General features: G+C 39.0%; 1 protein-coding gene and 1 long non-coding RNA gene across 9 annotated transcripts; one reads left to right on the forward strand and one right to left on the reverse strand.

Annotated features, from left to right (window-relative positions):
- The first annotated feature begins 9,971 nt into the window (after window positions 1–9,971).
- On the forward strand, window positions 9,972–88,255 carry PCGF5 (polycomb group ring finger 5). Of its 6 annotated transcripts, none has more exons than XM_026094103.2 (11): window positions 9,972–10,200; window positions 22,612–22,729; window positions 47,214–47,523; window positions 59,938–60,034; window positions 66,934–66,989; window positions 67,112–67,171; window positions 70,610–70,758; window positions 72,120–72,218; window positions 73,826–73,915; window positions 75,868–75,927; window positions 78,245–88,255. In XM_026094103.2, the coding sequence occupies exons 3-11, from the start codon at window positions 47,412–47,414 to the stop codon at window positions 78,290–78,292; spliced, it is 771 nt and encodes a 256-aa protein (XP_025949888.1). In that variant the 5' UTR covers window positions 9,972–10,200; window positions 22,612–22,729; window positions 47,214–47,411; the 3' UTR covers window positions 78,293–88,255. The 6 variants fall into 6 exon arrangements, with proteins under 6 accessions (XP_025949888.1, XP_064370101.1, XP_025949889.1 ...); XM_064514031.1 differs by having other exon boundaries at window positions 22,612–22,636; XM_026094104.2 differs by lacking the exon at window positions 22,612–22,729.
- Window positions 88,256–97,546: 9,291 nt separating this feature from the next.
- LOC135328723 (uncharacterized) lies at window positions 97,547–120,546 on the reverse strand. Of its 3 annotated transcripts, XR_010389730.1 has the most exons (6): window positions 120,267–120,546; window positions 118,064–118,219; window positions 112,730–112,887; window positions 106,131–106,281; window positions 99,206–99,435; window positions 97,547–98,613 (listed from the first exon to the last, which is right to left on the reverse strand). It is a non-coding gene; the product is annotated as an uncharacterized LOC135328723 (long non-coding RNA). The 3 variants fall into 3 exon arrangements; XR_010389731.1 differs by lacking the exon at window positions 118,064–118,219; XR_010389729.1 differs by lacking the exons at window positions 112,730–112,887; window positions 118,064–118,219.
- Window positions 120,547–121,896: the final 1,350 nt, after the last annotated feature.

Here is a 121,896-nt window from a genome sequence, read left to right on the forward strand (position 1 = left end):
AATTCTGCACAATTGTCTGTAATTAGTCTGTTTAAAATTAGAGACCTCTATCAGTAAATAAGGATAGGCTGCGTTGGACTGAACGTAGCAGAGAAGGTACAAACTAAACATGGAAGAAGGGAGAAGGAAATTGCAGTAATTACACCCTCATCCTGCCTGGAGAGCCATTTAGCATCATTGGCAGATTTCATTCACATGGTCTTGTGGGCAACCAGATGGAAAAAGCGGCATTGATTTTCTTGACTTCCCCCTACAGAGTTTGTGAATGAAATCTAGTAAGAGCGTTAAAAAGCCTGCCAGCGCCACTCTACCTGCAGCCAGCTCGGCAGTGCACGGGGCACTTGCCAGTGTAGCTGAGAACTTAAATTATCCAGACATCTGACATTCAGCCTCCTCTTTTTCTCTGCTGCTCTTCTTTTTCCAGTAATTGTTTCCTCACACTCTGCTACTCTTTCTCATTTCCTCTCTTCTCCAACTATGAATCTGTCTGCATTGAACATGCTATACCACAGTAAAAAATAACACCTTCAATTCAAAATTCAGATTACTCCACAGCAGCAATACACTGCACATATGGATCTTGAATTTGGCAGGAATTTAGATGGGATCTTGAATTTTCCTTTACATAAAATTTGGGGGTGTAAAATTTTGCAGAAGTCATCTTGTAGCTTCTTGCTATTTACAGCTCTGTGTGAAAATAGACTCAAGGTTAAGTTTGGATGTCCACCTCCTTCTGTTCATTTGCCACTAGGGATGTCTGAAAATTTGATTCCTTACTGCTCTTTTTCAAAACTTCAGATTTCAATACAAAAATACAATGTTTATCGTAAGGCTACTGAAAATGTAGTTTGAGCATTTAACAAGCATTTCAGCAAAGGTTTTGTTTAGTATTAAGAGAACTTCTGAAGGCTAGATCTAACTGGACTTGAGCTGGGTTTTTGAAGGAAATAAGGCCTATGCTCACACACAGTCTGTCCATGTGCCAGCTTCCCTTCCCTAACAATGTTTGAATTTATTGACCACTTCCACCTAAATTTGACAGAGATGGAGACTTTGAGAACATGAAGCTCCCAGGAGTTCTGTGAAAACCAGCAGCCAGTCAGAGGAGAATGACTCAGGTCAAGGCCGTCCCCTCCAAATTAAAAGCAGTTAGTCCCATAGTCCCTGGCATCTGCTTAGCTCCCAGGTGGTTGGTTGCAGGAGCGCGGGAGGGCACTGGGAGACACTTTGCACGTGGTCGGGAGGGGAAGAGGCAGCTGGGAGCCCTGGGGAAAGGGAGAGCGTTGGTCTGTAGGACAGAAATGCATAGGGATCCGGCTGCCGTTGTTCTGCTGCTCACAAAACGATTTCTTGGCTTACAGAGAAAGTCATAATCCATATTTAAATCCGGCAGGAAGGGGGTATGTGTTGAGTGGGAAGAGGAGTACTTTTGTGTGGCCTCCTTCCGCTGCTCTTTGCACATTGTAATTACCCAGAGGTGAGGGATGGTTGTCTCAGGCGTGGTCCCCTGGCAAGAAATTTCTTTTGATTAATCTGATGGGCAGAGTGTTTCTGTGGTCTCTCTCTGACTAGCTGGCAGGCAATCGCATGTAGTTTATTGAGGAATGTGAGGATTCCCCAGCAGCCATGCTTATTCCAGCTTTTCACATGCAAAGTGGAAAATTCATTGAAAGGACAGGTTTTTCTGTGAAATACTCAGAATTGCAATCTAAGGTGTTGACATGGCTGTCTAGAACAAATGAAAGCCACCTGTGATTGCTCTTATTGCCTGCTATAAAGTTCTGGCCTAGCTGCCAAGACAGAAACCCTGAGCAGACTTAAGTTGAGGAGAAATAACAATTGGGCATGTGATTAATACATTTTCAGTTTGCTATAAACTCATCTGTAAATAGCAAAACTTGGTATTAAAGAGACCAGGCATCTCATTAAACCTAAAATAAATAATGCTGAATATACCTTTAGGGAACTCTACAGTACCTGGGTTTGAATATGACAAATCAAATTATGAGAGCACTGTATTTTATCTGCATTGATTTGCAGCTATAGACTCTTCATGTTTTAACGAGTGAAAATTTTCAGAGTGGGAGAATTTGTGTACACTTCATAAAACAAAACGTCCCAGTAACCATTTTGATTACAAATACAAAGAGCAGTCTGTTAAATTCTACTTCCTTATCTCTTGGATGAAAATCTCTGTTTGGCAAGAGCATATACTAGTACACTATCTACTGAGAAGCAAATCTTTCACTAACTAACTAATTTAAAAAATGTATATTGCTTAGTAATAATCTAAGCTCTCAATAGTAACTGTTTGCACTACTCAGAAATGTTTTCTTAATGGTCTTAAAAATCATCCAGGATTAACAACTGTTGGATCCCTGCTGTCTGAGACGAAGTTTATAAGGATTTTTACTGTGCTCCAAATTATGGTGCCATCAGGTACATCCATAGAGGGCATATTTGCATAAAATGTTTGTGCTATTGGACAGCAAAAATGCAGCTGTATATTGTGCATTTTAGGTTATGTGCTATGAAACAGCTTTTATTCTACAACATCGGGTGTGCTGTGTGATCCTAAGTATTCGCTAGGGAACATGTTGAACCTTAATGATTAGAAAAGCCCATTTTCTTAAAGGAACTTTGAATATAGCTGTACCCTGTCCTGGGGAAAGCTTTCTTAGCAGCTGCTTCTTGTAAAAGATATTCAAGGAGGATCTATTTGTTGGTTGGATTTGCCACCCAAATCTTTTTTTTCCCCTTTTTCCTTTCCCACTCATGCTGTTTTATCCCATTGTAAAGGAAATCTGCGGTACCTACAGCTCTACGTATCCACATGGACACCTCAGCTGCTCCACCCCAAATACCTAAACCCCTTACAACTCAGTCATTTTCAACAAGGTCCACAGGGTAGATTGAAAATAAATATTGCCTGAGCAGGGTTGTATTGCCTTTCCTTAGATAATCAGAAGTAGAACTGATGACTATATTCTGTACACAGCTTTTGGACCTGTTTAGTGTGTGCCCTTGCCCCATCATGGTTTTGGAGACACCCTGGATGGAGCCCATAGGATCCAGGAGAGAGAGACCATACTGGGAGGTGGCTGAGCATCTTTTGTAAAGCCAAGCGACTGCCTGTGCAATGAATGATCCTTCGAGAGACATGAACTGGCAGCTCACACAAGCAGTTACAGAATTATATCCTGTCCTGTGAGAAGTTCAGATGTAAACAACATCTCTCTCATGCCACCACCTCCGCTGACTTCGATTACAGACCTGAGCAAAACAGGCATTTGTTACAGAATAGTCCCATTCGGTTAATAAGAAATTTTTCCTGGGGAAACATTTGCACCTGAGTTGCCATTTTTCTCCTGGCTGAGCTAAGATCACTAGAAACTTGACCGCTGTGCTTCAATTTGTCATGCATAGTTTAAATGTTGTTCAAGGTAACTGAGCGCACTGAGGCTCTGAGCTCCTGGACTCGCACTGGTTGCAGCATCTCCCAGTGTCCTTTCCAAGACTGCACCCCTGTACGGACAGAAGGGAAAATAAGACACAACAAAAAACACACATTCTTTGGAACTACAGAGCTGAAGGAAATGAAACATTTAATCCAGTTGGAATAAAGAAATGCTGTGGTAGCTTATTTTGCTTTACGTGAGATGTAGATGTTAAACTTCAATGTGAATGGTGAGCATAAAGGGTTAAATGTGACTTGTCTTAGTTACCTGCAAGGGATGGGACTTGTGCAGGACAAAGCAACAGGATGTAAATCGCCCCGTCCCAGCTGTAGAACGTATACAAACAGTTGCAACAACTTTTTGAGCTTGCTTTCAAATCCTGCCAAACTGTGACCTGTGTTGCAAGGGAACACACCATTCCTGTAAAATCCCTAATAAGTTTTCTTTTTTCTCTTTACCTTTTAAAAATCTTTATTTCTACATTCTTGTTGGCATACAAATAGAACTTGAAAATATATTGCCCTTTTTAGTAGTAACGTGTTCAGATGCCGCAGCAAGGATCATGACAAAACTTACAAGATTATACACTTGTGACCTTAAGGGTTTTGATTTTTTATTTGGAAATAGGTGTAATACATGAGCTGACTGGATTTAGTTATTTATCTAACTGTTCATATTGCCAGAAAAGCCTACAGCAGGTGTTTTAGTAGAAATTCTAGAAATTTAGAAAACAGATTTCTACAGACCTTTGCAGAAAAAGTCTAGCCCTACATTCTTTCACTTCAATGTTGGCTCAAATTAACATTGTAAAAAGAAAACAAAGTCCCAAATGCATGAAATATTGTTCTTCAGGATAATCCAAAAATGTCTATACAATGGGGTATTCACATCATCCAAACATAGGTGTCTAATCTAGATGCTTTGAACCACCTGATTCTCCAGAGCTGCTACTTCTCTCAGTTGACTTGTGAGCTGTTTCGCACACCACAGGCTGCATGAAGGAGATGCAGCGGATCAGTTACGTCCCCATCCGTAAATGAAGAGAAGTGTGCTGGGAGACTGCTCTGCCTTCCTCCATGCCTTCCTTCATGCCGTCCAGCAGCGTAAGAGTGACCGTCTGCCTCACGCGGCCTCTAAGCTGCTGAAGGACGGACTCCACTTGAATTATGCGCTGACTCTCTTGACATGAGTAGCACCGCTGACAGGAAGGAGATGTGCTCAGAAACAGCTACTGTGATTATTAAGCACCAGCATCAAGAGTCTTGGCCTGTGTATTTCTGTGCCAAAGTCCTGCCGATCCACTCAAAGGTAATTTTGAGTTTAGCCTATTAAAACCTACCATAGCAATTTTCTATGAGCAGAGCTCCCCAGTGCTACATGATACAGCTCATTATTAGAGACAAGCTGTCTATACTCAGCTCCGTTTTGGAGGGAGATTGCCCACAGTCATTCACAGGCATTTTATCCTTTCTACAAAATGACATGTTGTAATAGTGTCTTATATAAGGTAATTATACCTCAGCTCATATTGCATAAAATGATGAAATTCAAATTACTGCTGGGAAACACCTTTTTCTGACACTGAAACGAAAATGCTTTGTGATAATACTAAGCTATTGAGGGTGATGCAGTAAAAAAAGTGAAATGGAAGGAAGCAGAGAACGTTTCTGGAACTGTGCTTGTACTGGAGGCGAGGCAGGAAATCACTCAAAGTGCTGGAGCAGGCTAACGGAGACAGCGTGTGTCCTCCTTTGCAGGTGGGCAGAATACCCCCTTGAGGTCCTGGCCCAGGTGTTGCTGTAGCAGTGCTTAAGGTCTGCTCCAACACTGAAAGGTGTTTGTCTTTAGTACCTGATGCTGGCTGGCACCTAAATGATGTTTGTCACTTACTTACATATTTACAACACCGTAATAATTAATAATAAACCTGACAGTTATTGCATTTTTCTCAACCGCTTTGTCCTAAGGAGAAAGTAAACCCTCTGTGATATGCCCTGTACCAGCTTTGTGCTTAGGTGGCTATTCCAGCTGACAGAAAATAAAGAGATTATCTGGCAACTCCTCTTCTTGCTGGAGCTGAAGCCAGGGCTGAGCAGGTGAACAGGCTTTTACACTTCTTACTTCCCTTCTGCAACTGAGTGAAAACTCTCTCAGTCTAGTCCAAAGGCAAGAGAGCACTTGTTTTCTGCAGTGTAATTCATATGTTTCAGCGTTTATAAAATAAAAATAAAACAGTGTTCAAGTTAAAAATATACACCAAAATTCAGAATTCATAATTTAGTCTCAGAGCTGGTGTGAGATCCTGCAGAAAAAGAGTACATGTAAGCTGAGCTTGGAAAAACTAAACCCCAAAAGTGCTTTTAGCTTAAAGTGAAACAATTCATAAACTTGCTTGGAGATCCTAGCGCACATGATAGAAATAACATATACAGCAACTTGAACAATCAAGACCCTGAAACGCTAAAAAGCAAAATCATAGTGTAAAATACCGTTTAAAATAGCATAATGGCTCTAAATGGGGAGTCAGGAGTGGTGATCTTTTTTTGAATAGAGCTAGTCACAGAGTGTCCTCGTACTCTGCTAAACAAGATAGCTTAGTAGTCAAATTCTGGATGAAAGGGAGAGAGAGGCTCATCATTCACTCTGGCAAGAAGACCTAGCTCATAAGAAAGCTGTATAATTAATGCTAGATATTTTCAAGCCATGAATAGCGATTTCTGTGTAAGCTTTGGAAATGGAAAAATGTACCCTGGCAATATTCCTGAGGTGGTAGGGAGGGCATCTAGTGATATTTATGTACATGAAGTCTGGAATTGACAGCCAGAGATCGGAAAGGTTAATGTACACCAAAAGGTTATGGCTTGTTTTTCAGTGGAAATTACGTGGGTTTATCTGAGAGGCAGAATCCGCTAATGAGCGGTAAAGTAACATACGAGCCCAAATGTAGCGACTGCCGAGAACCAAGTTAAACACTTTGATTTAATTTCTGTTTATTTTTTAAAAAAATTTTCCCAACCACAAATTTTACAGTTGAAAACCACATTCACGCCAGTTCTCCAAAGATAAATTATCAAAAGAGGGGGTACAGATGTGACTTGCTCTAATCACAATTAGCTGACAACCTATAAAAGCCGTCATGTTGAGGAAACACCTACACGTTAAAAAGCCTGGGATCAAGAAAAGAGCCCCAGGGAGTAGCTTAAAGGCTCCTCACTCTACTAGAAATAAAATCAGCAGAGGAAGTGAAAGAAATATAATTAGAAAACTGAGTCTTGAACCAAATTCTTTTCTGCTGTATGCAAAGTTTACTATGAAACTGTGAAAGCTGATTACACTAAAAATTCAGTATCTTCTAAAATATAAAATAAAATTGGAATCTGTAGTTGAGGTTTTCAAAGCAGCTTAATGGATTTAGACCCTTATGTCTTGCATTGCAATAGAAGAAGTGGTGCCAGCTCTTGCAATCTGATTATTAGTGTTTTGCTGTTTGGTGTATCCTAGTTGCCAAGCAAACATGTGAGAAGATTGGCTTTTATCTAAATGTATAATTATATATTATATTTAGATATTTACTTTTAAATCTGTGGCCCTCTTGACTGTGAAGAAAACCTTGGAAGGGGAAACCCACATCCACCATTTAGACAGGCAGAGAGCCTTTGAAGAGACAACAGTCTCAATACTGAAATATATTTTGCACTGAGTTTAGTTTATGCCTACCCTGCTGTCTTATTAGCTTAGGCTAGTCTGCGATGAGCTCCATCCTGCCATGTCTAGATTATCTCTGGCAGTTACATTTTTCTACTTTAAGAGTAGCTGCAGTATCTTTAACCTGTGATACTGTTTCTTCCATGACTCCACTGTAGGCATGGGTTGTTCCTCATTGACAGATGGCCCTTTCTAGGTGTTATGGTTTTTACTACCATGTAACAGTTTTTACTACCATTACTACCATGCTCCCCGGAAGCAGAACTCTTAATCAAGCATTAGTTTTCCAGTAAAAGCACGAGTCTTCAAGTATCTTGCAATACAGTAAAGGACTAAGAATGAATTTGGTCTCTTTCTGCCTTTTTTCGGATAAAGACTCCAGTGAGATTCTGGAACTGATTTTTGTTCCAGATTCTTTCTCCTCTGCAAATGAAAGCTGATAGTCAGAAGTCTTATTTACAAAACAAATAAACAAACAAAACCCTTTGAGGATAGGAAGCGAGTAAAACAACTCAGAGATATCTAAGTTTTCAGTGAGCCTGATGCAAAGCTTGAAGTATGAACAGCCCAGCATATTTTCAGCGAAGTTTCTTTAAATCCCTAAAAATACTCTGCGTTGTGCTACCCCCCCCCCCCCCAGTATAAACTTGAAAGAGCTGAATGCATTGCTCTGATATCACAAATCTGGCTGATTATCACAAACCCAATTATACAGTTGACCTTACAGTGAAGAACACTAATCTGACCATCAAATCCTCAAAATACTCACTGACAGTACACATTGATGTCTAGAATGAATGTGATGCTGTAAACTGGTCAGACCACACTAACACAGCTTAAACTCAGATATCCTGGAAAGTTTTGTCAGGAAAGCTAGCAGTGGCAAAAACAGAAAAAAGTGTTTATTAGTGGGCACGAGAGCTCTTCCCTAGATGTTTATTTTAATGCAATGCTAATTGGAGACTATGTATCATAGATAAAGTGAACCCTGCAAATCTGATCCCCTGCTATTCTTTCTTTAAAGAGTTAAAGTCAAACTTTCACTCACTTGCAAAAGATGTCCTAGAAGGTTGAATAACTTGCAGGTAAATGCTTTGCTATTCGTTGCTACCTCAATGTCAGCAGTCACGACTGCTGGTCAGCTGCTCCCTTGCTTTACAGGGAAATGGTTCTAGCAAGGGGACTTTTCCCAGACCTCATGCACAGAGCAATATAAAGCAGGTTACAGTGAATATTGATTCTGGTACCATCATGAGGAAGTTGAGTGTTTTACTATTAAATCTTAGAAAAAGTTGATTGAGAAGCTTACTCATTTAAAAATGAGTCAGGGAAATTCCTGTGGTGCGTACTGAGAGTGCTGATCGGGGATTCCTGTTGCGAAGAGCTCTCATGGCACATATTTTGATATTACATTTATTGCCATTGTTGACTGTGGGATGGGAGTAAAAGGAACAGTGAGGGGTTGCTTAATTAGAGTTAATGAATACATGAGTAATGCTATACAATTGTGTTATGATCTCATTAATTCCTCAGTTAAAAATATTTCTTCCATTGGAAATTACCAAGGATAAGATATGAGTCACAATCAATACAGCAGAAATAACAAACTACGAAGAAAGTATGTACCACTGCAATGTGCTTTTGCCTACCCAAGCAGGAATAACATGGTGTTTTTGTACAAGAGCTGTTCGCAAACAAAACAATAAACCTTTCTGCTTTATGGCACACCCTCACCTGAGGTGCTCCACCTGCAAAACTGCCCAAGCCATGCAAACCTTGATGTTCTCCTCATCTGATGTGCTAATAATATGGGAAGGGTTAAAAATCTTCCCCCCCCGCCCCCTTGGTAGTTTGTAATATTGCACTCTTGTTCTAAAAGGAAAGGGTCTACCAACCAGATGGGGGGGTCCCCACCGCAGCAGGGTGCCGGGGGCAGCGGAAGGGCAGGGGAGGACAGAGCAGCCTCTGCCTGGGGCACTCTCCAGCTAAAAGTAGGTGTTGGGGGAAGAGTAAATCCATTTCTCTGTTTGGTACACAAACACATCCCCAAAATGAACCAGGAAGGAAGTATTTCAGAGGCAAAGCACTTTCTCCCCAGGTGTTGACTGTGACGGAAGTAGCAGCACCAACAAGAGTATGCACGTTTTTCCTCATTAAATATACGTGTAAAATGCCAGGACACCACGTAAGTCACCCAAAACTTCCATGTTTACTGACGTTTTACCAAGCTAAAGCAAACACAGGGCCCGGGAGAGGAACCCCCGGTTTACATAACACTTTGCGCGGAAAAGCAGGCAACGGGCGCGGCGACCGCCACGGGGACAACGCCGCGCCCGCGGGCCCTGGCCGCGCCACGTCCTCCCCCCGGCGGGGAGATGGATACGCGCTCTAACGGCCCCCGAGCCAGGCCGCCCCCCTGCCCCCAGCGCGTCCTCGGGCGAGGAGGGCGGCGGGCACCGCTCCCCCGCCGCAACGAGCATGCGCAGCCGCGCCCGCGCATGCGCCGCCCCCCCCCCCCGCCAGTGCGTGGCGCATGCGCAGAGGGGGGCAGGGCGGCTCGCGAAGCAGGGCGGTTGGCGGCGGGCGCGGCGGGCGCTGCCGGAGCCCGCGGGGCGGCGGGAAGCGGCGCGCGCCCGGCGCGGCCCGGCCCCCGCCGCGGCAGGGCCTCGGCTCCGGCGGATCTGGCGGCGGCGGGGCAGCGCCGCGGGGCCGCGCCGGCCGCGCGAGGCTGTGCCCCAGTTTGTGTCCAATCAGAGAGTGAATTGTGTGCACCGAGCAGGGCAGCAATGCGTAAACAAGCCCCGGGAAACTCCTCCGCCCCCCGCTCGCGCCGCTCCCGCGCGCTGCTCGCGCGCCCCTCGCCGCCGCCCCCGCCGCCCGCCGGCAGCTCCTGCGAGGCGCGCGCTCCCACCGCCCAACCGCCGCCGCCCTCCCCGCCCCCGCCCGCCCCACCGCCCGGCCGGCGCCGCCCGCGCCGCCACACGCGCCCCGCTGCCTCGCGCGCGCCCGCGGGTGCCCGTGGCCTCCCGAGGGGAAGGTAAGGGGCCCGCCGAGGCGGGGGCGGTGCGTGTGCGCGGAGGGGGGGTCATGTGTCGTAACAAGTTGTTGGACGTGACATCGCCCCCGAGCTGCGCCGGGGCAGCGAGCCGCCGAGTAACTTTCTGTTTAATTCCCCGCTAATTGGGGAGCCCGCGCGGGCGGGGCGGCGGCGCTGGCCGCGGGGAGGGACCGCGGAATGGGTTTGGGAGAGGGCGATGCCGCCCGTGATGCCCGCGGCTGCCTGAGGGGCAGCGAGCTGCGCGTCTGGCCGCGGCGCGGGCCGCTTCCACGCAGGATTTTTCCAGCGAGGCGGCCGGGGGGCGCGGAGCGGGTTGTGGTCCAACGCGCCTGTTCCCGCGGGCGGTTATCCGCGGGCAACGCTCCGCGGCGGCTTGGCTGGCTTCCGTGGTGATTAGCTTGGCTTATTATATAAGATGTCACCGGAGGAGGAGAGGCAGAAGCGCTGCGTGCTGCGGCGGGGCCGGGGCGCCCTGCGCTCTCCGCGCCAGGTGCCGGGGGGCAGCGGCCGGGGCAGGTCGCGGAGCCCCCGGGCTCTGCCCGCACGTGGGTTCCCAGGCGTCGCCTCAAGCACCGCCGTCACCTGTTCGGTTTCCCCTCCGCGCGTTTGGCTTCTTCCCTCCATTCTGGTTTAAAAAATAAACATCTGAGCATTAAAAAAAAAGTTTAAGAACTTAATTTTTGCTTCCTTTAGGTGCGCGTTTAGTATGTTAACGTGATCTGGAGATGATTGAATGAATCATCCCTTCCATGGAATGAAAGCTAGTGAATCATCATCGTGCATGCACGTGTGTACACACACACACGCACACCATGGAGAGGGAGACAGGGAGTACGCTGGTTACTGTTGATGCTGAAAGATTAGTGTCCGATTCTGAAACACGGTGGGATTTAAGAAGTGTAAACTGTGCTCAGAAACCCACCAGGTTTCCTGGGGCTAGTTCGTGAGCTGTGAAAGTTTTGTAACACTCAGCTATTGTTTTTGTGGCACAATGGTTGAATGGTAACCTTTTTCATTGTGGACTTGCTGTCCTTTATTTTAGCCAAATTCTCGGGAGGAGGAGGATGTTAATGATGAGATCTAAGTAAGATGGGATCTGTTATTTAAGGTGTATTAATTCAAAATCAAATTTAAACAGAAAGCTGAAATGGTATCTCCCCATGTCCCCCCAAGCCAGAGACAGATCCCAGGTCCTTTTAATCTGGGATTTGTTTTGCTTTGTTTTGTTAAGCAAAAATATTTACCCTTCTTAAGAATGGAGTAAAAAAACATAAATACATATTTGGAAAACATATAGTTTGTTTGATAAAAACATTACAGTTGTACCTAGATAGAGGTCTGTTCCTGATCTCCTTCCCAGTTACTGTTTTAAATGGGATTAGAGTTGGGTCCTATATATAGTTTTTCTTTCAACTCCCACTTGATTCCAAAGTGGAATTTCCATCTTCCACTTTTTGTTGACGTGTCTGTCTCTCCCTGCACAGAGGCAGTGCTATGAATTTTACGTGATTAATTCCTCTTTTTTTTTTCATGGCATACCTGCAACTATCCAGGAATTAAGTCACTGTTTACAACAGGGAGGCAGTGCTTTAAAGATACAAGCATTTGGTTTTACAACATAAAAGTATGTGAAGATCTCTATGCGTCTTACTGGTAAACCATTCTGTCCCTGTTGGCATTAGGTATCCTTTACCTAGGAGTCTGTGCGTGGTATCTGCAGCCATTCCTCAAACAGGAATGGAGGAAGGAATCAGTCATGTACGAGATTTCTGCTGATGTTTGCTACTGTTGGGCAGAGAGGGCATGTTATTGTTTTTGTCTGTTTAAAACTGAGTGCACTGGCACTTCAAAACAATTTTATAGTATTAATTACAGAACTGGAGCAGTTAAGTGCAAGAGAACAATATTACTCCAGTGTTCGTTTTGAGGTTTTTAACACCTCAGAATCACCTTTTAACACCTCAGATTCTGAAGCTGACCAAGTTCAGACTGTATGCAACTGTGAATACACTGTACGTAATAGAGTTTCTCTTAAATTAGGTATGTTGGGTGGTCAAGTTAACAAGGAGGAAATAGACCTCAACTGAAAGCAGTAGAGCAAGCAACAGTTTAAGTGGACTCATCACTCTGCTCCAGCCTTTCTCCCTCTGCTCTGCATGCACCGTGGTCTTCAAAGTAGAACTGAAAAATTCTAGGTTTCACTTTTAAGCCTGCAGAATGTGCAAAATAAAGTGAGATAAAATGGATTGGCTTAAGGTTGCTTCTGCGCAGCACCATTTTTAGGACCGATAAACAGATTGCTCTAGGAGACACAGCAGAACTTTGGGAGGAGCAATGCAGGTAAAAGTAGGATGCCTGAACTTTGAATCTTGTCTTTTTGTTATGGTGGGATACATCAGCCTTGTTTTCACCATGATACATTAATGAATATATATATTTTATATTATGAATATATATATTTTATATTATATATATATAAATATCTAACATAATATATTTAAATTTATGTGTGTAGATGTATGAACTTTTTATTACAAAGAAAAATGTGATGACATTATTGTTGTTTATATTAAATTAATAGTACTTTGCCCACAAAATAGTAGTTATTACCTGCTTTGCGGATTCTGTGCTATGAAAGACTGATGCCAACAGTACCTTCATATGCCCTTCTTCCAGCTATCTCAATTGGAAATGAATGGTTAGACTTCCAGCAGAAAAAAAGATTAGATGCATTCCTTTTCACACTTTCTTCTTTGAAGACCTTTTCTAGACAGATGCAGCAGTCCCAAGCAGAGTTCTGAACTATCGCTATAGAGAGAGATAATCACTTATGCTGAAAAAAGAGAATCCTTTCCTCAACTTCTGTATTGAAAACTTTTCACCAGATACATGTTAGCCTGGGGTTGTTTGTTCCCCAAATTCTCAGTTAAAAACATTTGTTGCAGTTGTCTGGGAAGAAGTTTAATTTCTGTTACTAATCGCGCAATATAACAAGATATATCACATTGTATCCTGTGGGTCTCTTTGTACCCTTGTTCCAATTAGAGTTGTATCTAATCAGTTCTTGAATATAGATGGATACTGCCTTTATATATTTCCTACACTGAGGCTTATTTCCCTGAGGACTGTGTTTTTCTCTTTACGTTTTTCCAGTACATGTAATGTCATGAAAGTACCAGCTTGACAGACTTTCAGGCTGGAGCCTTTAGTCGAGAGCAGGTATAGCACACGCAGCAAACTTTACCATGCTATGACAAAACTGTGTATAGCTGTATGTGTGCATGTGGGATACATCAGTGTTACTGTCTCTTTCTTAATTATTGTTTATAAAATAAAAATTGTCTGTTCTGCCAAAGGTGGGGCACTTCTGGAAAAAAAGATATATAGTATTACTTGACCACTATGATCTCAACAGCTGTCACTATCAGTTCTTTCATGTGAAACATAAATAAATTTGACTGCTTACCTAAAGCTGAAACCATTTATCTCAGTATTAATAGCTGAATCCATCCACGTTTCAACACTTCTCCTAATGTCTGGCCAAACCATTGATTGGCTACTATGTATTGGTCATTTGTTTCCTGTTATGGAATAATTTTCTTCCTTTGTCATCATTTTGTATGTGTTTTTAGGTTTGGCTGAAATCAGCAAGGTAGCCGGCTAGTTTCCCATAAGTTTAATAATAATCCTGTTTTCATAGTGGGCCTAGTTAGGAAAATGAGACAAGACTTTCCTTCTCCAAGGAAGTTAAGATGAGAGTAAAAGTTATTGGAAGGATTTTCACTCCCCAGAGGTACTTGTATATTATTGACTGATGCAGCACGAAGAGGGAGACACCAAGCTTCAATTTGTTGCAGTCCGTTATGGTTCAGGAGGTGCTTGGCCACACTGAGTCTTGTCCAGCCTTGTTAAGGCTGCAGTATTTGCTGCTCTTAGGAGGGTACCGCGTGGGCATTTAGCACTGCCTGCTGAAGAACCCTGTGTCCACACTGCAAACGGGGTGCCCTCACTGGCACCTTGTGCACGGCTTTGATACTGTTTTTTCCACAAGGAGAGAAATCACTTTGAACTCACACCACTTCAGCTCAATGCAAATTCTTGCTGAAAAAAACCTTCCTATACACTAAATCACTGGTGTAGATGCACCAAGAAGTAGTACCAAGACCAAAAAGGTGGAGCTTTTTTTTCTGATTCAAGGGTATGATTTACACCATGTAGATAATTGATGGCAGCTTTGTTTTCTGACAAAAATATATTATTTCTGGCAACTTTGTGGCAATTTTCTGCTTCCTAAGGAAAATCTATGGCTCTGTGCTTATGGATAGCAGACAGCTGAATTGGTGAGCAGAATCTGATACCAGCAGGGAGTGTCATGGTTTGTAATTGGTGCAGAATTGCTTGCTTCCAGTTTATTACTCCCATCTTCCCAGCCCTATACTGCACGTTTGTTTAGTTCACCTGTCACAGCTTAGTTTTTATATTATGAACTCTCAGGGAACACTTTGTCATTCATTGTATGTTTGTAAAACTTGTAGCACTTCAATACCTTGGCTGATTTTGCTTAAAGTCTCAATTAAAATAAGAAATAATAGCTTCCAGTTTAAATGTTGTTGCCTTTACTGTGTTTCTATCCTAGTGCAAAGAAAAAAACAAAACATTTTTTTTGCGGTTATAATAGAATATTCGTCCAAAGACCAGCACTATAAGTAAAATATAGCTTTAAATAGACAACAACAAGAATGAAAGGGAAGAACAAATCTAAACTCTCATTTTTGGTGACTCATGAAGCTCTGGTGAGGGAGAGCATGAATGTCATCAAGAACAAAATTAAGCCGTAAGAAAAATAAGACTTCAGTTTTGTTTCAACATAGTTCATCAGGAAAAAATCTCACAGGAATTCTCAAATGTGACAGGAATGGAAACAATTGTAGTGATGAACTTCTGTAAGGGACAGATTGGTTGTAATGTGTTTACACAACATTTTCATATTTTCTTCTAGTGCTCCTTAGAAAAAGGAGTGCTTCTTAAAAAAAAGAAGATGATTTGTGATTTTCCTGTGTGGACAAAATACTCTGTGGTACCCTGAATAGAAACTTATTCAGTTGTGGACTTGGCATTATACAATTCTTTTTGTACCTGGGCTGGCCTGTTTCCCTTTATAAAGATGTGGTGTTGGAGACTGCCAACACTGATTATAGACAAAGGCAATTGCTCCAATTGACTTCTTCCACGAGGAACCAAGTACAGTGGTTATAACTTGATGACAAGGAGGCAATTTATCTTCATTTTGTAATTACAAGGGTGATTTCACATTGGCACTGTGTCAGAGTATAGGAAATATATGGATTTACAATGTAGCGTTACTTGGTGCATTTTTATTTCTTTCTCTCTACAGTGGACTTTACAAATACTAATGTTCATGGATTTTTAGGACTAGTATAGTTGTTCTGTAGCAGTTTCAGTCAGTACTAATGAATTCTATGGTACCAAAGAAAACAAAAAAACTACCCAATTTAGTTTGCAACAACTGTGAGCTAGTGGTCGTATGGTCGTAGAGGTGACTTTATGAGTTTTTATGAGATAGTCACATATACTTCCCAGTGGTTGCAGCTGACAGACTATTTTGTGAAAACAGAATATCAGATATTTCTCTTTAAAACTTTGAAATGAAACACTTTAGTATGTGTTAACATTTACATCTTTTAAGAGTTTCTACCATCAAGTAAGAGGCCAAAGTACTTTAATATATACTTATAGTATGGATGTATGATAGCATATTTAGATTAATTTTATGGCTTTGCCTATGGAAATTTCATTTTTTGTTTCGTCATTTTTTAAATCAGGATAATTCATGTAAATAAGAATTTTTTTAAAAAATCCTATTATGAGATAAGAAGATAGGCTGTAATGTATAATCTGCTCCAACTTTTTTTGTAGCTTTCACTGAGCAACCTATCCCATGGAAAAGATCCTGTTATGGAACAGTCTCAGTTTACACTCTTGGCTTTCTCCTAATCACTTCATTTTTCACAATTTGAGATTTTGCCTAAGGAAGTACCCGAAGATTAAAATTATTTGATGCAATGATACAATGTAATATATATGTTACATACAGTGTGATACTGATGACATGACGTATAGCAAGATACTAATTTCTTGAATCTGAAGCTCTAATATAGAAGAAAGATGACAGTGGAGTTCCTTTCACTAGCAGAAGGCTTCCCATTTTGTTTCCTAGTTCTGGTGCTTCTTTTAATCTACACTGGTAAATATTATCCCCTTATTACTTTAATTTGGATTTGAAAGTCGGTTTATTAGATGATTACAATATGTGTTCAAACCCCTCAAAGAGCAATTATTACTTTTCTCTGGGGTGTAAAATACTCCAGGATTATCTGTTTATGCAAGTTTCAAATCTTAGATCTAATTTTTCAGATTACTTTTTGCAGTTACATCTCTTAAAATGTTTGTGTACTAACAAACCGTATTAAGGAGTAATAGAATACAAAATCAAGTTTTCTGAAGATAGATTTCAGTGCAAGTTAGCTACTGATCAGATGTGACAGATAAATTCTCTCTGCCACCATAAAGTAGCTGATCTTGAGATAAGTCTTGAGTCACTGTTACAGAAGAATCACCACTAATTAAAGCAAGTGCAATTATATTTATCTCCTGCCTCAATAAGAAGAATGGAGTATGTAAAAAAAAATCAGGCTCTTGATTTCATAATAAAAACAGTTATTTTTTCAGCCTCTTAAATAGCCAATGTGTGGATTGAATGAAGTTAAAGATGTTTCTTTCTTTCATGGCTTTATGAAATTGTTATTTACTATTTTGAAGAAGCATCAGTGGTAGCTGCAGAGACAAAAGAGCCTTTATATGATATAAATGATATTTTGACTAAATACTCTTGGTTGATTCTGGCTGTAGAATTTCCCTGCTTACAAAGTGATTTTGAAGAGCTGCTCAATCAAACCAATATTTTTCATCTTTACATCTTAACTCTTTTAATATGTAATAGATAGATTTTCAAGCCTTCATCCCACATACATACATAACAAAATTTGCAACTGTTTTGTGCTCACAGTGATCACAGAATGCAAACAGATTTGTTTGAAATAATGTACTTGGGGACAGTTGGTGCCTCACGTGGGCAAGTGTTTAAAATCTCCTATTGAAGTGTAAACTTTCATATGTCCGCTGCTGAAAATTTGGGCCATAATGTTTAGTTGGGATTAGCCTATGATTCAAAATTTCCATTAATTGCAGGGGAACTTTTCCAGTGTGAAACTTTTCCAGTTTTCATCCAGAGTGAAGCTGGATGAAATCAGTGGCAAATTCGTAGTGGTGGAGCTTTTCTGTAACATCTGGCTTCTCAAAAGAAGGTGTAATAGCTCTTATTAGACCAACTAACACAATGGGGAAAATGCACAAACTATTTGATGTGCTAGTCTTATTCAGAGACAACAGCAGCAAACCATGAACTAAGGTGCACTTTCATAACACATCTACAGTAACTGCTACTGAAAGAGAGAAATGCTGCTCCTACCTCTTTTTTGAACCCTGGCACTTGTTGTATTCCATCATAAATTAATTTTAACTTACCAGCCCAGCAAGAAACTAATAAAGCAAGTTTTCTGCTTGACTAGTGTGTTAAATCAGCTTGCAGGAGGATCAGCAAGCTCCAGCCTGGGACTTTCCTTACTTGGAATAATTGGGCTGTTAGATCAGTTCAGCTGTTCAGGAAACTGCAGATTTAGGACAGGTTGGGAACAGTTGCTTTGAGTTTATTGTACTTATGGCAGTCAGATAGACAATTTGAGGGAAAAGCATGGCTATCACCTGTACAACAAAGGGGATATTAGCAGAGGGAGAAATCATGAGGTAGTTCTCTGTCATGGGCAGACAAAGAAGAGAAATATTTACCACCAGAACAGTGAAGGCTTTAGCTGGGGGTGAGGTACAGGGAAAGTGTCAACATGCTGTAGAAGCTGTATCTCCACTGAATCTATGATTTTTGGTATTTAGTAAATTTATGATACTGAGTTCCTAAGTTTGATTTGGTGATCAGGACTAAGAAGTGAGAGGTGGAATTTTCTGATAAAAAATGTTCTCTCACTAAATTCCTTCTGGCAGCTAGAGGTTTTGCTAACGTGTATAATTGCATTGACATGGACAAAAGAACTGCATAAATAATGTACTTTAAGAAAACCTTTCTGTGATACTATGTTAAGGTACCCTCTGAGTTTCCTTCCTTGGGAAGGAAACTAGACTACTGCACTAGAAGCGGGTTTGGGTCGCATGGACGTGAGTTGCTGGGGCAAGTTAGGTGCTCTGTGGCCACTAGGTGCAGACCGTGCATCTCGCCTCTCTCATGGCGGTGGAGATCTGCTCCCCTCCCATTTAGCTGTCCTGTACCAGGCTTCTCAAGCAGCTCTGTTATGTGAAGAGTGGTTGCAGAGAGCAGCCAGATATTGGACTTCAGGATTTACAGTTTCCATCTTTGGATGGTAATATGTAAAAGTATTGAACGAGTAATGTGCTGACTGTAAAGGAATTTCCTATATTTTCTCCAGTGATCGTAGCTGGTAACCGTGTTATTTTTATTGTGTGTTTTAAAAGCAAGTATCTTTGGCCCTATGAATCCAAGGTAGAATCCATATAAATACAAATCATTTAGAGCTTTAGCCTTAGCTGATAAAAATTCATGTAGCTTAATTTTAAGTGGATCCATGTGACTTTATGCCAGTTTTGAATATGCCCATAGATAGAGGAAATCCTAACTAGTAGTATTAACTGTACTTACCATAATTATGGCTTTCTGGCATTTCCCAATACCTTGCCTTCAGTTGCTTATAAATTTGCCAATTTTTAAATGTTTTCATGAGCAAGATTAGGGAAAAGTTATTGTTTTGCCCAGTTAAACAAATTTTATTAACCTTTTTGTTCAGCCAGGAGTTCAAATTTGGCTTAACCTCTGCCCTTGTATTATGGATGTATTTTTTCCTATCCTTATGAAAATAGAACCATGTTTGACCAAAGTATAAGCCTCTGAAAAAATCTCTATTTATGTATGTTCTCAGAAGAGGCTGGTGAGAGTTTCACAGTGACATTTTCCAAAGACAGCGTCTGCAGCCAAGTAGTTGAGTAGACCTTGCTCTGTGATTGTTCCTCCTTGAATCCCAAGGTGCACTTTGATACAGATACTAAAGAGGAGGAGATTACCTCTGCTTTGACTGTTGAGGCACAGACATGACTGAGAAAGAAGAGGTAGCTGTTCTGCGGTAGAGTGAAAAATGCGAGTGGCAAAGTGCAAGTATCAGGGAGTAGAAGGAGTTAGAAAATGAGTAGGAGGTTCTAGGCACTGGGAAATGTGGAGATGGATGTGGAGTGATCTGAGTGGGTCCTCTGCTCATGGAAGGGCAGGAGTAGAGATCCAAAACTAGTAGAGAGCATACTTAAGACTCTATCAGCAAACAGCAGAGAGAACAAGTGGCAAAGAGTATCTCTTCCCTTTCAGTGCTTGCTGTTTTGCTAACGATTCTGTCTGTTCGTACATATTTGGGGTACTGTTTGGTGGGTGCAGAAGTCAAGCTTCTGACAACTCACATCGCATGGAGTCACACTGACTCTACAGTAGAATTTCTGTATTTTGGGAATGGGAGGATGTTAAGTATGAAAATTAGAAAGCTTTAAAATAGCTGTTTTAAGGCTAAAGTGCTAAAATGTTAGGACGTTTCACATTTTTGCTATTGATGTGACCATAACTTATCCATTACAATACTCTTAAATTTTATGTTCTTAAAAGGCATACTCCGCATTGTTATTCACTGCGCAGCTGGAAAGTGTGGAGAATGAAGCAGGGATTCATCTGTAGGATTGGTCTGTAGTGCACCTCCCTCAGTTGTTGTAGCATGTGCTCAGTGACAGGCAGAGGATTGCAGGAAGATAAAGAATTGTTTCATGTTTAAGGAAGTCAAATGCCACCTTGGAGGACTAATTTCTGCCCCTCTTGGATGCTAAATGACTATTTGATGTGGGACAGATCAGGTAAGCCAGGCTATTCATTTGTTAACGTTTCTGAGGCAACCGTGGCCAAGTTTGCTGATGTTCTGATCTCACAAATGCAGATAAAATCGTCTGAAACTGAGCTTTACTGTTACAGTCCTGAGTGTCCTGAAAAACTGAACCTTAAGACTTGCATCAGGTGTCACTTTTGGCCGTTTCAGTCTATAAATTTCTCTATCTTTTGTTTTCATATCTGCAAATTATGGCTAGCAGTGTTGCCTTATTGAACAGGATGTGAAGAAGATTCTTTTTGGGGGTATCTGAGGAGCATTGAAATACTACAGGAATGGAGGGGGGGGGTGTGATGCTACACGCTGAGGAATAAAGATTTTAGAAAAGAATAACTGCGTTGCTTCTGCATCAGATGGTTTCATGGAAAATACGTTTATAGCATTAAAACCAGTGTTATAATTCATGTATGCAAAGGACCAGATTTTTTCTACCCAATTCTTTTGTGGTCTGTAATTTTTGCTGAAGTATACCAGTCTCAAAAGGCCTCATTAGATATGGAGTTGTGTTGAGTTTTGTTTTGTAGAGGTTTTTTGTTTTGTTTTGTTTTTCCTAAACGTTGCATATGTAGACAAGGGGCTATAATAGACAAACTGGGTTCAGGAGAGATACCAGTGATACAGCTGCATTTTTCCATGGAGTAGTTGGCTGTGCTGTTAGGACGTAAAAAGGTGCTATTTCACTCCTTAAACAAAATATATGTTAGGGCGTGTCTGCCTGATTTTAAGTCGCTGTAAACTCCCTCTGCCTGTGCTCCAAGAAACCCAGAAGACATTTACCTATAGTTAGCACAACTTCAAGATAGAGCATATTAGCTGTGGCTCAGTGCCATGGTAACACCAGAGTTTGGTTTCTAGCCAGCTCACAACACAGACGTATCTCACTGCAGGTAGACCAAGCTCTGAACCTTTCTTGTCATTAAAACAAACAAAATTAATTAAAACAAACTTTCTTAAAGCAAACAAACTATTATTTAGGAAGCTATGACAGTGATCTTATGGATGAGCTTTGAGCATGGTATCTGCGGGAAGAGCCAGGGAGACAGTGTGTGGGAAAGACTAGTGTAACTGTGGAATAATAGAGAGAAGCCCACAATACTGAAAACTAGACAATGCAGAACCGTTTATTCTTTTATACCTCAATAAGGAGGATGTTATTGATCCCTCTTATTGGAGCGGGTGGGACTTACCTTGTCCACAAGGATAAACCCATCATTTCTTAAAAGGTGGGGACTGGCTGCTAAATGTTGATTGCTGTGCTTTCCTACAAGTAAGAAAAGTGTAGGCATTGCTGAGAATCCTGTACTGGTAGATGCTTCAGGAGCCTGTGGTGCAGGAGATCTTTGTAGCTCAGAGTAGATCAGATAACTCTAAGAGTGATAAACAGTTGGCATTAGTGGTTGTGACTATTTAGTCAAATATTTTACAGGAGTGTTACATGGAATGTTATATTGTTTCCAGTATGTTAATTTAGCTGCTAAACTATAGTAACTTTTCTTTCAAATTCAACATTTCTGTGTATCTTGGGGTCTGTGCAGGTTTTAAGTAGTGGTTAAAAAACCTGATGCTCTGTCATTGCGCGTTTTATCACTTTTTACAGCAGTGCTCACCTGGAATTCACCAGCTCTGCATGTGCCAGCCGCTGGACCTGTACCAGCTGCAGGAACGCACTGATTCCATATGACCTATATAGCTGAACAGTGCGTGGGAATCCAGCTACTGACTGCATGGCTATTCTTTTGCCACCATTTACCAAAATTAATTGGTCTAGCATACCTAGAAATAGAAGACAGAGCAGGAATTTCAAAATTTAGAGGTTCTGGGTGCTACCAACATAGGTAGAAAACTCTACTATAGAACAGTTGCTTTAGCGCTTGTACTTCTTTGTTGGACCATATGCATATGGAAGAGGAGATGTTTAGGCTGTTTTCCTTCTCTGGAGGAAAGGCAGTAGATGAGACCTTTCCGGATATATTAGTACCTTCACAGTTAGGAGGTCCCAGCAGTAGTGAACTACGTTGCAATGAGTACTATTTAATTACCTGCACAGGAGACTGCTGGGCTTAATGATTGAGATAGCCTTTTTCCAAGTTGCTGTCCTGTGAGCAAGTATATATCATGCTAAATATTTTCAGTTTGGGGGCTGGAATTGCTGTCTATGTAAACATATTTGAACTAATTTGCCTTTAAGTCTTATCCTTGCACTTTTCTCTGGAACACTTCTGTGTCTGAGTTATCAAAGTTTCATATCAAGGATTTTATGTTTTCATTGTGTCTTTTTTTTTTCTTTGCATGTTCCTGCTTATCTCACAAGGACGAGGAACTGATCAAAACTCCAGGTAGAAGATAAACTTAAAAATCAGAAGAAAGTCACATACACTACAAAGAAATCGGGAAAGGATTGCAGAGTAGAATCTAGAGTACAAGTTCTGGTATGAAATCCTAAATACTTTTCTTGAAATTCAGGTCACTGTCTGTGCCTTGAAAGACAAACCTTCCTTAGTATAGAGTACAGCATGGGAAAGAGTTCCACTGAGTCTATGCTGGCTAGGCAAAGAATACGTCTTACCAGAAAAACTATTTTAAAGGGGTTCGGGTGTAGTTCCCATTATGTTATATGTGCTATACACCAAGCTTTTTTTTCATGCTTTTACCTAAAAGTTACAGTGTCTCATGTGTGGTGAAAATTGGCCACAGAGACAGGACAACTTTCTAGTACTAGATTTTCTTGCCTCTGATTTTGCCTCTAAAATATTTTGAGTGCCTTTCCCCCCCTCTCCCCCAAGATATAAAAAGAAAAACTGTATGTAAATACTCTTGAGATGCATTCTTTCAGAAATTGTAATACATTAAAATATATTATGATCTGTTCAATTTTAGTTTTCAAATAATATTTTACAAGAAATGGATGTTCTGTCTCCACAATTTGAAGTCAAAAGACAGTTCATTTACTTAAGACTGAAGATGCTGAAATTTTCCACTCGTTTTGATAATTCTATGTCAGTATTCACCTAAGGAATACCTTGGTCCATGTCTGAATCTGTATTTCCACTGAAGGCACTGGCAAGTATTCCTGCTAATTTAAGAGTCCACAATTTGAATCCTTTATACTTGCTATGGAAATTGTGAATTGACACCTGTGAGTCTGCAGGAAGCAAGAGACAAGACCGTTCCCTTGAAATCAGATTATGCTTAAAACACAAGAAAGCTTATTTAAATTTAGAAAACTCAAGTTGCTCTTTTTTTCACATCTGTAGCATTAAATTTGCATTTTTCTGACTAGTAATTGTTTCCAGAATTTGACTATGTGAAAGCTCATCGGGCTAAAACCAGGTATACTTGCATTACAAGTTGATTGGCTAGAATCGGTTACCTAATCCTAGGGAAACAGCTTATTATTTTTAGTCTTATTGAGATGGACTTACTGTTTTGGTTTCAAAAGCTTTCCCTTTGTAAGTGCAACACAGAAGACTGGAAGATCGCCATGTATGTTTTGTAGGCCTGTATACTAGTGCTGTTCTATAAAAACACCCATTTAGTGCCCACCAAACTGAAATTCAAGTTATGATCTCACTGTTGCTAAGTACCGACTTCAGCTGGTATAAAATGCTGCAGCTAGAAATCTGTTAATTCTATATGCAGGGCAACCAGAACAAAAAACAGGGAGCAGAGAGGGGATAGACTCATTACAAAAGTGGTTTAACAAGACGATACAAAGCCTTGAGTAGGGACCAGGACCATCAGCAGAAATAAAATGGAGATATAATCTGGCAATATTCTTAAGGTAATATGATGGTGATTTCTCTACAATAGACCTTTGATTCAAATGTTAGACTAGAGTACAGCTGAACTGTGAGTAAAAAAAGCATCATAAAGGACATGGAAGCAAAAGAATGCATATAAGGGGTAGGCGTTCATATCCTACCGACTCTTCCCTTGCATGAAACTGTAGAGGTACATATGCGGTGTTTAGGTGTTTATGAGGGACACAGCAGAGAGAACATGGGGATAATTTTAAAATCTATCATTGTATTCCCACTTAAATATAATTAAGCACCCTGGTGTTAGGTGAGTTCAAATGAAAGTCTCATACACTTCCATAGGCATGTTCCAGACATCTTGAACATCTAAGATAATGAAATAGAGGAATGGAATAGCAAAGGGGAAATCACTATGTAGAAACTATTTGTAGGTTCTATTTACAGAGTGCTTCATTCTTTCTGCACAAAGCAGGGACTTCTAAAAGAGTTTTGAGGGCGATAGTATAATCAGCTGCCTGTGTCAAAGAGAGATGAAAGGATGAAGGTAGTCTTGGATGAATGGGCAAGGGGAATATCAAGCAGTTGCCAAGTTATATTGCTTCGGTGGTTGTTAATGATGTGATCACTACTCAAATACTGAACTTTGTTCTGGCAACTGTGCTTCAAGGAGGATGCTGAAAAATTGAAAAGGGTTTATAGAAGAGCTAAAAAAATGATATAGGACTTGGGAGACATGCTTTATTGTGAAATACTGGAGGCACACCGTCTATTCAGCATAGTAAAAGTAAAGCTAAGGTGGCACTTCCAGCCAGTAAGCAAGGCATCCCTTAATATTTTCTTTGGTAAACTAAATGGAAACATTTGAGATAAAGTAACTGATACTCAAAAACAGAGCACTGTTCAGTTTTGCAGACAAAAAGAAAATCAAATAGCTGTAGCTTAGCAAATGAGGTAATAAAACCAGACTCATTCAGACTACAGTTAAGGATTTTTTCTTTTTTGCTAATTGGAACTACTAATGATTGTGGTGGATTCTTCAGCACTGATAATTTTGAGAATCAAATAAGATGATTTAGTCCAAGTAGGTCTGTCGAACTTCAGGTGGGAATTAATACAGGGAAGTACTATGGCCTGTTTTATGCAGGTCAGACTAAATGATCACAGTGGTCTTTTTTGACTTAATGTGTGTTATAGTAGAGGTTGTGCAGTCAGTCTTTACTGTGGCATTTGCATGTTTAATTATACAGAGCCCTGGAACAGAATGTTCTGCATACGATTACCTGAAATCCTCCAGAATTCAGATTGCTAATCCAGTAAAAGCAGAACACAGGGACATGCATATAGAGAAGGCTGTAGGATGCTATTAGACAGCTGAGACATTTTCAAGAATAGTGTGTCTAGTGAGGTTTGTCAGCAATTTATAAAGGCATAAAAGGGTTCATTTTTAAAATACCTGGTTATTTAAATTTTAAATGACCTTTTAACTTGCTTTGTGGTGGTAGTATCCAAAAAGTGTATAGATATAAAGCAAAAGATAGCCCTTATCCAAGGCAGAACCATATACTATATTTGCATAACATGTTGGTCTCAATGTAATTAGATATACACTTGACTATTTGGTTTTCTGTAAAAATATTCTTCCTAGTTTGTTTTGTATTAAACTCTTCTTCATTTATATTTTTATTTTCTTTAAAAATAAACATATAAAGGACTGTTGTTTTAACAACAGATACAAAGATATATTATTTGTCAAGAGCAAACTAGCTAACATATAGAATGGTCCAAAAACAGCTTTCCAGAAGAATCCTTTCTGAAAGAAGAAAGCCAGGCCTCAGTAAACTTCTCATATTTATTTTGTAAATAATAACATTAGCAAAAATAAGAATCATGTGGTAGTGTATACCCTAGCTTTCCTAAGGTAATGCAAAGGTATATTCCATGCAAGTAGAACTTGGAGGTGCATGTGAATCCTGAGAAGCGAGGATTCCTATCTTTGAAGCTGCTGCTTTTATTTTTTTGGCAGATTTTTTTATACCACTGCTAGAAAATAAATGCTTTATCATAATTGACAGACCTCCTTGTTAATAACCACATTCTTTAAGTCACCTTTGTACTATATTCCAGTGATGTGCAAGAAACAGCATTGCCTCAAATGTAGTCTTGAAGCTCCTGTAAGTGATACTCAGTTTGCTATAAGAAGTAGATAACACCCATTCTGCAGTACACTCCAGTTCTCTCTCTACATACCTTTGCTCTACCCATAAACTGGAAAATCAGAGCAGAGCTAAGTCATTGCGCTCCTGTTACCTCCAGTAATGAAGGTAGCTACCTGTCTGCCTGTCTGTCTTCATGTACAGGTACTGTTAAGGGAACATTGGCTTTGGTGAGACATTCAGGTGTGCTTCAGAGGTTTGTACAGTTCAGGCGCTAACTTAGTATTCTAAATTCAGCCTTCCAGAGAGGCTTTTGCCTCCTTATTTTTTGTTTTTTAACCAAAAAGACAGCATTTTGCATATGTGACACAGTGATGCAGTGTTGATTATAAGAGTTAAAAGTCACAGGTTCAAATCCCCCCAAAAGTCAACAACAGGGAAAATTGCTTGCAACAATTTCTAACTTATAACCACTTTGATTTCTATTTTATACATAAAATTTCTATATAATTACCTATTGTTGAGGGGGTTTTGCCTTTGATGTAGCATGGCATTTTGGCACTAGCTGAAAGGACATTAAGAATATTCAGCAAATATAAATGGTAACAAGTATCGGTGATGATGGCATACCAAAATATTATCATTTGCATTTAGTATATTCCCATTCTAAAAAAAAAGTCAATATCCTATTTTACTGTAAGTATCTGTCTTTTATGAGATCATGTCATTATTCTGTATAAGTTCTTACACTGTGCTTATTGTCATATAAATGAACACCTTCCAACAGTGTATTAAACAATGTGACTAACATGCTTTTAATACATCCTCGCCCCCAAAGGGAGAAGCATGTGCTATAGACAGCCATCTTCCGGTAGACTTTTTGGGTTTGGGGTCTTGTTTGTGTTATTTTTGAGAACTATGTTAAAACTGTATGTGTTGTCAACTCATCAGTGAATCAATGCATAGTGTGACACAAAATTATTCTCCTATAACTGGACTGACCTACAGACAATCTACAGACTGTGAGCTGGATGCAGTCTGTGTAAGTACCTCATCTGGCACTCAGCCCACTCCCACATTCTGTCCATCTTTTAGATGAGTGTTGGTCATGTTGTACAACACACATCTGAATCTGGCCATAGAGAAATGGGAGAGTGTACATCCAGTTGTAAGGTAAATGCAGGCTCAGTGAGGTCACTCGTTTATGTATAAACTCTCAATACATCCTTGCAAGTCACTCGACTTAATGCAGCAAAAAGGTTGGACACTACTAATTCTGTCAATTACATTATTTAGCAGGGTGATCTAGGAAGTGTTTGAGAGAGTTTTCATCAAATTAAAAAATATAAAAACTATAGAAAGCATCTGAATAGCAAAATATTTGTCATGAAGGAAGACGAGAGCCTTTTATAGCTATCCTTAATTTTTGTGAAGACATTTTGTAGTTCTCATGATGGAGGAGGTCATGACTATATCTAACTTAGATGGAGAGGGAATTTCCACATCAAAGGTATGAGGTACATCTTGATTTAGTATTAGATATGTAGGCATATTGACAAATGGAAGCGTATCTCATGGTTAAAGGGATTTGATATTAAACTTGATGATGGATTTTCTTTCTAATATCCATTTACAGGAAAATGCTAAGGAAAACAATAATTTTCTTAATCTCAAATTTTCTATTGAGATTATTCATTCTTCTTTTCTTTTGAAAAGGGCACATGTTCTCCAAAAGCTTTGAGGTTTGCAGTATGGCCATAAAGAATAATGTAGTTTTGCTTCAGGTAGTGTAATTATATGTGCTGCCTTGGGTTTTGTTTTGTTTTAAATATTGTTTGTAAATGGTATGTTCGCCCTTCTGAAGCTCACCACAATACTAATTATACCATGTATGCCATATGCTAGATCTTGCATTTTGTGTTGCAATATAATTTCAAATATGACACTGATTAATGAACAAGTTCTAGTAAAACACTAAACAATAAGAAAGTTTAACTCTTTTTCTGTAAACCAGAACTGGAGCTAAATTATAGCAGTCATTAGGTAAGAAGTCTATAAACAGCTGTTTTATACTCTGGTTTTCAAAAAATGCCCACTATGATCATCTGATACAGGAATTTAAACACTGGATCTTCCATTAATATTTAAAATGAAAGAGATAGTGATGAAATAATATTAAACATTTTAAAGTTTATTGTGAATCTGTGGTCAGGTTTTTTTGGCTGTATTTATGCAGTGTGTTCCACTGAAGTTATTGAAGGCTTGAATGAATTAAAAAGTAAGAATTTAGGTTTGTCTTGGACATAAATTCCTACTTAGAGCAGTAAGTCTTCTGTCTCATTCCTTTTACTGCAGAAAAGAGACTTCTTATACAGTTGTTGCATTGCATAATACCTGGAAAGTATTTTATGCTCAACTTTTTCAAAATGGATTTTTTATTTTCTTGTGCAGAAGCCTTTTGGATGTTTTGCCTAAATGTCTTGTGTTCCACCTATTCCTGTCTAGAATAATGTGTGCCTTTTATAGAGAAATTAGATCTGAAAGATGATACTTGGCATTTGTCTGTAGTGAAACTGAAATTATTTTTTGCTGGAATCTCCTAAGAGTTTTGCAGGTTTACTGACGGTGCTGTTTTGGGAACAGAGCAAAAAGGTGGTTGTTATTTTTATTGACATGGAGTCTGTGGGGATGTAAGCTGTCTAGCATTTCTCATGTGAGCAGTTTTCTTTCCATAACAATGTTTGAATCTTGCATGAAAACCTTATTCTTTCCTCATTTCTGCTCACATGTTGTTAGTGAAATGAGTCAGACTCCACTGTGAAGTAAAGCATTCATTTGGATGGTCAGAAAGTTTTGAACTGTTTTAGAAGACAGAGTAGGAGGTACTTACAGTATCTAGCCATCCCCTTCTTGGAAGGTCTGAGGAAGGAACTATAAACAAGAATAGAAATTTGGCATTTTGTGTGAGTACTTTCTGCATGTGCAGTGATCATCACAACCTAACCATACACTCAAAGATAAAAGAACATCTGTGGGATTGTAATGTAGTCTTCCTGGCTCCCAGATTCAGAGGTATAACAGAGCAGTAGACCAGAGGTCACTTCAGTTCTTGAGAGTACAGCTGAAAAAGGCCCCCTTTCAGGGTAGTGTCTGCATGTCTCGAGCCCTTTTTTCTTTTTCTTTTTTTTTTTTTTTTTTTTTTTTTTTTGATAACGTAGTGCTGGAGTTTCCTCACAAGGGAATTCTTACAGGAGTTAGGACTGACACTTTGTCCCCTCAGAGCTGGCAACCTACTGTGGGCAGTGCTGGTATCCTTTATTTCACATCTTCCCTTCTAACTGTTGGCGGTTTGCGGTACATGTGCAGACATGGACTATGCTTAGGCAATTCCAGTTTATAGGTGCACTTCTAACCATGCTCCATAGAGTGTAATGAAGGAGATGTTCTCTTTAAACCTAGCCGCAGAGTATAATATGTGCCTGTACTTGAATCTGTGATAATATTCTTTTGTTTGGCACCAAAAATATTTTCAGTTAGTTACAAATATTAAGTGAAACAATATTTCTGTTTCAGCTATTGTTTATTTTAATTGCTTCTTGGAAATGAGTGGAACTACGAGTTCTTATTTCCTTTTTAATAATGAATGTGTAGCTGTAAAACAGTCTATCAGTACTAGATGTATAGTACCCAACAACTTCTTCATCACAGCAGTGGTAAAAGTAGATTTAATTACATCAGAGAGACATAAAAATAACTTGTTTCAGGAAGTCATGGAGGCAGTGTGTGGGATTAGGTTGTGTAAATAGCCTTATTCATGTTCATGAGATGTTAATAAGAAAAAGACAGATGAGCTCATGGGTCTGATTCTTTGTCGTCTTAAGTGGTCATTTACTCTTGCTTAAGCAGTGCAAAAATGCAATCAAAACACAGTTTTGTTTCACACACATTTTGCATGTGTATAAGATTACGCACACACATACAATATAAGGTATGCAAACCTGAATAATCCATCTTTTTGTCTTCAATTATTTTAGCTTGTAAAGTGTTATCCTTGCCTCAACATGATGAAAATTTGAGATTTGCCTTTTTAATTTCTTACCACTCCTGTTCTAAAAGTAACTGCAAAAATCTGGACTATTTTCAGGATCTAATAGCAAAATGAGACAGTATGTATATACAGTGTTCAATATGACTATTTTATGCAAAATAAAATCTCTCACCTCAGAGATGGAGTGTCCGATTTAAATGCATGTCAAAGGAACTTTCAGATGAAGAGCAGTATTGCGATTAACACATTATATTGGAATTTGAGAGTTGGAGATTTAATTCCGAGGCACTCATGTCTCTCTCTGTTGCTCATAATAGAAATTTCTTAGGTTACCCACTAGAAACATTTTATTTTCTGCAAAACGGACTCAATAATGCATGCTTTTCTTCACACAGTTTAGACTGGAGGCTCTTTAGAACAGATGGACTCTCAAACGGTGTGTCTACTGCAGCTGAAGGTGTATTTGCAGAATGGATATATGTGCACTAAGTGTAATCTAGCCAGTTTTGTTAAATAGCAAGAAAAATAGTGTCAGGTATTTCCGTAAATGGGTGTCAGCTTGCCCTGGACCCTCGTGTGACTAGGTTGTGCTGATGTATGTTCTGCATGTCCACTTCTGTTGTTACTCGATCTAGTTAGATTGAAGAGTAGAATTGCTTTTCCCTTTCCAAACTTGTTTTATTTTGCTCAGCTTTTGTTTTTTTCCTTTACCAAATTCTACAGTCAACCTTCAGATTTTCTTCTGATTTTTTGTGCTGTAGAAGCAAGCTTTTCCAGCCTCTATCTTCCCTTGGCCTTCCCTGACGCAGATTCTTCCATTACCTACAAAAGTCCACTCGTACAGAAGGCATACCTCTGTGGCTTTCCTGCTTAACAAAGCTGTTTTCTGGGCAATACCAGCTGACAGTCACTCCAGGATTCCCAAGAAGTATGATTTTCTTGGTGCTTTGAAAGCAGCAAAATATAAACATAATTAAAGTTTTGAGCAATACAGATTTGCACAGATTTCCCTACAGAGCCCAGACCCCAAATGTAGTTTCCTTCTTTCTTATTCTGACCCCCTCTACTTAGATCCCATTTCCTGCATCAATTTCCCACTTCTGAAATTACTAACTCCTTTAAGAAATTCTGGCTGTAAGTGTTGAAAAGCCAGGTAGTGCACTGACTATATAACTTAACTGATAAAGCAGAATTCCATATTCTGCAGCTTGAGGTTGTTGAGTTTTCCTCTTCAAGAAGTATTTAGTCTCCTGTTTCATACGACAAACATGGAATAACACTCCACCCCAAAGCCGTAATATTTTAAATAGAAAATTAATTTTCTGGAAGCTTACAGGCAAATTTGTTAATGAGATTCTGTGTTAAAACTGGGTGCCTCTAAGAAATGTAGCACCCTGTAGGAGCAGGGGAAGACAGGAGGAACAAGAGGAAGAGAAAAGCTTGAATGATGGGAAAGAAGAGGGAAGTCAGGACATGCAAAGCAGCTATGAACCCAGTTTAACAGGACTATGTACTTTTTCTGTTTTACACTATTCCAGGAAGGTTATGGTAATGGTAAATCTGTCCTTAAATTATTTAGCATACATGGTAGCTTCTTCATAATATAAAGTTGTCAGACAAATCACAGAACAAATGTGAGTGGACTCAGAGGTGCTCTGTAATATAATGATACTGATCTGTCGTGATTTTAGGAAAACCCAGTGGCTATTGGCTAGTTTACATTGTGGTGTTCACCACAGTGGATCCCAGGGGTCAAGTTCCCCAACAATGCAGACAAGGGAGTGACAGAGCCAGTGCATGCTTGGGTGTCCCCCTTGTGTGAAGCATGGATTCAGCTGGGGCACCCACTCAGCTGGAGCTTGATACTGGCCCAGCTCTCCCCGTTCAGAAGATAAACTTGGTGAAGTAAAAGTACAGAGCAGTGAGACTAGGCTGTTAGCCTTCCTTGCATAACTTATTCTTGGGCAACTCTACATGTACCAAAATCCCTGTATTAAGAATGGCTAAATATGGCTAAACTACACATTTGTTAAATTTTTTATGATGTTTCTCTGCCTTCACTTTAGATGAACAATACCATACTTTTTCTAGGGCTTTTGTATTTTTTCCCCAGGTCAATGTTTGTATGTTTTTGTCATATCTCAGCTCCATCTCAGCACATCCCTTTCTTTTTTTCCATGGTGCAGTCCCAACAGGGTCTCATCTCCATGGTCAGGAGACGACCCCAGCATTCACCATGACATGCACCTTTGATACAATTTAGACTTAACTGGAATTACTAGCACTTACTGCATGCAGGTAGCCTAGAACTGCGTATAGTGAGCATATACCAAACTTATTGAGTAATTTTGATTAGTATTTCACAGAATCACAGAAATGTTGAGGTTGAAAGGGCTGGAGATCGTCTAGTCTCCAACCCCTTGCTCGAAGCAAGGGTCACCTAGAGAATGTTGCTCAGGGCCATGCCCAGTAGGGTTTTGAATATCTCCAAGGGTAGAGGCTCCACAACCTCTCTGGGCAACCAGTTCTGGTGTTCAACCACCCTCACAGGGAAAAGTGGGGTTTTTTTGTTTTTTTTTTTTTTGATGTCTAAGTTGAATTTCCTGTATTTCAAATTGTGCCTGTTGCCTCTTGTCTTTTCACTAGGCACCACCAAGAAGAATCTGTCTCTGTCTTCTTTGCTTCCCCTCCCCTATCAGATATTTATGCACATTTGTAAGATTTCCCCTGAATCTTCTCTTGTCCAGGCGAAACAGTCCCAGCTCTCTCAGTCTCTCCTCATATGACAACTGCTCTATTCCCCTAATCATCTTAGTGGCCCTTTGCTGAACTTGCCCTAGTATATCCACAGCTCTCTTGTACTGGGGAGCCCAGAACTGGATGCAGTACTCCAGCTGTGTTCTTACCAGTGCTGAACAGAGGGGAAGGATCACCTCCCTGAACCTGCTGGCAATGATCTTCCTAACGCAACCCAGGATTCTGTTGGTCTTCTTTGTCACCAGGGTGCATTGGTGGCTCATGTTCAACTTGTCCACCAGGACTTCCAGGTCCTTTTCTGCAAAGCTGCTTTTCAGTCAGTGAGTTCTCAGCCTGCACTGGTGCATGGGGCTATTATTTTGCCAGGTGCAGGACTTTGCTTTTTCCTTTGCTGAACATTGTGAGGCACCTGTTGGCCCATTTCTCCAGCCCGTCAAGGTCCCTTTGCATGGTCAGGCATTATTACCCATTCATAAATCCATACTGACTACTCCCAATCACCTTCTTGTTCTCAATACATTTGGAAATGGTTTCTAGGATTATTTGCTCCAACACCTTCCCTGTGATTGAGGTGAGGCTGACCATTCTGTATTCCCAGATCTTTTCTCTTGCCCTTCTTGATGATAGGGTGACATTTGCTTTCTTCCAATCCTCAGGAACCTCCCCTGATCACTGGGACCTTTCAAGGATAATCAAGAGTGGCCTTGCAATGACATCAGCCAGCTCCCTCAGTAGTTGTCGGTGCATCCTATCAGGTCCCACGGACTTGCGTATTCCAGTCTGTTTAGATGCTTTCTAACTGGATCGTTCTACACCAGGTGGGAGTCTTCCTTGCTCCAGACTTTTCCACTGGTCTCACTTTTCCACCACTTTGGGTGGTGAAGAGTGGTCTTACAAGACCAAGGCAAAGAAAGCATTGAGTACCTTGGCCTTTTCCATGTCCTTTGTACTAGGGCCCCTGCCCCATTCAGCAGCAGACTTCTGTTTTCTCTAGTCATCCTTTGCTGGTGATGTACCTGTAGAAGCCTTTCTTACTGCCTTTCACATCCCTCACCATACTCAGCTCCAGATAGGCTTTGGCTTTCCTAAGCCCGTCCCTGCATGCTCATACAGTTCCTCTAATATTCCTCCCATGTCACCTGACCTGCTTCCACTTCTTATATGCCTCCTTTTTATGTCTGAGCTTTATCAGGAGCTCCTTCTTCATCGATGCAGACTTCCTGAGGCCTTTGGTCAATTTTCTGTTTGTCGGAATGGACCATTCTTGAGCTTGGAGGACATGATCCTTGAAAATCACCTCTCCCCTTTTCTCTCCTCTCTTCTCTGCAGGGCCATGTCCTATGGGATTCTTCCAAGCAGATCCCTGAACAAACCAAAGTCTGTTTTCATGAAGCCCAAGGTTGTGATCCTGCTTAATGCCTCCCTCCCACCTCTGAGGATCCTGAACACCATCATCTCATGGTCACTGCAGCTAAGGCTGCCCCCAGCTTTCACATCCCTGACCAGTTCTTTGTGAGAAACAGATCCAGCAGACTGTCTCCCCTTGTTGGTTCCTTGATCACCTGTGTCAGGAAGTTACCATCAATACATTCCAGAAACCTCCTGGATTGCTTGTGCCCTGCCATGTTGCCCCTCCAGTAGATATCAGGGTGCTTGAAGTCCCCCATGAGGACCAGGGCCTGCAAACATGAGCTTTCTTACAGTGGTCTGAAAAAGACATCATCTACCTCTTCTTCCTGAGCAGGTGGTGTAGCAGACACCCACCACACACCAGCATTTGGGGACTGCAAAATGGAAAAAAAGTCTTTTTTCCGCCTTGCAATAGAAGGCAGGCACTCAAAGAGGTTGGGGGTTCTGAATTGCAGTTGGCCCGCTAACTGCAATGGTGATGTTCCTAGTTGGTTGTTTTCTGATGTTACTTCACAGGGAACAGCCAATACCCCCAAAATGCTTTGAAGCATCTGTGGTTCTGGATTACATTAAGTAGCCCATAGTGATCCCACAAGGCTATTGCTTGACTGATACTATAGGTAAGCTTGTTTACAAATATGATGGTAGAGTATTGTTGCCTTTAACACATGTACAGATTTTTTTAAGTTCAGAGTGCAGGGTAAACTCTATTGTGTTTAGAATGTTTGATTTGAGATGATTACAGCATCCATTATATAGTATTTTACCATAAATTACTAATTTGGTACTCTTAGCCTCAACTGTGTTTTAACAAAATTTTTATCAGCAAATTGATTGAAGTGTTTGTCAAGATGAACAGGACACAGACTCCAAGACAACCACATTTTACAGGTTGAATACTAATACCCTACTTTGCCCTTCATGGTTATTTTCAAGGTATAGGGTGTTCTGAAATAAAATTATCTTGTGCAATCTGCAAATGTGCAGTTTATTATTGAGCATTTGCAAAATGAATTGCTTAATAAAATGATGTCTTGACAGCTCAATATAAGACTCAGAGACACATGTCTAGACTTAGATGTTGTGTTAATTAATTGTGGAAGTCAAGAATGCCTTCAGTTTTTGTTTTTGGTGGATTAGGAGTATATCATATTCAGATATTCAGAAATTTGTCTTCAGAAAGTATTAGAAAATTTTCCTAAAAAAAATGTATAATTTTCAGAAGTGCACAGAGGTAGAATAAGCTTCAGGATCTATGGTATTTTTGAGCCTGTACATGGAAGCACATACTTAAGTTATTTTGAAATCTTGAGGCCAGAATACTTCACAGAATCACAGGATAGTTGGGGTTGGAAAGGACCACTGGAGATCATCTAGTCCAACTTGCCTGCTCAAAGCTGGGTAAGCTACAGCATGTTACTCTGGACTTTGTCCAGTCAGGTTTTGAATATTTCCAAGGATGGAGACTCCACAACCTCTCTAGGCAACCTGTTCCAGTGTTCAACCACCCTCACAGTGAAAGAAGCTTTTTCTGATGTCTAAGCTGAACTTCCTGTGTTTCAGTTTATGCCCGGTGCCTCTTCTCCTTTCCCTGTATTCCACTGAGAAGACTCTCATGCCATCTTCTTTACTCCCCCACATCAGGTATTTATATACATTGATAAGATCCCCCCGAGCCTTCTCTTGTCCAGGCTAAACAATCTCAGTTCCCTCAGCCTCTTCCCATACCACAGATGGTCCAATCCCTTAATCATCTTCATGGCCCTTTAGGCATTTGTGGGATAAAAACCATAAAGAAAGGGAGAAAATGATGTGGTAGAATAGCAGTTACCTTTTACTGGTTTTGGTCAATATTTGCATCTTGTCTGACTAAGATTACCATATTTTGCGGCTTTGAATAACAGCCCGTTATCAAAGCAGTTGGGACCTTCATCATCTTTTGTCTATGCTAAATAAATTACAATATTCTTTAAAGCAGTTATAAGTTTATTATTCTTTGGGAACTGAATACCATTTAAACTGTCTCCTGTTTCCATCAGTGGCAGTGGTTTGGGCAATAACTTCATTGAGAGATCATGTTCACAGTGAGGATGTCAGTTTTACAATTAATAATACTGCAATTGTTACTAAGTAAAAATAATGTTTCTGAACATTTGGACAGGTGATTTTAGACTGCAAACTACAGGGCTGCTGGTTTGCTTCATCAAAATAAGTTGATGTTTGTAGTTTATCTACAGCGAAAAAACATGCTGTCCATTTCTTTTCTTCATAACAGTCTTTGTTATGTGAGTTTGTTAGCGTCACATTAACTGTAGCACCAGTTGTAGTTCTCAGGAAACTCATTGACCCTCTTTGTACTAAATTTTGTTAGTTCATCTTCATTGAATAAAGGACATCAGTGTAAAATCTGTTTATTAGAAAGCAGTTTGAAGAACCTCACCTTGAGGTTTTTCAACTGTTCTTGCCATTTTTTACACTATCCACATATTAAAAAGGGAGGGGGGGACAGGAATTGCTTCCCCAGTGCAACAGATGCTGTGGAGAAATTCATAGAATAGATTTAAAGCATACTGGATAAAAGTGTAAATTGGCAGTCTCTATTTAAAGGTACTTGTTTTTGACCTATTTTGTAACAATGGCTTTTCTCATGATTTTGGTAAGTTGCTACTTAGCAGAAGACAACCCAAAATACATATTTTAGTTCCCTACCGATGAAGGCTTATGACAGCACCAGCATTTCTGACAAGTTTAAAAGACACAAGGATAAAACACTAGACAGCATTCCAGATTTCTCAGCAGGAAAATGTAAATCTCCTTAATTTTATTCCTACTGAGCTATGGCAACTAAGGTCTTGTATTGAGATGTGAATTATTAAATAGACAGCATGATGATGATATGAGCAGGCTACATGTTTGTTACATGTATCAACAAGTTTGCATAAGCCCAATACCTTGTCAGAAATTTCTATTCCAGTGCATGTATTTGTGATAAAGGCAAACCATTTCAAGAGTATTATGCCTTTTATTCTTAAAAGCCTACTAAGGAAGAATATTAGATTGGGGAATGGAGGGAGATTTGCTGTATAAATTGATAGGTGAAGCTTTCTAGCTTTAGAACCTGTAGAACGTAAGCGTATCACAGTATTGAAGAAAACAGTCATGTCTAAAAAACTGAGCAAAGTGTAAACGGGATGTAGGAATGGAGAAAGATCAGATATTGTATGACTACCATTAGCACAGCTTATCAGCTTCTTTAGAAAAATGTTTTTGAAATGTATTTAACTGGCAGCTCAACTCTATCAATTGTGAAAGATCTTCATATTGAGGGTTTTTTTTTTTTTAATAAGTGGATACTGTAAAAAAAAAAAAAAAAGCAGTTGGGAACCTCAAGATGAGGTATTATATCTGAGATAAATCTCTTCTCATCTCTTAGAATCCAAAGTGTTTGATAGTAACTAGAGGATTTGGAACTGAAGTAGGACAGACTAGAAGTAACAGTGAAGCTCAGAACAACAGTAAAGAATGATGCATGCTTTCTGTTCATTTTATACTCTTTTGAAATATAAAGCATGACTTACATATGTACACTGCTGCATGGACTGACATACTAAGCTTGATGCGTGGGAGTCGTCACCCAATGAAATGAGTTGAACTGGAGACTGTCATGAGCTATGGGCATGCACAGTGAAGCATGAATGGTAGTGTTTCTACAAGCAGGACCTAAATATGAAATGTAAACATAGTTCACTTGCCATCTAAGTATAGATACCTCTGCAATGGTATCTCCAGCAAGGCTCTGCCTGCACTAGTATGCTGAAGCACTGATTTCTTAGACTCAGAAGAATGTAAGCTCCTGCAGTATTGCTACATTTCTTACCATAATTTTCTTCCTACAGAATTTCCTAGCAAAGTAGTTCATGATCCTGCCTACTTGATGAGACTGGACAAGTTAGTAATTTGAGAACAAACTCTTGCAGAAATTACAGCTTTTTAAAAGCAGGATTATGTATACTAACTGTATTCTGGGGAGGCTCAGTCTTGCCCTGTCCAGAGCCCACACAGCCATATAGCCTAGGCAGCTAAAAGCCACGTGGTCTCATGAGCACAGTGCTGAGCCCAAACTTCTGGGCGTTACAGAGAGGAAGCTCAAGATGCAGGGGGTGGTAAACATGGTCTCACAGCTTTTGGTTGACTTAGTGCTCAGACTGATTAAATGCATGTCAACTCAGAATATCCTGTTTAGACACAGAGTCTGAACACCATGATTTTGTAATCATATTAAAATTTCAAACATTTTTTTCATACTTGAGAATTAAATTTTATAAATCAAGGTTTTAGAAAACTCACAAATGCTGATAATGTCAGATGTAGGCACTGCTTATGCAAACTTTTATGACATACTGCAGTCATGGGGATGAAGTTGGAAAACCAGCACTGTCAACTTGCTAGGCCAGTTTGACTTCAGAGCTGGCATATGGTACCAAGTTATGGGCTGAGGAGTGATTGTGCACTCGAGAATAGCTTCTGGCTAGAATCCTGAACTTCTCTTCCCCTACAACTGGCATATCATTCAAATGAGGAATCAATTAAAATTATCAGTTTTGTTTAATCTTTTTCCATTAGTATATTGGATAAAAAGTATTAATATTTCAAGATAATGCTTTCAGTAAAATGTTATCTGGAGCAACTCTCATTTGGTAACTGCTACAAGCATCCAAATGTATAAAGAGCTTCTATTTTTGCTTAATCTTAGGGAAATATGAAGATAATGTTTTTTTATCTATCTCAGTAGGCAAAATTCAGCTGTGACTACAGTCATATGATCTGTTGGACTAGATCACATGGACCATGGGGCAGCACAGTTTGACTCAGTATATATGCCAAATTGTTGTTAAAAAAGATCATATGTGTATGTGAAGCTAAGGCTGGAATATCTTGGCCTGCCCCCTGTTTTCTCTTAATTTAACCAGAGAAAACATTCTGCATTTATTTTAGGAAGTTAAAAATGAAATTCACAAGTCTGTATATTAGGCTTCTTCAAAAGAAGTCTACTGTTTTAATTGGCGGACAAAGTGATGGTTCCCATGAATGAGACTCTTCCCACACAGTTCAAAGGAAATGGAGTCCATCCAACATTGTTTTATTAAGTTAAAGGTTTTATTCTTGAGAGAGCTGGAAACACAACTTCTGATGAAAATCAATTCAAGTACATTTTGAATATCATTAATTTGTGTTGTAAAAGATGATGCAGTTTGGTTGCTACTTTTCTATTTCATTCTGAGCTTCTTTGTTTGCTAGTTGTGCCATCATAACTGGCATGGGTAGATTTCCTGAGGATTGTTTTTGCTGAACGTATTGGAATTGTAAATTTATTTTTACTTAAGCTCTAGTAGCAAGTCTTGTTTTTAATTTGTAGTGCAAGTTGATTGCATAAATATAATTGTGAAGCTGTTTGATGTGTGAAATACAATTTGGTTTGTGTTCTTGCCAGTTTTCAACTGTAAGAAACAAATTCTGTTAGTAACAGTTTTAGAGCGAGTCAGTGAAAGGTTCTTTTTTATAGTTTGTTTTTCATCTCCTGGAGATTGAAAGATGACACTGTCTTGCAAAACTATTTGAATAATTCACATTATTGTATAGCTGAGCTGTATGATATGTTGATGTAAATAGCTTGGATATTTTCAGGAAAAAAAAGAGTGAGAAAAATCTGCAGTACAGAATGGAAGAAAGAGAATATAGGGCTGACAGAAGCTTAAGGATTTTTTTAAAAAAGTAATTGAATTATAGCAGATAGCCATTAGGATGTCTTACAGAAAAGTATAAATTTTGTCGAGAACTGATTAGAAAATGTGGAACATATGATTATACTGATAGAGAGCTACTTTTTCTCTGGAAAGGTAGATACACTGAGTTGACGAAGAGTTTGCCCAATGACCCACAGATACTGGAGATTTGTGGCGGAGAATCAGTCTTGTCTGTGCAGGCAGCAGCTATATTCTGGCTGGCCTGTTCAGGTTACTCTGCTTGAATTTTTCTGATATTGTGGCTCTGACTGTCACTGATGATTTTTCCCATTGTGCAGTAGCAAGGAGACTTGAGATAACATTAACTCCTGAGTAGATTTTCTCTGAAAAAGGCACAGAATAAGCAGGTGACAATGTTGTAGAGAGCAGAGTAAGAGAAAGGTGAACTGGCAGAAATACATAATCAAACAGCAATACAGACAAGTAGTTAAGAAGTATTAGAGATTATACAATAATAGCAATGGCAACACAGGTGTGACTTCCATGAGTTCAGAGAAAGTCTAACAAGTGATGCAATGGCAGTGAAATTACTGGATAACCAAAAGTAATTCTGAGGAAGCAAGATCTTTGTGGTGCATGGAGAGTAGCTGATTTAGAACCAAGGTGGCTTGTTTAAAATTATGGGTCTTCTTTAAGCTGTTACCAAAATGTAAGCATGATGTTTACTCGCTGTAAGGAATTCCAGAGAATTGCTATAAAGTTATATAAAACACAGGACTGTAAAGGACTACTTTGGTCATTGACTATGGTTCCCCACAATCACAGGCAACTGTGAAAAAATGCCTACTCCTTTCCAGCCTACAGAACATACCACAAGCCACAAAACATTTCTTCGACACCCTGTAAAAATCTAAAGTAGAACTAATGTAGTACAGAAGACCAAAGCCCAGAGAAACTACTGTGTGCCATAAGACAAAACCAGGAGAGATTAAGGGTACTACCAGTATTTTAGGTTCCTGCAGTTCCTAACCCCACCTTAGATCATTGTTTTAATACTGAGCACATAGGCAAACAGATGCTCAAAAACCTCTTGATTACACAGCTTTGTACCCTGCCTGCTGTTGCATCAGTACCTGTGAGCAATCTCTGATGGTTCAGATGTAAACCTCCCTCCCTCTCCACCTTGTCACCAAAAATCAATTATGTATGAAAAGGAGAAAAAACATTTTTGTGGCACAATGCTAGGCTCTATACTATAATGAAGGACTGTCTGTGAAGCCAAAATGACATCAGTTAGGTCATTCTCACATGAAGAATCAGCTTGGCTGCATGGCAGTTTATTCTGTTAAAATTTACTGTGCTTAAAAAAACAGAAAGCAAGCAGCAGCTGATCATAGTTCGCACAGTTGGACATTAGGGTTACTGAATTGGTCAACAATATTTTAACAGTTTGTACCACTTTCCCTGGGAAGTTTCTGGTAATGTTTGTATGTGATGCATACAATCATGCCCTTTAAAACTATTCTTCGAAAGAAAATTACAAAATAGTGACAAAATGATCAAGGCAACACAAGGGAAATATTCTTTTAAACTATATTCATCACACCCATTTCTTAAATCTACAGCTGCTTTTAGCTGAACAGTTTGAATTTTGAATTCTGCTGTGATAGATTGGTATTTTAAAATTTGCAATACCCATGAGGACTGTAACCACAGCTCTTAAAACTCTGTAAACCGCAGGGAGGTATGTCAAGCTGGTCTGGAGATCTTCCCTCCTAGTATGTTTAATGGTCAGCTAATAATATGTTCAAAAATAGGGTTTTTTTTTCTCTTCAGCCTCTGCCTACAAGTGGCTAAAGTTAAAATTTCTCCTTCATGCTAGTGGCCATTTCTATTCTATTTCATTTCACAATTATAGTTTGTTTTCTTGCTGTGACAGTCTCCTCCTTCTTGCACTGCTATAACCTTGTTCCTTACTTGTTTTCTGTGATTCTCTGACCAGGAAAAGACAATGTGTGCTAATCTGTATTTTAGTATGTCAGGAAAATGTATAACAATATGTATCTGCCCATCTTGCCCTTAGTAGAATCGCTAATTTGATTCCCTTTCCTGTACCAGCAGCCAATTATTAAAAAACCTGTAGGAGCTTACTTTAAGATTTCTCTTACTTTTTCAAAATTGGTTGAAATTAGTTCAACAATTTAGAAAGTTGCAAAACTTTGTGACACAATTTTGCCCTACTCTAAAAATGTATCTTGAATGCATTTTTCTTGTTTACATGTTTAATTGTCAATGGCCTAATAATACAGAAGTGGCATTTTGGAACCTGCTTTGCTACTTAATTTTAGAATACAGAAAGAGAGTGAGCGTAACAAAAGAAATGCTACCTGTATCACAGAAGTGCTATTATGTGCTAATATACAGCATCTAATGCAGAGTTTAGTAGGAATGGAAGAAAGCCCTCATGGTAGAAATGCAAAACCCCACTGCTGATCCTTTTCAAGAATAAGAGTTAGGGGTAAGAATGGTCTAATTCCTACCATTTCCTAGCAAATCTTCACACTGAGCATAGTAATTTCATTTAGATGGTATATACTGTTACTACTCTGCCTAAAAAATAAAAAATATGATGCATGATCCCAAGATAATGGTAAAGACAGTCATAATGACAGCAAAAGTTAAATGAACTTTACTTTTTACTAGTAAATTATTCATACATGTGGGGAAAGCAGAAGATGCAGCAAGGGTAATTCCAGTTGGATGTAAGGAAAAAAATTCACAGTGAGGATTGCTAAACGCTGCAACAGGTTGCCCAGAGAGGTTGTAGAAGAGCCATCCTTAGAGATATTCCAGACTTGCTTGGACAAGGCCCTAAGCAACCTGATTTAACTTTGAAGCTAGCCCTGCTTTGAGCAGGGCCTGGGCTGGGTGGTGTCCAAGGGCTCCATCCAGTTTAAGTTAGTGTGTGATTCTGCTCTAGTTACTGTTCCACTGGGTAGGGAGAGTAACACTGCAAACAGAAGATCCAAAAGAGGTTATATTTGGTATGTTTTCTTACCTGAGTAAATATGCCATAATTTCAAGGAAGTTCTCAAGATTTAGAAGTCACAATTGTCAGAATAAAATGGCATTTCCAACAGAATGTCTAAAGATTCAGTGTTCAGCAAAGATGAATGCTGTGGCTTTCCTCCAAATTACCATTCAGATTGCTCCATACTACTTATTAAAAAACGTAGGGATTTTTTTTCATTAATTTTTTTTTATTATTTCCCCAGTCCAGATGGGTCCCAGTAATTCTTTCTACAAAATGCAAGTAGCTCTTAGGATAACTGGAGGATAGTTGGAGACTTGCCTAGAAACAGAATCCAGTGTGTCTCCACAGGGATGTAAGGTTGTGCTCGTGTGGATCTACTTGCAGAATTAGAATTACTCGCTTGTTGAAAATGTTCCTGACAGCTTGGCTGTACTGACCAATGCATTTTCTCTCTGGAATTTACTTGAGAACTGACATAAAGTATTGATGTTATTTTAGAATGTTGCAGTTGCATTAGTGAGTAAAATTAATGAAGTGCTTGGAGTTCACAAATTCTTATGTGTCCTGACTGTTCCTTTAAAAAGATACATTTTGTTCTTACCAAATGTGAAGATTTACTCTGTCTTACATTGGCATGATTCAGTAGTTTTTCAGGGATTTCAGTAAACCACTCCTCTACTCTGATAATTCTTAGCAAGGAATCTTTATTTTCTGTATGTTAGACTATCTCATATATGTAAGGATGGACTTAAATTTAAAAAAGTACTGTTAGAGGACACTCCATTTCTGTGACTGCTGAGTACAACTCAGTCAAGCCAGATGTTTAAGAAACATGGAAAAATTAGAGCAGTTGCATTTTTGTCATTGAGCTGAGGGCTATAATCATCCTCTTTTTACACCACCTTCGCTGTTGGTAATACAGGACATATATTTAGCCATAGCTTAATTTACTTAATTCTGTTCTTCTAATAAAAATGACTGCTTTGTTTGATTCAAACACTACATCTTTGCTAAAAAGCAGGATCTGCTTTTTAATTGCAGTAAGTAGATCCACATGCTTACGTAAGTTATTTGGCCCTGTATTTTTAAACATACCTGTTGTATCCAATGCTGAGAGTTAACTACCTTTGACATGACCACAAATTCATAAGCATTTGCTAATATAATTTGCTTCTTCATGATACAAAGTAGAAATAATGGTTTAAAGATCTTTGTTATACTACTTTCCTCAAACAAGAATAAAATGAAAGGTTTCCTTGGACTGCTTATTTGTTCTTTCTGCTGTGGTCTTAAAAGGTGCTCAACCTCAACCTTCACCATGTTCAGTGAGAATTAAAAGAGCATTCAGCATCTCAGAGAGAGCTTGGCATCAGTTGGACCAAGCTTCTAAATTGTAGAGAGATGAGGCAAGAATTTTCTCATATACACTGTCACTTACCTGGCATATGGCTGGTATTCCTTAGAAGGAAGGTTTTAGTATGGCTTGTGGGAATCTATATGAGCTGTGTGTATGTGTAATTATCACAACTGCTGTTCGATTATTACTGTATGAGCTAAACAGTAAAATAATGCTGTAACTGTATCTATGATGTGCTTGCACAGAACATTGTATATCCATTATTGTGTAAGCACAAACCTAGCTGATAAATTCATTTAGAAAATAAGTTTTTTTCAATAGGGAGATTTGATAAACTAAGTTCTGAAATCCTCACATTGGAATCCAAATCTTACAAGTCTCAGTCATTTCGAAACAGCTGGGAAAGCATCAGCAGTTGCTTGTTTTAAATGTATGAACATAATTTAATAATGCAGTAGTCCATATTCAAGCAGGGCCGCTCTCACACTCATTCTGAAAAATGTCAACTGCTGCTAAATTGACAAAATGTGACTACTAATTAAAATACTCAGTTTGATAAGGAAAATTTTAAGTTACATGAACAAGAATTTATCTTCACTATCCCAGGAATACATTTCGTAAGCTGTGCTTTCGAAGGAGTAACATTCATTTAAAAAAATGCTACTTTTCAGTAGTGCAGTGCTTTCTGCAGTTTCCACTTTGAAGTATGTGCATACTCAGTGTCTTAATTTCATTTCAGAATTATTTAAAGAAAAAAATAACATCATAGTCTGTGAGGATGACAGATTTTCAAAATTAAAAAAATTCCCAAATGGGAATTGTTGGCTACCCACAATGTAAGAGAAACAGCTTTAGAAAACTGGGTCTTAGGCTTCTTTTTTCACATCCCTAAGGAATGATTGAAAGTATTAATATATTTTACATAGTATTCTTTATATTTTACTCAATATTTAAATAGATTTTCCTGTACTGTATTCTTTTCATCATATATTTTATGTTGTGTCTCTCAGAATTCAGTATTTGCTACTGTAAACTAGGCAGAGTATGCCTGATGGTATAATAATGGCAAACAGCGGTTAACAGTGGAAGGCCACAACCATCAAAATACAACTCTGTTAAACTATAGCACATGCTGCTGCTTCACCAGGCGCTTAGTTTCATAAACTCTTGCTCATACTGTGGGATTGCACCTCAAGATGAAAATTTTATTAGGAAAAATTATACACATTGTGTTGAATTATTGTATTTCAGATTTATCATGCACTCACCATTGAGCTGTAACTTTAATTATAAAAGTTTCTAAAAGTAACTCAGCCGTGCAACTGAACCGATGTCCATGGAGAGGTACCGGAGGGTACCTGCTCCGGAGGCAGGAGCCGGCCGCGCTCATTACCGCCTGCTGCCGCTGCAGCATGTGCCGGGTGCGAGGACGGCGGAACGGGAGGCCAGCACAAAATGGGCAGTTTGAATACGGGACAGACAAGCAAGGACCGAGCGCAGTAACTGTTAACGTGCTGGCGTTGCAGTGAATATAGGAACTGCCTCACCCTAGTTGCCGTTGTTGAAGTAAGTTTATGAGAAATTTTATAGAAGCAGGGCAGCTTAAAAATACCATAAAGGCAGCTTTAGCTTTATGAATAATTTCCTGATGATACTGTGCCTTTTTATGAACAGGGCAGCAAGAGCCGGAGCTCCCCGTGGCTCGCCCCGGTACGGGGAGGCACATGTAGAGCTGTTTATGGCGCTTGGGCCTAACTTGCCCCTGGAAGCTCGGCGGTCAGGGCAGGAGCGGGAAGGGGGCTGAATCTGAGCCTGCCAAGGGCAGAAGCTGAAGTTATTTTGCAGAACCGCGGGAGCGTGGCGCCCAGGGCCGCGCTACCTGTCGCCGCCCGGCCGCTGCCCTCCACCACCTCCCGCCGCCGCCGCCTCCCGGCTCGGCCCGCCCCGCCGCCCGAGCCGCCCGCCCGGCCGCGGCGCAGCGCAGCGCGGCGCAGCGCCCCGGCGCGGCGCCGCGGGCTGTGGCGCAGCAGGGCTCGGCCGGGGAGCAGCGCCTGCGCGCCCGTCCCGCCCGCCCTGGGACCGGCCGCGGCAGCCGGCGGGGGAAGGCGGGAGGCAGGGCGGGCTGGAGGGGGCGGGCGGCGCGCGCCGTTTCCCTTTCTCTTTCGCCGGGCGCCCGCCCGCCCGAGGCCGCGGGGCGCCGCCAGGTAGGCGGGGGCGCCGCGGAGGGCGCCGCAGGTGCGCAGTGCTGCGCGGCGCGGGGAGGGGGTCCGCGGCCGCGCTGCGCCGCCCGGGCCGGCAGCCTGCCGCGGAGGAGGGGCGGGGGCGGCTCCCTCCCGCGGGGCCCCGAGGCCTGCGGGCCCGCCGCCCCTCTGCGGGGCGGCGGCGGGGCCGTGCCGGGCGGGCGGGCGGGCGGGCGCCCAGCGGCCCCGGCACCTGTCACCCGCCGCCCGCGGCAGCTCCTCCGCCGGCAGCCGGCGGCCCCGCGGGGGCGGGGATGGTGCCTCGGAGCGCGCTCCCGGCGCGCAGTTGCTGTTACATAAATAATAACCGGGAGCCGGCGCTAAGTTCATGGCGACACTTGTCCGCCGGGGCAGAGTCGTCAGTGCCGCTCCGCCAGGTTTACGCAGCTCTCTCTTTCCGCGTGTGTTACAGGTACGAAGATGACTCACCTGACACAGGAGCGGGAGTTAGGAGCCATGTCCCTGTGAGACAACCAGGATTTCGGTCAAATGCCTGGAGAAGTCCTGCTGCACAGAGCAGCAGAGCAGCTCTCGTGACCCACAGGCGTCTGCACCTCCCGCGTGTCCTACTCTGGCCCAGAGCACTCTGTCAGCGTTTCCCGCCCCACGAATGGCTACTCAGAGGAAGCACTTGGTGAAAGATTTCAATCCTCATATCACCTGCTATATCTGTAAAGGTTATCTCATCAAGCCAACTACAGTAACCGAGTGCCTCCATACATGTAAGTAGTACTTTGCAAAACATCTATCCTTTTTCAGTAATACTTCCTTGAAGTGTTACATTTTTAATTTGATCTCTGTACTGGTTTTTGTTTACTTCTTAAGTGTTGCATGAAACGCTGTGAAGTCTCTGGTGGGGTGTCCTAGTAACTAGTCTGCCATTCGGGTCATCTTGAGAGCACGTCTACTCTGTTTAGCAGCACGCAGAGTGAGGATACCCCTTTCCTTTCCCCCAAGCTAGTGGAGATTGTGCTGGCTTCAGAACCAAGCATATATCCCTGTACCCTGGCTGATCAGAGGTAAGATCCTTAGGTTGGGTGTGGTATATTGATAACATCACCAGGCTGCTATTGAAACTTAAGCATATGTCTTGGCAGCGTGCATTATGGATGCACCGGTTTGGTCAGTACTAGCATACAAGTCTCTGTATTGCATTGCATGCCATGCCACAGTGCGTGGACGTGCTTGGAGGCTGGCAGAATATTTGGGTAAGGAGTAGGTCTCTCTGAATGAGACCAGCTCTGGAAAGACTGTTCAGGTTGCCTTATGCTTATATTTGCGTTACAAGAATTATTCTGTTACTTCCAAAACATTAATGTGAATGATACTAAACATGTGAACGGTCCTGTCAAATTCAGTGGGCCTGCTTGCACGAGGTGAATTACTTATATGTTTGAATTTTTCAGATTTGTTCCTGAATAGAAAATGTTTTGTTCAGAATGTCTTGAGAATTTGGCATCTTTCCAAATAAAATTTGAATTCTCCTAAAAGAAGGGTAGCAAAACCATACGTTTTCTAGTCGTTTTCCAATATGTAAACCTTTAGTAAATTTTAGTAAGAGCCTTGTGTTAGCATTTCCTGACATTTTTGTGCAGTGTTGTTCTTGTAGTTGTTATTGCCTTTACTGCTAATTTTCAAATTATGGTGTTATGTCTCTGGTGTATCAGGAGCATAGAGAATTAAAACATATCATTCCTGTATGTTGTTCCTAGTATGAAGATATTATTGTTTAGCATTATAATAATATTTTTAACTTAGTTTTTTTAAAATTTTCTGAACTGAATTTTTTGAAATCTCATCTCAGCCAAGGGTTATAAAGTGTTTTGGGTTATTATTCTTCTGCTTTTTGGGTTGTTTGTTAAAGGAATTTTTAAGTTTAGGTGGAGAGAAGTTAAGCAAAATGTTCTTACAACAACTTTAAATAAAATGGGAGAGAAATACATTGGCTATTATTAAATTGTTTTTATTTGGAAAATGGAAATGGAAAAGTTTCAGCATTAAAGTTAACTTTTTTATGATTGAAGTGGAATAAACCATAGTAACTTTTTTAAAGGTTGGGGAGAGGCAAAAAGGTTGTCATCAAAAATCAGCTCAGACTTTGACTTCATATTGTATCCTTCTGTCTAGATAATTCATTTGTTTATTCACTTTTGCTCCCATTACACAACAATAATGGCAAAAGAAGCATTTTTTTCTCAACCGCATCTGTTTCTCTTATTCACTTGTAATTGTGGGCTTTTCACTGAGGAGCCAGACAGCTCTATTACTGCCTGGTTCCCAGCTCTGCAGCCAGCTTAGTGCAAGTGACTGAGCTTCTGTATAGTTGCAGAGGTCTCCCCACACAAAAACTGTCACATATTTGGCCATTGACTAGAAATGCAGGAAATTAGGTGACCTTTCTCTGAAGGCAAGTTTAGTTGCCAAAATATGACGTTTATAATGCTAGAAAGGAAAATGAGAAATTTCAGATGTTGTACTAGTAATTGCCATAATTCAAAAAAGTGTTGCACAAATGATCAAAATCTGCAGATGTTAACAGTTTAAGAAGCAGAATATATTCATTAGGTAATGGGAGCACAATTTATTGCTCTGGAAGAGATGAAAAGCATGTATTGATGTACATGATCTGTGGTGATCATAGAAGAGCTATTGCGATCACTAGTAAGCAAATCAATAAGTGATTAATTTCATATCTTCTGTGTTAACTGAAAAAGTTAACTACTTAAGTTCTGCACTGAGAAATGTGTACCTTTTTAATATGAGATGTTTCTGATGCAGGCTTTGGAAATGTTGGACTGACAACTGAAGCCCAACATTTGCTGGGAAGAATAAGAGCAACTTAGGCTTCAGCAGTGCAGACTGTTTGTACTATCTCTGTTTGGAGGGAAATGCTTGTAATACTGCAAGAATAATTAATTCTTCTGCACACTCAGTACTTCAGTTTGGTTTTGCTCCTTTCAACAGAATGATTTTGTCTTATGGACTGAGACCTCTTTTTCTAGTCTGTTACACAATTGTCAAAGATGTTTAAGAACTACTGGCTCAAGTGGGCTAGATGTGAGCTTGGGGGCATGTCCCATTGTCTGTCTCCTGAGTCGCTCTGTTGTTTAGCACAGTGTGAACTTATAAAACTTGAAAAATAAACTTTCTTCAGAAACGTTCTTTAGTGTCCTAAAATATATCAGACTGTTTATATGATCATAGAAATGTTGGCCAGAAGGGAGCTCTGCAGGTTTTCTAGGCCAACCTCTTGCGTGAGGCAGATCTGTTGCCAACAGTAGACCAGGTCAGCCATGGCTCTGTATAGTTGAGTCTTAAAAAATTCCAAGAATGGAGATTCCACAACCTCTCTGAATAACCATTTCCAGTACTTCCCTATCTAGCTAGTGAGGAAGTTTTTCTGGATGTCCTGCCAAACCAGAACTTGTGACTACTGCTGCTTGTTATACCATTTGCGACTACCAAGAGTCTGGTTCTATCACTTCTGTAACTGCCCTTCAAATGGTGTGGGCTGTTATTAGATCACCTATTAGTCTCAATCGTGATTTGCTCTTGGTAAATCTCTGTTGATTATTCCTGATTACCTTGTTGTCCTTCACATATATGGAAATCGATTCCAAGGGGACATGATCTGCCATCTTGCCAGGGAGTTAGGGGAGGGTGTTTGGCTATAGTTCCCTGGGTCCTTCTTGTCTTTCTTAAATGCGGGCATAACACTACCCTTTTCCAGCCATCAGAGACCTCCCATAACCACCATCATTTTTATCAGTGACAGAAGGCAGCCTCACATCTGCATCAGCCAGCTCCTTCAGCTTAGTGGATCCTGTCTGTCTTACAGATTTGAATATATCCAGCTTCTTTAAGTAGACCCTAACGTGCTGTTTCCTGAATGTTGGTTGTCCCTCTCCTTCCCAAATCATGCTGGTATGCATGGAGATTTGAGATCAGGCTCTGCCTGTGAAGACCAAGGCAAAAAAGACATTGAGGACTTCAGACCTTTCCATATAATCCATGGCTGAGTTGTCTCCTTCATTCATCAACAGACCCACATTTTCCCTGAACTACTTTAGTACTTCTTTAGCTACTAGCCTGCTTGTAGGATCTCTTTATACGCCTCATTAGTTTTAGCTCTGGTCGAGTTTTGGCCTTCCAGGTTTTGTCCCTAAGTATCCTTCTGTTGCCCATCCTTGTTTCCACTTGAATATGCTCTGGTTTTGCATTTTCATTATGAATCTTTTGCACCAAGAAGTTCTGCCAGAATTCCCCATACAATGGGCTGGTTTGCTCTTGAGGTCTAAATAAGTTTTCTTTAAAAATCAGCCAGCTCTCCTCTTCTTACTGGCAGCCTTCCTGGGAATTCTGACTAGCAGTTCCCTAAACAAGCTGAAGCTCCGTCTCCTGAAGTTTGGAGTCCTAACTGCTGTTTAGCTTTTTAGCCTTCCTCCACATCCAGAACTCAGTCATCTTGCAGCCAGTACAAGGCAAGCTGCTGTCTGTGGCTGCATTCAGCACCATTTTTTTCCTGTTATATGAATCAGATCAGGTCAGATGGAGCATTACCCTTAGTTGACCTCTTTAGCATTTGCATTAGGAAATTGCCAGCCAGTGCAGTTTAGGAACTTGCTAGATTGTTTGCACAGTGTGTTGTCCTCTTAATAAAAGTCATGAAGACCAATGTCTATGATTGGGAGACTTCTGCTAGTTTGTTATAGAAAGCTGCAGGCACTTTGTATCTTGGTTGGGTGGTCTATAACAGGAACTCCCACTACTTGTCTGATTTCCCAGCTCATCTTGACTTAGAGGATCTCAACAGATGCAAGTCTGGTTTCGTGCTGGAACTCAGTGCAGCTGATGAACTCCTTTTCATAAAGTGACTCTCCATCCTCTTCTTCCCTGCCTGTCCTTCCTAAATATCTTATACCCATCCACGACAGGGCTTCAGTCATGTGCGCTACCCCATCAAGACTCTGTGGTTCAAATCACATCATGGTCCTGTGACTATGCATAACTTTCTCATACTTCTTGTTTGTTTCCCAGGCTCTGTGGATGGTGCACAGACACACCAGGTTAACCTCAGAGTGTGAAAGTTTACCTTGTAGCCTTCTCCATTGCCTGGCATCTGCATTGCCCACCTTCTCCTTTTGCAGTATTTCCTCCCTTAGGTCAGAGCCTATGTCCCTGTCCCCTAATGATTCCGGTTTAAAGCCATGGCTCAAGGCTTCAGTTTAAGTTACCATACCAATCTGGGACCCATTGAAGTATATAGACAACTTTTTTCCTGAGTGAACTCTTCGGTAGGCAGAAGAGCGCATGCTGAGATAGTACAGTGGACAGGATTGTAGATGCACAGTATGTTCTTTTGATCTGGGCGATCAAAAGCATCAGTCTTGCAAGAGTGGTGAAAGGACTTGGCAATTTTTAGGGCTTTAATAACTCTTGGAGCCCTTTATGGTATTTGCTTCTTAGTTCTTTCATGTTGCCGGCCCTCATACTTCTTCAAGCAAAATTGTACAACTCTTAATTGTGTCTAGGTGCTACAGCACTTATTTAACGGTGTTTAGGACAACTGAGTTGGAGGCCAAGTCTCTTACTACTTGGCCAATCAAATGAGGGTTGAAAAATAGAACTTAAATTATCTCCTGGATCTGGAGTCTGTCCTTCCTTTGGAGGTTATGTATCTCATCCATCTTTACAATAGCCCTACCACAGCATGGAAATTCAAGATAGGATCCAGGATAGGTCCCTGATCATCTGAGTAGGTATAGAGGTGTTAGAGGTGTAAGTGAAATGTCTAACTAGGAATTTTAAACTATCTTGGGCCTTCTGAATAACACAGATAAGAGTATTCTAGAGATAATCCTTTCAAATCATTGAGACAGAGCAATATCATCACCCCGTAATACGGTGTTTATTGATATAATCCTTAAAGTCACAATGATGGAAGACTTACCTTTCCCTCAGTTTAGAGATGCCCATCCACACAGGAGAATGAACAGAGAGATGGAGTTTTCAATATGAAAGTGCAGTAATCTTGCAACCTGAATGTTTTTCAGGTTTTGCTGTACAGTCCAAAATCTGCTCTCACTAAGAGGTCCCAACAGAACATAACTGCGGCAGAACTTCTGCTCCAGACAGGCAACCTGTGCTGCTTTCATGCTCCTTTTCCCATGGAAGCTTCAGTAAATAGCTTCCAGCAGGTCTTAAAGGTCAATAGATCCATCTTATTTTGAAATAGAAAATTTCAAACCATAAAGTCTTTTTTGATCCTCACATACTACCATTATTTCTGTCTTAATAGACAGGAACCAAGTCTGACTGTGTCTGGTGATTGTAATTAACAGTGGAGTAGTCTCACATGTATGTTTTTTTCAGAAAGGAGGTTAAATATGTCAAAGCTTTTTGTCTGGTTTCTATGCGGAGACTTTCCCTAAAAGTAAGTGCTTTTAAAGTAAGTTTAAAATGTTGGTAAAACTTCTCTGGTAGTAGATTAACAACTTCATCAAACATACCAAATGACCTGTTACATCTCTGTGCCATCACCAAGATGGGTTTGATGTTCCACTAACCGTGCATATCTTGTGTGCCCTCCTTCCCTCACTGGTTCAAGGAATGATTTATTCTGACCCTGAGAGAGCAGATCCTTGGAAGAATTTAGAGGCTAAGCTCCGGCTGAGAATTTGTCCTACAGTTAATTAAAATTTAATTAAACTAATTAAGCTTTCTCTTGTAGAATGTTGTGTAAAAAATGAATACAGGATGAGGTTTTAAGTTTATTTAGATATCTCATTGATCAGTGTTTTAAAAGTATCTTAGGAAGACTTCTCCTACTGAGCAATATGTGTGTAGATGTGCACAAGATAAGTACTTTTTGTGTGTATGGGTAAGATGACATATAATGCAATCCTGAGGCTTGTATATGTAATTTTTTTCAGCCGAATACCAAGATTTGAAAGCATGTATGAACCAGATGTCTCTGTATTGGAAAATGTGGCATTGTGTAGTATGTTACGATTGCCAACAAATTAGCATATGTCACACAAGTACTCTTATCAGTTGTAGTAGATCGTTTTATGTGAGTTTAACTTTTATTAGGGCCCATCCAAAGTGTCATAGTACAGCCAGGAAGTATGGGTCCTCACTTCATTGATGTATGTGGCACAGACCTCAAAATCCTTCAAACTGTATGCGTCCTGATTGAACTGTTTTCTTTCGCCTTTTTTCTCTTAATCTGTGATCTACAATGAAGCAAGTAAAACTGTATCATTTTGTTAATGTATACCATAAGTGTTAAAAGTTTTTAATTTATTTCCTGAAGTGATGAATTAAGTATATCTGTAATTCAGTTTTGTTTAAAGATTCTCTCTTTTCCCTACCCTTTTCACCCAATACTTTGACGCCATCCCATTCTCTGAAACTTCAAAGTGATAGTCTTTGGAAAATGTTCTCCTGTATGTCTCTTATATTGAGAACAACACAGGAAGATTATACCTGTCATATATGAAAATACTGGCAGTTGATCCCCTCCTACTAAGAGTATCATAGATCATTATTCTTGAGTGCTAGAATTTCTGTGTACGTTTGACTTCTGTGTTGCTGTCAGTAAATCGCAGGTACCTTTTGACAAACAAATGCTAATGGCAGCATAGCCTTACATGAGAAAAAGCAAAAGTTGTTTTAGATTACTTCAGTATTGATTTACAATTTTCATCTTTTTTCCTTCATTGTGTAAGATGACCTCATGCTTTAACCTAGCTGTACAAAGACTTGGTCCAAATCTGTATGTTTGTGGAGGTAGTGAATGCATCCGTGTAGAAGATTATTCGTAAAATTCCTCTCTTTCACTGGACACCTCTCTTTCACTGGAGATTAAAATCTTCATTAATCATTAGTCTCTTTCTTGGACCGCCGTGGCTTGCACAAGTGCCCTCTTCTCTCAAAAAAGGTCCAAAGAGGGCACATAGATATATTGAGACTGAGGACTTTGGTTCCTTTCCACAGATTGGTTTATATTATAAATAGTTCTTTAATTTACATTAAAGTGGATTTAGCAGGCTTTATGTTTAGCAGTATTTAATATTGCTATTGAACAATGCTAAACTTGGGAGGTTTGGGGAGCCAATCATCTGGCTTTATACAAACTTGTTAATTTTCTCTCCAGGGGTGTAGTTCTTCTGAACAATAATTGTCCCAAGTTCTTTCTGGGTATGAAGGAAAGCCATAGCTCAGATCATTTTTGTCTGTAGTTTAGAAAACAACCAAAACACTTAGGAAAGCCAGGTTTAGATTATCTTTACAAGGCAGATCAATGAGTCCTGCTTCAGGGTAGTCAGAACAGATCAGTGTCATCTCATTATAGACTTCAAGAAATTCTGTGACACGAATGGAGCAGAGATCTCAAGGGCGGGTAAAGAAACTCCTCAAAGAATTTCAGACATAGCTTTCTAAAAGCATAGGGAAGTGTGGTCTGAAGGAGGCCAGTATGGGATTCTAATTGCTTACAGAGAATAAGAGAAAACTCCCTCTCTGGTATTGATACCAAGCCACTGGTAATCCTGCTAAAGAATTTTTGTGTCAGTGTTCTCAGAGTCTCTGCTGCTAAAATCTCCAGAAGAAGAGAAGGTTCACTACAGAGCTTGTCAGCTTGAAAATGAAAATTGTCGGAATTCTGAATGTTGACCAGTACTGATGATGTTTGTACCATTTTTTACAAATTTCATACTCTTTATCAATCCTTCAAAATTTGCATCAGATTAGAAAAACTGAATCCAAACAGATACTGCTGCTTCTACCAGACTGGAGGCTTACCAAAAAAAAAAAAAAAAAATTAAAACCAACCCCTTCCTTTATCAGAGGGGTTGGTAGAAGAGGAAGTCCATCTTACTCTCTGGTCAGTATTGAAGTAGAGTTATGCCTAAGCTCAGTTTCTGTGATGTCATGTTAGAAAAGGTCTAGAATAACCCAAACCCTTATGTTACTTACCTAAGTGGCTTTCAGCTGAATTTCCATATGACCATTATTTATGACTATGTTAGACTTTATGATTTCATTCTCATAGTAGCTGCTATGACTTTTTTCACACTCTTTAAATTAATATTCTTCAACTAATGGAATTTCTGAGATAACAGATGATTCTTAACCCCATGGGTCTCATCAGTATTGTCATCACCCACCAATAATCTGTTCAGTTTCTCCTGAGGTAATACATCATCTCTATCTTCAGCATACTGTGGAAACCAGGATTATGAGATGTCAGATGTTGCAGTTGAAGAGATCAGTTGACAATAGTGTGTTCCACAGATTGCCTGAGTTATAAAGAAGCTTGAACAAAACATGATTATTTTGATTGTCATTGAAGTCATCCAGGAAATGCTTATTCTAAGACTTTTATTTCAGACTTCTAGCTCTAACACCTTTGTTTCTATATCTGATTTCTGATTTAATAGGTTAGTAATCTTTAGCTCTTTAATTGACCTCACCCAGACCTAGTATCTCTACACTTAACAGTGTTAATGCTTTCTGCTTCAATAATATAGAATAATCTTGCTCCAGAAATGTCCTGATTTTTTCATTTATAGGAAGAAAGGATCTTTTCTATCAATGAACAGTAAAATTTTAATTTTCAACAGTGTTAATTGCTGCCATTCATTACAATATCTCCTTTTCTAGACCATCTTTCTCTGAAAATCTGTGTTGCATAAAATAAATGTAGATGCAGTTTAATGACTTTATCTACATACTGTCTTGTGTTTAAAATACTTAAATTTTTTTACAGAGTTTACAATAGGTATTGCTATCAATTAAAGAGCCTCCTCCATCATGATTCTGTGCCATATTATCAAAAGATACTTCTGTTTTGATCTTTGTATCATGTGTTCAGAGTAGGATCTTTTTATGATTGGTCATTTTTTATTTCTCAAGAAGATAAATGAATGACTTGATACCAGGACAACATTATATACTATTTCAGAGGGGAAAGCTCACTTGATTCTAGCTTCCTCATGAACATTATATCAGAATTTCATATTAATTAGTGTTAATGATGTTTGTTCCAAAATTCAGATGACATGGCATGTTCCTAATTTGTCTAGAAGCATTTTTTTTCAATAGTCTTCTGGACTACTCGTAGTATCAAAGAAGGAAAGCTACGGTAATTACTGTTTGAAGATGAACAAGAAAAAATTGGGGAAATATTACATTTTGTTGTTTGGCTAGCTTATCAAACTCCATCTGTGCTGACTGTAACCACTCGAATGGTGCTGGTGGCTCTGATACCTGCTTGTGACACTTCCTCATCTCAGAGGCTCAAGCATGCACCCTGGCATCTAGCTACAGACAAGAGGGCTTTTCTGATTACAGCGTGTTACTGTACAGCACCTCTGCCTCTCCAGGCCTGTGCATCTGAAATGAGGGTACACTCCATTATCTATGAATATGCTGGAGGTTGTGATTAGGAGTCAGGATATTTATTTAAAGGAAGTGCAGCAGAGCAGATTCATGACACTTTCGGTGAGGAATGTCTTGTTTTTATCTATTTACTTTACAGTCATATAAAACTTAAGCCATTTTAAGATAAAATGCAGATGAAAAGTTTCAATCATGGTATCCAAAGCAAACAATGCAATTCAAAAAGCCTATAAAAGACCTGGGTGAAGAAATGACAAAAAAAAAAAAAAAAAAAAAAAAGGCCCACCCTCTATTTAATCTTGGCATGGCTAGTTGAAATGAGAGATGTCTAACTCTTATCCAGCTAGTGCACTAATTTAAGAAAAAGAAAATATGTTCCTGCAGGGGTGATTTTGTATATATTTTACAATCTGTTCCTCTTCTCTATTATATTGTTCTATCTATGTGGCTGGGTTTTGATTAGCGAAGGAACTAAGGGATGCCTTCAGTTGCTCCTTGCACTTTGTATCTCAGGTGGGTGACAGAAGTAAAGATAGTTCAGATACTTAGGGGAACTGGGTTACCTGAGGAAGGGAGCTGCTGATCAGCTAAAGAACTCCACTTTATGATGTTTGCCCGTGGTGGAACATGTGTAGATATTACATCTTAAAAAAAAAATCTTTCACCTAAGAATTTTCATGTCTTTTCATTTTCAAAGATAACTTTGATTTTTTTTTTTTCCAGTTGTAATGGAGATTCTCAGTCATGTTAGCAAAGAAAGATTATAGAAACCCTAACTACATGTCTTAAGAGTTATTGGGACTTATGCTTAAAGTTAACTATGTTCTTAAGTGCTCTGTTGGACTGAGGCATGAGTGCTTCTGTGCAAGTGATGAAATTCTTTGTGTTCTAAGTTTAGTGTCTTGATCACCTAAAGTCTACAGAAACCAGTTGTAAAATATTGGTATGAAGACACTACAGCAGCAAATTGTTTAAAGTTTTAGGTAGCAAAAGGATATAGAAAGTGAAGAAGTCCTGTCAGTACAGAACATAGCATTTGTTGGTCTCTATTAGACTTCTTACCCTGTGAGAATGTTAGGAAATACATGTACAAAAATGAATTAAGTGCAGTAATTTAACAGTTTGTAAGAAGTCTGTGATATAAGAAAAGTTAAGTGATTACAGTTTCTTGCATCTGTTTGCCAGTGCCAAAAACCTTACATCTTGAGGATTAAAAAAAATTCATTATATCCTAAGGGTTGAACTGTACTTTCATAGCACCAGTGTTCTCAGCTCCATTTCAGAGTCCCTGTATAAGAGGACAGCACAGTGCCCCACTTACTGGGCTTGTTTGGCAGGATTTATGGGCTTACTGGACTCATTTTACCAGGATTATCAGAAATCTGCCATGCATCCATGCTGCTACAGCTGTCTAGCTTGGGGAGGACGGCCACCAGTACCTCTAATGCAAAGAGCCAGCCACTGAGCTTTGAAGTCTGCGGGTCAGAACCAGAACTGAAAGTTTGTTGTAATTTCTACTAAAGCTATGAAGTTAGTGTCTTGAAGTTAGTGTTGTAAACCAGAATGAAAAAACACCTACGCAGTGGTTTAATGTGTGTATATTATCAGCTTCAGCTGATTTGTACTAACCTTCTGAGCACTCTAAGACAAACATGAGTGCAGACTTGGCTTGTTAGGTGACATTTGTTAAAATGCTTGATTTTTCTAGAGGTTTCAGGATTGCCATATGATTAAGATTAACCAGTTTGTCTTAGGAGTACTCTTAGTTCTTTGGATTATTGATGAGAGAAATTATAAAATAGTGTTTCAGCAGAAGGCATGTTGCAGTTGCAGCAGTTCCATTTACTTTTTCAGTCCATTTACTGTTAAATTTGTAGTTCTCATTTCAGTTTAGGTGAAGCAATAATGAATGGAGAAGGGAGTTTATCTCCACCTAGAATGTTGTAACACAATAATAATAGAAAATATATTTGTTCTCATCAACTTGAGTTCCGTTTTCTTATTAATGAAGGTAAAATCTGCTTTCTGCAATTAATCATCTGGAAGCAACAACACTGCAGCACTATGTTCAGTTTGATACCAGTTTATTGGATCTTAAATTCTCATTGTTTTGCTGGGTTTATTTATCCTTACCGTGAGCATGATCCTGATTTTCATGACAAGATTCAAGTATTAAAAGTTTACTGCTATTTCTGTCATTGCTTTTGAAGGCATGATGTTCAAAGGGAAACAGTCATTTTGAACCTGTGTACAGTTTCTGTGAACTTTTCTCTTCTAAGAAGTGTTTACAATAGTGTTTAATGTGCGCAAGTCATTTTTAGATCATCTGAAGTAATGAATGGCTCGTGCTGGGCTAGAACTCCCCAGCACGCACTTTCTCTGAACCTGTTCTTTGCATAAGCTGCATGGTGTGGGTGTTGCATTTTACAATGCTGTGAGAATTATAACATAATAAAAATACTGCATGCTATAAAGCAGTGTTTTGTCTCACCTGTTCTGCTGAACTCGGTGCTGCTGAACTGAGCGCTCTCAGTCTTAGCTGAGCAGAACTATGACTTACAGTAACAAGAAGTAGATAAGGTATATATGGCACGTTGTAATTATTTGCTTTAAAATAATATTCTTTTATGCTTGATGCATGAAGTAGTTACCTGGTAACAACAGTAGGCTATGTGCAGTCAGTAATACGTAGATCTTGATCCAAGCTTTATACTTTTTTTTCTGTCCTTCAGTTTGCAAGACTTGTATTGTTCAGCACTTTGAAGACAGCAATGACTGTCCCAGGTGTGGCAACCAAGTTCATGAGACCAATCCACTAGAAATGTTACGGTAAGATGGCATTAAACAACATTTGCTAAAATGCATGGAACAAAAGATTTTAAAAACTCTTAATATCTTTATACTGAAAGTGAATTCCATTTTTTGCTTATTTGTAAAATTATGTATCAACTGTTCTTGTTTGTAGATTTTGCCAGTTTTTAGTCACCAAATAAGTAGTAAACTGAGATTTTCAGATATAATAAAAGAAACAAAGACAAGGGAAAGACAGTGAGGTGGGACAGCGATTCTACAAATAAAAATATTTTTAAACCTCTAAGCAAAGAAAAAAAACAGACACCTCTTATTCTTTACATGAAGTGAATTACTGCAGTTCATTTTCCAGATGATTTAGGGGATTCCATGTTGCATGTAACTTTTTTCTTAGAGCAATATAGAAAATCAGTCATACAAATAACTGTTTTCCAAGGGATAGGCTTACCAATCTAAATTGACATCTGCTGTCAGACTGCTCACAAGGCAGTCATGAAAGACAGTTTTGACACTGATGGTGTGCTTTCTTCCTTAATCTTTTCTGACTAAATTGTGCCCAGTATCCTGCATAAATTAAAGTGGGATAGCTAATCAAAGTTTAATGGTTTTCATATACAGCTGGCTTATATAGGTCTTAAAGCCAATCAGTATGCTCATCTCCATCAAGCAATTATCTATGGAGATAAGCGTACTATAGTAAATCCCTGCTAGTACAGTTATCTGGAATAGGGAAACTCTTTTCTAAGATATCTGTATTTAAATGGATCCCTGCAGCGCTACAAGAGCATTCCAGGACGTACAAATTGTGTTTTACTGAATGAACAACAGTTTGAAAGGATGCACAGGCCATACCTGAAATTAAAGACAACTTAAACATAGGCAGAAAGCTAGCAAGAAACAGGGAGACAGCAGGTTATCAGTGTAGGACTACAAAGACAGACTGTCACAGGTTCTGAAAAGTTGGTTAGGGAACATAGCAAGTTTATGCTGATATCCTCTCCCGGTATAAGCCTGTAATTCATAAGGTGTGCATAAGAGGAGAATTTGTAAAATTTTCTTGTATTAAATGAAGTAGATCCAAATGGAAGTTAGCTGAATCTCTGTTTGATGTTCACTTTTCTCTCAATATTTGATAACCAGAACAAATTGTTTAAAATATTGTTGAAGGACTTTGAAGGGATTTAAAGAATTCAGCTTGTTGGTAGTTTTATCATATTAAATTGCTGTAGTCTTACTATTTATATCATCATTTTTATTTTTTAAGTAACAGAAAGTGCCTCAAGTCTACACTGAGCAGTGGTGCCTAATTCTACTAACCAATGGGCAGCAATACTGAGAAAATGCCCGCTGCTGGGGATACCATAGATTACTGTCCTTGTTGGTGTAAACTTTCCATTTCCTGAGCCTATGAGCAATCTTGGAAGTTGTCACAGGCACCATGTGATGATATGTTGGGGTCCTCTGGCTTAGATTCGCTTGCCTGGTATGTCCCTATTGAACTGTAAAATAATGGTGTATTGGCTGTAGTTATTGGCGATTACTGGAAGTGAGGGACTTCTGAAAGGAATTTTTTAGGATGAAAACTAGGTGAGAAAAATGAATACTGCTTAATGTACACATTAGGGAATGGATGCTGGTTTGGTCAAACAACCCACAAACAAATGCTTACTCATTCTACTGAAGGGGCCATTTTTACTCTTCACCCATTTTCTTCAGAGTTTGATAATCCGTTCTTAGGATCTCTGTAGGCTCAACCTTCTTAGGTCTTCCAGGACCACAGATGAGATAATTAAGAGAAATTCATGTCTGCCTATCTAATGTTACTTGTACAAAGTTTGTCAACATTCTGTGAACCTTGGGTATTCCTAATCTTAAGATATTTTACAGGTTGGTGAAAAATGACATTTTTTTGGGAGCAATTTCACCTACTATTGCTAACCTACTTCTCTTGAGAAATGTTGCAGTCTCTTGTTGTGTAGTTAAAGTGTTGTAAAAACTTATAATTTTGTCCTTCCATATATGACTGTACAACCTAATATAATCCAAGCAGTTTTAGGAGAGATTTTCCTTAGTTGATCTTCCAGCTAGTTTTTCACATACCTGGTATTCAAATAATCAAATAACAAACTCGACTGGCCAAGCATTGAGAGAGAGAGAGGGAAAGAGAGAGCATGCATGCAAGAATGAACCTGTGCTTATAAGAGCTGACTTTTTATTTGCTTGTTTTTATTTTTCATGGAAACTGGTCTCAGCTGAAAAGAGGATTTGAATCAATGATCAATGAGCTCTGTAGAAATCAACGCAGTAAAAAGTAAACTAGCTATTTTCTTGGTCACTGTGTGCCAAATGAAACCAACTAAAATTACCTGGATGCTACCCAGGCAAGGCTATCCTAAGCGTCTGATTCAAATTCTTGAAAACATAATGCAGTCTTAATGATTGTCCCCAAGTAAGCATTGCTTTCTTCTCACAGCTATCCTTCATCTTCTGTACAGGTTAAAAAAAGAAAAAAAAAGTAGGTGCTACTGTTTTGTTCTGAGGTTTATTTGTTTTGTAGTACTACTGTAAATTTAGAGGAAGTTTTCCTATGTCAGTATGAGAATACATATTCAAGTCTGGAATTTACTAGGGTCAGTATTATTTCCTAATTTCTTTGTGTTTGCTACAGTTTGCTACATATTGCTTTACATTTTAGATATATGTGTGCAAAGAAATTCCTGGAAGATTGGCATGCTTCCATTGTGTATCAAGAGGATAGCTGAAAGGTCTTAAATTCAGCAACTCTAAGAGTGTAATTAGTGTAAATCTCTAAAACTATCATCTGAATGTTTTTGGAAAGGTAGGGCTAAATAGGTTTATGTAGATGTTTACCATAGGTATTTTTCTGATCTCCTGTCACTGTCCGAGGCACTGTGTCTGCCATAGCATAAGATACTGTACAGAGTGCATAACGCACTGAAAAGGTGAAAACAAAAGCATTTAAGAAATATTTCTCTTATTCTGACAGGACCATTTCAGAAGAGCTGAAAATGCATTTTCTGAAACATCTACAAGAAGTTTAATAAAATAATAATGTACTTTAAACAGGAAAAGATGGAAGGGTGAGAAAAGTTAAGACCACAAGCCAGAAATGCAGGAAGAGCTATTTTCTCTGGGATATTTCCTGAAACCCCATTTAGGGTGAGAGGGGTTTATTTTGCTAAGAAACTGCATATAACTAGTAATTTGCTGGTTGTATTTTGTGAAACAGTTTTTAAAATTTGCTAAATTAATAATCAGAAGAGCACATGACCACTGTAATGAAATTATCTTTTTTTGATGTTGCCTGCATAACTTAATGTGCATATTATACTCTATGACTTCAGAGAGACCAGCCCCATTAGTGCTTGAGAATGCAGTAACTTTTTGAGAAATGGCATTGAACATTGCAAATAGTATTTTTAAAGAAAGATCTTTGAGATATAGGTACTTCATAAACTCAATTCCGAATAACTTCATAAATATCTGGGGTTTTTTAGAAGTGTCTTTCAGCTGGCAGTATTTAGGATCTGTTGAAACTATAATTCTGACATTTAATATCCAGCTCTAAAATGAAAATTCAATTTTTGCGTTAAGTGTTAAATTCTGGAAATGATTGTAATGATGTAACAGAATTGTATATGCATCAATATTCAGTGGGATTTTGGTTATACCATGAAGGCCTTTTTTCTTGTGAGCATGCTGCTTAGGATGCCAGTTTTCCTGAGTGATATTTTCATTTGCTTCACTTCAGATAATTAGCTATTATCAGAGAGTTGCTTTGATCTTGTAATTCATTCCATATTATAGAATAGGGGGAAAATGGAACTATGAAAAGCTGACATTAATGCCTGCTCCTTCCTTCTGTGCATTCTTCTTTGGAGGTTGGAAAATGTGGGGGTGGAGAGAGGTTTGTCTAAAGTATTAAACGTTCATGTTTCAGCTTCAGCAGGAAATGTACTAAAGGACTAAGACCAAGTTTGGAGATATGTCACATAGTTTCATTTTGCGATGGGTATGATGCAAGTCACAGGAATATGAGTCTCTCTTAGAGTTCTCATTGGCTTGGATGATAGGAATACTGTAAGATGCCTCTCAAATTGAGAATCTTTTTTATAATTTCCTGAATTATTCCTTATAGTCGAAATTTAGTTTCACTGTACTTAAAAATTAGAGAATAGTGTTATTTTTTTCCTGCTTTTTTTTTTCCTCTATAAGTCCTGGGGTACTTTGTTTTGATTAGTGTTTATGGTTCCTAAGGAAGGAATAGCGGGTTTTGTTTTCTCTTTGAAAGGTAAGAAAATCATTAAGTATAGTATGAATCCAGTTCTTGGGGCTAGCATCATAAATTCACTAAGTATGTTGGTTTTCTTGCTATGTTGGTGTGACTCTTCTTTTGAGCCATTGAAGACCAAATAAAAAGTGCTAAGTGGGAATTCTCAGAAATACATTTTATAACAGGCCTGTATTATATTTTTATACATATATACATACGTGCCTATGTGTATATATATGTATACATGCATATATATAAAAATACAATATTGGCCTGTTATGTGTGTGCGCACATAAAATTATTGGGAAGGCAAATTACTGAAAATGTACATATATCAAGGGCAATTTCTGTATTGTAGCTTGTGACTATATCTCAAGTTGCTTCATTTCTCTGTCTGTATTGCTTTGTACTTTGTTGGGAATCCTGGATTTTTTGTTTGTTTGTTTAGCTTGTGGCCAGCATAGGTTACTATTCCCAAGGGAAGATACAGAAGGCTGAGGAGAGAAAGGAGAAGGAAACAGAATGAGAGACAGAGGAAACCAAAAGATAAGTGAGACATGGAGAGGGAGTGGGAAGCAGATGATAGACTAAATGTATAGAAGAGTAGGTAAAATTCACAGAGAAGAAAAAGAAATAGTTTTAGCTTCAATGGCAAAGGTAGACGCACTTTGTCTTTGGAAAGGGGCTGTTACAGCTATTTTTGGCACTACAGAGAATAATCTATCAAGGTATGAAAGGACATGCCTACACTACGTACTTTAGCGTGGTAGACAAACTCGTAGTAGGTTTAAATGAGTTAGCTTGGGTAGTAAAAACTGTCTAGCCAGAGCGGCATGGATGTCTGTGTGGGTTTCTTTATCCTGCCAAGCTCGGTTTGTCTGTGCTGTCATGAGCAGGGAATAGTCTGTTCAGTTTTTCATAACAGACTTACCGCTTGTAACAGACTTATCACAAAGGACTTGAACACTTAAAATCAATCTTACTGTATTACTTAACAGTAATTTAAAAAAACTTGAAAAGAAGAATGAGCAAAAAATAAGTTTAAAAAGCTATTTAAAACATGAAGTAACATAAATTAGCCTGTGCGGAGCCCTCCACTGCAGCATCTCACCTCCTTGGTCCTGAACAAGCTTGCACGAAGCACTTGGTAGTGTGGATGCCCCAAAGCCCATGTACATTTGTCTCTAGACCTTAATACTGTAGGTGTGAGGTATTTCTCTGAGGTAGAGAGACAGACTACAGCTTAACTGAAGATATTAAAACCTCATAGTACCCAGTCTCTTGAAACAAAATTTGACTATATGAAAAGAGCCCATAATAGCTGAATGACCTGAACATGAAGTGTAGTTGCATCGTAAAGCCTGTGTAAGAGATGAAATAGTATAACCTGCATTGGTGTGGTGGTTAGTAAATTTGTTTTGCAAATACACACTGTTTAAAGTCATTGCAGCTGCAGAAGTTGAGTGATGACTCTGATTCAGCTCTGTGCTTCTTTGGGTCTGGGTTGGCTGAGACCAAAAAGACTTGCCAGCAAAGATTTGCAAAATCAGAAAAGATTTACATTTGTGAGTATACAAACTGAAGATGTAAATGCCGTATCAGTTACTTGGTTACTCTCATCTGCAGATGGGTTTGTATCTCCACTGAAATTAGCCACGTGCTTTTGTTGACCTGTATTACAGAGCTGTATTTCAGGTGTTAGCTTATTTTTGTCTGTAGAGCTGCAGTTCAGAGTACCAAAATATGGACCCTTCTTTTAATTTATTTTCTGTCTGCCAGTGAAAGCAATTAGATACCTACTGACTTGCTAGGCATGCTGATAGAAATTGCAGTGGAACCATCATCTTTTCATAGGGGTTTACACAAGTAACTTAGTACCAATCTTCAGTTACAAATAGTCAGTTTGCACATCAAAACAAAATACGTATTTGAAATTAGCTGCTCTGTAACAAAACTTCCCTGTGCAGTTAGTGCCACATCTATACCGTACTAAGCATCAGGCTTTGTGCATGATCTGTTTTCGGAATGGTTAAGATTTTTCATCTTTTTAATCAAGAAATGGAATATTATTTTGCTATGTTTTATGACATAGAGGTGTTGCAGCAACAGAAATCTTTAAAATGATTATCCAGTAGTTTTTAACTATGGGTTTTAGGTCAGGAAGAAAATCAGCTGTAAACAGAAGTTTACAGGAATGTGATAATGGTGTTTATTATTTCAAAGCTTACTACTCGTAACTTGGATCTTAAAATTGAATACCTCTTTCCTGTTAGCTCTTTTTAGAAACATAATAATTTGCATGTAGCACAAATTAAAAACAATGAAAATTTTAGAGTAAAGTTTTCCTCTTTTACTCCTTTTTTGTCTTTATACATTAAAAGAATAAATAAATTTCTGGGTTATTTCTAAAAGAAATCCATGCAAGAGGTGGTTGAGATAAGCCTTTAACACATGTTTTCTGTCTTTAAAGCTATAAAACCAATTGGTTTGTGCGTGTTGTGGTATTTACCAGAAATGTTGTGCAATTCATTTTATTATTCAGAAGTTCTTATTCTTTAAAGGTTAAAAATATTTAAAATGCTGTTTCCTACTTAATGTGAAATGTATTTATTCCCTTTGAAAGGCTGGATAACACCTTAGAGGAAATTATATTTAAGCTGGTGCCCGGACTTCGAGAACGTAAGTTTCTGATTTGGTTTCGGTACTTATTTGGGTTGATGGAGGGGAGTATGGCTATTTCTTGTGATATTTTTTTAATATTGGTTTAAAAATTCACATTACTGTTCTTTGATGTTAACTAGAGGAACTGCAGCGAGAGATCGAATTTTGGAAAAAAAACAAACCTCAAGAAAATGGACAAGGTGATGATTTTTTTTTTCTCCCCTCTCTTGTATGTTAGGTAAAATTGCTCCTCTGTAAGCCCTGATTCTACAAACACTTGTGTACATTGTTTGTGCTAAATTTAACACTACAGAAGCTCTTAACATATCTATGTAAGTGTAATCTGGGCCTATATAAACGTAATCTGTTGTTTTACAAACACTAGAAATGTTATCATTAGTTTTATTTGCATTTCCCAAAGCTCTCACATTCAACAGTCTTTTGATTTTCTGTTTGAATTCTTAATTTAATATTACATATTTTTAATTTAATCCTACTTACAATCCATCGAACTGTAAGATGTAGAACTACTTGAATCGTTTTTACAAATTATTTTCTGTTATCAAATTTGACCAGCTGCTAAGTAGGAGGTTGTCAAGAATTAGTTATGACAAGTAGTAAAGCAGTTTTCCACACATGCTAAACAATTGTTTTATATAGATTCCAAAATGCATTTTTTCTTTTTTGTAGTTGACCCATGAACTCTGAGAGCTCTTCACTGAGCTGCTAAATAGGGCTGTATCCAAGTTTTATGCCCCCTTAATTTGACTTCAAAGTTTTGATGCCGTAGCCTATTTGGGTTTTTTTTTTTTTTTTAACTATGTTTGAAAAGCTCTGCTAATCTAAAGAAATAGCTATTTCCTCTAAAGGATCACTGTCAAGTAAACTTCTTGTAATACTCTCTTTTTTCTGCACTCCGTTGTTTATAATATCCTGTTTTTAATGTGAAAATATTTCATATCCATCTGCAATAATTCTATACATTTTGCAGTTGGGGGCTATTATAAGTGACAAGGTTCTTTCCTCTGTTACATAATTAAATCAAGAGCTGCAAGACAGTTTAGATGAAATTATATTAATTTACTACACTGTAGTGTATACACATTACGTTTTTAAAATATTTAGAAAATATTTTTATGAAATTAACATAAGATTTGTTGCTATATAAATAAAGATGGACAGAGAAAAAATCAGAAAGGATTTATAAATTTGTAGAATGTGACTTACTTTTAACCAATATATTCTTTTGGTCCTCACCTTCCTCCCATAATTTAATGGTAAATCTAATGGAGTTCTGTTACTAAATGTAATGAATGATTGAATTGTTTTGTAAGTCAGAGGGAAATTCAGACTCTCAAAATATTCTTTTAAGGACCTACAGGCTAACTCTGTTACTGAGTATGACCTTGGGCTAGGGAAATTTGGCTATACAAAACATGTGAAAGCCATGATAACACATTGAGACAAATTAGGAGTGTTCAGTTTATTCTCTGGCATAAACAAGCATTTAGAATCTTTCCTGAAAATAAAGTATTTAGTAAGAATAATTCCAGTAAGAAGGAACTGTTTTAGTTGTCAAGACTATTGCTGTGCAATCCCATATTCATAGTCTAGTTTAAGAGTCTGCCATTTACGTGCTGTACCACAGGTCACAATACAGTTTTCAATATTTGCACTTAAGATCTATAATAAAATATCAAAAGTTACAATTTTCACAATCTTTTTAATTGCATCATGTCGAGATTTAATAAAATGCCTTTAAGGTACTGACACATTGATTTCTGGAGGTGGCCTATGCAAACATCTTTAATTCTAATATCTACAAGGGTCTTTCTAGTAAACAGTTTGGTGCCATTTGGGACATGGAGGCGCATTTAAGTTTCTCTAGAATATCCTGAAAGGTGAGGTTTTTTGTGTACATGTTTCTGGAATGATTTTATGATTGGAAATTTGCCAGTTTCCCTAGGTCCTTATTTGGTGTGCCCTTCAAGATTTTTCAAAGTGTGTAATTAAAACTTCCTCTGTTATTCAGCATTGATAACTGTTGAACACTGTAGGTGTATTTATATTGCTGAAGAATCTATGAATCATAGACAGATACTCCTCAGACAAATGCTTGTGACAGGTAGACTTTGCCTGCTTGATTAAGAGAGTTTAATTCCTGGACTTACACAAAAACAAAAATTCTGTAGCTTGATAGTGTAATTTCTGTTCATAGCAAATCAGAGACAATAGGGAGAAAATGTATGTATGATACACATTCAGTTAAAAGCCTGAGTGGCTAGTAGGAGCTCATGGACAAAGCTTTTCTTTTAATTCTAAAATATTTCAAAATTATATGAAAGATAATATATAAGCTTAAAATGGAACTTGAATATGAAAACTTAATGAAGTAAACTAATTACAGTGTCTAGAAGCTTATGCATAGCTTGATATTTCTTAAAGTCTTCATTCTTTCTCATCTTAACTCTCTTAAATGTCATATAAAAAGTTTGTGGTAAGTGTAGGAAAACAGCAGAATTCAATTTGAAAGTTTATCAGGAATGTCAAAAATTCTTGCTACTTGGGCATATCTTCTGATAATGTTTTATGCCGACAGAGAGTAGCCTCTATTTTAAATCAAAATAAATAATTAGGAGATACAGGAAAAATCATTACAACTAATGTATATGATAGTGTTATTGTATACTGTATTCCAGATCTGTAAAAATTATGCTGTTTTACTTCACTGCATGGTTATTATTTATGTACAGTGCAGCAGCATCTAAATATCCTTGCAGCTCTTAGGATTCAGGCCCAACTCTGCTAAATTTTTGAAATGTGTAGGAGATGGTACCTTTTCTGAATACTTTCATATTTAAACTAAGAGTCAGCAGAATGTGTAACAGCATCAACGAGGAGAAAAACAGGGCATATGTGATTATATAGGCTATATGTGTCGTGCAAAAAAAAAAATGGGGACCATTCCTCTGTTTTTTTTTGTTTTTTTTTTAAGGAGAATAAATATGTATTAACTATTCAGTTATAAAATCCTACTGGAGAAAGGCATGTGGAGTTACTACAATGACATTGCCTAGACAAGGTCAAAAATGGGCGAAAGTTAAGTTTTATCTTTCCTGAGTGTACTTCATAATAACATTTCAGGAACTTGTCTCCACAGGATTATTACAGCAGATAGTTAATGTGGATTACTTACCCTTGTTGCTTTGCTATACAAGTAGGGAGATTAATTATCCCACCGTGTATTTAAAAGCAGGGAGGTTTTTTTGGCAGTGAACTGTCACACCATAGAGTAGGTGTTCATGGTGGAGTGATCTTGATGCATTACAGTTGAGGACTTTCAACTGGACATAAACAAAAATAGACATCCATAATCGGTAGCGGTCCATCAACCTAATTATTTTCTGTCATGTAGAAATCTGTTATATGCATATTACATTAAAATTTCAATAGTAAGACTTCATTTTCAGAGACTTGTAAATTGATCAATTTAAGAACACACTGAATTAAAAGTACATTAAGTTAATTTGAAGAAAAATATGCTGTTAAAAACAAAGTATTACTTTAAAGAAATGTTTGTTGCCATTGTGACTTTTAACTGTTTTACAACTAAATAATATGGTCTTCATATTTTACAGATGAAAGTCCAAAAGCTGATAAGCCCAAAGTAGATGAGGAAGGTGATGAAAATGAAGAAGATAAAGACTATCACAGGAGTGACCCGCAGATTGCCATCTGCCTTGACTGTTTACGCAATAATGGGCAGTCAGGGGATAATGTAGTAAAAGTGAGTAGTTAAGATAATCTGTGCTCTTATGGTTGTTGGCAGAATAGCGTTTTACAGGAACCAAATAACTTCATAACAATTTGCAGTAAACTGAAATGAGACACAATTGATGACCTGTCTCTGCTTCCACAATTATTTAGTCCTTTTGTTTGAGGCATTTCAAAGACTCTTTTATAAAATTCCATAGCATTATCTATCTGTGACTGAATTTTTTTCAGTATGTTATAGAATCTTAGTCTACAGCCTTGATGGCGTGTAACTGTTATATAGCAGATTTACAGCATAGCACAGAGGTACTTATAGAGCTAGCTGTAGGTGAGCTGCCTCACACTTTCAGAATTGCTGTTTCACCATGGCAGCGTGAAGCTCTGCTTTTCAGACGTTGCACACTGAACGATTGCAATCTAGATCTTCTGACCTATAAACTTCGTTCTGACACTCATTTGTGGTCTGCAGCCTTGGACAGGTCACTTTTCCTCCTTGTAAAATATGTAGAATAATACCTACTCTTTACTGTTATTAGGGGGGAATAACTAGAATTAGGGATATTTTGTTTCATTTCAAAAAGAGAAGATTTCCTAAGTGTATCAAGCCTAGAAGAAAGTGTTTAGAAATCCTTTCAGATTCTAAGAATATTTTATTAAATGGCAAAGACATTAAAAAGTATAAAACATTTGCCTAATCATGTGCTGGCTTATATTCTGTGTGTGCTGTGTTACATATATAATTTTGGAAGTTCTTACACAGTAAGAAAGTTTTTATTCAGCAGGAAGTTTGTATGTTATCTCTGTCCATCTATGCCATATAGTAAGAAACCTGTATCACCATTACCACGTTAGAAGTCGCAGGTTTTCAACTTTCCTCTTGAATCAAAACTGTTAGCCCTTTGGGTCATAGAATCTGTGATAATAGATCACATCTCAAGATTGTAGCTTCCATGTATTTTACCTAGATTATTGGAAGATGTTTTTACTTCCTCTTTCTCTCAAGGGCTAAAGAAATCCCAAGAAGAATGACGTCTGTATGACCACCAGTGTTACTCAGAAATTTAGATTACCCATGTTATTGTTACGTTTTCTGTCCTTCTGTATCTTTTGTAAAATTCTTCAGAACCAGAGATGGGCTAAATGAACTCGTTTGTCGTCTTGTTAATTTCATAAACATGAGTGAACAAGAGTGTACCTGTGGTGCCACTATGGATTAGAAGAAAGTGCAGTAAAATTGGTCACTGTTTTTTTTTTAAATATTGCTTACAGCTGTTCTGGCACTAAAGATTGCTTATCTGCTATTTAATGAAAAGTGAGAATGCTTAGCTCCAAAATTTCTGACATGGCTTTTCTGTTTTGTTCTGGTTGCTTTAGGGTTTAATGAAGAAATTCATCCGCTGTTCCACCCGAGTGACCGTGGGAACTATCAAAAAGTTTCTCAGCTTAAAATTAAAACTTCCAAGTTCTTATGAGGTACATTTGAAAGAACCTTGCTTGTATTTTTATTCCCTTGTAAAGTATTATGTTTTTCTGAAATTCATTGACATTTAAACCTGAAGAATATTTTTTTTAGCCCAATCACTGAGTGCTGTTCAATATTCAGAATTACATTTTCCAAACCTTAAATGAAAAGCGCTCACTGGAAGTCATTTTATCACAGTAACTAAAGTTGTTTATCATGCAACTCTTACGGTTCAAAATAACTTAAATTTGTTGCTCACCAGTAAAGGGACAGTTTTTGGTATTTTGAAAGCTTTCTCTTTCCATGTGGCTAATAACAAATGTTACTTAACATAGGTTTTGGCCAGTAACTGCTGGGGAAAACTAGAGATAAACTAGACATGCACCAAAGGATTCTGCAGTTTCATTTTCTTTATGTAATATAATATAAAAAACAGTCCAATAATAATGACGAAGTGGTGAGCAATACCATTTGAATTTTTCAAAATGCAGATACTCTCTCTCCCCTTCTTTGGAATTAGATGTAATTTGACAGAAAGAGGGGAGGATTTTTGCTCCATCAGTGATTTTGTCTTGGCAGAGAGCTAAGACCATTCCCTGGGGGCACTTCCTAACGTGGCGGAAGTTGTGATGCAGGATGAGCTGGAAGCCTGAGACTCCGGCCTCTGCTTTCCCTCTCCCCAGGGAAATCCTACAGGGATTTTGGCCCCAGCACAAGTTTTTTCTTCAGCCACTTCCCCCTACCAGAACCCAATGACTTCACAAACTGCAGGCTGCCTTTGCGCAGACAGCATCCCAGCTTTGGTCAGAGGTAGGGCTGAGTTAGGCTAAGTGCACAGGTTATTGCAGAGCTATACACAGGAGTCTGTCACAGTATCATGACATCCCTGCTGGCCATTTTGGTGTCTTTTGGTTTTGTATTATGTTAACTTAATCTGTCTCTGGCACCTTGATGACTCATGTTATATAGTATCTGCTTACTTCAAAATTGTAATGTATTTTTTCCTCTTGACAATAGAAAAGCATTTTTGGTATAGCAATGAAGGAATTTTCAGATGTTTTCAGTGGAGGGTAAACACAAGACCCTGTTATACAATTTAAACCAGTCCTTTTTCACAGTAAGATCATCATATTTTTTTTTTACGTTTAGTCCTCTAGTTAATGAAGAATCATGGTTGTATACTCAGAAACTTCATGCGTTTTCCTTGTAATTTTAAATTTATTTTTTATTGATTTTGGAAAGCTGAAAATTACTATGCTTTTGTTTTGTATCCTTGGGATTAAAAGTGTGTTGATGTAGCAAGAAGGCCTTCAAAATACAATGTAAGTCTTTCTCTTAAACAGGTACAGTGTAGGGTAGTTTCCTACCTAGTCTAGCAGATTTTCTGCAGTCCACACCCTCACTGAAAACATTAAAGTGAACAAAGTGGAAGACTACTGTAGAAAATACCATTTTGTCAGTATGTTGTATTTATCAGGGTTTGATACATACATCTGATTGGATTATTGTATCATGATAGGAGTTCTGGGGTTAATTCTCAGACAATCACTTAAAAGTTCATTTAGTCATTGAAATTTTGCATATGTTTGTCTTACTGTTTGTTTTGTTGTGTTTTAAGCTGGATGTACTATGCAATGGAGAAATCATGGGGAAGGATCATACTATGGAATTCATCTATATGACAAGATGGAGACTAAGAGGCGAAAACGTAAATGATGTTACGTTGTTAATACGTGATGTTTAGGTAGATTTATTATTATAGAGAGTATACATGTTTTCATGGCTTGGCACAAAATATATTCTGTGGCCCTTCAAAAAAGCCTTTAATTAAAAATGGATTTTGCATGTTTTCTGGATTTTTTACGCTAAAAAGGATCTAATGAGTGAAGCATTGAAGTGAATATGTTGTGTAGATTCTGAAACTTAAAATTAACAAGAATACAGTTTACATGCAAGTTCTGCTCTGAATTTTAAGTCAAGTATCTGAAAACCCAAGCATTTGCTCGTTGTCTGCAAATTTCCTTTCATTGACCCTTTGAGTTACAATAATTTGAGGAATCTGCATCCAGCCATTCTTTACCAGAATCTATATTCAGAATCTTTATCACAGTCATTCAGTAATAAGCTATGACATTGAAAAATTATCTGAGAAATCTAATTGTTTTATTATTGTGTCTCTTGATACTACACCCTGGTTTTTTAGATATATTGTATAACAAACACTAACATCCAGATAATACAGCTAAATGAGTTTTCCTTGTTGTATGTCTATATTTTAGAATTGCAATATTTACCTTATATTTCTTTCAGATCTGATACTCAGTTCGATTTAGTAGCCCTTGTATTGCTTTGTATACTTGGCATTTTTTGTTAGAAATCCTATCCTCATTTCTTCTCTTTCTTTTATGCAATCATTTGTTTGTTTGTGGCTACTGATTGTTCTCAACCCTTCACTGCTTTGTGCCGTATGCAGATATGTTGCCTATCACTACCAGTGGAGGCTACATTGGAGTGCAGCTAAGGTTAAGCACTTGACATAGTTCAGCATACTAATCTGTAGTAAATTCCAGACTTTCTCCCCTCTTTCTTTACGCTTTCTGGTACTCAGAATGAAAAGCACTGTGGCATGAACAGAGAAGACAGAGGATTAAGCACGCTATTGAGTTAACAATTCACAAATTTCTTAAAGTTTTACCTTAATCTGAAAAAAGAGTAGATTTTGATGGGGAATTAGAGGAGTTACTTTGCATAGGCAAGTATTCCTAAATTTGAAACTAATATTGCACTGAAACTTGATCGATTACCAAAACCACAATATTGCACTCTTAAGGGAGAGTTTTAATCAAAAGTAGTATTTTTCCAATACTGCCTTGAAACCGGTTGGTGTTTGTTTGGCTTGTCATCTTATTTTGTTAGCATTGGATGTACTTTTAGGAAATGTTGAGGCAACAACTTTAGTAATAACGGAATTCTTTCATGACATTTAATCCTGCTGCGCCTGCCTACAAATGGACTTTTGGCAGTTGCATTGGTTTGGAAGCAATACTAACTATCATCCTAACAAAAAAGAACATTATTTGTACTGGTTAAAATTTTTCAAAAATCTTAGAACTATTATTTTTAAGTTTATAGGAATGTAAGACTTGATAACTCCTGATTAAATTAGTAAGCTTTGTTTACATACAAATAATAGCATCACATATGTGTTGTCAGGTATTTATCTTTTCCTTTAGGCAGTTTTAAATCACTCCCCTAAACTCAAAGATGACAAACTAAAACCTGTAACAAATTACACAGTAGTGATGATAAATCCAGTAACATCTAGGCTTCTGTGATTCTGTTTCACCTGACTGAGTTGGGTCTTGTTATAAAACAGAAGTTAATTAATAATCTCTTCTTTTGGATGAAGATCCAGTAAATCCATTATCTCCATCTTTGATATTATTCACCATGAGCTTTTACTGGTACACCTGTGGACCTTACAAGAGGTAGAGTAGTTAAAGGAAAACATCCATTTATTCATTAGAAAGCTTTTTTCTGTTTTAAATAAGTAGATGGATTTTAAATTTTATATTGGAAAATTACAAACAATTAAATGGTAAATGTATGTGTCCAGCTGTGGTTGCCTCTTATGTGATCAGAAAATCATCTCCTTCGCAGTTTCGGTGTCAGAACTGCTCATCTTCGCAAGTCTTCTCGCAGGATGGCACTTTTTATCAGGTAAGAGGCACTCACGACTGTACATATTACAGTCTTTAAGGTCCTGTTAGCACTTCAATTGCAATACAAGTTGTGGAGTTTTTATAATTCCTCATTACAAAGTGCTAAAATGTTATGAGGGAGGTCTTCTCATTTTCATTCATTCAGAGAAAGCTTTATTGGATGAATAAATAGTATCCACTCAAATTACCAGGTTTATGGGTTTCTTTTATTTTACTTTAGGCCATTTATCTTCTTGTTCCATTGTCTAGGCTGATTTCTGCATGAATCTGGAAGAATTATCTAACCCTTCATATCCCTTTAACTGGTAGCATTGGACAGTTACTGACAAGGGATCAAAACTGAAGGGTGCAGATCAAAGAGACTACTTCAGTTTCATTTCTTTATGGCAATTCCAATGTTCTTTTTAAGGAGTAAATAAATCTTAGATTTTTCTGACATTATATTCCTTTCATTTTTTTTTTAAATAGAAATGGAGTAATGACTTATCTATAGAGCATAGCAAACCAGAGCTTCCAGAACCTGCAAGCTGAAATTGATTTCTAAATTACACCGGTCAGACTGGTGTTCTTTTTCCACCTATTTGAAATAATGTTTCAGTCTGCTCATTGAGAATTTTGAACTAATTTCTTTTAAAAGTCTGAAATGGTATTCTTGATTGAGTAAAAAATTACACTTAGTGATACAGTCACACGCTCAATGGTTTATACTTTGCAGTCATGCCTATTTAAATAATTATAATTATTCCAGCATTTTGCATTTTATTTCTACAGTTGGTTTGCAATTTTTCTGAGTAGCATTCAGACTTCGTTTGCAAAAAAGGCTGAGCCATGTTGATTTACATGTTAAATTTTAAGGAGGTAACTGCTCTGTCTCTGCCTATGTGCAATTCCAAATAGGGTTGAGTACATTTAGAGACAATTTATATAATCAAAGTATTTGTTTTGAAGTATGAACAACAACTGAAATAGCTTTTAAGTAATAATATGGTAGTCATATCCTATATGAAAAAAATCAGAGCCAAATAAATTATTATACTACAAGTATATAGTTATTAATTACATTTGCAGGCTGCCCATGGTGCTCCCTGTCTTCTCTCCTAAGTGCTCTTGCTATTTTTGAATACCTCTGCCTTTTATTTTAGTTTCTATGCCCTCTACTTTTTAAATCTTCAGCAAATGTGATCACATTTAGTTCTGGTGGTCATTTCCCTATGATAGCATGAAAAGATCATTAACCTGTGTAAGTATCTACAGTTATGTCTTTTGGGGTCGCAGAAGTTCATCTCTATTGCATTTGAAGGATAGAATAAAATATTTCTGTTTTTAATGTTAACTTCCGTAGTAATTCTTGATATTTCCAAATTTACAATAAAAAGGACTTGAATTAGCTATGGTTTTCTCACAGCCCTGTGGCAGAGAGGCCATTTAAGCCTGTGCAGTTTGCTGAGACAATAAGTTTTTCCTGGCTTTTATGCTATAGAAAATGTTCAATGTCTTAGCGGAGTTAAGAGGAAAACATCAGACACATGCAATTATGACAGATCGAAAAAATAACACATTCAGTAAAACAGAACTTCCAGCAGCAAGTGCCCATATATTCCATCTCCCTTTCTGGAGACCCACTCTCAATTCCCATTCCACACCACAGTTTTGTCCAGTTCAGGGATCTGCCATTTTTCCCAATGATTTGCCATTGATTTTATTTGCCATTTTCTATTTCTCCCAATAAGAGCTACCAAAATGTGTCACATTTTCTGGGAAAGTTATCCTTCGTTTCTCAGAAAATTTATTCATAGCAATCTGACCTGTCCCCCCCCACCCCACACCCCCCACCCAAGTACAGGAGTAACCTAGCTCTCATTTACTACTGTAGAGTACTAGTGTAGCTACAGAATCCCTGTACATCTTAAATCAAACCAAGTAGATCATCTAGGAATGGATTTTGTTTTACAAAGTGTAAAGATTTCAAAATTGCTTTTTCTCGGATATGCAACACAGAAATAAGGAGTTTTTTGAGCACTCAGTGTCATGAACTGCATAAAAGTCAGATACGGGAATTTGGTATTCATGACAAAAAAATACAGCTAACTTAAAAATAGATTTGAAATAGAGGTATTTAATTGTTGAAATGTATGGAATTATTTCAGTCATATAAATAAAATGATGATTGCCATATGTATATATGTCATAGAGATAAGCTGTAGCTATTCTTAAGGCAATCTTTAATTGCATTTTCTTCAAGTTTTTCATGAATTACATCTTCATGTTATCTCTGTGTGTTTTTGTTGTTGGTTTTTTTTTGCTTTTGTTTTCAGTCTTACCCTATGGTACTTCAGTATCGACCTAGAATTGACTTCGGTTAGACCAAAGGGCCAGATCCCACTGAGATGAATCCTGCACTATTTGTTTACCCATCGACAGATTGCACAATGAATGGATGTGCCTGGATTAGGGGGACACAACCAGATTTTCAGCATGCAAATAAGGACATTGTCTTTCTTAAAATTGTCAGTTGCATCTTTGTTGTTTCTATTAGAGCAAGACAAGTGCCATTCTGCTACTGAAATGTGCATAAGATATTTGTGTATCTTACAAGTGCGCTGCAAGTCATAGCCAAAATCATGAAGTGTACAGTCAAGATTCAGAACCTATGGAACATTTTTGCCTGCATATTAGAAAAATTTTCTGGTCCTAATATTGATTACACTAGCAAAATGGCAGAGTGCTCATTCCATGTGGTGTTGCAATTTTCACATACTTACTATTTTACTGAATATCGTTGTTTAAATCATAGAGTACTGTACAAATAGTTAAGAATTATACCTTGAAAATATTTTGTATAGAAAATATATTTAGAAAGTGGTGATTGGGCCACTATCTTTTTCTTGATAAGCTTCTCATGGGTCCAGGTATAGCTCACTCATGAGTGTGCAACAGTCCTTTTGCAGTGCACAAAGATCACCCTTAACAAGAGATGTATAACATGGTAATTCCTAAAAGTAATTTTAAATTCTCTAAATGGATTCTGCCAATATCACTTAAAAGCATCACAGCATTTGTGACTGCACTTTTCTATGATTTCCATAAAGACTGAGATTTGAGATACAGCTAAATTTGGAATATGACTTCTGGTGAGATTACCTTTCTTCTAATAAAGCCTTTGTAAAAATGAACTTAAAAATTATTTAAATGGCTATAAAACAAAGAAATTTCACTATAAAATCATGACTAGGGCAGAATTTATACATAATAATTGCTTTTCATAGTAAGCATTTCCTTTTAAGATTGGGTGGAGGTAAATAATATGTTAAGAAAAAACTAACATATTTCAAAACCTATAACTTTAATTACATTATAGATCTCTTGTGACTATCTGGAATTTGGAATTAATTGTAGAGTTTTTCATTAGTTAAAGTCACATCATAAAACCAGTACCATAAAAATAGAGGTAATGCAATACTGAAGATAAGCAGTCTGACCAAAATAATTGTTCAGGTCATTTTTTTTCTTAAGACCTGGTAGTGCTGGATAAACAAGTGATTGTTGCCTTAGGTATTGCAAACATAATGGTTCTAGTATAGAATGTTTATTGAGGTTTCTGGTAATGTTGCAGGGAGCATAGTAATGCATATGTTTTCTGTAGTCTTCCATTGTCTTCGCTTTGTTTAAAAGTCAAATGAGTTTTATTTTTTTTACTTTAAATTCTGTGGAGATAGTTGTAGTTCCGTACTTTTATGTAATTTCTACTTAATACACACCTACTAATATTGTAGATAACTATTTACTTTCTTATGCCTTTTGCATACAACAAAAAGGAACCAAATCAACTTTTCAGAAGCTACTCTAGAGAGAACTAATCATATTTAGATAAGACAAAGCGAAAATTCCAACTTGAAAACCTGGGATCAAAGTATAAAAGATAGATGCAAGGCTGTAGCTCCTTTGTAAGTTTGTGTTCATGTACATTAGTATGTTTCAGTAGGAGAAACAAGCATGTTGTGGATCAAATCTGGCCCCTTTAATGTTCGTGGGAGTTCTAATACTGATGACTTCAGGAATCCATGTGTAGTTGGGTTAAATCTTACCATTGCACTCTAAAGCCTATGTGACATGCAGAAATAAAGATGCTGTCAGTAGCAGCCTGTTTAGGAAACCTGCCATTGCAGGTCAAGGTTGCACATATTGTGCAGACACCAGTGAACCTGGGGAAGCAAAATGTTTAGGAAGCTGCTGTTCCTTTCTGCAGGCATAAGGTGCTCACTGGTACAGGCATTCAGTTGCCCACACTGTTGATGGGAATGGGTGCACATACTGGCTGCAGGAAGTGGTCACCTTTTTGCCCACCTAGTCTGTGATGTGCTACTTGACAGAAACAAGGTACTTCATGAAGGAAGGGCCCTTCTCTGCATAGTCTCTGAAGAACAGATTCTTTACAAGCAAAGAGGTCCTCCCCATGGAGCAGCTTGTAAGATCAGTGCATACATTCTAATTGCGAATCATTGTTATCTTTATTATACACAGTTGTTTTATACGGTAGAAATAGGATATTATTTGTAAATACTTACATGCACATGCGAATGACACCTTACAATTTTTATATATTTCACATGTTTTTGTACCAGAATTTTCACTGTAGCTCCACTTAACATAAAAGGCCTGTTTCAGTTTATCACAAAACTGATGATAGTACTCTTAAGCATAATTTCTGCTTGGTTCAGGGGACAATTTTTTTTTTCAACAATTGCATTTGCTATTTCAGCAAGTTTGAACAGACTTGTTTTAAGCAAAGAAAGGAAGAACAACATGTATTATTTTTAAATCATTTGCAGTTATCTTACGTGAAAGTTTGCATCCACCTAGCAAGACTGCTGAAATTTGACGATTTTGTATTGGCTTCTGAATGACAACCAGTAGAAGGTTTGAATGTTTAATGACTTTCTGCATTCCCAGTTCAGAGAGCCATTAATTTATCTTGATCAGAATTGGTAACTGTTTTAACTCATGGTATCTTCTTGATCCAGCTTAAAGCTAGATTTCAGAAGGCATGATCTTCATTTTAAGCACGGAAAATACTGACAGATAAGGTTTCATGTTCCCAGCTGAGAATCATGGCCTTAAATGCTTTTAAATGCATATGGTCTAGCCACCTACACTTTATACCTTTCTGGTTTGATGGCACAGTGCCTGAGTGCTGTTCTAGTTTAATGGTTTTCATAGCGGCACCAGTGAAGTACATATCTTAACTGGGCAGCTTTTATAAGACAGGCACTGCTTTTTTTACAGGAAGTTTCTCTTCTATATAGTATGTATGTGCCATGTGTCTACAGATATGCATATCTGATTGTCCCTGTTGATTCATTTGTGCCAATTAAAAATATCTGAACAGCACAGGAATATGAGAATGCAAGTATGGATTTCAGTGTGCCAAAGATGGGATAACGTGAAGTGAGTCTCTAAGCATTCCATTAAAACTGCACTGTGTGCCCTCATAGAGCAGGAGGTTACTCTATACAGTCACACTTTCTGAATATTTCTGTGGCAAGGTGTCACCACTACATAGTAAGTAACAAACTGGAACGTAAAATAAGTATTGCTACAACTGTTTTTCTGCAGTTTTCCCACTTGGCAGTACCTGGCTGCAGAGGTGTAAGACCTAAAACATTCTGCACTACTACTTAACCGTGCAGTCTCTTACTCAGCAGATTTAGTGCTTTTTTTTTCCCCATAAGCCAATAATTTGTATCTCCTTTTAACTCTGGGGTAACCCATTAAAGAAAGTCATAAGCAACCTTTTGTTGGGCATAGCTGTATGCTGCATTTCTCTAGTAACAAACTGTAAGCTAGAATTTACAACAAGATCTTTTAAGAGCTGAAATGAATTATATAATCAAGAAATGTGTCTCCCATCACGTATTATTACACTGCTCCTAGCTAAGGGCTTAGTCCTATTAACATACTCATATTTGAGTGAAATACCAAATAAGATTACTACAATAATCTAAGGGACTCATCACTGCAGTAGGGATTGTTCACATGAATGCTTCTGGGATTTGGGCCTTAGCAGTATGCAACACTATAACTATAATGTGCATAGTCAGCTAGCTTGCAGTTCATATGCAGAAAAAAGTCCTTATTCTTTTCTGAAAAAATACTATTTTGGCTTTACTGGAAATGTTATATAAAGCAAGTGCCTGATTGTTAATACAGAATACCTTTTAAAACCATTATTTGCATCTGACAGGTAATATTTCCTTCTGTATTTTATCAATGGTCTTAATATTTTCAGCAAGAATATTTCATAACCATTCTGTGTTGAGAAGCAATCTTTCATATGAAACAAAAAGAAACGTGTTTGGTTAGATTATACAAAACTGAAGAAACGTATCTCAGTGGAAACTATATGATAAGAATGAGCTTTATAGCGAGATGATATAATTTTTTTTCATGATGTAACCATGAATTCTGGATCTTGATCTTTTTTCTCTGGGCTGTAAAAATTTGGCTCTACTTTCCTCTTCTGCAGTTAACAGAAGCAGTTCCAGTGTATCTGCAGGAGACAAAAGATTGATCACATTCCTTATAGACATAAGCTAGGCTCTCGTTCTCCAGTACAGAGTGATGGTCCAGAGTTCTCATCTCACCTCATCTTATCTCTTCCATGTATAATTGCAAAATATATAAACACACACAGCAAATATATAAACATTATAGAGGTGCTTAAATCAAGAACTTGGTCTGACTTCTTCATGTAACTTAGGTTGAAGGCATCAGTTCAATTCCATCCAGACATGCATTTGTCAGGCAGGGTATTTCCCCTCTAATTTTACCTTATTCTACCTTATTTACATCAGTTCAAAGATTCATTCAGGCTCCCTGTGTCCTGTAATTCTAGGTTCTTATAAAGCCTTTGTGCCCTTCCCCCCTGCCCCTTCATGCCCAAAGTATAGAAACATCAAATAGTTGGAGAAATTGAACACGAGGAAGCAGATCTTAAGTTTGGTTAGTTGGGCAATCCAGAAAAAGGGGCAACTGAACTTGTCTCCTATAATAAGAGTTTTCACTTTATATTTGCTTTTTTGAGAAGATTAGAATTAAGAATGTTCAAGAAAATGAATAATTAGAAAAGATTCTTGTGATCATTTTTCTGCCCTCTCAAAGGGTCGTTCACTTAGGTAGAGCCTTAATAATGTTAGAAAAGATCAGGTCTGATGGAAGAACATGTGGAGTGTCCCTTAAGTCTTAAGCAACCCTTAAGCCTTGTGGTCTTGTAGGAATAGTTTCATAGGTAAAACTGAATGTGGTGGCGTTTCTGCAGGCTATTAACAATATGTACAGAAGAAAGAAAGAAAAAAAGGATACCAAAATGCTGATTTCTAGGACAGGACCTTTTAGAACAGGAAGCACACTTCAAGCAGGTCCAAGAAAAGCACCAGAGCATCAGTTTCCTAGATGTGAGAACAAGGAGGTGACACTCTGGCATGCTGGTGCTTGTGTTGGAACACCGCAGAATCAGATGGCATCGTGGTCATGACATCTGTAAACAGACAGTAGAAAGTTAATGCTTAATGCCCAAGTAATTTGTATTTTCTTTTGGGATTAAGCCAGTCTGTCCTGGATTTCAGCAAAGTTTTCATGGTTCTGCATATTGAATCCTTTATAGCCAGTTTGAACAAAGTAATGCTTCCACAAGGTGTTCAGTTCAAGATACTTGTTTGAGGAGGGATTGCAGTCTACTGGAGCATGTTCCAGGATGGACACAAGGGGACTGATTCACCCTAGAGGAAATGTGAAAAGCTTCCAACTGCTCATTTACCACTAGTTTTATGAAGTATGGAAGGTTTGGCCTTCAGACCTCAGCTGAAGCATCCTTTTGTAGGAATGTCCTCCAAAAGATGATCTTACAATAGTAACATTTTTTTCTTTATAACCAGATTTTTTTTTTTAACTACTACACTGCCTATGTTATAGATCAGGAAAGAAACATCAGATTCCAGAGCAGGAAATAGATTAATTAATGAATTTCTGACTGAGAGATGCTTTCTCCCAAGGTATGCACCAGAAGTCCTATAGTGACAACTTCTGAATTCAGGTAGCTTGCTAATACAGTTGAATATGGACATTGTTTGCTTCTCTAGTAAGCAATTTAGTACATCCATGCAGTTCCGGAGTGAGAAGTGGAAGAGCTCTATATACTAGTGGAAAAGTCCAGGCTACTTCTTGTACTTGCAGAAAGAGACCCAGTTCTGTAACTCGAGGTGGAGGAGACATTCTGGAATGAGAGATGTCTAGAGGTGGAAGTTTTTGTAATTTTAACCAAAGAGAGGCATTAGTTTGAATTTGCATGTTGATCTGAACCATTAAACGTTCTTTTCTTTGAAGTAACTTTTATGTGTGTTTTTAGCAAATGTTTCTAACAAGGTTTAACAATATGTGACAGATAACCGGATGAGGTGGACATTAGCTATTGTGTGTTTCCTTTTTCCTCACAAAGATGAGTGGAAGGCAAAGTAAGAGTTAAGAGTTTGGTTGCTATGTAATATACAAAATTGCTGCAACAGTAAAACATTTGTGCTGCTAGCTAACATACTGAGGTTTGTATTACAAATGAAGTTGTAATAAAGATGTTTATTATCAAAGTGCGAGGCACATATTTTATGATGGTATTCTATTCCTAAAATAGTGTTTTGTATTATAGCATATTGAGTAAAGTAGATGATGTTGTTGTCTGATGAGTTTTGATGTGGTAAAATGAAACATGCTCCCTTTTTACTGAAAAATATAACATACTAACTGACTTAAAATTACTATTTCTTTGTTGTCAGATATTTAGTTTGTTCATTAAAAAAAAACCCAATTTTTTTTCTAAAAATAAACTATTTTTATGGATAATCTGATTGCCTAATAGTTTTAAGGGACTTATTTAATACCAAAGGTAAGCCACCCAGAAACTGACTTGGAATAAGGCATTGACACTTCTGGAGTGCAGTGGTCCAGAGTTACACCTGGAATCAGTCAAGCAGAGGTTCCTCGTAGTAGCTGTATATGTCACCAAACTAAAGGGTTAGGCACACCCAGCAGTTTCCGAAACAAAATAGATAAATAGATTAAAAACAAAACCAAAAAAAAAAAAAAAAAAAAAACGGGACTAGCGTAAGGGTTGAGCTAACAGGTATAGAGGTATAGAGTAGCTCTTTGAATCATAGCTAATGTCACTAAAAAAGAAAAGCACAAAGGCTTGCATTACTGATGTGTCTGCTATACCTGGCCTGTGAACTAATGTAATACTTCAGTGTGCTGTCAATCCTGTAAACCTTCCAAAGCACAAAATATTCACCAAGCTACTTTTGGGTTTTCTAGTTGTAGTTCAGTGATATTTTGGAGGGTGGAAAGGACAGACTTGGAGGATTATGAGAAGATATTAAGTATGTTTTACAGATTTTTATAGATATTTTTTTAGCAAATGGCATTGCTGTCCAAGGTGTCAGACAGAGATTAGCAAAAAGTCAATTATTTTACTTGTTGTGCAGTATAAAATAGAAAGAATAATGAAATCCGGTAAATATCTTGATTTCCTTTTCCAGTATAGTGATTAACTAAACTGGAAAGTAATAGGACAATTTAATTATTTAGCTGGCTCTGAAATATTTCATTCTAAAAAATTACTGATCTTAATTTTTTTCTCAAATATAAGCTTCTTAGAATAAACATTAAGCAATGCATATTTTTTTCCCATATTGCAGGCTTAACTGTTGAAAGGAAAATACTTTTTTTTTTTTTTTTTTTTTTTTTTTAATTAATGCAAAGCCTGAATGGATGTTCTGGGCTACTGAATAGATGATATAGAGTTACTCTAATTGGGTTTTTTCGGATGGGGGCCTAAGTGTCCTTATATAAGCTGTGATCCAAGTTATGATAAGAAAGGAGCCTATGGTGAGCAGTAATAATGTTCTGATGCTTCCTTGCATTTGATCAGTAGCTATCAGTTTTTAATGTGACAGCCCTCACAGTACTTAGGAGCTCATAGGACATATTGTGATGTTATGTTGCTAATTTGTTTTAAAATGTAAAATGTTTTAAGCTTTTTGTCAAAAGTGATAACATCATATTACAAATAAACCTTTTTGTGGTTGTAAAATTTAGCTTATAAATCATTCAAATTGAAGTGAAAAAAAACACAGGTCATTGTTAATGACAGTCTATCCTATTAAGAATATATGTATTTTTGTAAAGGAAAAGCACTTGTAGATATGTAATCAGTCCAATATCTATCTATGTTAATGTTTTGAAAAAACAAAATGCTGCTTAGAGAATCACATATTTTTATTTTTGTGCTCAAATGCATTTTCTTTTGGTTTATGGAATGTTTATTCTGTATGAAGCTGTATAGTTAGTACAGCTGGGCTAAATGCATTTCTTACCTGAGCTTAATCAAGTATATCTGACTATGCTATTACATTTCCTGTCTGATCAGAAACCTGATTGCAAAACTTAGATTGGTGGTGCTGTTTTTCATCTTTGATATTAGCTTCATCCTGCCTTATAACATTTCTACTTCATAATATTTATCGTAAAAAATACTAATAATTTTTGTGAGATTTGTGCTTTAATGGATTTTTTAAGGTATGTTTAGTTATTCATTTGCATCTCACTATACCTATAAAATTTTTATAAAATGTTGACAAAATTTTACTTAGAATATTTAAAAACCAAGTCCCCCAGACAAAAAATTGTACCAGCTTAGTCAAGTTCTTATTTTCCTCCCAAGTAACCTACTGCTGGGCACATGCATGGAATATGATTGCATTACTGAAGTTTTGGTTAAATGAGCATTTGTACAAAGTGCTTCTTTAATTCAGAATAACTCATTTCTTGTAGTATTTTGAGGCTGTTTGAAATGTCATCCTTCCTGTAGTTTGACTCAACACAATGAATTAACATACTTTCGAAAAAAACAGTAAAACAGAGAATTTTGTCAAAGCACTAGCAAAAAGTGATGGCCAAATTTGTTTGTAGTTGCTCATGTATAATACTCTTTATTTCAGCGGGATTCTACAGGGCTCCATTGAGGGGGCCTAATACTAAGGTAATGTCTTCAGATTGATCTCAATGAAGTTACTTTGCTTAATTATCCTTGTAAATAAGACTTGAAAAGAGCTAGAGTTCCCACTTCCTCACTGAGTTTCATTTCATGTGTGACTTTTTCAATCTCTTAATATTATTTAAATTTAACCTTATTGTATTAACCATATATATTTTGAAACCTTAGAATGTCTATGCTAGCAGTAGATTCAGTGTGATAAGCTCAACTGAGTAAATACTTGCATAACTGTCAAATAGTGAGAGAATTTCACTCAGACTATGAATCCTTGTAATGCCACTATCTCATTAATATGCATGCTTTTCAAAGATCTTTAAGTAATCAGTTTTTAATGTGTTTAATGATTTGAATATTGTACATTTTTACAGTGTTTTCCTAGAGATAATTTATATATGAATTCATTGGGAGCTTAGCATCTCAGGGTCCACAAAGTAGCATTTAAAAACTTAAGTCCATTTGAGCTATGAAAACAACATACATATATTGCAGTCTTGTATTTTTTGAAGAACCAAATACGTTGTGTTTTGAAGTGCTTAAACAAGCACTGTAAATTCCACCCAGTTCTGCCAAAGGAATATTTTTTTTCATCTGCGTTAAAATCCTTAAAAGTTGAGTGTGGCCCTGGAAAAAATGAGGAACCTGTAACTGAGTTAGCACTTAGTGAGCAATTCTACAATTAGGTCAGTGAAGTGCCAGTATTAGTTTTCATTTCGGCAAAACCCCTTGGTACTGCGTTTTGGTGCGAAGTGAAGTGAGCCCGTTTGAAGTTACATCTATATCTGTAAACAAGATTTATTTTAGAACAGTAGCTTGTGTGAGCCCTGTAAATGGACCTTTTAAGATCTTGTGTACTAAATATATCTAATACGTAATGATATTTCTGATTATGTAACTATCTATATGGTTCAGTACCAGTGATGTTAAATTTAGTGCTTCATGCTAATGTCAAGAATGTTCACAGCACCTTTATAACTGCTGATAAGAAGTTACAATTTGGTATGATCCATATGCTGCAAGATGCCTCTAGCCCAGTTGGATTAATCCTATGAATCTAGATGAGCAAGAAGTATAACTAATCTGCTTACTAGCACTGAATTGCTCCTTTCTCAAAGCAATAAATATATTCATGTTGTAACATCTGTTGTGCAGCCTACAATACAAGTTGTTTTGTTGCATTGTTTCTATATAATTTATTTTGTGCAATAAAAAAATCTCTGGTTTTATCTGACTTTTCTGTAGTTTGTAATAATATTTGAATTAACACATTTACTAGCTTTAGGTCTTATCATGCAAGCATACTATCAGCTCACAGAAATGCAGATTAGAGAATGGAATGCAATAATATTATGCCTTATAGAATGATCAGAATGTACTTACATGGCCTAATTTTGCTCTCATTAACATCATAGGGAGTGTTACCATTGATTTATGTGAGCACAAAGCCTGCCTAACACTAAAGTTGACTGGATTTGGCATCTTCATCTGTAAAATGTAACCAGATAGATTATGTAGTGTGATTGTGTGTTTGGGGCTTTTTTTAAAAGTCCACCTCAGTGCTTTGCAGTCTCATAGGGCTTCCGCCACAGTCTTTTAAAATCTGATTTTACTGCTTTTTATCATGTCAGATTTATTTTTTCCATTTTCTTCTCTATCCTTTTGATGGTTTTTTTTTCTGATTTAATATGGGCTCAGTCATATTTATTGTTCTATTTACCTTCTGATTACCTTTTATTATGTTTTTTTTTTTGTTTTTTGGTTTTTTTAACTCTAAAGTAATGCAAAATAAACATGCATACAAATTGGAAGCTAGAGGATATCCGTGTAAATGAGCCACTGGCCTGAATGATACTGTATACTGAGTCATTGCACAGAGAGGTGCTACTCAAGAAAACTCATACTTTTTATCTGAAATGCTACTGTAAAGCCTGTAATACCAGTGCATGGAATCTAAGATGTGGTTCAGGTCAGTAAGTCATAGAAATGATTACTATTAAACTAAAATGGGACAGAGTATTTTGCATCCTCTTGTAAAATTCTTTGAGATGTTTGCAGAAGATATCAATTGCTTCTGAACATAAAACGTGAAGACATGCATAGTATTTTGTAATATGTACATATGATTAGATGGAACAAATTTTCCATATCTGGTTTGGATTTGTTAGTAATGTCGCAATTTGCTGATACTCAGGCAAAGAGCAGTGATGTGATAACATTTGCTACTATGATAACTTGTGCTGGAGAAAAAGTGCAGCCTCACTAGCTTTCTTCTGAACCTATTTTCATGTTGGCTATGTGACCTCTGAATTTTTGCAATGTGTGATTATTTAAGTTTTGTCAAAGGTCATAGACTAGTATTTTTCCTTGTTCTTCTAAAAGTGTTCTTGAGACTTTGGGTCACTCAGTAGAAAAAAGTCATACTTTACATAATGCTTCTACAAGTTAGAAAAATTATTCTTTATGAAATATAAATTTATTGAATCCTATTCAAATGCAAAATTCTGCTCTGAAGCAGGGAGAAATGCTTCCTCAAGCAAGATTTCTCTAAAAAGGTTGGTTATTAAATTATTTTAAACATTTACTTTGTTTCGGGCAGCTAAAAAGAGAATTGTTATGGGAAAAAACATGCATACAGCTAGTAACACATCCATGATCAGTCATAAAACCCTGAATATGTTTTATTGAAGGAGGAATCCAAGTCCTTCCTAGAGCCAGAGCTGCAGGTAGGTGGTATGCATACAGCTATTTACATCAAGGACACAGCATATAAATTTCCCTAGTAGTAGAACTTGAAATTGTTTTATATCCTGATTTTTTTTTCTTTTATTCTAGAGGAGAATATGCTATGCAACATCACTACAGGAGAGACTAATTTTTAATCATACTTTTTTTTCTTTCAAAAGAAAAGGGATTTAGTAACCTAGATTTCATTAAGGAAACTGAAATTTGCTGGCAGTGTGTAATATGAGCACCTCATTCCAGTGGCAGACTTCCAACATCTTCATCTGGAAAGAAGACCGCTGCATTAATAATTTGTAAAAACATTGGCATCTGTCCCATTAAACTAACACAGGAAGAGAAAACATTCTTACACTCAAAAACATTCTGTCCATCTTTTCTAAACTATTTATAGGTGAAGTTCTGTCATCTTCTGCAGTACAGAAATAACTACAGTAAGTGCATTTATAGATACGGAAAATAATTATAAAAATGAACCTACTCTTAGAAAGAAAAAGGCTGTGCTTGATGCAAGTATTTTCAGGAATTCTAAATTCCTTAGATTTAATTTTATCCTGCGATGATTGAAGATGTGCAACATATATGTGTAAGTGCCTCTGCAGACTGCCAGTCATACTGTCAGTAGCCTCTACAGATTTTGATTGTTCTAGTACATCTGTAGAACTGGCAGATCTTGCCACTAGCCAGTATTTTTCATTTGTTTTCTCTGCTCCTGTGCCCATGTGTTTCTTGAAATGGTATGATTTGTCTTGACCACTACTAAAAGACATTTTATTCCCATGCTTCTCTCTCTGAACGACTAATGCAAGTGATGCAGATGTAAAGAGAGCACTCTGTGTCTGCTCATCTTTGTGTCCTTATGCTGCAGCCAGCATCCAGATTCCTCAGTATCTCCAAAAGTGGTCTCGGGAAGTTCGCTCTTGCCCCTGTGCCATGCTGGTTTATGATGCTGAATTTGTAAACCACCTTATTGCTCATGAAGAACTCCCAGTAGGAAAATGTCCTTGAAGAGCAGAGCTAATGGTCTCTTCTGAGGTCAATAATACATGACTCATTTTAAGAAATAAATGACTTAACTTGTGATATAAGGGATTACTTAAGTTATTTCACAGACCGGCAAAATTCAACACAATAACCTGAATCTGGTCCATGTGAACAATTTGACTGTCGTCAGCCTAGATAGAAAAGAATTTTATCATTGCAAAAATGAAACTACATCTAAGAAGTGTTAGCCTAGTTTAAAATCACATGTTTCCTACCATTTATTATAAAATCTACTATATAGCGTTGCATATAGATTATGCCTTGGGTTTTATCCTGTGTATATTAAAAAGTTCCATGGATTTTTATCTGTTACAGCATCAGAAACTGGCTGTTTGGACAGCATTAATTTTCCCTAAGTTCTGGAATTTATTTGACTTCATTACAATAAGAGGTTTCAGTAGGTTCCCCTTGGAAGTAAGCATCAGAATAGCGCCTGTAAGTTGATATGTATGCTATCTTCATCTCCAGTGTTGATCACATTCTAATGTTAAACAGCAATTTCATGGGCTGCATCTAGAGCCCTTCTCTTTCTGTAAATATTCAGCTCAGATTATTGTTCTCTAGTAATGAAAACCCTGGAACAAGAAAAGGAGGCATGGATCTGTACTGGTAAATAGTCTTCTGTCGCTTGCAGCGCTCGGCCTATCCCCTCTTTTCATGCTTTACTGATTGTCAGAATCTTTCTTGTTGGAAAAGGCACTTCAAGAGTACCTGTAACTTGCTGCTTTTCAATTTTTGAATAATTCATATTCTGAAGAGGTCTGTGGCTAATACTTTTAAAAGGTGGATGTGTAGGTGCATGTTCAGAGAATTGCCTATCTAATTTGAATTTTTTTTATTTATTCATAGATAAAATCAAAAATATTTGGTCATGGTGACAGGCTAGTGGAAATTTGCATTAATACAAAAATAAATAAATGACTAATGCTGTAGCTTATTTAAAGAAGTAAGTTATACTGTGAAGATAAGACCTGCACTGTTCTTACTTTCAGCCAAAGCCAGCTGTAATTTAATTTCCTTTCTTGCTAGGAAAAACACAGGGAATTATGTTGCAATATAATCACAGCATGAAAGCAGTGTTATGTAGGTGCTTGATTCTATAAACAGGCATGTGCTTAGAGAGTACTCACATGCAGTACATATACATAGGATTTTAGTAATAGTATTGTAGAAATACTAATTGTCTTGCTGGTGGCATGTTCTCCATTTGTTTTACAGACTGTATGAAAGACAAGAAAATCACCTGGAAAGCAGATGCCTACCTTGTCAAAGGAATCTGAAGTACTTTGCAAATTATATGTTAAAATATTACACATGCAGGAGTGACTTCACTATGGCAACATGGCTGTAGATGAAAGTAGAATATAGCATCCTAGCACAAGAAAGGAATACTGCATACAGCTGCAACTTCAAGATAAATTTTCAAGGTAGCTGTAGCCTGAAATCAGAATTCTTACTGAAATCTGTTTGGGTTGGTACCATGACTTTGGAGAAAAGTGCCCCAAAAACCCTTCCAGTGATTGCATGTGGAGAACTGCTTGCCATCTACATTCAGCCTCAAAACACTCTTATTTCTGCCCATAGCTCTTAGCCAAGACCTATTCCATGGCAAACAAATTCTCAGGAGCAAAAGATCCTTTCATCAGGAAAGATGGAGTAAAATGCTTCATCACTGAGAGCCTTGATACAGGCTTATTTCCCAGATAGGGAAACTACAATAATCATAGCTTAAAGAAGCTGAAGAGAAGCTAAATTCTTTTAAGTTCCTCATAGTATTTGGTGCCTTTTTGAGAAAGGCATGGATGTGGTTGGAAAGACTAGTTGTCTTTCCAGGGGAGGGGACTTGGTAGTGCTTTTCTTTCTTCTGATGTCATCATCTGACAGTCACAGAAGGAAGCTGGCTAAAACCAAATTTCAATAGCCTGTAAGAAATTCAGTCCTCAGTTCTTGCAGTTCTCCTTCTCCTAGTTCTCCCTAACTCTCATAATCGCACAGCAGCAGATGGGGCCAAGAATTTCTGAAGATCCAGCATCTTGACACCATGCAGAGGCCTCTGAATTGAGGAAAGTGCTAAAGGCTGATAAACATGTTAACACAATGGAGCACCAAGCAGACACCTTCACAAAGCAACAACTAGACAACCGATTCAGTACAAGCACTGTAGCTGCACTGGTACAGCACTGTCCAGCCTATTGGCAGCTCTGTGTGATCAGTGTGGAAACTGGTATCAAACAGGAAACACTGCATCGCTGTGGCTGTCGTTTTTGACCTCTTCGTTTGTGTAGTGTTGTCCTACAGTACGAGCTCAGGTCAGTGCTAGCCAGGCTGCCTTTGCAACGTGCTTCATCGCACACAATATGTTTGCCCATGGGAACAATACAAAAAGCTGTGTTTCAAATTATATTAGCCTTCACCAGCAAATACATTATTATCACCAACCTTCTTAACTACTGCCAAACCATAGGACAATAGGTGACCAGCAAACTTTACTACATTCCTTAAATGTCCTCCCTTTTTACTAGTAAGAAGCTTACACTTAGTTTCAGCTGCAGTTCCCAGTTCAACATTAAGAGTTACTAAAGAGTGTGACCTTGGAAAAAATGGCATCCCAGAGCCTTACTTATTTTACTGACAGATTACTGACAGAAAAAAGGTGTCCTAGCTTTGGCAGAAGAGAGGAAACTTCTTGGAGGGGCCATGGGCCTGAGACTGAGGCTGTGAAACCCAGTGCAAGACAGTCTATAGATTCACGAGTATCTTGCAGCTAAGTATTTTGGGAGCACAGGCCATGAGAAAGGAAAGCTGCTTGTGAGGCAGCTATATTGCCTGGTCTGCTTTTATTTGCCCACAACCGATCGCTAGAATAAGAATCTTCTTAGGGGGAAGAAGAGTAGGGGAATGATGTGGCAAGGAGTGCACAGCTGTGAATATAAATAAAACATTCTGTGAGAAAGTAAGTGCTAGATAGTGCTTCATACTATTAATAGCTTCTGAGAAGAGATACCAGGTCCCAAGAGCACAGTGGGTTGTAGCTGCTGCTAAGAGAACGTATCTAAAAGTTGCCCCACAGAGGCCGAAGATTGTTTCCGTTTCGTCTCTAAGTTGAATGTGTTTTTTTTCCGCTTCAGCACAGGATCAATTATACACATCTCTAAAAGCACACAGGTACAAGCACCTCTAATGCAGCAAACCACAAAGGCACATATACATTTCTAACTGAGGAGCTGAAGCTTAACTGCATCTCTAGCTCTTCATGCATCAGTGATATTTAGAAGAAGAAGAGAAATTTGGCTTTGGCTGAGTGATGACCCATGAAGGCTGCATTAAGAATGCCTGAAGTATCATAGATCCCTTCCAAGCATCGCTTAGATGCTCCAGTTGTGGCTTCTACAAAAGTCACCAAGAGAGATGGCAAGATGATTTTCCCTGACTTCCATGCATACGGGAGCATGGCACTGAAAATGCCAGCTACGAAAGTGGATCTGAGCAGGAATGGTGAGCAGCAGCTCGGCACGCAGCTGACTGCTGTCAGCAGAGCAACGTGGATGTGTGCAAGGCCCAAGTTCCACAGCGGGACAGCGAGAAAACAGAGAAGTCCATCCCAGGGGATGGGAGGGCAAGTTCCCCCATGGCTCTCCAGAGCCGATGGATCAAGGTCTGTTTAGCTGTCACCCACAATCTGGGCTTTTGTCTAGGGTGGAGTGATTACACAGAGCTTGTGTTTTGCCTTGAAAGAACAATTACTTTTTGGCAATATCCCAAAAGCCCAAGGCAAATTCTTTTTAAAGTTGATAGTAAAAACACCAATGCTGTAAAGTGAGAAAGCAAAGCTCCTGCCTTAGCACTGAGAGACCTTCAGCAGCATGGGGAGACTGCAAATGGGACAGCAGCAAAGGAAGATGTGCCTGTGACCGGGGAAAAAAAAAAATCTCATTACACAGAAAAACTGCAGAGGGTTTAAAAAAGAGCTCACTAAATTGTACATCAAAGCAGAAGCTAAGGGAAGCAGAATTTTAAAAAAGAGCTTAATGGTTTTATAGATGTTCTGAATGTTCATTAATATCTGGCCTTTTTCCTGTAGAAAAACAACAGTTCAGTCCTAAGCTGTTAAAAGACTATTTTACTGCTGTTAGTGATCAATACAGAGCAGCCATTCCCTGGGTTCAGATATGACAAACTTAGAATTTTGAACTGTAAATAATACCTTTACACTTAAATGCAGGAGACAGCTGCTGTAAATCACTTGTAATATCTGGGGAGGGAGGAGGTGCAGAAAGTTATGTTAAACTTTGGAAACTTCATCTGTTTGCAGTCTGTCATCAGTCCTGACCTTTAGGAACTTAAATAGTATGACTCTATATCCAGGGAGGATAACATACCAAACAACATTTTGCATCTCTAACTCTCCTATGCAATAAAGATTCCTAAAAACATCCTTAATCTCCCGGGTCTATTGTTTTCAACAGGTAATGCAGCTGGATCTGGGCACTTCTGGTAGTATTTATGCCACGTAGCTATATAGAAAATCTAAGTTAAATTGGTCTGATACTCTGCCAGCCTGCAATAAGAACAAGGAGCGCTAAGGAGTAAGTCCTATCCCATTGCTGTCAGTCTCCCAGGAGCTGTTGGAACAAGTGTGCTGGACCTCAACATTTTAAGATCATTGTATATGAAATGTGTCACAGATGTTTGTTTAAATCACAGAAGGATTTGTGCTCAGCATCTTTTGCTACCAATTCAATTCAAGCAGCTGAAGCTAATGAGCTTGTGGAGCTATGAGCTCATGCAGTTAATTATACCAGCAAGAGTGACTATTCTGTTTGCTCTCCACAAGGCCAGAAGTCCTGTCTGAGAAGCCAGTTGTGTTGTGTTACTCTCAGATGGGATCTCTTAGCAAATCAGGTGCTGACTTTCTCAGATATTCTTGTTACAAATTTACCTCTATTTGTCATTAAAATGTCTTTGTCCTTTTAATAACAACAGAACTGCTTGAAATTGTAACAGTTAATTTCTTTGAAACAGGTTCTGCCGGTGGTAGTTGTGTCAGCAGGATGGAAATTGCTGCTAAACTGGAAATCATAGGTACGTGTAGTTGCTATGGTCTGACTGCAAGGCTGTTTTAGTCCTCAGTAACTCTTTCCTTGGTAGCACTACACCAAAGCCTGGGCCGCCTTCCCCAAGTTGCCCCTTCTTCTAGGAAAATTCACTTTATGTCTGTGTAACGTAGAACAAGTCCATAGCGGTTCCTCTGGGCAGCCGCAGCATGTTTTACCCCTTCTCTGGCCCACTGGTCCCTGCTTAGAGGCTGAGTAGGCTGGTCTGGATTTGGCCGCACACTGATTTGGTCCCTTCTGCTTTTCAGCTCAGAAAACTCCCAGGATATAAACCCTGAGGAGACATTCTAGTTTTGTGCCTTAAATGGTGACACTTGTAATATAAGTAATGCCCTGCTGTGCTTAAGAGTAGCAAGACCCCCTGATTCTGCGGAGGGAGAGTGTTATTAGAGGCATATGAGTAAATTTATTCAATGAAGTACCCTGGTTAGCCATACTCAGTTAAGGATGTATTATTTTCTTTTTATCCTGATGATGGATAGATCAGTTTTTCCTTTCTTTATCATTCCTTGTATATTTATTCACAGGTTTTTTTACTGTGCTCTTCCTATTGTCTATAGTAATACACTAACATGGGCCTGCAGTCTACGGTCCCAGCCCCTCCACATCTCTCTGACATTATGTCTTCCACAGCTTGGACACCCTACATTGGTATTCCATTTCTGAGAGTCATTTCACAATGTGTATTTTGCCCATGAAATCATCTTCTCCATAACTCAGTGCTTTTTCTGGTTTCTTTCCTCTGCCTCCTGCTTCTCTGAAGGCCTGCTTCAGTTAACTTTTCTTGACATTTTGTTTGAGAACAACTATAATTTTTCTTTTTTTCTTTTTTGAAGCATGCTTTCTTCTCCTACATGTATTTCAGTTAAATTTAAACCTTCATTTTTCTGTCTTCTTTCAAACTTTTTCTAAGGCTATCCAATATATTCACCAAGTCCTGCTTAAGGGTACCAATGGCCCTTCCACACAAGTCACTCCCCCAAAAATTCAGACTGGAGCCAACTTCTGTCCTGCCTTCACCAACATGTTAGGATCAGGGAGATTGTATATGGCAGTAATTTTGACCAGATAAGACTTTTCTGGAAGAGAACCTGATGCTCTCCTTTCTCAGTCTAAATCTGGGGTTGTTCCACTAACGCTCTGTTCGTGTAAAGCAGGTTAGATTAGGGCCCCAGCTCCTTTTTTCTTAGTACATGCATTATTGAATCTTTTTTTATTATTACAAGCAAAAAAGAGGTAAAAAGAGTGTCATTGCATACTTTTCTTATCAGATTAATGCTATTGTACGTTACTTGCCCCAGGTTGCAAGCTTGTAAAAACAGACTCTACTCAAAAACTTTTGCAAGTCTCCTCAGTGGCATCCACACGCAAGCTGAAGTAACATGACTGAAGGATTTCCTCAGGACTCTCCAGGTAAGTGTTTGCTCGCTTTTTCCTCCTTATGGGAGGAAACACGACAGTGAGACTAGTTCCCTATGCAGTTCAGAAGCGCAATACTTTGTGCTGTACACAGGGGACACTTGGGTTAATGTCACCTCTGAATTCGTTTCAACATGAAAACAGTGTTTATAGCAAAAGTTGGTTGACAGTAAACACAGCAAGAATGGACCAGAGCTCATCAGTGCTGTTTATTAATCTTTCAGTTAGCTGATTAAAGAAGCAGAACATGGTCTTGCTCTCTGCATTGCTTCCTAGTATAGATAAAGTATGATTTTCAACGTTAACTGCAGGAGGACGTTGGCAAGAGATATGTGGATCTAACTGGGTTTCTGGCTTTGTTTTAGTCTGTTTCTGAACATCTGCTGGGGTGGGTGGCTGCTTCAGGGGGAGTGGAAATTAACTTTATTGATTGAGTAATTTCCTTTATGAAGGGGATGGCTGCCTGCAGAAACAATATTTGTTAAATGGCCGTATTTGGAAAATGAGTCAGTCAGAAAACAGAATGCAAATCCTCCAGCTTATCTACAGCAGAGAAAAAAAGAGACATGCTAAGAAAGGGGGAGAGATGATGACTTGGGGGTGCCAAGCTAAAATGACCCTAACAGGAATTTTTGTTCAATTTTGAACTGAAAAATCCATTTTGAAAATGTTGGAATTGGCCATTTCAAATACTAATTTTTTTCCAAATGAAAAATTGCACTGAAGTAATTGTCTTCTTGCAAAATATTTTTAGTTTCCCAAGCATCCATTTATATTGGGGATAAAAGTTTCTGCAGCTCTATCCTTTATCTACCTTCACCTGTTTTTTCCAGAAGAGGGACATAAAGGAGAGCACAATGTTGCATTTAAGGTATGAATAACAAAGGAAAGGAAAAAGAAACTTGTTCTTTGTATTGTATGAACTGCATCAGCATAACATACAAGGCTGGCCAGGTTCCAGAAGTGAAACAAACAATACATGGACAAATCTCTGGGGTTTAGACAGTTAGGCAGCAGCCCATCTAATCAGCTAAAGTTACCATCTCTTTAGCAGCTTTGCCACCACTGACTTTGGTGTGTGTCTTTGCAGAGGGTATTTTCCATAGCCTCTCGTTCTGGTGGCTGGCCCTTTAAACCCAGGGGCTGCCCGAAATCGTTTCCACCTTCTCCCCGTTCGTGGGTGTTTTGGTTCTTATTTTCTCTTGTGTTCCTCCTGTTCCTGAAGAGGTGCCATGTCCTCGCCTGGCGCTGTGTCAGCGTGGGCTTTGAGTAACTGCGAGGGAAATAGTAATGCTTGTTATTTGCAAAACTTTGTCGGGGAGGGGAGAAGTGGAAGGGAAAGGGAGACTGGCAGCAATTTGGTCAGAAATGCTAAATTACATCAACACTTTTGTTGTTAGCCCCAGGACGGGGGTAGGAAACGGTAGATGAAACAATATGAAATCTAGTGTTTACCAAGTAAGCCTTTAAAACTCCTGCACTAGACTGGGACTCTGCTTGTGGAACAGAATAGCTCTGCACTGATGCAACAGAAACGTTTCCTGCCAGAGCTGAAACCACAACAGCTTCGTACCAGACAGGGCTGTGGAGTCGGAGGCCTGGACAGATAACACCGCGGGCTGAGCAGCCGCTCCGGGAGCGAGCAGCCCCGCGGCTGGGGACCACGCTGCCCAGGGCTCCTCCGCCCCGGAGGCCTGTGAGGCTGCCTTAGGAGCCAGGAGATGCTTTGAAGCTTTGAACTGGAAGATAAAAGTTTACAACAGTGTTACTCACTTTTACTCCAACTGCCTCCCCCCTGACTGTACTAACTGTAATTTTCCTTTTCTGAAAAAGAGAGCAGCAAGCAAGCAAAGCCTTTTGCATACCTGGGACTGTGCAGAATAAATTAGCAGCCCGGGGACAGACTAGACGATACAGCTTTGCCCAGCAGTCAGCATTCACCCTCCGCTTTCCCTCTCGGTGGGTACTGCTTTGCCTCAGTCTGTGCTCTTCTCCATGAAAGTGTTGTGCAAGTGGGAGGCAGTGGGATACAGTCTTTTTAGAAAAATTTTTTGACTGATTTATTGTGGTTTGATACCGACGTCTTCTTTCCCTGCTGATGCCAGAAAAAAACACATACTGCATTAAAGCAAATGAAAAACTCCTGACTTTCACCTGCAGCAGGAGTGTTTTCCAGTCCACCTGAAAACTCTTATCTCTGAAGTGGTTTTTTATATAATTTTTCAAAGATGTAAACTCTAAAAGTTATTACAGAAGCCAAGGGAAACCAGTTGATCAGAACTGTATTGAAATACCAGTGCAGCAGATAATAGTGACAAATAGAGGATTATAAGTTTTGAAACATATACGAAGCAAGCATTTTCCCTTTTGTCTGATGCAGCAAAATATAATGGGACATGTGCAGGGTGGTCCTTCCCTAGGGGACTGGGTTGTCAAATAGACAAACTATTTTAAAAATATGACTCCTTTCATGTCAGGGAGCTAGTGGGGGTTGTGGCATTCTTTACAAGGGTCATCTTGTAAATCTAAGAATAATATTTGAGTCCTCTTACTGTAAATGGTTGTGTTCTGGTCCTGGACTGCAGAGCACAGTTATCCTTGCTCTGTTTGTTTTAATAAAGATAGATGTATTACCATCATGTCCCAGTGAAATACAAATTAGTTTATTTCCTTGTAGCTAAAGCTTCCTCAGTGTCTTTAATTGGATATATTCTAATTCGCCTTGTGAGATTGGGGAAGAGGAACATGCTGTTCAGAAAACCCTGCCTCAGTCCTAGCCATGTAGGAGGTCTGATGAGCAGGCTGGAGAGTTTGTTCAACCATCTCCCTTGCTCTGCCCGAGTCCCCTACGTTTCAGTGCCCCTGGGCCTGCAGAAGGAGAGAAGACAGTTAAGTGTTGACAGTTCGCACAGTACTTAATGGATGGATAAAAATCTGTACTATTGAATGAAACAGAATTATTTAAATGGCCAGCATGTTTAGAAAGTCCCGAAACCGTCCGTTAATTTCTTACTATAGGCAGCATATTTAGAATTCCAAGTAGACATTGCCATTGCCCTTTTTCTTTTTCTAACTGCATTGCCTTGGACTGCACCCTCTGTGTTAGCTGCTAGCTAAATATTAGCTAGAACCTGCACTGTGGATGACAGGGAAGTCCGAAAGGTACCAATTTTGGTCTCTGTTCCAAGACAGCAAACATGAATCTACTCTGTCGTTATATTTAGTTTGGAGGCGCTAGTCAGTTACACCAGTTCAAAGAAAAACAGAAGACAACTGTGGACTAACTCCATCCCCCGTAGTAGATCTACTCCAGATTTATATGGGTTTATAAGGGCACAACCGAGTCCTATGAGTTCACCATGACTGGTTCCATAGACAAGAAGCAAAATTCACCTTTAAAAAAAAAATAAAATTAATGTCTTTCCTTCTGCACTCTGGAGTATTTGGATTTACTTCCAGTAGGAAGATCAGTCTCTCCGTCTCTTTTCAAGGGCAATTATTGACAAACAGATTTAATCCAGCGGTGAGCCATTAAAATGGTGGAGTTAGGATGGGGCTGGAGCTCATGGCAGAAGGAGAGAGCTATGGGGAATGGGTTTATTTATCCTTGAGGAAAAAAAGGCCGGGGGGATGTAATTGCAGTCTTCTACTACCAAAAAGGAGGTTAGACAGTTAAAAGGGGTAATTTCAGTAAATGTAAACTTCATTAAATACCAAAACTCTTTGTAGGCAGAAGAATAGGCGGTGTCACTGAGATTACAGTGTGCTGAGAATTAGCAATATATCTGGGTATTTGTAATACCTATTAACTGCTAGAAGAAAGCCAACTTAAGTAATGTTTATCATATATTCACTTCTCAGACAGTATCTGGGATTTTCAGGGTTCTTGTGATTTCTGAATATATATCTCACTCTAGAGTCTCTGTTCTGACAGTGGGTGGGAAACAAATAAAAAGCTTCAAGTTAGAAGTCTAAATTTCATGGGAATTGTAAATGTCTCAACAAATTTCAGTGGATCTTTCAAGCAGAAAAATGAGGGATTATTCCAATGCCTCTGTGCAATCAATTTCAGCATTTATATGACTCAGACTATGAAACATGCAATAATGAGTTATTCATTGTGGGCCAAGAAGAAAAATAAGGTAATGAATCTTACCATGATATGAAGTATTATTGCAGGATAGTGGTGTTTATACTGAGCTTTCAAAAATCCTGTTAACATAAGTTAACTGAAATGTAGTAAGACATAACAGGCTTGATGTTTGGATATAAAAGGTTTAATTTCATAGGTTTTTTTGTAAGAAAAGTTGAAGTGAAAATAAGTATATTTGGATATTAAATCAACATGACATAACCCATTGACTGTTATTTTGTTGCTTTTGATCATCATTTGCACATAGCAGAGTAGGGCTTAAAGGACTGCAAGAGCTACAGGCTCTCCAGCCTCTAGACCTTTGCTATGGATGGTCGGGTTAACAGAAACTCCCAGAATCGTCATCATTTGACACCCTCACGGTAGCCTACAAAACTCAGTGTGAGCTAAACCCACCTTGTGAATATCTTTTGGCATTTTTTCAGAAAGATCAGTGCTCTGAGACAACCTTGTGAAGTTTGTAATTTTACTAGCTCCAAGTAATCCAGATCTGGTAATAGCATTACTCGAAAAGAGGTTATGGGTGAATAAAGCACTTTTCCGCTCCCCCAAATATCAGTGATAATACCATTTCACCCAAACTGTAAGGTCAGTTTAGTGCTTGTACATATTGGGTCCTATTCTGAAAGCATTATTTATTGCCATAGCTATTTCTAGAAGAAATCACTTTTTTATTTTCTGGCACTTTAGATTTGCACAGACCCTGTTTATTACCTGTGCTTTTATGTATGGGTCAAGCTGAAGAAAAAAGTTGTACATGCGAAAAATAGGCACTGCAGAGCCTTAAATCCGGATATTTGGCCCCTTTTTGAATGCAGAACCACCAGCGTAAGGCTGTAGGTTCCCTGTACCCTGCCCTGGAAGAGGTCGCCACCTCAGGATGACATCGACAGCAGCTGGAAAGATTGAGAAGAGGGTCGTGCAAAGCCTTTATGCTCAGCAAGAAATTGCCTAGGTAATTTTCTGAGTAAAATGTCTTGTTACAGCCTTCAAGCTTGAGGGAGACATCTGCCTTCTTGCAGGATTCTTGGTCCCGGTTCTGCTGTGACCTGGGTGGTTGCCAATGTCCATTCTTTCAAGGAAGTGGCTATGGCTTGCTGGATTTGTTTGGTGCCCACCTTTTCCATAATAATAGATGATTAGAGCCCTTGTCCAGCAAGCAGGAGATTTATGTTCGGTTCCGTTCTCAGCATGAAAGAGTTCAAGTCCACGTGTCCTACTTTCAAGGCAATAGCTTATCCTGGAAGAAAACCCTTCCCCTCTCCTTTTGAATGTGTGCCACCAAACAGAAGTTAACTGAAGAGAGAGAAAGGATGAAGACAAAAAAACAGAAAAGCTGCAGGACTGTAGACTAATGCTTAGGGCACTCACGAGGAAGAGACAAGTTGTGGTTCCTGCCCCCAACACCAGTTATTTGTCACTTGAACTGTAATACATGGGAGCAGTTCTGGCAGCAGAGACCGGAACCTGGACTCCCTGCTCGCTACGGTGTGCCCTGAGCATGGTGTGTGCTTTCAGTGGGTCCTCAGCAATTCCCTGAGGCTTCAGCTGGTGGGTCAAGGAGTCTTCCCTCATGGAGAGTAAAGCTGTCACCTAGTGATGAGGACGTTCTGCTCAGTGTCACAGCTTTCTTGCCTGCAGGCAGAAGAAGCTGAACATCAGTCTGATAAAGAATTAAGAGCACCCGACTTGATTCTCTGTTCTTCAAAAAAGCAGGAGCCACCATGGTATCTGTCTGCAACTCTGAAACAGTGCACCATGACCGAGTGATTCCTGCCACTGGGCTGAGCTAAAGCCCTGCCTCTGGGTCTTGATCGGGTTGAAGCAGAACGGATGGCGAGCTCCTCCACCCCATCTGAGCTGAGACAGCTCTAGACACAGGAAGTGGTGCAGCTCAAAGCAGCCGGGCATTTTGCAGTGGAAAAAGTAGGTATCCGTGAAATTGAGTATTCTCCAGAATTAGGAGGCAACCAAGCAGACAGAGTCTAGGATCAGATGCTTGAATCCTGCATAAGTCCTCTTTGATCTCACCTAGTGTCCTTTTTTTTTTGTCCCTTTGTTCAGCTCAGTCTGCCTTCCCTCATTGCAAGGACCCTAACAGAGCTCTGAAAGCATGAGCATTTCAAAGGGTTATGTATTAGTGCAACTAAACATGAGAAATGCCCCCCAGTATAAGGAAAAGCTAGTTTTAAACCAGCTTTCAATTTCTGCATTAATCTCAGTGCTGTTTGTTCAAGAAACTGTTGATGGGAGTGCTGTGCATTTCAGAACCTAGTGATAATAGCTGCTTTTGAGGATGTGTAAGTTGGGCTGTAATGACTTTTTAGTCTGGGCATGCTCAGCCCGGACATGTTGCTGGAAGAAGGATCAGCATTGGCTCACTTCTGCTGCATTGGCAGGCGTTCCCTAGTCACTGATGCCTGTTTTCTTAGCCACTGGAGCCAGAGAGAGAGAGCCGAAATGAAAGTTAGGAGTGGCAAGGAAAGAGCGAGGTGTAAAAACGTGAATCTCAGCATTCTAATCACAGCTATGGTTATAATTAGAGATACGGCAAAGATAAAATGTGCAGCACGCCTGAGGGACTTATATATCCAACTGCTCCTGGATTGTTATCTGACAAGTTAATTAGCTGCAACAGTGCTGAAATACCTACTCAGAGTGACTGCCTGGGACTGGACTCTGCATACTCTTATCACAGAGACAGGGAGGGAGAAAGCAGATAGAAACTTAAGGGAGTAAAGGCAGCAGAGAATTTGAAGACCTGTTTCTCGACCAGAATGAGGGCATTCAGTCTAGTAAATTCTGCATTACAACTGACGTTGAAGATGAGTGAATGCCATCTGAACCACAGTCGGGACTCTGAGCATGCTTAGAGCATTCAAGCACCGCAGAGGACACAGAAATAAACTTTCCTCTGTGTAAGCAGTAGAACGATGATGGAGCATTTCTTTAGGGTGAACAGAACAAGGATCCAAATTTGGCTTACTAAACAAATAATTTGCTAAGCTGTAGGTGCTCAGATGTACTGTGTTGAGCATCTACAATTAGGTTATGTCACTTCTGTTTGGCATATGATGCTGAATCTATAGGGCAGAGGAATGAAATCCTTTTTTCAAAGAAGAATGGAGATGTGTCCCAAAATGACAATTTCTGTCTTGTGAGAAATGCTGACATGTCTGCTTTGGACACAGAGTTGAAATAATGAACTTTTTTTGTCCTGTAGAAAATGTCAATCATGTGGAAACTGTTTTCTGGAAAATTCAGATGGGTTTCTATACTGTGTCTGGATAGATTTGGCAGGGCACATTGGCAGTGCTCCAGCGGTACGCTGCCGCCCCAGTGACCTACCCTTACTCATTTTTTGGTCTCTTTGCTGATGGTACTGTTGCAATTCGTAATTCCTCTCCGCATTGGACTAGTAGAGAGGCACTGTTGCAAGATCTATGAGTTCAAATGATCGGATCTGTCCATCTTCTCCAGTGTGGAAAGTTGAACTGGAAACGCTAATTCATGTGGAGACATTGTCTCCGGTTGAATCCACATGATGCAGCTTAAAACTACTAAAGAATTACAAATGAATTAAGACTCCTTCTAAATGAATTGTAGATCTCTAATCAGACCCATGTTCTCTCCTGTCACAAGTAGGGTTTGATATGTATGGCTGGTTGGTATAGAAAATCTGAAAGAGATGGCAAGTCTAAGCGAAAATCCCAACTATTACACCATAATTTGCCTCGGCTATGTGTATATACATTCATTAACAGCATTTTTAAAAGTACCTTGCAAGTTTTCAACTTCTTTTATGTTTTATTAACTATAGAGGTGGGTTTATGCTTGGTCTAATGCATCTCTAGTGTATCTTGTGTTTTAGCAGATGTTTACTATTAAATGAGCTGCTTACAATGATTGGCAGGTTTGTGATGGAGGTTCCTTTCCGCAAGTGTGAGTGTTTGGGCTGTCTTCACTTCCTGAATAATTTACAATCAAATGAGAGCCTCTCCTCTGAATTGAAAATTAATCGTAACCAAACTTTAGGGAACCCCCAGTGATGACAGACAAAAATAAACAACCCCATAAAAATGCAAGTTGAGTAAACTCATGCTTTCCTCTGCTCAAAGATAAACATCTCTGTTTAATTAGAAACTCTTCAATTGCACTGCTTATTCACCTGAGAGCACTAGAGCACATTCTCCTATCTTCGCCGTAATTTGTTGTTTTCTTTCAAGCCACCAGTACCCTGTTCCAAGTAGAAATCTGGGAGGAGTGCAGAGATTAGGAGGCCAGTAGAGCCCTATTTGATTATTGCAGTAGAAAAAGCTCACCAGGTACTTCAGCTTAACCTCTTTAAAAGATTACTAAAGGTAACTGTGTAACTGAGTAGATGTTTATAATTTTTGGAACAGAACAGGAAGATGTGGTAGAAGTAGTTAAATGTTCATTTTTATTTTGCTTTATTGGATATTTCTCATTGAATAAGAAAAGCCCACAATGCCAATAGACCAAAATGTCGTTTGGGAGCAAAAACTGTATCTTGCAATCCTTAATCAAGCAAAGCTCCTGGTAATGCAGATGGAAATTTGGCTACAAAACATAAAAGCCAAAGCAAAATATGAATAATTTTGACAGGATTTACTTACTTTCTTTTTTCTAAAAGACTTTTTTATTTGTGCTTGTGACAAGAAATCTCCTCCTTCCAGCACAGCCACAGAGCCTGCTTTAAAACCTAAAAATTGTTATTGGCCTGTTTTCAGCTGCTTCTCTTGACGTCAGTGGGTAGATCGTCTCTCCCTGAAACACATTAAAATAGTGGATATGAATCTTACAAATATACTAAGAAATAAAGAGATCCCTTCAAAACAAGGGAGAAGAGGCTCCTACACCAGCAGGTACCCTGCTACCTCCATTCAGCAATAGGCAGAGGTATGGCTGTTCGGATGGGTGCCCTTCTGTGCTGCTGTCTTCTGCTCCAAAGCGTATGTATTACTCCTAAAACATTCAGTCACATGAAGTTAAATCTAAACAAAGGGAAGTCCTGTGAAGTCAAACTAGGAAGCAGATTCATTTTATTACGGAGTCAAATATTTGCTATAACTTTATATTCCCTGTGCAGAAAATTGCTTACTGTCCAGGCATGATGACTGTTTTTTTCACGGTGCTTTTGTACTGGAGGAGAGGCAGAGGGTAACCCAGGACATTGGTAAGTGGCTTTTCTTGTAACATGAGACTTTCATGCAGCACGCCTGCGAGCAAAGCATTTGTGTGCAGCTCAGCACGAATAATCCTGCAAAGATGATCATACTTGGTTATTGATGGAAAGAGGATACGGCTCCTCAGCCGCACAGAAGCAGCTCTCCCCATGGTTTGCATTATTTCACAGAGAAGGCATCCGGACTATGTCGCTGGCAGGCGGCTCTGCCTTATTAGGATGAGGCCGTGCTCTTCTCACAGTCTGCACTTTCCTGTGTTACGTGGGAGCCTGGTGAATGGGGTCGACGTTACACCAAACCGGCTCCTGCTTTCTCATGCCACATCGATTGTACTGTTTCAACATAAAGCCCCTTTCCTTAAGGTATATGTTGACATTTATTTGACTCTAAATACATAGTTTTCTTTCTTTCTGAAGGCATAGCTTATGCTCATTGCCATCTGTGGGTGAAAGCTGTATTCTTCACACTGTTTAGGTCCACATAAAATCCTAAAGCTGTGTATGCAGAAGAGAGGAGCTCTACCTGAACCTCTTCACTCCTCAATCTGCCAGCAGGGGATTTTTAGTGTGGGAACTTCCTGAGGAGCTGTTATAACATTATTAAGCAATTATTATTAACACTGCTTGGACCAATCAGTCTTGGGGCTTGAGTGCTACTGTAGAAGTAAGCATAGACATAAAATATTGGACATTTCAACTTTGGCATTAGGCACATGTCTGTTTTTTTACAGCAACAAATTCTGTACTTAAAAAAGCAGCAGCAGCAGAAACAGCTTCAAGGACACTAATTCCAGTCTCCCTGTTCCCTAAAGAAACTTAACATGATAAACATGACTCTTCACAAAATTGAACTGTGATCTGCTCAGAGATCAAGTGCTCTCCCCTCTCCCCCACGGCCACAAATCTGTATTTATAATAAAGATGTAATATCTTGGCTCCTGTCACCACCGCTACTAGAGTAGAATAAAGATGTCTTAACAACAGAGCAGTATTTTATGGAAGTGAAGCTGTTGGTCTCGCAGACTGTGAAGCTACTCTTCAAATATTTGGTTTTGCTAAAGTTATCGAATGACTTGTTGTTTGTTCTCCGGTCTAAATTTGCAAAGAAAGCAGGACTTTCTGAATTCTCAGCAAACAACTGAAAATATTGCTCTACAACAGACTCAACTAGACAACTACTCCTTAAAAAAAAAAAAGTCAAACAGTAGGCCATACTTCTGCTTTGAACTTTTTCTGAAACCGTGTTTGTCAGGTATAGCTCTTTCCAGTAATGAACGCAGTTAATTTAGACTATCACGGCACCGCCCTAAGAGCAACTCTGAGATTGGTTGTGAGGAGGGCAAGATTTGGAGTCCCACTCGTTTTATATAAATCCCAAAATAGTAGTCACACATGGAATCCTAGTTACTTCCCCAAGTGATTTAAAAATGCTTTCTGCTCCCTAAATTGCTGTTACAGCCATCACTAAATAAACAGCAGAACAGAACAGGAAAATTCCTCTCAATCCTTCTAACTACTCTTTTCTATCTCCATAAAAAAATGAACAGGTATTTTTTGAAAAATACAGATACTCTCAAGTCTCATAGCCAAAGTCAGTCACTGGAATAGAGCAAAGTTTAATTAATTTTTGAAGACTTTATTGAAAAAAATCCAAAACTATGAACAGAATGACTGAATTCCCAGTAAACCCTCTGGGGGGACCCATCACTGCTATAGCATCTCATTTCTTTTTCTGCAATAAACTGCTAATTCCAGAGGGAAAACAGTTCTCTTCTAGACTCCCAATCCACTAGGAGACTCATTTCTCCAAAGGATTTATATCAATTCTCTTATCTAGAATTTCTCTTACTTTACAGCTTTTGTTTCTGTAGCTTTCCCTGGGGACATTCCACAACGCTTCCTGCTCTAGACTTTCACCCAAGCCAAAGAGAGCTGGAGTTACACCCATAACTTCCTTAGAGACAGATTCCAGAGAGAATGCATAATTTCTTGGGTTTTGGCTCACTGCAACATGCTCAAGCTTTTTGAGCCTTAGACCTTTGAACACGATCTAAATTTATACCACCAAATAGATGAACAGTATATCAGATCTCTAAAGTGCACCTTCTGTGTTGCTCCCTGTTAAATACACTGGAGAATGCAATGCCTCTCACCCGATTGAAATTTTCTTTTATGTCATGGACATGTGCTTTTAATTAGTAAAAGTTGAAAGAAAGCCTCAAGCAGAGGTGTTGTCCTGTAAATCATTAAACTCTTAAGTCTTGGTCTGTGAAACAGCATAGGTTTAGACTATCACACTTCTGCAGAGCCTCACCACCTTCTCTCTCGAGAATTAAAGGCTTCAGGAAGAAAGAAGTATACTGAGAGTGACAAATATATAGGAAATCAGAGGTAAAGTATACTGCTGACCTGGGTAATGCACTATTTCTTTAAATATGTTTATTTTTATCAGCTACTAAAAACTTTTCTGTACTATAAAATATTTACAGTAACAATTACGTTACTGTGGAAAAGTAATATAAGCACAAAACTCTGCTTCTAGTTGCATTTGGAGCACTAACAACAGCTTCTTATAACAATTTTTATAATAATATCTGCTTAAGATATGTTTGAAAGCTGTGTAATGCTTTATCCTTCTTAAAGGCCTTTCCTTGACCATTTACTATGCTTGTTCCCCCCTCCCCCTTCTTTACTTCTTCACTGGGAACTTTTGCATGAAAACAGAGTCTTTGGTTTGAGTCCTCATTGTGGGTTTTCTCTTAATTGTGTAAGGGAGAACTGAGTTTTTGCTTTTCTTAATCCCCCTGGGATGTTGGTCGGAAAGCTGATTCAGTCTGAGACTGTCCATGCCTGATCTGAGAACAGGCTAGCGCTACAGGAGCTGAAGAGGTCTCAGACAGCTGCTGAACTTCAAGTGACTCAGAAAAGCTCGATCCACCAGAAGGTGTCTTCCGTGTAACGTTTGCCTTCTTCGGGCTTGCCGAGGGCTTGATATTCCTCGTGTTTTCCATAGAGCTGTGGGCGAGCTGTATCACAGAGAGTGTTTTGAAAGTCACAAGGGGGAGACGGGGGTCACCTGTAAATAGTTTTACATCTAATCTTGCTTCCGTTGGCTTTCATTAAAGTAGTGGCTACTAGAGTTGACAGATGACAATAGTATCCCTGACATAACTGAAGTCAAGCGTTTGAAGATATAAAAATCTAAGGGTCACTGAATAATAAGGAAAAATAGTCTTTAGGTATTTAGCATAAACATGAATAGGTAGGATCACATATCTATCTTATGCTAAGTATCCAAAATCCGTAAATTTTGGGTAACTTATTATCACCTAGCAACTTAGCAGATTTCCTCCAACAAAGGTTTTCAAATCTGGAAACACCTCCAGAATGGCCAGTGACAGTCAGTCAGTTTTGGTCAAGTTCATCTCTGATGTGATTTCTACTGAATCCGACGCCTGGGTTCACAGCTTTTCGAATTTCACATCTGAGCACAAAAGCCAAATTTGCTACCTCTCTTGCGGTGTAAAATACAGACAAAACTAACACCTCATAGGCAGTAAGGCGAATGTTTGCTGCCTAGCTGTAATTCTTGCAGTGGGGCTTGCTGTGGTGGAAGGTCTGGGTCGCTAAAGCAGGTCGCCAGCACTAACTCTTACACAGTTTGGTTACAGCCTGGTCCTGTCCCATTCTTTGAATGGACGTCTGCCTATTGGGATTGGATCCAGCTGCCAAAATCCGCCTAGGTCCCCTGTGTCTGAACATCAGTGACTGATGGCTGTTTTGTAAATCCTGGGTGCATAAATGCATTGCCAGATATTCCCTGGGGCTACGGGACGCTGCAGGTCAGCTCTCGCAGTGCGGAGGCATGCCAGGGCCATGAGCCTGCCGGGGCTCGCCATAATACCTTAACCAAGTGATGTCCAGCTAATCCACACCACTTGGCTGGTAAAGCCATTAGCTGGCTTCTGTCTTAGTCTAATGTGCAACGAAGACGGGAACGCAAAAAGTAGAGGCAATCATTATGTCAGCGTTTTGGAGCTGCTGTGATACGAGATGCGTGTGCTACCCCTCTGCTGCAAAGGCTGGTGGAGCTCTTCTAGCACACATCCATCGCAGGGAGAAAGAAATAACAGCAATAGTGCTAGTGCTGGCTGCCAACTTGAGAAATCCGCTGAACGCCTGCTCGCCTTCGCTTCCCTCCAACATGTGAACTGGGGTGGTAAGGGAAACAATTTACAAGGCAATAAGTTTTAATTGCTGTCACTGATTAACTGCCACAAAACCAGAGGCAGAGCCAAAAGCTCATCTATTATTCTTACAAGTAAGGAGTGATCTTAACTGCTTATTTGGCCCTACAGAAGGTGAAAAAGAGTCAGTAATAAAGATTTATCTGGAATTTTCTGCTTGTCTGAACAGATAGCTAGTTAAAAAAAACCCACACAAACAAAAAAAAAAACTTTCAAACAAAACAAGGCAGGACTCTTTCATTTTCTAAAAAACCCAAAAAACTTTGGTTCTTCCTCCTAATTTTTTCTCCCATGATTTCTGACCCTTCTTACTACATTTATTTTGCTATTTAGTGTAGTCACAGATGGTGGGTAAGACCTAGGCACTCTCTGGATGGCACGTCTCTCTCCCTATTGCATTTTTAAGGCCCTTTGGAGAGTTTTCAGAATGCGCTTCCATCTAATATAATTTGAACAGATTTTTTTTCAAGTAAGATTTATGACATGCACAACTTTAACTCCGCTCCTTGTGCAAATGAGAATTTATTTCACTTTACTGAAAAGTGACATTAGAAGCGGCAGCAAAACCTCAAAATAATCTAGAGTTTTGGGGTAATTGCAGGAAAGCTGTAGCGTAAGGCAGGGGAAAAAGGCTTCCGAAGTCACTGGCCTGGTAGCTGGAGACTGACATGGTCTCTGCTGTAATTTCATCCCAGGCTTTGCTTGGAAAGTAGAGTCCTGCAGCATCTTCTCCTGACGCACGCTTTGGGAGTCTGGAGTTCCTGTGTTCAAGACTGCATCCAGGTTTTTCATGGTCAGCAACCCTGTGACAACGTTTTCTAATTTCTCTTTGTCAGTTCACTGAGACTTACAGCCTACATAACACCCTGCAGCAATGAGTTCCACAGCTCAACAGTGCATTTGGGGGGGAGCATTTCCTCTTCTTTTTTCTGCGTCTGCCCCACACACTGTTCTTGCATTGTGAGAACAGCGAATAATCATCCCTGATGATCTCCGCAAACACGTTGCTACTTGCTGCCAATGTCTTTCTCATGGCATAGCCCAGTGTTGAATTAATGCAGCAGTGGACTAACATGCCTTTCCTTAATATGGGGAAGTGGGAGATCACATGAATGTTATCTTTAAATACCCTCTGGCTGTTTTCTGCCAGCCCTCTGTCCAAGCGGTGGAAGAGCAGCCGCTTGTTCGGACTGCGTACGGTGCTCTGGTTTGGATCTGTACTGTTGTTCCTTGCGGTAGGATCCGACTTGCTCCCTTCGCTCTGACTAGTGCATCCCAGCACGCGGTTCTCTCGGAGCGTGCTGCAAGTCCTGAACTTCGGTTTTCGTTGCGTCAGGAAGAGAAGACTATCGATCTGAGAGAGGCTTGCTCCAGAACGGCCAGTAGTCTCGTGCGTAAGGCTTGTACCCGAGCCAGGCAGCAGATCCGGGGCTGAGGAATGGCTCTGCCTGATGGGGAACAAGACCTCGGCCTGGGCATCCCACGAGTGCTGGTTGTTTGTAAGATTTCTTTCTTTATTTATTCCAAGTGGAGAAGCCTTTCTTCTCAAAGCAAATGTTTTTGTTTTTTTTTTTAAAAACAACTATTTTCTTTAGTAACTATTAATCTAGCAGGCTAACAGTTTGCTTTAAGTTCCCTTAGTAATATCTATGGGAGATAGGGAAGGTCTGTTTTGTCGCAGTTTACAGACCAGGAGCTGAGAACATCCATCCTGAAAGATAAAACAGCCCTAATACAGCAGTGCACTGCACAGCTCTTCCCCAAGTTGAACCAGGGCACGCACCTCTTGCTCTTGAATCCTGAGCAACATGGGCTATTGGCAAACACGCTCACTGCTGCATCACCTGAGCATGTTCCCTCTCCGTCACAGCCAGCCTGGATGAAAGATCTTTTTAACTTATACTCCAGAACACGACTGACGGATCCTAGATCTGCCCTCTCCTGCCGAAATACAGATTCAGTAGTCAGGCTTGTACATATATAGTGAAAAGGCATTTTTGAAAATCTTTTAGTAAGGGCAAGCTAGAAAGGCTATACCTTTTGCAGGAAAAACATATGAACTATGCTTTTTAATGGCCTAAATGTAGTGTAGCATGGTAATTGCTAACATGTGTCTCTTATTTTCAAATTGTAGTTCAGCCAATTCTACTTCATAAACTGGATCGTGTATTTGTTTACAGTATTTTTCATTTAAAAGAGAAATCCCATTTGTAGTAAGCACATACACATGGAAGTCATTTTACCCACGTCTTCTTATCAGTTGTTCACGCTTTTAGAATATGTATTCATCTTATTCCAATTTCACTGAATCAAGAATTATTTCAGTTCAGAATTTGATTAAAGAAAAATTAGGTGAACAAGGTTTTTTTTGCTAAGCACTGCAAATGAAGTGAGAATTATTTTTGTCTGATGCAGACAAGTGTGTCTGTATCTCTCACACCCCCAGATCAAGCGTGGGGTTTCTGCTGCGGTACAGTCTTTGCCCGTTCCCAGACCTGGCCATGTGCCAGGCTTGTGTGAGACTTTGCAGCTTCACTTTGACCCTGCAGTAGAGTGACCAGTGTCACTTTATTTTCCTTGCTCGTTCCAGGCTTTCCCGGAGTGAGTGCATGTTTCGGGCTTTTGACAGCTCTAAGTGCTGCTGTCGCCCAGTAAAGCCTTGCAAACAATGTCTCTCAAAGAGTGCTCTGCACATTGTGCGGATTGCATCACTCCCATGCAAACCAAGCCAAATGAATGTCTTTTTAAAGTCTGTTACAAAAGAGTAGAAAGTGTGTACATAGGAGTTTAGAGGGGCAAGAACTTGCTGCCAAAACCAATAGAGAACTAACATCATATTCAATTGTTTTCAACAGCTTAAAAAACAGAATGTTCTCTTTTCCAGATCATTTAAGTTTTATGATGGTGTTAGCCTAAACTATGATTATATTAGCAGAAGGAGATAAATACTGATGGATTTTCTGCTGGAAAATACATATTCTTTTTCACCATTGTGCTTCAACTTTTATGTGAAGGATCATTTTTGTAATCTATTCTTTACCTAAATAGTATGTTTATGTTCACTGTCTGTTTTCCAGTATTTTTCAATCCCAGAATAAGTGTTTAACCATACAAAAAGACTTCTTAACATTTCTTTCTGTTATCGCTGCCCTAACTTCTACACCCCAAGCAAGCAGATAAACTGCAAGATGCCCTTATTTCTTTTTGGTGGCGCCTTGCTTCACAAATAGCTTCAGTGACATCAGTGGAAGTCCTTGTTGTGTCTAGCAGCACTATCAAATTAAGATTTATCAGCCCAGTGAGATTCTGGTAGTTCCAGCAGGGTCACTAGGCTGACAGAAGTACTATTGTTCATATAGTATATAGGGTCACAAGCCCCACAGAACTGGGATCGAACTGAGAAAATTTTTGGAAGGGCTAGGGTAAGAGCTTAATAGCCACAAACACAGATATTACAGTCTGGCCCTCAGTCATAAACAATACCGTTGAATGATGCAAAACTATTGAAATTTTTTGTTATGCAACCTACCCAAAGCTTTTTGCATTTGAGGATAATCTAGGCACAACAGACTGCTTCACACGTACAAAGACCAAGTCCCCCTCCAAAGAACTCCAAACAACTAACGACAGATACCACTGCAGCTTTATTGCAGGAATTGTTGCAATAGTTTTTATGGACAAATGGAAAATATTATGCCTCAGTTTCTTCAGCTACAATTTCATAAGGTATTTTTCTTTGAAAGACTTAATCCTAATTATACTATGTCTCCCAAAATCCTCCTGCTTGTTTTGCTATTTAAATAGCACCACCTGACAAGCATCTATCATTGTGTTTGGTAAATAATACAATAAAATGGGAGCTCAGTTTAAATGCAGAACTAATCCCACAACATTTCCTTTCATTTCATCTAGTTTATTATTTCATCTGGTCTATGAAGGGTGTAAGAGGCTAAAGTCACTGTTGTAATAGCTAAGGAATGGGAGTTAGTTAAGATCTCGCATCTGAAACTAACAAACTTGTCAAAATCTATAGGGCCTGATAATAAGCAGAAGGTTGTTTTGTGATGACAGTTCTACCCTTACAGAAAGCTGCACATCAAAAATAATAATAATCATCATCATCATCTTTAGTTTCCTATGTCTGTTTACTGTAGATGCTAAGCACCTGGGACACTGGCTGGCTGGCAGGGGAAGCTGGTGGCAGTGTGCAAAGCCTTCCAGTTCTCAGTCAGAAGACCAAACTTACTTTGGGTTAGTAAAGGCTGAATGTCATTATTGTGAGGAAAAGCCGTCTGGACTATTCAAAGCAGTGGAGTCTGGTTCTTGGGAGCACAACTTAAAAAAACTCAAAACTGATTTTGCTGGTAATGCAGCTCAGAGGCTGGAGGACAAACAGTGGAAGTGTGAACCTCCAGCTGATCCACCAGCTTCAGGCTGTTCAGTGACACACAGGGCTGTCTGGAGAAATTAGTACCCTTGTACCCCTGTTGCTTGCACCACGTGCAGCTCTGTGACTGCACTGGTCTTGCTTTATGCTCTTTGGGCATCACAAGGCAGCCATAAGCCCTTAAAGCTCTCACCCAGAAGATTAGATCAGCAAGCAACAGGTGGAGTACCACCATGAGCCCATATGTGCTGTTTTCTTGTAGGGCATTCCCAGCTGCTTCTGTTATTCCGGCTCTCAATGTGAGGGTCCAGCTGGATGCTCAGCTAGTCTGTGAGAGTTGGGCAGGACCAGGAGTGAGGGAAGTCTCTTTCCAGACTGCAGCTAATGAGAAATGGCCCACCAAAGGTTGAGTATGAATAAGGGAGAAGGGGGAACTTTGAAGGATGAAATGAAGAGCCTGGACTTTCCATTATGCATGTTTTCCTCAGTGTATATCAATGCATGAAGGAGCTATGGCAAGAGCCTCCAGAAGTGTGTCTGATACGCTGATGCCTCATATTAGCATATCATGACAATCTGGTTCTCTTCAGAATTGCCTTGACCTTGGTCAAGATGCAAGGAACAGAGATTTTCAGCTGTGTACTGTATCCCTTTCCACTTTGATCAAATGACAGTCTCTGCATAAGTGTTGGGTTTGGGGGTTATTTTATTATTTCTGGCATCATCAAATTGTGAAATTAATACAGGCGGAGGGTTATTTCTCTCCCTGCCCCTCCTCACCCTGCCCAAGACGAAAGAAGTGAGATCTAGTGGAAACTGTCAAGTTTCTTAACTCCAAATATGTAAGTGTCTAAGCAGACCTTGCTTTCTTGCTCAAGCAATACACACTATTTCAGACTGACCTCAGGGGTTAAACTTTATGCATGCTGCTATGGGAATTTCTAGTACAGAAATCGAAGATGGTTTTGGCATGAAGAGTGAGGGGAAGTAAGGATTAAATTTTAGTAGTTTCACTTTTTCTACTAATGAGGCCAGAGCTGGTTAACTGCAGGGTGTCTGTTTTCCAATGAAAACTGTGTCGCTTCTTTATGTGGGAGATTCTGAAAATTGAGAATGGGGAAATACTAGAAACAAGAACTTTAACTGTCATATGAAGCTAGTTTTATAGTGTTAATGCAGGCAATCTAGAGAAGTGACAGGCTTTGCCTTTAGTATAGGTCTTGTTGAAATAATTAGCACTAAAGAGACGAAGCTTTGAAGAATGGAGTCCTGATATGCTATGAAATATTCATTTCTAGTAAGGCATTTAAATTAGAAGTGTAGAAAAGGGAAATTGTTCCAAGATTTCTCACTAAGTCTGTGGAATAGTTGGATGGGAATAGGGAGAGGGGAAGGAAGGGTTGTTTTGTTTTTGTTTTCTTTCTTTAACTTAAAACCTGAGATGGCGCTTACTGTGTTTATATTCATGATGAATCGCTTGCTATTCCTCTCACATAGTCATATGATGCTGACCAAAAGTATGAAAGAAATGTTTGAAAAGTATACCTAAGTCCCTTCTCCTATTCCAGCAATTTGTACTGTGGGATATAAAGTAATATGAACCAGCAAAACTGCCCGAGGTGTTGGTTAACACTGTTCTGGAAGATTTATTACTACCCAAAACAAGAGAAATTCTTCTTGGTTGACTGACTTTATGGTAGTAAGATCTCAATTAAAAACCCACGTACTGTGGAAATGTTTGAAAAAATTCCCTCTGTACTACTGTGTTGTTACAGGCTGCCAGCCAATGTCACCCGCACGTCTGCTTGGTAGCAAAAAAGACTTTCAGTGTCTCTTATTACTAAAATGAAACATTTTATGTATATTTCAAAAGCATCCTGTCATTTTAAATTAGATCACATACATTTAACTTTACTTTGAAAAGGAAAATAAGGTTCCTACCACTTACAGTTTGGCTTCATTTCATATCATTCACTTTCTCTCCTTTCTAAAGCATTTTTCAGCAAAGACTCCACTCTGCCAGCCAATTTCAAGCAGAACTGCTTAGATTGAATGGGCATAAGCTTATACAGCAGAGAATAAAGGGCACAGTGCTACAGCTCTCACGTAAGTAAGTACCTTCAGCAGCATTACTCACCCAGACTGGGAGTCAGAGGCCACACTTACCCCATGAGCCGAACTCACAAGAACCCTGAATTCATCACAGCTAACGATACGCCCACAAGAACGGAGCGAGTCAAGAGAACAGTCAGATAGTCATTGGAGACATTCGTATCATGAGCACATGGAAAATACTGGGACAAGGACATCTTATGTCCTTCAAGTTGTGCAGCAGTCTGTTACCATTAGTAATTCTTACTTGTGTGGTGGCAACACCTAGAAGCGCCAATTGGATAAGGTCTGTGCTATCCTCTGTGCAATACAAAGACCCAAGAAACCTTGTTCTCCCTGGAGTGGGCTTGCCAGGAGCTGTGGACACTGAGAGCAGACCGGCCGCTAGCTAATCCCCCGCGATAAATCTGCCCCAGAGCCAGAGACCCTGAACTTCTGCTTTCAGAGCACCACTACGAAGTACAGTGACGTACTCTGGCAGGACAAGATTCAGCGTAGGACAGACCAGCGGTGGGTCCCTCCTTACCCCAGAGATCCCAGCTTTGCTGCAGTCCAACAGAGCTCCACAACAGCGCATCAAAAGTGCAAGAAGTATGAGATGAAATATGTCAAACTCACTAGGTAGCCCTTAGTATCATGGGTAACTTCCAAAGAGATTTTGAAAAGATACTGAGCAAAGTCTTCCTCTTTTGGAATCAGTCTTTTGTGAGAGAACAGAAGTTGTTATCCTCTCCCATCTTCTCTGCAAACCAATTCTTGAGATCACTGAGCAGCCTGTAACAGAACTGTTTCATTATTTCCATCTGTTAACATTCATTTATGGTCATTTGTGTCATTTTCTTTGAGCCTGCCTTTTTATTTCAGTTTTGTAAAACACTCAGCATAGAGAGCTTCTGGACTTCTAGGCACTCCAGAAACAAGGATGAATAATGCCTATACACAACTCTTGGCTTCTTGAGTGTGACTTTTCAAAGTGTGGATAAATATCCAAATTAATATTGTTTTCCTCACTTTTCTCTTTTCATCCACAGGGTCAGTAAAGTTAAATCTTTCCCTCAAGAGCTGACTCACCCAGTGACCCTCCCAGTAATTCTCTGGAGAATAATGGGCAGAAGGAGAATCCTCTGGACTGCCATTTCTTATGCATAGAATAAAAAACTTCCAGGAAAGCTGTGCTAACTTCCTACGAAATTCTGCAAACTTACCTTCTCAGTTTTTTATAGGTATTATACATATTAAAGATCATGATTTTTAAAGATATTATGTGAATAGTCTTAAGTACTTCCTCAGTAGTAAAAAAGAATAAAATATAGAGAAGAAATTTTTTTAAAAAAATTCACTCCTCTAAACCAATACCTGCATAGCTGCCCTTTTAGCTATTTAGTATAGTGGTCACTATAAGTGTAAAAATTTGACAAAATAAAAATAAGGTAATACTTAAAAGAAAAATTGATGGAAATCACTCAGTATTTTACAAAAATTGGAACTCACAATATATTAAAAGACAGAGTAACTTTTCCAAATATATTATTAAAGTTACAAAACCTTTAACCTTGTATAGGTTTTGCACCGGTGACTCTGTGAACACCCCTTTCAGCTACATTTGTAAAGCCTATCTGGTTTCATGACAAATAAATAATTACCGTGCACAAATCTAACCCTCTTGGTGTTTGCCCAGTATTATGTTCAGCAAGATATGCAGCCCTATGCGCTCTGCAAACCTATTTGCGCATATCAAATGTTGTCAAGGTTTTGGCATGGAAGTCGCTTGGTCCTGGTTTCTGCACCCTCTCCGGTGGCTCCGGCGTGCCACATCGCTGCTGGGCCCAGGGTGAGCAGACGGTCGCATCATGCGTATCCTGCACCTGCTCCCCATGCGTTTTCTCTCCCTCTCTCTCTCCTGTGGATGCTAAACTCACGGTCATATAGAAAAGGGAGATTGAGTGGTTTCACAGAGTAATGCAAGCAGTATTTTGCAACGTGGGAATATAAAAGCACAGGTTTTAATGGTTACGACTAGAATTATTAAAATGTGTAACACTAGAGAAGTAAAACAACACATTTAATTGCTTTTATTATAACAAGCAAGTTCTAAGAAGCAGATTGTAGTTAATGAAACTGCCCATGTAAGTAAAATGGGCAGGAGTTGGCTCTATAGCTCACTAAAGCTGAAATCTAATCACACTGGTTAATTTGTTATTTATCCAGAACATGCTGTTTGTCACATTATCATCCTTCACAAATAACTTTATGTAGAAATTTCTCTTTCCTCTCTTCTGATTGTCTGATAGCAGAACTTGAATGCATCAATTTACAGACAGCAGCATCTGCTGAATTACTTAATCAAAATGACAAAAAAGGGCCAGGGATACTTTTTCTAAAAGGTTGTTGGAGCAAATCTTCCTCTTGAGCTGCTCTCTTAAATCACAGTCATCGTGTGCCACCCAGAGTTGGGAGAGCAGAGCCAGGGCACAGATCGGGTTTGGAGGGCAGTGCAACTCGCTGCAGTCCCTGTGCGTCAAGCATCCCCTTCCATGTTTCCCCAGAGAAGAGTGACTTTAAACACAGTTAAATAATAAATGACTCCTCTCCTGACAAAACACAGGGAGGAAGATAACATCTCCAGCAGCTAAAGAGATATAATGTGTGGCAGTAAACTAGTATTTTATATGGTGCAAATAATTGCCTATATTTTTTATTTACTTATGACTCATTTCTAAACATAGATCACTTTTCATACCCCAAGAGACAAGGAGGAGAGAAGGATAGAGAATGCAAATAGAGTCCTAGCTTATCTTGCTGGCAATGAAGAAAGGCTTACCTTAAAGAGTTCACTTCTAAGTTTTTGCCTCTTCTGTGGTTACTCCTCCTGGGACTAACATTCCCTCTTCCTCCTCCACATGTGATAACACTCTGTATTTCCATGTGCCCAGCAGAGTATTTTTAGCACTTATTACAGCTCCCTAGATGGGAAGTAAAACCACAATGTTGTATCTCAGTCTAACGGTATCACTTCAGACTGCTGCCATGAGTTGGTACTTAAGTCATACATCCTTAATTACATCTGATACATACTAGGATTGCATTCTTTGCCCTGGATGGTTGCTGTGGTATGTCATGTGTCAAATCACACCATGAGCAAAAAATATTTGCCCTACCTTTTTTGGGCAATTCTCACAGTATGTAACTTAAGTGTGCATTCCCTGAGCATGCTCTAAGTAGGAAGGCATCAGAAGTGCATGTGGACTCAGGATCCCAGGTTCAAGGAGTGACCTGTTTCAACTTCCCTCATAGGTTGATTTAGGCACCCAGAGCGCAGGACAGACACCATTTCCCAAAATACATGGAAAACTGAGACACCTAAATCGGTGTTGTGAATTCCAGCTTTGGAGCTAATGCCTAGCCTTAGGCACTGCAGAACTGAGCGTCGCTGTGCCTGGGTCCTGCTGCTGGCCCTTCCAGCACCAGGCTGTCTTTCCGTGAGTGCTTTACCAACTTGGCTTTTCTCCCTGATATAGGCACGATCAGTTCTCCACGTGACCACACAAAACTTTCCTGCAAACACAAGCAAAAGGGAGTGGTGGGATGACAGCAAGTAGTTAGAAGGATGGGGAAGGGTGGTCACCTTCTTTCAACATCAGAGCTGGTTTAGGCTAGCTTGAAGCATTCATGAAACTGCAGCCCTCCACCCAACTTCTACTCTTCTCACTTGAAGACAAGTACAGCAGAAAGTTGTGAGAACTAAAAAGCTCTGGTGCTAATCATGGTTTCCTGAAGAGAAACATTACAATGTGATCTGGCGTTCACTGCAGTGGAGGAGATGCAAAAAGCCTCTGGCCAAGGTGTGCTTCTCCAGCCCGTTCCCTGTGACAGCACGGCCCAGGAGAGGCACGCAGCTCCTGCCTGCAGCCTGCCTGAACCACCTAGGGCACCGCAACAAGGGGCGTGAAAAAGCCAAATGCAGAGCTCTGGACTGAACCAAATGTCCCAGAGTGCCCCACCAACCTCTGAGAAGGCGAGTGCCTGGCACCACGGCTATTCTGTGTTCCTCCCCTCTGCCTAAACTCATATTCGGGCTTCTTGAAACCTATTTTTAAAAAGGGTAGGGTGTTAAAGAAACAACACTATCCTCACACAGTAGTAGTAGATGATGTATGATGTGAAGATCCCTACATTCCTGAGGATCCAAGAGTGGGTCTAGGTGGACACTGATAAAGGACATATTCTTCTGCCTGAATCTCATGAAGCTGTGTCATTTCTATCCCGCATGTACAATAGGGAAAAATGCAATCTCTTGTTTTCCAAATGTCCTTTCAGATGTGAATGCAGAAAGCAAAGGATTGATAGAGAAGAAGCCCCTCTGAGTTGGGGTTTTGGGTTTTTTTTAATCATAAAATGAATTTAACATTTTGAAATAATTAAAGAGATTGAGTTCTGTACAACCCTAGGCA

The sequence above is a fragment of the Dromaius novaehollandiae genome, chromosome 6, assembly GCF_036370855.1.
Source record: "Dromaius novaehollandiae isolate bDroNov1 chromosome 6, bDroNov1.hap1, whole genome shotgun sequence".
Classification (NCBI taxonomy): Eukaryota; Metazoa; Chordata; class Aves; order Casuariiformes; family Dromaiidae; genus Dromaius; species Dromaius novaehollandiae.

Coding starts and splice junctions, on each gene's coding strand:
- PCGF5 (XM_026094103.2), top strand. CDS start 47,412: ATGGCTACTCAGAGGAAGCACTTGGTGAAAGATTTCAATCCTCATATC. Junction 47,524..59,937: donor AACCGAGTGCCTCCATACAT/GTAAGTAGTACT, acceptor TCTGTCCTTCAG/TTTGCAAGACTTGTATTGTT. Junction 67,172..70,609: donor ACCTCAAGAAAATGGACAAG/GTGATGATTTTT, acceptor CATATTTTACAG/ATGAAAGTCCAAAAGCTGAT.